The sequence below is a fragment of the Notamacropus eugenii genome, chromosome 5 (assembly GCF_028372415.1).
Source record: "Notamacropus eugenii isolate mMacEug1 chromosome 5, mMacEug1.pri_v2, whole genome shotgun sequence".
NCBI classification, from domain to species: domain Eukaryota; kingdom Metazoa; phylum Chordata; class Mammalia; order Diprotodontia; family Macropodidae; genus Notamacropus; species Notamacropus eugenii.
Genome location: NC_092876.1, coordinates 92,796,766 through 92,940,944, shown reverse-complemented (window position 1 = coordinate 92,940,944; position 144,179 = coordinate 92,796,766). Strand labels below are relative to the sequence as shown.

The following is a 144,179-nucleotide window of genomic DNA, read 5'->3' as shown; positions in this document are numbered from 1 at the left end:
ACTTATCAGAACTCAGGGACTCCCTCATGCTGTTGCAGAAACAATTCTGGAATTTTGCAGTGGTTGAGATCACAGTGGGAGCACAAACGATTATTCTTATGCTAAGCTCAGGGCACAGCTTGTTTCTTGGGCCTTAGCTCTGAAAAACACTTTGTCTCCTAATAGTAAAAAGAGAGGAGTAAATAGAAAGGGATCATCTTGGCATGGGGATCCTGACAATACCAATGCCATATTTTACTGCATAATTCTCTCCATCCAAATAATCATGCACCTTGTCTTTTCAGTCCAAAAATTTTGTAATAACCTTTCATTTCGTAATCATCACACAGTATAATTCTGCTTGTCATGTCACTTGAAAGGTAAATAGAGCAGCAGTGTGTTCACCAGTGGCATATGGATACAAATTTATCTCTCTAGAATTGTGTGCCAGGAGCCTAGAATTCTCAGCATACCTACATTGTCAGTATTCATTTTTAACCTATATTCATGAGTATTCTGTGCATCCTAATCTCTCAACAAAGACAATTTAGTAGCAAATGAATTTTAAGTAATACCACCATGGTTTTTTAAAGCTTCACCTAATGATCACACCCACTTTCCCCAAAAAATTTGGCATAAAATTTGTGATGATTTTGCAGTGAAATACAGTAACTCACATTTAAGGGAGGGGTGTGGGACAGTTCTAAGCACTATACTAAGGATTTACAAATATAATCTTATTTCATCTTCAGGAATAAAGATAAGTACTGCTGTTATCTCCCTTTTATAGTGGAAGAAAATGAGACAGACAAAGGTTAAGTAACTTGATTAGGGTCGCATAACTAGTAAATGCCTTAGGTTGTATTTGAACTCAGGTGTGCCTGAATCCAGAGTTGTTCTGATCAATACCTGGCCACTGGAACCAGATGGCTATGAAGGAGAAAATGAGGCTGGTGACTTGGCACAACCGTCTCTCCCTCAAATCAAAGTCAGTTGCAAGTCATGTCATCATCATCCTGATGACATTGTCCTCTTCCTGAAAGGACAAACAACAGCCTGACTCAAGTCCTGGTGCTGAATCCACTCTGCCATCTAGTGGTCATTTTGAAAAAGCACTTTAAAATGATGCAATAATGTTATAAGGAAGGTTCCAGTATTACCCCCAGTTTACAGAAAACTGAGGTTGAGAGGTTAAGTGATGTTCCAGGCCCACATAGCTGGCAAATGTCTGATGCAGGATTTGAACTTAGATATATATCCTTCCTTATATACAGTACTGTATTTGCTAAGCCACCTATGGAGTATGCCCATACATAGGTTGTTGTGTTCATCCTTCGTTGCCAAAGAAAACATGCCATCAGAGAAATGATGACATGACTTACATTGACTGTTTTGAATGAGGGAGGGCTGTGCAAGTCACCAGCTTCACTTCTCCTCCAGAGTCATCTGAATCCAGTGACCAGATATTCATCAGGATGACTGGAGATGACCCAGGATGCACTGGGAGACTTTGGCCCTTTTAGGAGAAGGTCTATGCTGTGAATGTGTGTGTATACAAGTGCACAATGGTATGTTCCTCTTTCTGTTTCTAAGAGTAGGCTTCAAGTATACATTCCCAGGACAAAAGTTATGAATAGTCACAGGAATACACAGAGACCTATGAGGCAAGGACATACTTTTTAATGAGTATTATTTTAACAGTTGGACATCTGGGGAGACTGAGGTCCTGCTATAGGCATCTGCTTTCCTTGTCTGAGGAGGCACATCTATATAGAGCCATTCTAGACTGTTCGGACTTCCAGGGCTCATCTGGGATGCAGACTCTTAATTCTTTAGTGAATAGTAGATTTCCTACAAGTTTCCTTTCAGTTCTGTGATTCAAGTTCCATTTTGTACATTAATTTGAGATCTCCTTGAAAAATGCAGTATACCCTGAAAAGTTTAAATAGGATCTGATGGTCTACTCTCCTATCATAGGAAAAAGATAATCTCCAACCTCTGGGAAAACAAAACAAATCAGGTGGAAATTTCTGATGGTCTAAGATAGTAACTAATTTCTTGCAAAGGGCAGAGCTCATGGTTGACCAAAAAGACCTATTCCCATGGAACACAGAGGGAAGGGAAAAGGACAAAACTGATGTGAAAGGGATTGATATTAGGAGCAGTGCTCATTGGATACAAAGGTCCCAAAATCTAGTAGTCTTTCCTTAAAGTCTGTTGAAAGCAACAAGGAGGAAGAACTCTAACCAAGATAGCATTCTTGGTGGATAATATCCTTCAGCCTTCAAGTTTCAGGTTCCTGTCTCCAGGGAACACCAGATTGACTGGGTCTTTTTTTTTTAGTGATATGTCTGTAAGGGATTCTCCCTCTTCCAAGTCTCTTTCATTTTACTGTGAACGAATAGGGTCTGAGTTATTGTTTCTCTGTCTATCTGTCTCTCTCTTCTCCTGTCCTTTTCAATAGTTTAATTTTTAATACCATATAAAACAGATTAGTAAAGTGGGTGAGCATTCATCTCAGTGTTTCTGAATAATAACTGGCATGCATAGTATTTTAAGGTTTGCAAAGTACTTTGCAAATAACATCTCATTGGATTCTGACAACAACCCTTGGAAGAGGATGCTACTATTATCCCTATTTTATAGAGGAGGAAAGTGAGACAAACAAAGGTTTAATGATTTCCCCAGGGTCTACTGTTATTGTAGCATTTGATGTGGGACTTGAACTCAGGTCTTCCATGACTCTAAGGCCAAGACCATTGCCCATCTAGCTAGATGTATGATTGCCAACAATAGTGAATTGTTGCTTTAAAAAAAAATAAATGATTATTGACTAATTGAGCACCATTAATTTGCATATTGCTTTAAAGTTTTCCAAATGTCTTATGTATATTATTTCATTGGATCCTCACAACAATCTTGTGATGGTGGTGCCATTATTGTCCACATTTTATAGATGAGTAAACCGAAGTGAATAGATATTAAATGACTTGGTCAGGTCCATATAACTAGCAAGCATCTAAGGTAGAATAAAACTCAATTCTTCCTTTATTTTATCCAATATATCACCTATGTGTCTGGGTATAGGTGTATACGGATCTGTGCCTATGTCTAGGAAGACTTCTATATTTCTGATTATTGTTTTGCAAACATATGAACAGATGTTTTGCATATATATGAACACGTATACATGTAGACTTGTGAGTCTCTAGCTGAACAACATTGGTGTTGGACAGTCAGTGCCTGTAGAGGAGTATCAACATCTGTGTTTGTATAAGAGTCTATGTCTAGGAGTTTCTGAATTAGGATCTGTGTGCATATCTGTATGGGCTATACTTAGGTATATGTATGTTTGTGGGAGCTGGATATACATTCATTCCTGTACTGGGATACAGGTAGGCCTCAAGGCATGTCTAGGTGAGAATTTGTTTGTGTATGTCTTTGTACACAATGTTATTTTCTAACTGTTCTATTTGTTTTGGATATTACTAAATCTATTGGATTGGTGGAAGCTAGACGAGGCTAGAGAACGGATCTTGGCCACAAAGAGATAGGCAGAAATAGATCTGCACCAGTGGGGCAAGTGAATATAATATATTTTTATTATTCTCTGTCTGGATTTAGAAATCTGTGTTGTTGGGTCCTTTTCATTCATTCAAATTGACAAGTATCTATTTAGCATCTAATATAACATAGACAATGAGGTGGAGAGTAGCTAGAGTGCCTAGGGAAACTAGGCAATTTGACAGATAGAGTGCTAGGCCTGGCCTCAGGAAGATGTGAATTAAAATCTGACCTCAGATACTTACTAGCTGTGTGACTCTAAGCAAGTCACTTAATTCTTTTTGCCTCATTTTCCTCATCTGTAAAAGAAGCTGAAGAAGAAAATGGCAAATTGCTCCAGTATCTTTGCAAAAGAGAAACTCCAAACCTAAAAGGGGCCATGAAGACAGAAACAAGTTAAAAGCATTCAACAGCACTTGCTTCAGCTGCCTTCATACCATTGGAACAAATTGTTCTTATCTGCACATTCCTAGGCAAGTCACTTAACCCTATTTGCCTCAGTTCATCACTTGTAAAATGAATGGGAGAAAGAAATGGCAAATGACTTTAGTTTCTTTGCCAAGAAAACCCCAAATTAGGTCAAAAAAGTCTTAAATAACTGAACAACATGATCAATTATGCTGATTGTTTTCTCTGTTTTGAACCATCCTTATATAAATAGAGCTTGACTAAAATGGATGCTTTCATGGTAGTGCTATTATGTTTGGACATGAAAATTATGCTGGGAACATGGAAATAAAAATAACAAATTAAATTGCTTTCTGATAATGAGATGGATTTTTCCTTTTTGGAGGTTCTATTTAAGTATAGGATCTGCTGATTACATGAGAGCATGACTGGGAGGTAAATGAAACTATGTCTCATGGCTGTTCTCAACTAGCATATCTAATAAGAACTTGCCCATAATTTTCAGGAATTTGAGAAAACTATGGTCTTACATTCTTCTATATAGAGAGATAGCATGACATGACAGAAGGAATGCTGGATCTGTCACTGGAAGACCTGCATGTGAATATTGCTTCTGCCATATATTATCATTTGCCTCTTCTTGTCTTAATTTCCTTAGCTGTAAAATGTAAGGGCTGGACAAGATGATCTCTAATGAATTCTCCAAACTCTAAATCTATGATGTACATAATTTATCTAAATTAGAGTCTGGGTTTGCTCCTTCTTCTACTGCTCTTCAAATATATGCTGAATGACTCATTGTCAATAAAGCCCATCTTTCAGTATAGATATTGGAAGATAAAATACAAATTCCTTAAAATAGAAATACACACTCTTCAGCTTGGCATTTAAAACCTTCCACAGCACAGCTACAATCTACCTTTGTTCAATATTGTTTCATTTTATTTCCTGTCAATCACCCTCTGTTCCAGGACAACTGGCCTTTTAGGTGCTCCCCAAACTCAGCATGCCATCTCCTGTTTCCATTACTTGGCATAGGATGTCTCCCAGTGGGTGAAATAAACTCCTTTTTCAGAGGGAGTATTCCAGAACACTTATCTTCAATCAAGGCTCAGTTTCACTGTGGAGGTATCTCCTCTGAAATTCTTTCCAGATCTATGTCCTCTCCTTTTCACTGATTAAAATGTGATTTACTCATGAAATATTGCTAGAAAACATTGTTAGACTCTCTCCTGTGCTGGAATTAGGGAGACCTGAGTTCAAATTTGACCTCAGACACTTATTAGCTGTGTGATCCTGCATGAATCCCTTAACCTCTGTTTGCTTCTATTTCCTCATCTATAAAATGGGGGTGATAGTAGCACCTTACCTCCTAAGCTGGTTGAGAGGCAACTAAGTGGCTCAACTGATAGAGCACTGGGCCTGCAGTCAGGAAGAACTAAGTTCAAATTTGATTTACTAGCTGTGTGACCCTGGGTAAGTCACTTAACCTCTGTTTGCCTTAATCCACTATAAAATGAAGTGGCAAACTACTCCAGTATCATTGCCAAGAAAACCCCATGGACAGTATGGTCCATGGGGCCATGAAGAGTCAGATATGGCTGAACAACTGAACAACCATTACAGCCTAGGCTTGTTGTGAGGATTACAGGAGACAATAATTGTAAAATGCTTAGCACAGTGCCTGGAATTTAGTAAGCACTTGTTCAATACTGGCTATTAGTACTTGTTGTAAGCCAGTAGAAGGCTAAAAAAGGCCATTCAGGCCTACACAGCCATGGATGTTTAGCTGTGCTTATCTATTCCTTAGCTACTTGAGCTGGGAACAAATGTCAAGTGGTCTGCTAGGGGCCTAGCCTATATCAGAGAACAGGGCATATATACTCTGCAGGGCACTCTTCCTGGGCTTTAAGAAGGTTCTAGGATCTACTTGCCAGTGAAGGCCTGGAGCACTCATTCCTAGATCTGCTTAGTTCCCATGTCATAGATGACAGGGTTGAGTGCTGGTGGGATAATCATAAAAAGATTCCCAATAAGAATATGGACATATGGGGGTATGTGTTGACCAAATCGCTAAGCAAACAAGGAGAAAAAGGCTAGTGCATAGAAAACACACATAACTCCTACATGTGAGTCACAGGTGCTCAGTGCCTTGAATTGGGCATAATGGGAAGGAAGGTGAAAGACTACATGGAGAATATAGGCAAAGGAAACACCAGGAAAGATGAGATCCAAAAAAGAGAAAGGAAGTAGCAAAAAGGGTGGAAGGTAGCATCATTAAGTCGTGAGATCCTGCCATATACTGAAAGGCCAAGAGAAACTGTCCCTCTTCAGAAAAAGACAAAAAATAATATTAAAGATGACTGTGTAATGGTTAGTCAAAGTATTATTAAAAGAAGGTATTTTCTATGTTTCTAGTGCCTTTCCTACCCTTCCATTGTTCTTATACCTTACCTGCCACATAACTCCACTACCACATACTACCACCTTCACTGACACTGGCTTCCTTGCTATTACTTACCCATGAAACTTCATCTCTCAACTTAGTGCATTTTTGTTGGTTGTCCTCCAGTGCCTGGAATGCCCTTGCTCCTTGTCTCTGCCCCTGGTTTCCCTGTTTTCCTGTGGATAAAAGATATCATTTTCCACTAGATCATAAGAAAATTTGCCAAATATTTTGCTACAATTTAGCCAAAATAATATTATGCTAATTCCCTTAGGAACTAGGAACTCAGAGTTGCCACAGGTCACAATGCAGAATTAGCTAGGACTTCTGTTGCCATTTACTTTATCTATAAAATTTAACAATCTACGTGACATAAAGATTTTCATTATTCTCTACCCTCTTCCTCAGTAATTGAGCATCATATAATATACTTTAAAGAAAAAAGAACTCTTACTGTCTTCTGATTTGCCTTTTACCCTTTTTCATATTCCCTCTCCTTCACTCTCCTCAAACGCTTCTCATCTTCTCCTCTTTCCTTTCTTCAATGTTCTTTCCTTGCTTGTTACCAACTAACTCCCCTTTTACACTTCCTAGTGTTTTGCTCCTCTATCTCCTCAAATTCCTTCTCCCCCTTCTCTCAAAGTCAATTCCCATTTTGATTTCTTAATAGTTACCCTTCCTTCCCTCTATGAACTCCATTCCTCCCTTTTCCTAATCTCTCTTCTCTCTCTTCGCCAAACTTTTCTTAATAAAACTTCTACTCTTCCCTTTCCAGAAAGTTCTATATGACATCTACAACTGTTTAGGACTCTTCTCATTCCTCCCAGTGGTCCCTCACTGATATCCTCTTCAACCTCATGCCCAGTGAAGTCTCTGGCTGGAATGGAGAAGACAGTGGGTCAGAATGAATCAAACACTGGCTTTAAATCACAATATTGGATCATAGCTACTTCATATGCAGCTCCCTTTACAGCTAAAGGTCAATGCAAAGCAAGAAAATCTCTGCAAAATTTGTAGCAGCTCTTTTCCTAGTAGCATAGAAATGGAAATCAAGGGGATGTTCATCAATTGAGGAATGACTGAACAACTTGAGGCATATGATTGTGGAGCTGTATTGCACTATAAGAATTGATGAGGAAGGGGAGGAGCCAAGATGGTGGAGTAGAAAGATACACATATGCTAGTTCCTAACGCACAGCCCATAAAATACCTGTAAAGAAGAATTCCCAACAAATTCTGGAGCAGCAGAAGCTACAGAACAATGGAGTGGAGGAGATTTCTGTTCCAGAGAGACCTGAAAAACTGACACAAAAGGTCCGTCATGCACCAGACCTGGAGCAGAGCCCAGCCCTGCCTTGGCCGCATGGCACCAAGGGGAGCAGATATGAGCAGGCTTCAGGGACAGAATCTCCAGCAGCAGCGCAGGTCCGTCCACCCACAGGTGCCAAAGGTCAGTGAGAGGGTCTTTTCAGCTTGCTGAGAGGGGAGCGGGGTGTCTCCATAACTCAGGCCCCCTCGGGAGGCAGCAGCAGAGGCAGAAGCAGACAGGGGCTCCCAAAGCAGGCAGGAGCCCGAATCCATTGTCGAAGGTTCCTGCATAAACCCCCTGGGGGAACTGAGCCCCAAGTGGCAGCCCTGCCCCCACCCAAGCACCTGAACTTAATCTCACACTGAATAGCAGCCCTGCCCCCACCAAAAGCCCTGAGGCTGGGAAGCAGCATTTGAATCTCAGCCCCTAAGCACTAGCTGGGCAGAACAGGGGGTGAGGTGGGTGTGGAGAGAAAACTCAGAAGTCAAGTCACTGGCTGGGAAAATGCCAAGAAAAGGGAAAAAAAATAAGACCATAGAAGGTTACTTTCTTGGGGAACAGATATCTTCTCCCATCCTTTCAGATGAGGAAGAACAATGCTTACCATCAGGGAAAGACATAGAAGTCAAGGCTTCTGTATTCCAAACATCCAAAATAAATATTCAATGGGCTCAGGCCATGGAAGAGGTCAAAAAGGATTTTGAAAAAAGAATTGATGAGAAAGTTTCAGATAAACAACAAGAACTACAACAACATGATAAAATTTGTTTGAACTGATACAAAATGAAATTTGAAGAACCAGGAAATCATAGTATATGTAACAGCAATGTTGTAATGATGTGCAACTATGAAATACTTTGATGCTGTGATTAATGCAACAAACTAAGACAATCTCAAAAGACTTATGATGTTAAAATGCTATCTACACTCAGAGAGAGAACCAATAAACTCTGAGTGGGAACTGGACTATAATTATCTAACCTTCTTATTTTTCCTGTGTTTTTTGGTAGTATATCTAATAAGAAAATATGTTTTTCGTAATTCCAGGTGTATAACTGATTTCCTAGAGGACTTATGGTGACAAGTTGGTAGAGTGAGGAAGGAACCCACCTAAGCCCTCCAAAATTTCCCTTTAAACAACTAGAAAAATTGCTACAGAATTGATTTAGGAGCAGGAAAACAGTGGCAACTGAAGGTCTGTCTCAGTGGGATGGAAAGGAGACATGGCTCAAGACAAGCAGCTATCTTCCTTAGAACAGAGGGCCTGCAGGAAAACTCCAAGCCTGGAGCAATTTAACAACAAGGCAGGCCTTCTTGCAAACCAGCAACCCCCTAGGCAAGTGAGCAATTTGTGCATTATAGTATCCCACTGGCACAGGACTGCAGAGCACGGCAAGCTCACATGAGAAAGAATGCTGTGCTTTTTGAGCAAAGCAGAACTGAGACAGCCTAAAGTCAATATAGGATGCACAAATTTGGAAAATCAATCCCAAATATTTACATGGACTATCTGTGCCCAACCTGTGGTAGAGCATTCTAAGCTCATATTGGTCAGATCAGCCACAGCTGCACAAAGAGAAATTTATCATGGTGATGTCATTTTGCTCCTCTTGGAAGATGAAGGACAGCAACCAACAGCACCTCATCAACTCTACCTCTGGCACAAGCCAGTAGCTAGACCTTGATCCCATTGCTGACCAATAGTTAAGCCATACTCTGAGGCTGGCCAACAATGAGATCTTGTCTCTGGGGCCTACCAGAAGAGAGATGCTGTTTTCATAGCGACCCAACAGCAGGGTCCCACCCTTGGGACAGAACAGCAAGATCCCTCCTCCAGGTCCAGCCACCAGAAAGACTCTGTTAGCATAGCAACCCTGCAGCAAGTTTCCACCCCCAGAGCAAGCCAAGAGATAAACACCAAACCCAGGAGAGGCCAAAAGGGAGAGCTCACCCTCCACTACAAGCCAGAAAGAAAGTCTACCCTACCAGGAAAGCAAGCAGCTAAACCCAGAAGCCAACTGAAAGCTAACAGTAAGACCCAGAACCCTAACACAAGAAGCTAGGGATACTGCAAGACCAGAGTGCACATCTCACATGAAACACCAAGTCATAAAAAAAGATGGAAAAAATAATGAGCATTGGTTTTAAAAGGTTGACTATAGAAAGTTACTATGTTGATAAGGAGGATTAAGGCATAAACTTAGAAGAGGACAATAGTGTCACAATGGCTACATCTGAAGCCTCAAAGAAAAACAAAATTTGGTCTCAGGCCCCACATGAATTTCTGGAAGAGACTGAGGAAGTATTTAAAGAAACAAATTAGAGAAGAGGAAGAAAAATTGGAAAAAAAGAAATGAGAGTAATGCAAGAGGATCATAAAAAAGAATCAGTTTAATGGGGGAAAAAGTACACAAAAATTTAGCAAGGAAAATAACTCCCTAAAAATAGAATTGGCTAAATGGAAAAGCAAGTACAAGTATTCATTTAAAAAATAATTCTTAGAGCTAGAAGGGACCTCAGGGATAATCTACCCCATTAAGTGATGAGGAATATATTAAATGGTGGAATGTTCAAACCATCTGAAAGTCTGAAACAATCAGAAGTAAACAAAATAAATTCAATAAGAAAAAAGTATAAAATAATGGCATTATCGAAATTCACATTTTGAAAAGACCTCAGAACTGAAGGTTCCTACCCAGAACTGAACAGACAGACCATTCTACAAATCCCTCCAAAGAAGTCATTTTATTTCAAGGAGAAGTATGAGGTCAATGAAAGTATATAGAACAATTCCGCAAATGTGATTTTTGTTCTCATTAAATTTGAAGTTAATTATTGATCTGTCCTATTTGTCCAAGATTTATATAGTTGGATGTCCAAGTTAAAGTCTATTGAGTTGATAAGGACAACAAATATTCTTTAATCCATGGTTTTCCCAATATGAACTTTTAGACCAGATTGTTTTTAGTGAATTAGAGTCCTTTTTGGAGTGCTAAGTAACAGCTGAGACAATGCAATCAGTACAATTTCAGCAAACAAGAGTAACTGAATGAATTGGAATGGTAAAAATGCACATATTTCTCAACAACTGATGACATTTTTACAAAAAGGGATCATATATTAGGAAATAAAGGAAAGAAAAATTGATAAAAGGGAAATTCAAGAACTGCATCTTTTGCATGTCATGATGCAATAAAATTGATAAAGAAGAAAGGAAATGAGTGTAAGATAAAGACCTGAATAAAGATTAATTAATGACTTCTTGAAGAGTGATTGAATCAAATAAAAATCATAAAGATAATAAATAATCATGTTAAAGATAATAAGAATGATGTCACAAAATGCCAAAGCTTTTAGGCTACATAACCTAATATATATATATATATATATATATATATATATATATATATGAAAATGTTTATTCAAAAAATAGAAAAATGAGAGTGTCAATGACTTGAGCATTCAGTTTACAATACTAGAAAAGAAATTATCCATCTGAAAAATCCAAAAGAACAAATATTGAAAATTAGAAGAGAAAAAAGGAGGATCTTAGCATTTTAAAACTATTTCCGAACTTATAGAGAGGTCTAAAAAAACCATTTAACAAAAAGTAATTTTGCTCTGTAATTTCAATTTCATTTTCCTGGTTTGGAATTTAAGGTGAAAAGCATGAAAATTAGCTGACAAGACATGTTTGTTGGTAAAAGTAATGACTTTTGAAAATATTTTTGAATGGGACTAGTTTGCAAAAATCCAGTAGTGACTCAAAGGCATCAAGCCATCCAGATCCCTATGCCACTTTTAATTATCTGTGTGTATATGTATGTGTTTGTTATAAGACCATAATTACCATACAGTTCCTTTTGTGAGTTAGCCTCATCCAAACCAATTCAATTAAATTCAGTACCTTTTTTAAGCACCTACTATGAACTAGGCATACTATACTAAGTGCTGGGGATGGAAATAAAGAGAAAGATAGCTTCTGCTCTCAAGGAGTTCGCATTTTGATAGGAGTTGGCAGTACATACTTTGAAAAGATCAAGGACCGATAAAGCTCAGGAGGTAATATGTGTAGTAGTAGTAGTAGTAGTAGTAGTAGTAGTAGTAGTAGTAGTAGTAGTAGTAGTAGTAGTAGTAGTAGTAGTAGTAGTAGCAGTAGTAGTAGCAGTAGTAGTAGTAGTAGTAGTAGTAGTAGTAGTAATAGTGATATTAAAATCAGTATTCAAAATAGATCAAAAGTCCGCTTACCAAACTAAGTGACTCCCACATAATGAAGATGGCATGTTCTTTATGATGACCAGGCAAATGCGTATCCTATTATTTTATTTATACTTTTCTTGTATCCCTGGTGGTAAGTGTGGGGAGATGTTAGTATAAATTAGATTGGTCTAAGAAAATAAGAACTGGTGGTAACATGAATAAGAATTAAGGCTAACACATTAATTCTTTTGCTTTACTGTGTTTTTATTACTTTGGTAAAATGTTTATTATAATTATTCAAATTATGTGAAATTTGTGTAATTTAAAGCAGCTGTGTGAGCATCAGGGTGAAGTGGCTTGTCCACTGTCAAACAGTAAGTACCAAGTGTCTGAGACTGCATTTGAACTCAGCTCCTTCTCACTCCAGGGCTGATGCTTTATACACTGCACCACCTAGCTGCCCCAACAGCATAATATTTAAAGGAAGATGAATGGCCAGAAAATGGTGACAAAAGCCCAGAACTTAGTTGAAGAATATACTTTTAGATTTCGGGGGTCATATAGTGGAGGGAAGAATTCCCAGGTGATTGGTAATCACCATACAGCTGGATCCTATTAATGAGTGTCTTTAGAGGATAAATAAGATAGTTATATACTGAAAAAGCACCAACTCTGTGGTGTACTTTGTATATTTTGTGTTTACTTATCAGCATGTTTGTTGTATTGGTCCAGGAGAAGAAAGAAATCTCTGTAATCACAACTTACACAAAGATTGGTGTATAGACATTTCAATAAATGTTGGTTAAATTGAATTGTTGAACATCAGTGGCAAATTTACCTTTAACAAAGTTATACCCTCTACATTTTGTCTTTCTATCTTTCTACTTCAAAGATTGTAACAGTAATCTTTGTTGTTATAATTATCACGCAATTGTTTATGATCTTAACAAATGCATGAGAGAAACCTATCTGGAGAGTAATTAAATTAACAGTGAGTTTTCTCTAGATCAGATATTTGTGGGGTGTTTTTTAGTACTCAACAAACAGTAAACACAGTGGAATTTTGTCAACTGTGTTAATATAAATTATATATAAAGAATGAGCCTAGTGTAGATAGTGACCTATAAAAGGCTGAGAATCCTTTCAGTTTCAACTCTAAATGATATTGGAATAATGTGATTTAGTTTGATATCAGTGTAATGTTTTCTAAAACTCATGGGAAGATAGAGACAGGAAATATATAGGATGAGAAAACATTGATAGATTTTGATTTACAAAATGTGATGGAAACAATGAACTGATTAACACTGGAAAAAATGTAATGGTAATAACTCCTCCTTCCATACCTATGTAATCTTTGTGACATTGGTCTGGACTGAGCAGAAATTCCACCAGCTCATATTCTACTTCCTGGCCAAGTTGGTAATGTACCTCGGCTCTGTATGATCACCATTCCCAAGATGTTGAAAATCTTCTGGTTGACCCTGGGAGAGGTCAGTTTAGAGGGCTGCCTCACCCAGATATTTGGCATTCCCATCTCTGTATGCCTTGACTCAATTGTGCCTGTGAGTATGACATGACTGTCTACAACTATCTGAAATTTAGCTCTGTCCCAACAAAAGGGTATTTCTCATCCTGACACAAATATTCTGTTAATATCTGATCATTTTTTATACTCAACTATGACATGCTCCTTCTGTTCTGTAGATGCCTGGTTTAAATCCTCAACAATTGTAAATCTCATATTTGCGTCATGCTGTCATTCTGTCACTTAGTGTTCTTGTAATTCACTCATCAATTCAACTGGAATATCCTTCAATAAATAAAATTGTCTACTGGTTGATCCCTACGTACTGAACTCTTCACTGCTCAAAAAGATCAGGACAGAGTAGACCTGGGAAAAGGGGCTGTTTCTCCAGAAATAACACAAAAAGTAGGATGACTAATGTATTTGTTTCTTGGGAAAGGATGTCTTGATACAATTAGAAAATGCAGATCCACAGGAGATAACGAGTTCCACTTTTATGTGAAGACATTCAGTATAGGCTGACCTATGATGATAATAAGAACTATCATTTGCATATTATTTTAATGTTGGTAAAATATATATCTCCTGATAATTATTTGCTTATTATTATCTCTTGAGTCAGTAAAGCAAATGCTATTGTTATTATCCCTATTTTATAAGTAAGTGGACTGAGGCTAAGACTAAGGCTACTTGTCCAAGTTCTCATACTTAGTAAGTGTTTGAGGTCAGATGTGAACTCTGGTTATCTTGACTTTTGGTTCAGTGCTCTATCCACTGTACCACCTAGGTGCCTTCCTGAATGCTTGAAAGATGTGGAGGAGAGGGTGTTATTGTTTAGGTATTGGTTGAACTAAGTGACTTCTTGGGTACTTTCTGCATCTAAGATCCTGTGTATCTGAATAAAATATGATCTCAGTCCAGGCATTTATCTGGTCTCATTACCTCAATTTTGAGATTTCATCAATGTATAATTCCTTCACACATGTTTATTGCAAGCCATCGAAGCTTTCCATCTTGTGTAACTCTTGACCATATTCTTCATTAGACACTACCTCCCCATCGTGGATCCATTCAACTTATTGGAAACTTTTCTTTAGTTATTATTTTTAAAAAAATATTTTGTAGGAAACAATCTCTGACTCTCCATCTCTTATTCTCTGACATTACCGCAATAGTAGTCTGCTTATTTTCCCATCTTCATACATTTTCTCAGAGACAACTCTTACATCACTTCTTGCTCAAAGGTCATCATTGGAAATAGGGTTCATTAGGGTTCACAATATGTCTCTCCACTGTTATTTGTATCACCCACATTTTGAGTTCCTCACACTAATTTTATATTCCCAACCAGGAATTATGGTGAGAAAAATCATTTGTATTTAGAAAATATCTCTTTGTGCTGAGTATCATTAGAAGTAGTACACAACATTCACTGAACAATTTAGCATTCTTTGTTTCTCTACTCAGTTCTAGACCTCTCAGTGTCTATTAGGAGGTTCCATCCAGAATTTACGCACTCAACTACGATTTAATTAACTTGTTATCCAACTATATATTATAGACTGTCTAGTAGGCATTTTCATTCATTTAGTTTTTCCTACTTTGATTGATGATCCATTATCTTTTGACTATTTCTCTGAGCAGACCTTGTAATGTTCTGCAACCTGAGGAAGTCAACACAAAATCATATAAATAAAGAACCATCTGTAGAAACTCATAATCTACTTGGAGTCCTTCTACTTGGTTCTTGTGCAAAATATCACCTATTACAGTTATGAAGTGAAAATGTTTGCCCAACCCACTGCTTATTGTTTTATGTCCTGTATGCCCTGCTACATGTTAATAGTGAAAAGACAGTTGAGCAAAATATTTTCTAAGGTTACATTTTTCAAGCAAACTGGTTAATTCTAACTTTTTTGTGTCATATTTACTGTGCCCTCAGTTCATATTGGTTCAAGTTTCCCTTGTCAGCCTCCTACTTCCATTTCCTGCTTAGGCAATTCTCCGAGTCCTGGCCCTTCTGCTTAAATAATCTCACCTGTTTTCTATAGTTCACATGGAGAACAGCCTCTTGGCTCACAAGTAGGCCTTCTCTCATCACTCCCTGCCCTGAAGTCAGGTCCCAGGTACGTCTACAATAGTTCCCTGTTGGGCAGAGTGTTTGTTGGTTATTAAAACCAGCCTAAAGGAATTGAGCTCTTTCCCTTTCCCAAAGGATAGAGACTGGGGGCCGGGGGTTAGGAGTTTTAAGGCTGAAATCATTCAGTGTGTTTTACATCAATAGAAAGCCTCTCTCCTCACACCTATTCAGAGGTCACCAGAGTGATGTCAAGACAGATAGAAAATTTCCTTCTGGTATCAGTCTTGGTGAGTCAAACAATGACTCCCATTTTATTTTTTCTAACCTTAGCAGTTTAATCTCTTTTTTCTTTAAAAATGTTGATTTTTGAACTACATTATTTTCATTTCTAAATATACCCTTCTTCTCCTGCTACCCAGTGAATGGTCCATTTTAACAGAGATGAAAAGAAGAAAAGAAAAACGGTTCAGCAAAACTAATGAGCACATTGATCATAATAGGATATGCAACGATTCACATCCATAGACCCTCACCTCTGCAACGAAGGATGTGACTTGCATTTTCTCATCTCTTTACCTTGAACATAGTTCTGTTTCTACATAGCCAGAGGGTGGGGAATAGTTCATGTGGTAAAAGGCTGGAAAAATTGGGGGAGGAAAGAGATCCCAGACTAAGGAGTGAATCATGTAAGGAAAAAAGATATTTTTTCCAGCAGCAAATGGAAGGGGGCCAGAAGTTTACTTGAACAATTGATCATTACATTGCATTTGTTTTTACTGAAATGATTTAGCCCTCACTCATGTAAAAAAAAGTCAAGTGCAAGTCGTGGCATTATTTCTCTTATATCATGGTCTTCTTTGGAAATGAAGGGTGAACATACACACTTAAATGCTTTATAGGGAAAATGTGAAAACAGGAACAGGTGAACAGGTTTATCTTCAGTGAACCCAGAAGAGAAAACCCAAAGAAGAAAAGGGGGACACTACAGAAATGCAGGTTAAAAAAATCTTACCATGGGAAAAAAAAATTCTGCTAAAGCTTTGCCTTTATGAGTTGAATGACTAGTTAGGAATGCTGTAGAGAAGATTCCAATAGAATGTATGGTTTCATATATGGATTATGAACTGGAAGTTCCCTTAAAAAATCACCGAGGTCAACCTCCTCATTTTCTATAAGCAAAACTTCCCTCAATAAGGGAAAGTGAGTTGTCAAAGTTCACACAGATAGTAAGAAGTCAAGTGTTCTACCTCCAAATCCAGAAGTCATTGTCTTCGATGATTCTGTTTTACCCAGAGTGGAATATTGAATCATATCTTAAGTTCTTTTCTAGTGCTGAGAATTTTTATTTTTTTACTGCTTTTATTTTGATTTTTCAAAATAAGAACTTACAAATTTTCTATTATGAGTAACTAATTAAGACTGTTATAGAATGAATTGAATCTGGAGAGTGAAATATCTTAGGGAACTATCTTTTCTCAGGTATTGAGAAAGAAAATGGTCTCAGTTTTTTCCCCAGTGGTTTATACCTATTCTCTCTACCTTTCCTCCTCTATTTATTTGTGTCTCTGACTTTTTTGATATCTCTAAGGCAACTCTGAATGGTGAGATTGTCTAAATAATATTATGGGGTCAAGCCCCCATTCCAGTGGATTCTGTTGCTAAGCACTAGTGAAAAATGATCCACTTTCATTTACCCTAACTTTTGTAAAGTAATATTTGCAAAAAAAAATTTAACAAGAGCCAAAATTATAGTTTCCTCAAAATCCTATAAGCATACTTTTCCCTATACCATCTCAGGCACTGGGGAGATTGTGATGAGATTTAATATAATTTCTACATAATATTCATCCCTTCTAAATGCAGTATGGTTAATGGATGGATGAGTGTGCATCCCTGCCTCAGCTAGACTAGATCAAGTAGTATGCCATCAGCTCTCTGTTCTTCACTGTTTGGCTTCTGGGAGATTCTGGACTGGATTCCAGCTCCTGGATTTCTGGTTGACTCATTTTCCTAACTTTGTGAAATTCACGAGGATCTCACAATACCCATTCTTCTCTACCTGAAAAGATGAAAAAATAGAGACATAACAGAGACATAACTAATAGTATGGACATGAATTCTGAGCTTTATACTAGCACTAGTGAGAAAGAATCTGAAAGCATCAAAACTCTAAAGTGTTTATTTTGTTTACAGCAAACAAAAAAAGTCATCTTTGAATGTTTTATGTATTTTTTTATAACTTTGGATGACTTCTAGTTCTGTTATTGAGATAATGTGATTATTCTTCTTTCTATATGACAGCCCTTAAAATGCTTTATTCATCACCTAAATCTTACCATTTTTATCATCATATCTCATAATTCAATACTACAATCATCACCTAAATATTATCGTCTTAAAATCAAATATCAATCCTTCTTTAAACTTATATTTTTGACTATTTCAAATCATTTGAAATTATTTCATTCCTCCTGTAGGTACAGTATAATTTAAATATTATTTTTGAAATCTGATTCTCTGGATTGAGCACAATATTCAAGATGTGGGCAGGGCATAGTGCACCATGAATAAAACTCTCATTATTTTCTCTAGGTTTCTGTGTGCTGGCTTTAGTTATTCCTACATGGAGAATAGAGATGTGGGGGAGCAAGATTTCCCTATAATCTGATGGTGACTTTACTGAGGTTTCCAAATTTATATTTCTTTCTGATTTTTGTTTTTTGAAGTGCCTTACTGAAAAAAAAATGGATTAAGTCACAGAAACTGCTATAGTATTTGTCTTATTTTGCCACATTAATGGATGGTGTGTTCAGATGTTATAGCAGTGTGACCTCATGTAGAGTGCTCTTTTCCCACTTGCCTTTGCAGGTGTACATAATTAAATATTGACTCAGAATTGGGAGGATGATTAGCACACTGAATGATTGCTAAGTTCCAAACAAAATTCAAGATGAGAAAATGATGAGATATATCTAATATGACAACATTACTTATTTATAATTGTAATAATTTCGCATTAGTGCTGAAAAAATATGTAACTATAGACAGGGGAAAATGCGACTACATAATAGTACTCATTTTAAAAAGAAAAAGGTCTCTTTTTTTCTACTGGAATACAAGTTCACTATAAGTCAATGTTATGGAATAGACACCAAAACTAATATTCAGATTTAAACTGATTCAACAGAAATAGAAAGGAGTTGATAAGGTACTTGTATTCTATTCTGGTGAAGTACAATTTTTAATATTGTGTTCAATTTTAGTTGTCACATGTAAGAATGGGCATTGACATTGTGTTGATATGGACACATTGGAGGACTTTCAGGAAATATTGACAAAAATTGAAGCCTTTCCAAGGTAGGTGGAAGAAACAGGATATTTAGTTTGGGGGGGGGGGAAGATTTGGGAAGAACATGATAACTGTCTTCAACTATTGGAAGCCTATCCTACATGAAAAGAATTTCTAAACGGGCAAAACTAGGCAGAATTGGTAGGAGTTCAAGACTGGAATAATTTAGATCAATGCAAATATTAGCTTCCTAGGAATTAGGCCTATCTACAAGGGAAATGGCCTGACTTGGGAGGCAATGAGTTCCAGGTCACTTGGGGATTTTACTTAGATGCTACATAACTACTTAACAAGTCGTAGAGCAGATTTCTGTTCAGGCAAGTGTTTAACGAGATACTAATTTTCTAAAGTTACCTCATATTCTGAGATTATTTTATCCTAGAGGTATTGAAAAAAACAAACTCTCCCATCTCTCTCTAGGAATGCGGAAGGATGAAGTGATAATATTTGAATCCTTTCCAGTGATTGAAATTCTACCTGCAAAGATCATAGCCATTTGCAACTACAAAAAGTATGTCCCATTCCAATGATACTCAATTCCATCCCCCCTTTTTTATATTACTGGGAATTCCAGGACTGGAAAATTTCCACATCTGGATTGGCTTCCCTTTTTGTATTGTGTATCTTATTGCCCTCTTGGGAAACATCACCATATTCTGTGTGATACAGACTGAGAAGACACTTCACCAGCCAATGTTCTACTTTCTGGCCATGTTAGCCACCATTGACCAAGGCCTATCAACAGCTACCATTCCTAAGATGTTGGGAATCTTTTGGTTTAGATTGCGGGAAATCAACTTTGGGACCTGTCTCATCCAGATGTTCTTTATACATATATTCACTGTGATGGAATCTGCTATCTTGTCTTCTATGGCCTATGATCGCTATGTGGCAATCTGTAATCCTTTACATTACAGCACTGTCCTTACCAACAGGGTGGTGGCCTTGATGGGCATTGTGGTGGTAGTGAGGTCTTTCTTCACAGTGATTCCCTTTGTGTTCCTCATCCTTCGACTTCCTTTTTGTGGAAACCATGTCATTCCTCATACCTATTGTGAGCACATGGGCATTGCTCGATTAGCTTGTGCTAGCATCAGAGTCAACATGATCTATGGCCTATGTGCTATTGGGACTCTAATGTTGGACATTGTAGCTATAGCTCTATCCTATGTACAGATTCTCCAAGCTGTCTTTCACCTCCCCTCTCAGGATGCCCGGCTAAAAGCCCTGAGTACCTGTGGCTCCCATGTTTGTGTCATCTTGGCCTTTTATACTCCAGCCTTATTCTCTTTCATGACGCATCGCTTTGGCCATAATGTCCCTCGTTACATCCATATCCTTCTGGCCAATCTTTATGTTGTTGTCCCACCCATGCTTAACCCTGTCATCTATGGGGTTAGGACCAAACAGATTCGAGAAAAAGTATTAAAATTATTACTTATAAAATAAATCAGAATTGGAACTCCAACATTTTAATTTGTGCTTTCCAGGGATCCTGGGGAATATTCACAGACTAAACATAGTGGTCATACCAGGAGAAGACTTTTCCTAAAGTAACCTCTTGACATCCCTTTTTAAAGTCATCTGGCGATAGAATTTTATAAGGAGCTAATCACCACATTAGCCTGGACACCTACACACCTTGACAATTAACTCCAATATTATGAACCTGATTCTTCTGAGCTGTGCATCCATATTTTGGATCCTGACAGCCATTCTAATGCCCCTGTCAGGGAAAATATTGGTAGCCTTTTAAATGAAACAGTGAATTCAAAATAGCTCATTCCTTACCTTCACTTGTGAGTAGTTTTTGAAAAAATCCTTTTTTGGCTTCTCTCATTTACTGATGGGTGCCTCAAATATTAGAGTTGTTGGCCCATGACTCATTTTCACTGTGATTTCTAAATTCCTTTCACGTCTTCTCTGATTCCTTTACCTTGTATTCTTTCACCTGTTATCTTTTTGTTCCACTACAAAGAAAACCAAAACAAAGAAATAAACAAAAATTTGCACTAATATATACCATTGTGTAGACTTCTTCGGTATCTCTGATTCTTTTTTATCTTCCACCATTTAGATCCTAACAGCATCTAGTATTTTTTTTTCTTTCTCCATTTTGAAAAATTTCCATAAGGATGAGTAATTTGCAGTCCTTGATGTTCTTTCCTTTGACCCTTTATTTCATAAGTAATAATGAAGATCTAGGAGTCCTAATTAAGGTCCTGGGCTCCAGGTAAACGTGTGTGGAGTCCATGACTAAAGAATTACTTGAGGAGGGGAGATAAATATTTGTATAGTGACAACTATATGCCAGGCCCGGTGTTATATGCTTTACTAATAAAATCTTATTTGATTCTCACAACAACCCTATGAGATAGGTGCTATTTGCAGAAATTTACAGTTGAAAAAATTGAGGCAAATAAAGGTTAAGTGAGTTGCCTGACAGATTATGCTCAATTTTTCTGGGTAATTGATACATGGTTGTAATTCAAGTTCTTTTGTCTTATGAGATATCATATTCCAAAACTTCTGATCTTTTAATGTAGAAGCTGCAAAATTCTGTGTGAACCTGACTGTAGTTCCTTGGTAATTGAATTGTTTCTTTCTGGCTGCTCACAGTATTTTCTCCTTAAACTGATAGTTTTGTAATTTGGCAACAATATTCCTTGGAGTTTTTATTTTAGAATCTCTTTAAGGAAGTGATTGGTGAATTTTTTCATGACTATTTTGCCCTCTGGATCTAGGAACTCAGGGTAGTTTTTCTTGATGATTTCATGGAAAATTTTGTCCAGGCTCTTTTTTGCATCATGTCTATCCAGTAACCCAATGATTCTTAGATTATCTCTGTTGGATCTATTTTCCAGGTCAGTTGCTTTGCCAATGAGATGTTTCATGTTTTCTTCTATTTTTTTTCATTCTTTAGATTTTGCTTGACTGAAGGCAGAAAGGCAGAGATAGTCAATACATCTTTTGTAGGTCATGATACGGTGAAAATTATATGTAAAAAAAGGGTCTTGGAAAGATAGATCCCAAATTAATTAAAAACTAAATAATCTAATCCTAAAGAATGAGTCAAACAACAAATCATAGAAACAATAAATAACCTCATTCAAAAGAATGACAATTATGAGAAAACCTACCAAAACTTATGACATGCAACAAAATCAGTTCTTAGGAGACATTTTATATCTCTGAATCCTTAGATGAATAAAATAGAGAAAGAAGAGATCAATTAATTGTGAATGCAACTGAAAAAGCTAGAAAAAGAACAAATTGAAGCCCCCAATTAAATACCAAATTAGAAATACTGAAAACCAAGAGAGATGAAAAAATTGAAATTAAGGAAACCATTGAACTAATAAATAAAATTGAGTTGTTTTTATGAAAACAAAATAACAAAATTGATAAACCTTTGATCAATTTGATTGACAAAAAGAAACAAGAAAACCAAATAGCTGGTATCAAAAATGAAAAAAGTGAATTCACCTCCAACACAGAGGAAATTAAAACAATAATTAATTTGACCATCTTAGTGAAGTGGATGAATGTTTACAAAAATATAAACTGCCCAGATTAACAGAATAGGAAGCAAAATACTTAAACAATCCCATCACACACAATTAGAAATTGAACAAGCCAACAATGAACTGCCTAGGAAAAAATTTCCAGGTCTAGATGGATTTATGTGTGAATTCTATCAAATGTTTAAAGAACAGTTAATTACAATACTATATAGATTATTTGGGAAAACTGGTGAAGGAGTTCTACCAAATTCCTTTTAGGATACAAATATAGTCCTGATCCTTAAACCAGGAAAAGCCAAAATAGAGAAAGAAAATTATGAACCAATTTCCCTAATGAATGTAGATACAAAAAAAAATTCATCAAAAAGGTTGCAGCTACTTATAGCGAGAATGATATATATTGATCAAGTAGGATTCGTATGAGCAATTCAGGGCTGTTTCACTATTAGGCAAATTTTCACCATAAGTGATCATATCAACAACAAATCTGACAGAAACCATATGGTTATCTCAACAGATTCAGAAAAAGCTTTTGACAAAATACACATTAAAGAACATAGGAATAAATGAATCCTTCCTCAAAGTAAAACGTAGTACTTACCTAAAACCATCAGCGAGCATTATATGTAACGGGGATAAGCTAGATGCATTTCCAATAAGATCGGGGTGAAACAAGGATGTCCACTCTCACCAGTGTTATTCAATATGGTAGATATGTTAGCATTAGCAGTAAAAGAAGAAAAAGAAACTGAAGCAGTTCAATAGGCAAAGAAGAAACTAAGTTGTCACTCTTTGCAGATACTATGATGATATACTTAGAGAATCAAATAAAAATTTCTTGAAATAATAAGCAACTTTGGCAAAGTTGCAGGATCCAAAATAAACCCACATAAATCATCTGCATTTCTATATATTACTAACAAAGCCCAATAGCAAGAGATAGAAAGAGAAATCCCCTTTAAAGTTACTGTAGACACTATAAAATATCTAGTAGATTTCCTGCCAAAAGAAACCCAGGGACTACATGAACAGAATTACAAAACACTTTAACACAAATAAAGTCATATCTAAATAATTAGGAAAACATCAGTTGCTCATGGGTAAATTAAGCTAATATAATAAAAATGATGATTTTACCTAAATTAATTTATTTATTCAGTGCTATACCAAACTACTAAAAATTATTTTATAGAGCTAGAAAAATAATATCAAAATTCATCTAGAACAACAAAACATCCAGAATATCAAGGGAATTAATGGAAAGTAATTCTAGGAAAGGTGGCCTTGCCAAAACAGATCTTAAATTGTATTATAAAGCAGAAATCACTAAAACCACTTAGGACTGGCTAAGAAATAAAAGGATAGATCAGTGGAACAGGTTAGGCACACAAGAAACAGTAGTCAATGATTATAGCAGTCTACTGTTTTATAAACCCAATGGCCCTAGCTTCTGAGATAAGAACTAAGTATTTGACCAAAGCTGCTGGGAAAACTGTAAAGCAGGCTGGTGGGGACTGAGTATAGACCAATGTCTGACACTTTATAGCAGAATGAAGTCCAAATGGGTACATGATCTAGCTGTAAGGGCTGATACTGTAAAGAAATTAGGAGAGGAAGAATAATTTATTTGTCAGATTTATGAAGAATGGAGAAATTTATTACCAGAGAAGGAATAGGGAACATTATGAAATGCAAAATGGGTAATTTTGTTTACATTAAATTGAAAAGTTTTTGCGCAAGCAAAGCCTATGCAACCAAGATTAAGGGGGAAGCAGGAAAAAAAATGTTTAGAACTGGTATCTGTGATAAAGGCTTCATTTCCCAGATATATAGAGAAATGAGTCAAATTGACAAGAATACACGTCATTCCCCAATTGATAAATGGTCAGATAAATGAACAGGCAATTTTCAGAGGAAGAAACTACAGCTATCTATAGTCATATGAAAAAAATGTTCTAATTCACTATTGATTAGAAAAATGCATATCAAAACAACTCTCAAGTACCGTATTACACCTATCAAATTGGCTAACATGACAAAAGAGGAAAATGATAAATGTTGAAGAAGATGTGGGAGAGTTGCAACACTAATTCATGGTTGGTAGAATTGTGAGCTCTCTAACCATTCTAGACAGCAATTTGGAACTATGCCCCAAGGGGTATAAAATATGCATATTCTTTGACCCAGCAATATTTCTTCTAGGGTTGTATCCCAAAGAGATCATAAAAATGGGAAAAGGACCCACATATAAAAAGTATTTATAGCAGCTCTTTTTTCTGGTGACCAAAAACTGGAATTCAAGAGGATGCCCATCAATTAGATAATGACTGAGCAATTTGTGGTATATGAATGTAGGGGAATATTATTGTGCCATAAGAAATGACAAATAGGGGGGCTTCCGAAAAACCTGGAAAGGTTTATATTGAACTAATGCTGAATGAAGTAAGCAGAGCTAGGAGAACATTATACACAGTAAGAACCACATTATGTGAGGGCTGATTTTGATGGATTTAGCCCTTCTTAGCAATGCAAGGACCTAAAACATTTCCAAAGGACTCACGATGCCCAGTGTCATCCACATTCAAAGAAAAAGCTATGTAGTAAGAAAGGCAAAATGAGGCAGACTATTTTCTCTTTTGTTATGTTATTTTTCATGATTTCTCCTATTCATTTCAATTCTTCTGTGCAACACGACTAATGTGAAAATGTGTTTAATAAGAATGTACTTGTAGAACTCATATAAGATTGCATGACATCTTGAGGAGCGAGGGGGGAAGGAGAAGAGAAAATTAAAAACTTGTGGAAGTGATTGTTAAAAACCGAAAACAAATAAATTAATTGCAAAAAATAAAATGGCAGAAATTTAAGAAAAGATAATTGGAGATAATGAACAGAGAGAAGGCACTATAAGGAGAAGAGGAAAGGAATTCTTCTAAATTGTGAGATTTGAGCTGAGATTTGAGGGAAGTGAAGAGATATCAGGGAGGAAAATGAGGAGAGACTAATGCCATGAAAATCTAGAAAGCTGGAAAATGAAGTTGATTCTGGGATTCACATCTGGAAAGCTGATATAGTACTGGTCAAGACTATTCCGACAAAGACCTTCTGTTTTCTTCTCCTATTTTTTCCCTCCACTCCCTCCTTCATGTTACTGTCAGAATTATGTTTTTCCTCATAGGTCTTTCTCCATTAAGCCTAATTAATCTCTGTTTTGTGTCTCTCTGATGCTTATATCATGTAATACAGAATATTATAAGTATCTCTACCATACCTTATTCTCCTCAAAGTGTATGGTCCTATCAGACCATGAGGACAAGTTTAGATCATTCATTTTTCTGTTTTAATCTCCCCTGGAACCCACCATGTTGTCCTAAACATACTGCAGTACCTAATAAATGTATGTTGAATAAAGTGAATGTTCCCTAAATTTCTGGCCAAATAGTTTCTCAGGCTTCATGAGTAAAAGCCTGGTCCATTTTCACACACACACACACACACACACACACACACACACACACACACACACACACCTTTTTTTCAACTTTGTGTCTCTATCTCCACCCTCAGGTTCAATAAAATATTTTGCCTTTTCAGATAATTTCCAGTTTTGTGAAAAATTTTGATGATTTTAAATCTTGTTCACAACCAAATATAAAATTCTTTCAAATTTCACCTCCTATTCATCCTGAAAGTGGAGGAAGATCCCTCTGTAGCATGGGATGCCAGTGCGTGGCATGGGCTTGTCCTCACTTCCACCCTCTAAGAACAGCGCTTCTTACATCAACATGCTGACACTAAAAGTCTTTAAGCTTTAGGGTTATGTTCTATGTGGACACGTGACTGAGAGAGAGCAGGAGATTAGAAAGTTATGGAAATCAAACTGGAAATTAACAGGTAAGATTGAGTAAAACCTTAGGAAACTCTATAGAAACTTGAGAAAAGCAAGAAACTGGGCCTGGTGATGGAATAAAGATATAAGAAGAGGGTGTGGAACAGGAACATAGACATATGTACCTGGAGAGGGAAAGAGATTTTATCAAGGTTAGAGGAAGAGTCATGAAAGGTGTCTATATACCGAACAAGAAGTATACCAAGTAAAACTGAAGTTTAGATCTTAATTAATTATGTTACCGGAAGTACGGAAAACTTTTACAATGGGTATATCCATTAAGTTTTGGAGTCATTCTACCTATTTGTATTAATAAATATGACAAAGGAAGCCACTGTTTTCCTTCTGATGATCCAGCCTCTGCCGACCTACACTGTGCTCCTTTTTCCTGCCCACTGTTTCCCAGAGCACCAAACTTTTGCTCATTAACGTGAATCCCCACCTTATATAGCCTCATTTTCTGCACCCTAGTAACCTTGCTAGTCAGCTCAGGTCATATTTCCCCTAGTTCTAAAGGGGGTTGGTGTGGGGGAAGAGGGAGGAATTTTAACTATCTTTATTCTAGTTTTCTCTTGTGATCTCCTAGGCTTCAGGTCACACACCTGCCATAACTATGTTTCAACGTTGACTACTGCCTGCAGACCCTGCGCTGACAGAGAAACAGCATGGGTAGAAAGGTGGTTTATTTAGGCTTAACCACAGTGTTAATAGCCACCTCTACCAAAGGCAACTTGGAATTCCCCTATCCCTAAACATGTACAATTGATCCCTACTGCCTGAAAATCTGCTTCAGTCATCAAGGGATAAACCTAGAGTAATGTTTACTCTGGACCTCAAGGTCATGGTCCCTGGACTGTAATGTCAGGTTTAGGGAGTACCCTGGAGGAAGTTAATCATAGAAAGACATGCCTTAAAAGTCTCCTTTGTGACTTCGCACACTGGGTGCAGGCTATAGCTGAGACAGACAGGGGAAACCTTTTGCTACCAGCATTGGTAAGTCATTCTCTAGCTGATAGCCAGGGTTTGGGGCCCCCAGAAATCTCTCTTGCTAGGACAGGGACCAGACAGGTAAAAGTTGAGCAGAGCTAGAGGAACAACTTAGCCAAGGACAGGTTTCATTTGAAAGGTCTTGGTTTTCTCATTTTGAAATGACATACCAGACTCATCTAACATTATTGAGTCACAGAATACAGATTCATTATTCATGTCTTTTATATAAAAGACATTAAATGGTTTCTCCAGGATAAGGAAAGTGTTAACTGCTTCTTTTATTCCCCAATGCTAGAGGACCTACAGTGATGTTCCCTTGCACTCTGGTCTCCAGAATGTAATCTTCAATATTCCCAGAAGTGTCTCATTTGTTTACCTATGTTGATTTTGTGATTAGATACATTTTTTTTGGTCCCTGCTTTATATGATATAAATATACAATATTTTCTATATTACAAAATCTGGTCCTTTAAAAAAAAAAAAGCATGAGATTCAGTTCAATACAACTTTCTAAAGATTTATTGAATACTTCTAATGTGTAGGACACCAGGAAGTGGTCAGGTGAAGTTCATCTAAAATAGAAAGAAAGAGATTGCACACATAAGTGGTCAGATGAATAACTGTAAAGTATCAATATCTAATTCATCATATTCAAAACCCAGATCATTTGTGCATTTAGACTCAGTCACAATTGTAAAGAACCAAGAAAACTCAATATTTCTCTTACTTTCTTTTCTGGAATGGTTTCTCAGAATGTTAATTTTAGTTCTTGACCCTGAATGGGCTGAAATTACACTTCATTATTTTTTATTAGATGGGAATTTTTTGTGTACTACTCCCTTGTTGAAGCGTGCATATACATTTTACATCTTTAGGAGAGTAGATTTGCCTTGTAGATTGTTGCACATTGAACAATGCTCTATCCATGCATAAGAGGGAGACCAAGTACTGATTCACTGCATCCCAAAATTCTAGAACAAGAGTAAATTGAAATTGAAAATAGAAAATTGAAATTGAAAAATAAATTGCAATGAAATAAAAAATATGCTTTTATAATTAAAGAAAACCCTTGAGATATCTCCTTCACTGTAAAGGTAATTTAAATGGGAAGATCTTTCATATTCATAAATAGGCCCATGTGGCCTGCCTAAGTCACATGTGCTAGGTCACCCCTGGAACTGGCATAGACCAAGCTCTAGATGCCAACTACAGAACTGATCCCTCAAATGGAAACTCTTGGGGTAGAGACAGCTCTACGTCCAGTCTCAGTAGGAAGTAGCTGTGGAAGAAGAGACCTTTGCCCCATACCCCAAGATTTTGGGCCCCATTCATTTGAGTAGGAAATGATGGGGTCCTTGTCCTCAAGCCTCCACCCTGAGATATTATTTTATATGCTTATTTTCTGTTATCCATGTTAAAGTTCTGTTGATACCAGATGCCTCACCAACCTATGTAATGAGTATGAAAGATCTTGGGGCCACATGGAAGCCTGAGTCACATGGAGCCTGTGGTGAAAAAGTTTGCTGAATGGGTGTAACAGAAAAGGTAGAACAGGAGGAGGTGGAGCTAGAGCAGAGCTGATAGGAAGTTAGTCTTGAAAGCAGTCAGAGATAGGAACGAAGCAGGCTGCTGGCTAGTGTGAGTGAAAGAGCTTGTTTGTGATTTTGTTTAAGAGGGCCTGCTTGTGATTTGTTTAGTGTAGCAAGTTTATGGGAAGCCTAGCAGGGGGAAGGCTTGGGGATAGTATTGTTCTCTGCATTATTATTGTATATTGATTTTTGTTGCTGTGATGGCTTTGACTTTCTGGTGTCTGGGTAAATGCTTTGGTTCTACCTTCCATGTGGAGAATTTGTGGTATTTCATGATTCAGAATTGTACTGATATGTTCATGGCCAATGTAGGTGCTGTGAATATCGCATTGGTGCTTTATTCACTGAAATGCATCATTTATATTCCATGCCTTCTCAATTGAATATACTTTTACTGCCAGACTAGAAGAATAAATGACATATGTAGGAGTATCAAATCCCAGTAACTCTGATCAACACATGAGTAACAAGTTGATACTGGCAAAAATCCAAGACAGGAGAAGTGGAAACCACTGTTTGATCCATATTACAATAAAAATTGCTAAATTAGGGCTAAATGAGGGGAAGTTCTGGATAAAATTTAGCTAAACTCTTCCAGGGTTTTACTTGCGAATCCCATCTTCCCCTCAGCACCCACTTCTCCAAAACTTTCATATGGCTGCCATGTCCTCAATTGTATAATAAAACAGAGTTAGCTTTTGAGCTGCACAGAAAGTTTAATTAGAAATCACATTTATCAATTGATAAATTATTCAATTATAGGGACAGAGTCTCAAAATATTCAAGATTATATATTCTCAAAGTATGAAGGAACATTAGAAGTTATAGATCAACTGCTTGAAGATCGCTAGTGATGGGAAGCCCATTACCACTTAAGAGATCCAGTTATTTTTTGTATAACATTCTTACAAATATTTGGAAGATTTTATTTATGGTTATCATGACATTATTTAAATTGGCCACTTGGCAAATTTAACCCAATGCTTCAATTGTTTCCCTGAGTATCTTACATCTCCTATCATCTTCTCCTTTGCTCCAGTCTCAGTTGTACAAAGATTAAATTTTCTTTTCTTGATTCTATCCCCTCCTGGCTCCTAAGGGAGCTTAACTCTTTGTTCATCCACTCTCCTTAATTTTCAGACCCTTCTTTTACATTGGTTTATTCCATACTAGCTACAACTAGACCCATATCTCCCACATTCTTAAAAAAACAGTTATTACACATAACTACCGTATTTTCAAGCTGCAGTCCTATTTATTGTCATCATTTCACAGCCAAATTTGTATAAAAAGCAGAACACATTTTCTATGTTTAGCCCTCTCACCTCCACTGGTTTTTCAGCCTCTTAAAATTTTGCTTCCATTCACAGCCTATAAGGATGCCAGTGATCTCTTTATTACTAACCCACTCCCCCAACCTCAAGCATGTCCTTGTTGACCTCAGAAGAATTTAACAATATTGATCAGCACCCCCTTTTTCATATTCTTTGCTCTGTGAGTTATCATAGTACTGTTCTTTCTTGGTACTCTTTGTACCGTTTTATATGATTCTTTGCCACTCCTTTTCAGATTCATAATTCACCAAATTTAGGTGTATCCCATGTCTCTGGTTTGATGAAAATGATGGGGAAATTCAGAAGCTTATAGGTTAAAAATTAGAACTCCACAGGATTTACCAGCAGAATAGTTCATCTACCTCAAAGAAGGTAGCATTTAATGCCATCAAAAGCAAAGTACAAGCAAAATTTAGAGAGATATAGAACTTCTGGCTCAGTAAGAAGGCAGATGAAATTCAGTTTTATACTGATAGTAACAATCCAAAGTGTTTTTTTGATTCCCTAAAAGAATGGAATATTTTATGGACCAAAAACCTATGGTACATCACAACTACTCAGTGCTGATGGAACCACATTGATTAGTGATAAGGACATGATCCTAGAGAGATGGGCTGAACACTTCTATAGTGTTCTCAGCAGACCATCATCAATAAATGCTGAGGTCCTTGACTGTTTGCCTCTCATTGAAGTCTATCCATCCCTAGCTGAACTTGCACCTGAAGAAGAGGTTGTGAGGGCCATTAGGCTCCTTTCATGTGGCAAAGCACCTGGTGCTGATTCTATTCAAGCTGATATTTACAAGGTAGGGGGACCATTGGTCATACAAAAGCTGACTGAAATTTTCCAGGTTATGTGGCAAGAGGAGGTTGTCCCCCCAGGAATTCAAGGATGCCTCCATTGTCCATTTCTATAAGGGTAAAGGGAATAGATTGTCCTGTGACAGTCACAGGGGAGATCTCTCTCTCTTAGCCATTGCTGGTGAAGTCCTTGCTAGAGTTGTCCTTAATAGGCTGATCCTTCACCTGGAAGATGGTCATATACCTGAGAGTCAGTGTGACTTCAGAAAGGGCTGATGAACAACGGATATAGTGTTTGCTGTCTGACAACTCTGGGAGAAATGCCAGGAATAGAACAGATGTCTGTACACAAAGTTTGTAGATCTGACCAAGGCCTTTGACACTGTTAGTCATGAAGGTTTATGGAAAATTATGTCAAAATTTGGTTGCTGGGAGAAGTTCATCAATATTGTATGTCAATTTCAAGATGGCATGTTTACTTGGGTTCTGGATAATGGACAAAGTTCTAGTACCTTCCCAGTCACCAAGGGGGTAGAACAGGACTGTATGCGTGCTCCTATGCTTTTTAGTATGATGTTTTCAGCCATGTTGATCAATGAGAATGAACACGGCTTCAAGGTCAATTACCTTACTGATAGTAAGTTCTTCAATTTGAAAAGGTGAAACCAAAGTGGAAGGAGTGCTGGTGCATGATTTTCAGTTTGCAGATGATTGGGCACTCAATGTAGCTTCTGAAGCTGAGATGCAACAAAGTTGGATCAATTTTCTGCTGCTTGTGCTAATTTTGGTCTAATAATTAACACCAAGATAACACAACTGCTACACCAGCCACCACCACACCATCCAAATGTGGAACCATCAGTTACAACAAATTGAGAGGTTTTGAATGCTGTGGATGAGTTCACTTACCTTGATAGTGTACTTTCCTTGGATGCACACTCTGACAATGAGTTTGATGCATGCAGTGCCAGAGCTAGCTCAGCGTTTGAGAGACTCCAAAGAAAAGTTTGGCAGAGAAGAGATATTAGACTAACTACCAAACTAAAGGTTTATAGAGCTGTTGTGCTGACTTCATTGTTATATGCTTGTGAATCTTGGACAGTCTACCTGTGCCATGCCAGGAACCTCAATCCCTTCCATTTGAACTGTCTTAGGACGATTCTTAGGATCACCTGACAGGATAAGGTACCAGACACTGAAGTCCTTGATCGAACTGAACTGTCAAGTATTCAAACTATGCTTCACAGAGCGCATCTCTGATGGGCTGACCAAGTGGTTCAAATGCAAAATGTATGTTTATCAAAAAAGACTATGTTATGGAGAGTTCACAAGGAGCAGGAGATCACATGGTGGCCAAGAGAAGAGATGCAATGACACTCTCAAGAACTTTGGATTTGACTGTGCAACATGGGAGATACTGGCATAGGACCACTCAACATGGCATGCCCACATCAGAAAGGGTACTGTGCTCTTTGAGCAAAACAGAATTGAGAAAGCACAAAGTAAACATAGGATATGCAAATTTGGAGTATTTAACCCACATATTCACACAGACTATCTGTAACCTGTGGTAGAGCATTCCAAGTTATTAAAAGTCTGATTAGTCACAGTCTGACACACTGAAATTTCACTTTATCATGTTGATGTCATTTTGATCCTCTTCTTATATGAAGGACAACAGCCAATGTCTCTGTACTGGTCACTTTCCTCTTTTTCTACATACTCTCTCTCTCAATTATTACATCAACTTCTATAGATTCAATATCATATCTCTTCAGTAGAATCTCAAGTCTAGTTATCAAACTCTCATCTTTTTGTTTCCTGAGATACAACCCAGCACCTATTGCTAGCTTGAAATCTCTATTTAGAAGTCCAATGAGGCTATCGCATCAACAAGTCGCAAACCAAAATAATCATCTTTCCTGTTATTCTCAACTCTCATCCTAACATTTTTTTTATTTCTGTCAAGGGCATCATCATTCTTCCATTTATTCAGGATGGCAAATTAGGAATTATCTACGATTCTCCTCCTCCTCCTCCTCCTCCTCCTCCTCCTCCTCCTCCTCCTCCACCTTCTTTTCTTCTTCTCCTTCTTCTCCTTCTCCTCCTCCTCCTCCTCCTCCTCCTTCTTCTTCTTCTTCTTCTTCTTCTTCTTCTTCTTCTTCTTCTTCTTCTTCTTCTTCTTCTTCTCTTTCTCTCTCTCTGTCTCTACCACCCCTATTGACACTTACTATCTTATTTTTGTCACTTCTACTTTCTCAAAATCTTTCACGTTCAACATCTCTGCATGTACACTATAATTATCATAGATTAGGCTCTTATCTGAGCTCACCTATGCTATTACAAAAATCTTTTTTTCTGCCATACAACTATTAGTCAATTTATTATTTCTAAATTACAAGAATGACCAGGTTAACCTTCTGTTCAAGAAACTTCAGTGATTCCTTTTTGCCTTTAGGATGAAATATAAATCCTCTATTTGATATTTAATTACTCAAAATCTGGCTCAAGCCTGGCTCTTTTCATCTTACTTTTCCCCACATTCTCAACATTCCAGAAAATTGACCTATTTACTAAATTTGTGCAGGACATCTGTCCCTCAGATCTGTACCTTTCTACAGGTTGTGCCACTTTCCTAGAAATCTTTGTCTCTTGGACCACCTCAACACCTTCAAAATTCAGATCAAGAGATAGGTCATTAGATGGGATTTTCTCAATTCATTAAGCCATTAGTACTTTTTCTAATCACTGAGTTTTTATTTTGTATCTATTCTTCATTTGCATATCTGTGACTATATGGCATCCTGGATTTTTGCTTTACTTTCTTGATCTTGTATTTTTCACATTCAGCATAGCGCCTGACAGAAAGGATGGTCTTTTTAAGCAGTTATGGACCACTTGATTGATCCAAGAAAAAACAAAACAAAACACAACATACAATCTTTCTTCTGTTTTCAATCTCCAAAAAGTTAATGTGTCTTCCAAGAGCCCTCTCTTCGTTCTGACAAACATTCTTGTTAATTAGCTGCTTCTTCTGTGTCTTGGTCTCCAGTCCTCTCGCTGTGCTGTTGCCGTTGCCATGAATATGCTCCAGCTTATCAGTATTCTTCCTAAAGTCTACCACCCAGAATTCAACAAAATTCCCCAGTATATATGACCTAGCCTGTGAAAAGAGGAGAAAGATTATTGGTCCTCTTGATCTCACCATCATGCTTTAGATAATCAGCTTAATTTCTTTTGAAGCAGTGACCTGTGTTTTCCTGGACATCCTAAAACAATTCCAATATCAACGTGATGTTTTTTTTTTGATAACTTATTTCCTTCTTATTATCCTTCTTTGTCCATACATTATATAATTTGAAATTCAGGACAAGGTTATACATCGTAAACAGAGCAGTCAGAAGCAGAGCTATGAGAAGCAGAGCTGAGAGAAGGGACTATGAATGGGCTAGGAGAACTTGTTTGTGGGGAGGACTAACAGAAAGGATATTTGTGATGTCAGTGCTCTTTTTGTTGAACTGTTAATTCCTCAGACAAAAGCCCTGTCTGTCGATCTGTGTTGATTTCTTAGACAGAAGTCCTATCTGTTGGTGGGTCTTAATCTCTCAAACAGAGGCCTGTCTGTTGGTCTTTATTAATGAATTGAAATAATGGTGCTGGTGGTTTCTGTTAGTATTTTTGTTGCCCTATTGAGCTTTGTTTTCTCAGAGTCAGAAATTGTGAAGTGAAGTAGTCCCCATGAGCTGAGACATGGAGGAGGAGCAGAGAGTTGCTTACATATGAATTCGGGTAAATTCCAGGTGAGTGGTCAGCCCACAGATAAAGAGCCATGGGACTTGGAAGTCAACCTTAGGTTAAAATGAAAGAGGACTTTATTTGTACACTTAATATTGATTAAGAAGATTGTTCTTACAGTGACCTAGTGGTGGATTGCGTGGTATTTTGAAAAAGAACTTTGTTTGGATTCTTGATAGTGATTAAGAATGTTACTATTGTTATGAGTTTTATGTATTAGATGATATGTTTCGCTTAAGGATGTTGGATGAATATTATGCTTTACTTTATTGAACAATGTTTAGTTTGTTGCTGGATAGAAGATTCTTTCTACTATGGGATTAGACTCTTGAAATTATTCACAGCAGCAGTCTGCAGGTGTTCTGCCATGATTGACTTTATACTAATTCAAATTCCATCTGAAACATGCATTTTCCTTTAAGACCCAATTTATACCTAACCTACTCAATCCTTCCTTGATTTCCCCAGGTGAAATTGTAGAATTTTTACATGAACCTTTCAAAAGCTTTTATATTGCAGTCACTTTTTCATAACTATTTTTATTTGCAATTGTTTTACACTTAGAAAGTAAGTTCCCTGGGAGAAAGCTCTACATTGAATTTACTGATTCACTCATCCACCCACCCACTCATTTTTTAATTTGTTTGTTTACTTATTGATTGATTTGTTGATTTATGTTTTTATATTAATAGGTACAGAACAATAGGTACTTAATTTGGATATGAATTGGATAAAATTGAATTGACTCAGGGAGTGATAAAACTGATGATAGAGATGATAAGGTTATCTAAGACTTTTTCTTTTCTTAAACATTAGTCATTATTCTGAATTTCCTCTATTCTCCAATCTAATACATAAGGATTTATTAAGAATCTGCAATGTGTTGGATACTATGTCTGGTCTTAGAAATGTAATTCATGATAGTTTTTTTCTATGTTATGAGAATATTACTTTTATATATTTCTCTTTTAGTCTACTTCTTTTTCTGTATTTTCCAGCACATAGATTTGTGCAGGGCAGATGACTAATGCTATTCTTCAACTCATAAACTGAACTATTTAGCAAGCGAAAAATAAAACAACCTCTTTGTGTCTCTGCAAGACCGCCAAGTCACAGAGTCCAATTGGGTTCCCACATAGCAGGTGAGCACCCAGTAATGGCATGAGCATATTCATCTATAAGTAGAATACCCACATTCAATGATACATGGTGTAATACTTCCTCCTTCTTATTGCTAGACATCCGAGATCTAGAATCTATGTACACCTGGATTGACTTTCCTTTCTGCAGAGTGTATCTGAATGCACTGGTAGGGAATATCACTTTACTGTTTGTTATCCAAACTGAACAGAGGCTCCATCAACCCAAGTTCTACTTCTTGCCCATGGTGGCTAGTATTCATCTGGGCCTGTCCACAGCCACCATCCTTAAAATACTGGTATCTTCTTGTTCAGCTTGAGGGTGATCATTTTGGGGACCTTCTTGTCTCTCTACAAATAGCCCAAAGCCAAGGATGACTTATGTCTTTGTTTCTTAGGATAAAGATGCCCTGATACACTCAGAAGGTGAAGATCTGTAGGTGATAGTGTATTCCCTATTATATAAAGTCACTTAATATGAGTGATTTATGATAATAAATACTTATAATTACTAGCTTTTACATATTGCTTTAATATTGGCAAAAGACTTTATAAATATGATCTCTTGACAATTATCCATTTGAGTCTTACATAAGTCTGTGAAGTACCTGCTATTATTAATTGAGATTAAGAAAAAATATTACTTATCCAAGTTCTCCTGACTAGTAAGGAAGTGCCTGAGGCCAGATTTGGGCTTAGGCCATCCTGACTTTTGGGTCAGGGCTCTATCCATTGCACCACCTTGATACCTACCTGACAACTTGAAAGGTATGGAGGAAATGGTATTGTTGTTTAGGTATTGGTTGAACTAAGTGACTTCTTAGCTACTTTCTGGATCTGAGATCCTGTTCATTATATGTGGACTAAATTTGTGATCTCCATCTAGGCCTTTATCTGGTCTCATCACCTCACTGCTGAGATTTCATCAATGTATAATTCCTTCATACATATTTATTGCAAGTCACTTGTCCTTTTCATCCTATATGATTCATGACCATATTCTTTCTTAGATCCCCTAGCCCTCTCCATATTGAATCTATTCAACTTATTGTGGGCCTTCCTTTCATTGTTAGGTTAGTTCACAAGTATCAGTGAAACTCTCAGGCCCTCCATCTCTTATGCCTGACTTTTCTCCCAATGATTATTTTTATCTTTCCATAATCATACATTTTCTCAGTAACAACTCCTACATCAATTCTTGCCCATAGGTCATCACTGGAAATAGACTGCAGCCCATTTGTGTTCTCAATGTCTCTCTCCATTGTCATTTGTATCACCCACATTTTGAGTTCCTCAGTCTAGTTCCAAGATCGCCAACCAAGAACCATGGCTAGAAAAATCATTTATTCTTAAAAAAAATCTCTTTGTGCTTAGTATCATTAAAAGCATTATATAACGTTCACAGAACAATTTAACCTTCTTTCTTCCTCTGTTGAATTCTAAGCCTGTCAGTGTCTATCCATACTGTCTAAATATCTGAATTCAAATATTACTAATTGGTTGAAAGATCTATTTAACTGAGGTGACCCTATAATGTTCTGTGACAAGAAAGTCAGCACAAAATCATATAAATAAAGGCTCATCTGCAGAAACTTATAATCTACAAGGAGTCCCACTTCTTAGCTGTTATGCAAAATATGCTCTTTTATAACTGTGAAATGAACATGTTTGCCTAGCCCACTGCTTCTTGTTTTATACAATTCTTCATGTTAACAATTAAAAATCTGTTGAGCAAAATATTTTCTGACATTACGTTTTTCAAGCAAACTCGTTAATTCTAACATTTTAAAGACATGATATTTTCTGTGTCCACAGCTCTTATTGGCTGATGTTGCCCTTTTCCAAGCAAAGAAAAAGCATAAGCTAGTAGGGTCTTGGTTTCTATGAGTCTCATCAATTCCTAGTGCTGGAATGAATGCCCATCTTCCAAACTCCCCTATTTGTTCATATTTATTTACATGATTGTCCACTAATTTCCCTGTTTCTTAAGACTTCTCTGCACAGCTCATTTTTCCTATGCTTAGGGAAGTCAAGCATGTTCACAAAGCTCCTACTTCCATTTCGCCCTAGGCAATTCTCTGAGGTCTGAATCTTCTGCTAAATTATCTCACTTATTTCCTATAGTTTTCATGGAGAAGAGTGGTGACATCTTGGCTCAGAAGTAGACCTTCTTTCATCATTCCCCAGTCCTGATGTTAGGTCCCAGATAGGTCTATAATGAAACCCTATTGGGCAGAATATTTGTTGGTTACCAAAACTAGCGTAAAGGAATTATTGTCCCAAAGGATAGACCCTAGGGAGGGTTCACGAGTTTTAAAGCTGAAACCATTCAGTGGTTTTTACAATAGAAAGTTTCTCTTCCCACATCTATTCAGAGTTCAGCAGAATGATGTCAAGACAGAAACAAAATTTCCTTTTGGTATCAGTCTTGGTGAGTCAAACAATGGACTCCTGTTTTATTTGTTTTAACCTTAGCAGTTTTATCCTTTTATTTTCTTTAAGAATTGTTGATTTTTGATATTATAGTACTTTCATTTATAAATATATCCTTGCTCTCCTTCTATCAGTGAATGGTCCATTTTAACACAGAATGAAAAGAGAGGAAAAAAAATAACATTTCAGCAAAACTAGTCAATGCATTGATTATTTATAAGTACATACCATGTTTCACATCCATAGATGCCCACCTCTGCAAAGTATGTGAGTTGCATTTTTTCATCTCTTTACACTGAAGGTAGTGCTGAAACGGTTTCTATATAGCCAGAGGGAGGGGAATAGTGCATGTGGTGAAAAGATTGAAAGATCTGGGAATGAAAAGAGTTCAGACTAAGGAAAGAACGATGTATGAAGAAAAGTTTTCTAAATACAGCAAAGAGAAGGTGGGGCAGAAGTTTGCTTGAATATTGAATAAGAACAATCAATCATCACATTACATTTATTTTTATTTAAATGATTTATAGGAAAAATATGAAAGCAGAAACAGGTGAACAGATTTATCCTCAGTGAACTCAGAAGGAAAATCGCAAAATGGAAAAGGGAGACACTAGGGAGGGTAGATTAAAAAAAATGCCAGCATAGGAAAGAAAATTCCTAGTAAAGCATTGCCTTTATGACTGAATGACTAGCTAGGAAAGCTGAAGTGATATAGCTTCATATATTAATTGTGAGCTGGAAGTGACCTTAGAAAGTCACTGAGTTACACCCTCACATTTTCTATATGCAAAACTGGCTTCAGTAATGGAAAGTGACTTGTGGAACATCACACAGGTAGTAAGAAGTGGAGTCAGGTATTCTACCTCCAAACCAGAAGCCATTCTTTTACATCATTCCGTTTCACCCAGAGTAGAATACTGGATCAAATATTCAGTTTTCTTCTGTCTGTAAGAAATTTATTTTTTGTTGTTTTTATTTCACTTTTTTCCAAAGAAGGCACTTAAAATATTTTTTTTTTCCATTGTAACTGACTAAAGTTGTTGCAGAATGAATTGAATCTGCAGAGCCAAATGTCTCTGAGAAATGTCTTTTCTCAGATATTGAGAAATAGTTCCAAATTCTTTGTTTGATAATTTATGCCTATTTCCTCTCCCTCTCCCTCTCTATTTCTTTATTTCTCTGACTTTTTTTGATACCTCTAGGGCAATCCCAAGTTGTGGGATTGTTTAACTAATATTATTGGGTCAATCCCCCATTCCAGTGGACTCTCTCTATTGCTAAGCACTAGTGATAAACGACCTACTTTCATTTACCCAATTAATATTAATTAACATCATTAGCTTTTACAAAGTGACATTTACAGAGAAAATTTAGCAATAGCCAAATTTATGATTTCCTCAAATTCCTGAATGTACACTTTCCTTATACCATCGCAGGCCCTGCGGAGATTAGGGTGAGATTTAACATAGTTTCTACATAATGTTCATCCCTCCAGTTAACCTTCCAGATGCAGAATGGTTAATGAATGGATGAATATGCAACCCTTCTCCTGCCAGACTAGATCAAGTAATATGTTCATAGATCTCTGTTTTTCATTGTCTGACTTCTGGTAGAACCTGGACTGGTAACCTTTTGAAATTCACAAGGATATCACAATCCTCAATCTTTTCTATTTGAAAAGAAGAAAAAAAGAGACACAATAGAGGTATAAGTAACAGTATGATGATGAGTTCTGAGCTTCATATTACTACTAGTGAGAAAGGATCTGAAAGTGTCAAAATTCTGAGGAGTTTGTGTTTGTTTACAGCAAATAAAAATCATCTTTGAATGTTTTATGCATGTTTTATACCTTTGGATGATTTCTCCTAGTTCTGTTTTTTGAGATAATATGGTTATTCTTCTTTCTATATGACAACCCTTAAAATATCTGAAAACTACCTTCATTCCCTAAATCTTATCTTCTCTAAGTCAAATAACAATACTTCCTTAAACTAATATTTTTTGAAACTTTGAAATTATTGTCTTCCTCCTGTAGGCCTAGTATAAATTCAACAATGCCTTAAAATATGCTGCCCAGGATTGACCAAAATATTCCAGATGTGGGCTGGGCATAGTGCACCAGGAGTAAAACTTCTCTCATTCAATTATTTATGCTTCTGTGTGCTGACTGTGGCCATTCCTACATGGAGGATACAGACTTGGGAGAGCAGAATTTCCTCATCACCTGCTTGACAGGTGATTTTACTGAGAGTTCCAAATTATAATTATTTCTGACTTTTTTTTTTTATTTTTGAAGGGACTTATTGGGAAAAGATGATTAAACCACAGAACCTGCTATAGCATTTGTAATCTTGTTTTGTCACATGTCAATGGATGATGTGTTTGGGATGTTACAGGGGTGTGATCTCATGTGAGGTACTCTTTTCCCTCTTACTTGTGTTCTCTTCCCTCTGGTACTCTGGTGGTTTGGTGATTTAGAAGTATTATGATAAAGGCATGCTAAGAGGGCACTCCTATCTCACCCAAAACTATTATCCTGTCCATGTGATATTGTGGCAAAAACATATCTTATACTATTATTTTCTTACTGGTATTGGCTACTGAACATGATGAGGACTTGATAACATTTGTTGACTATTAAATTGAATGGAGGTCTCTGAATGTACCTAGTAAATTCCTTGTTCAATATGTTTATCAGTGAAATAAGTGGTCATGTCAGGCAGATTTGATAATTAAATAATGATTCAGAATTGAAAGATTAATAAATACACTGAATTACTGCCAAGTTACAAAAGGAATTCAAGGTAAGAAAATGAGACAAATCTTATATGATAAAATTAAATATTTACAAGTGTAAATATTTCATGTTAGTGCTAAAAAAGCTACAATTACAGGTAGAGGAGGATGTGACTATACAATAGTAGTAATTTTTTTAAAAGTTCTTATTTTTTTCTAGTGGAATAAAAGTTCAATATGTCATCATTATAAAATAGACACCAAAATTAATATTCAAATTTAAAATGATTTTTAATAGAAATATGAGGAAGATGATAGGGTTAAGATACCTTTATTCTACTCAGGTGAAGCACAATCTGTAATATTTTGTTCAATTTTAGGTGTCATATGTAAGAATGGATACTGACATTGTGCTACCTTAGACATATCGAAGCATTTTTAGGAAATATTGACAAGAATTGAAGTATTTCCCATATAGGTGGAAGAAGCAGGATATTTAGTTTGAAAGGAAAAAAAGACTTGGGAACATCATGATAACTGTCTTCAAATATTGAATGCCTGACCTACATAAGAACAATTTCTAAAGAGCAGAACTAGATGGCATTGGCAGAAGTCCAAGATTTTAACCATTTGGATCAATGTAAATATCAACTTTCTAAGAATTAAGTCTATCTGAAAGGGAAATGGCTTGACTTGGAAGACAGTGAGTTCCAGATCACGTGGGGACTTTACTTGGATGCAACATGACTACTTGTTAGGTAAGTCATAGAGCAGATTTCTGTTCAAATAAGTGAGTAATGAGATACTAATCTCTGAAGTCCTGTCAGATTCTGAGATTATTTTATCCTAAAAGTATGAAAAACACTTTCCATTATCTCTCTAGGAATACTGAAGAATGAAGTGATCACATGTGGATCCTTTCCAGTGTTTGAAAGTCCATCTGCAATGACCATAGACATCTGCAACTGCAAAAGAGATGCCCCATTCCAATGGTACTCACTTCCATCCCCCCTTTTTTATATTACTTGGAATTCCAGGACTGGAAAATTTCCACATCTGGATTGGCTTCCCTTTTTGCATTGTGTATCTTATTGCCCTCTTGGGAAATATAACCATATTATTTGTGATACAGAATGAGAAGACACTTCATCAGCCCATGTTCTATTTTCTGGCCATGTTGGCCACCATTGACCAAGGCCTATCCACAACCACAATTCCCAAGATGCTGGGAATCTTTTGGTTCAGATTGGGGGAGATCAGCTTTGGGGCTTGTGTCACACAGATGTTCTTTATCCATATGTTGACTGGAATGGAATCGGCTTTGTTATCATTTATGGCTTATGATCGCTATGTAGCAATCTGTAATCCTTTACATTACACCACTGTCCTCACCAACAAGGTGGTGGCCTTGATGGGCACTGTGGTGGTGGTGAGGACTTTCTTCACAGTGATTCCCTTTGTGTTCCTCATCCTTCGACTTCCTTTTTGTGGAAAACATGTCATTCCTCATACCTATTGTGAGCACATGGGCATTGCTCGATTAGCTTGTGCTAGCATCAGAGTCAACATGATCTATGGCCTATGTGCTATTGGGATTCTGTTGTTGGACATTGTAGCTATAGCTCTATCCTATGTACTGATTCTCCAAGCTGTCTTTCACCTCCCCTCCCAGGATGCCCGCCTAAAAGCCCTGAGTACCTGTGGCTCCCATGTTTGTGTAATCTTGGCCTTTTATACTCCAGCCTTATTCTCTTTCATGACGCATCGCTTTGGCCGTAATGTCCCTCGTTACATCCATATCCTCTTGGCCAATCTTTATGTTGTTGTCCCACCCATGCTTAACCCTGTCATCTATGGGGTTAGGACCAAACAGATCCGGGAAAAGGTGTTAAAGATGTTTCTGAAGAAATAAATCCGAATTGGAACTCCAAAAATTTAATTTCCACTTTCCAAGGATCCTTAGGGAATATTCACCGATTATTCACATAGTGATCATAACAGGAGATGCTTCTTCCTAAGAATAATAACCCCACTCTTTTCTTGACATTCATTTTTACAGTCCTCTGGTGATACAACTTTCTAAGGGGTTAACTCCCATATTGGCCTTGTCACCAATGCACCATGACAATTAATTCTAATATTATAACACTGATACTTCTCAGCTGACTATCCATATTGTAGACCCTAATACCTGGTCTAATGATACTGTCAGGGAAGATATTGGTACTTTTGAATGAAACAATGAATTCAAAATAGCTCCTTCCTTACCCTCATTTGTGAATAGTTTTTGAAAAATCCTTATGTTGGCTCCTCTCAATTACTAGTGAGGAGCAACTCAAATGTTAAAGCTATTGACCTCTGCCATATTTTCACTGTGATTTCTAAATTCTTTTCATGCCTTCTCTGATTTCTTCACATTATATTCTTTCACCTGATAGTTTTAGCTCCACTAAAAAAAGCAAAAAGCAAAAAAAAAAAAAAAAAAGGAAAACTTGCCCTAATGTACAATTATACAAATTGTATAATTAGTTACCTCTGATTCTCTTTTATATCCAAACAGCATCTAGCATTTTTTTCCTTTCCCCATCAGGAAAAATTCCATATGGATGATTAATTTGCAGTCCTTGATATACTTTCCATTATCATTTACTTCTAAGTAATAGTTAAGGTCTAGGATTCCTAAGTCAGTTTCTGGGATATTCTTCAGGCAAACATGTGTGGAGTACATGACTAAAGAATAAATTGAGGAGGGAAGATAAGTATTATATAGTACCTACTATATGTTAGGCCCTGTGTTAAGTGTTTTCCTAATAAAATCTTATTTGTTTCACACAACAACCCTGTGAGATAGGTGCTGTTATCACAATTTTACAATTGAAAGAATTGAGGCAAATAAAAGTTAATTGACTTGCCCAGGGTCATACAGCTAACAAGTATCTGGGGTTTGATTTGAACTTATGTCTTCCTGCTTCCTGACCTAGAACTCTATCCATTTTGCCATCTAGATGTCCATAAGAGGAGAAGCTGTAGATAGTCATGTGATTTAAAGCAGTAAAAACAGGTCAGAGACTCTATAAAGGGACACTAGACAGCATATTAGACCACAAAGGCATGAACATCTACCAAAGAGAAGTTGAAACTAAGATAATGTTTTTTCATAGAAAAAGCTAGTGGTTTGTGAATAGATAGGAAGTCCAAGAAGAAAAGTATGAAAGAGAAAGTAAGTGAAAAAAAAGAATGGGTGAGTAGGAACGGCAGCATGAATGATAAAGGATGCCTATTTAAGGGATAAGAAAACTCAATAGAGTGATTATAGATCACTGTATATGCAGAGGAGATGTTTTTGTGTAGATGAAAAGCCTTTACATGAAACTAAAGAGAAATAGCTCTTGAACTATGGCTCCAACAGAATAGAAAGCTTCTCTAATGAACGGGTCCATGAAGTACAAATCATGGAATCGCAGAACCTGAGTTAAAAGATGTCTCAGAGGCCACCTCACCTGAATCACAACAGGACATAAATCCTGGTCTTTTATTCACCACTTAAAGTTTTTCACAAAAGGAGACATCACTTCTTCTTCCTCTATATTACTTAGATAATTATAATTGTTAAGAGTTATAATTATTTCTTCACATTGAACTGAAATATTATTCTCTGCAACTTCGAACCATGGTTCTTAATGATCATAAAACCATTGAATCTTAAGTTTAATATATAAGGGACCCTTAAAAGTCATAAATTCCAACCACTGCATTTCACAGATGAAGTTAATGAAGGTCAAGGATGTTAAGTTGGACTGGAGTCACATAGCAAGTAATTATTTAAATCAGGATTTAAATTCAGATCTTCCTAACTCCATGTCTAATCCTCTATCCAGCACACCACAACAAAAACAAGGCAAATTACTCTTCAAAATGATAGATTTACAAATAGTTGAAGAAAATTATCTTCCTTCCCCCATTTTCTCTTCTCTAAGCGAAAAAGCTCCAACTCTTTCAACTGATCTTCCCATGACAATATTTCTAGTCACTTTTTTCTCATAACTCTAATCTGGAATTATTTCCCTAGTCTCAAGGGCTCAAAATTCTTTGGGGAGAATATGCAAACAACTATGTACTGACACACAATCGAGAGGGATAATGAAGATAATCACCACAGTGAAAAATTGAGAGGAATCAGGAAAGGCTTTCTTTAGAAGATGTGATTTTAACTTAGACTTGAAGGAAGCTAAACAACAAAGAAGGTGGAGATGATGAGGAAGAGTATTCTATACATGGGATACAGAAAGAAAATGTCTGAATTTAGAAGTAGAAGGGGTGATAATAATAATGGGAAGGCAAGGAAAGGAAGTGGTTATAAATGACAACACCCAAGAGAGGATTCTATATTTGATCCTGGAGGTGATAGTGAGACACTGGATCTTATTGATTAGAGGACTGACAAGTTCAGACCTAATTTTTGGAAAGATCACCTTGATAGAGTGATGTACTGAAGTAGGGAGAGACTTGTGGCAGTTAGATCAATCAGTAGATCATGACAGTAGTCCTAATATGAGGTAATGAGGATCTGTACCGAGATGCTGATAATGTGAGAGAAGAAATGAAGGCATATATGAAATGTTTGCTACAAAGATAAAATTAGTAGGCTATGGCAACACATTGCATGTGGGGTGATAAGAGATAATGCTATTTTGAGGATGCCATTAGGTGCAGAGCCTGGGTAACTAGGATAATGAAATTTCCCTCACCAGAATAGAGAAGTTAGGAAGACAATAGAGATTTGCGGTAAAAGACAGAGTTCAGTTTTGAACAAGTTGAATTTAAGATATCTAAACATCATCAAGTTCAATCAAGATATCCAAGAGGCAGCTTAAGAAGTAAGACCAGAGATTCCACAGTGAGGTTAGAACTGGATATGTCAATATGAGAATCATCAGTACAGAGATGACCATTGAAATCATGGGCATTGATGAGATTACCCAAGTGATAATCATATAGAACCAGAAGTTGACACAGGCAGAGGTCTGCAGGAAACCCAGTGTTAGTGTCTGTAACTGTAGTGAAGATCTAGCAAAGGAAACTGACAAAAAAATAGTCAGATAAGTGAAGACTTAGGAAAGAATACATTCACAAAAGCCCAGAGAAAAAAGGGTGATTCACAGTGTCAAAAGTTACAGAGAGGTAAAAATGATGAAGATTGAGAAAACAGCATTGTATTGGACAATCAAGAGATCTTTAATAACATTGAAGAGGGTAGCTCCTAGACATTTGAAACTGAAAAAGGATTAAGTATTCATATGTCATATTTCATCACTTTTTTATGTCTTTGTTATAAAAGATCCTTAGCATTTCAAATAATTTTCTTTGCTCTTAGCTTATTTATTTGTAGTTTTAAACATTCACTTCCATAAGTTTTAAATTTTCTCTCCCTCCCTTCACAAGGCAGCCTGCAATATGACATAGACTCTACATATACATTCCTATTAAATGTAATTTCACATGAGTCATGTTGTATAGGAGAATCATAACAAATGGGAGAAATCATGATAAAGAAAAACAAAACCAAAAAGAAAGAAAATAGTCTGCTTTGCTTTGCATTCAGACTCTATAGTTACTTCTCTGTATGTGAATGTCATTTTCTACCACGAGTCCTTTGGAATTGTTTTAGGTCACTGCATTGCTGAGAAGAGCTGAGTCTCTCAAAATTAGTCATTGCACACCGTGACTGTGTAAAGCCAATCGTGGCAGCACACCTAAGGATTGCTGCTGTGAATGATTTTAAGTGTAATCACATACTGTAATGAACCCTCTATTTATTCTGCAATAAACTAAATATTGTTCAAAAAAGTAAAGCATAACATTCATAACAGTATCTTTAAGCAAAACATATTATCCTATACATACATGTGTCTCATAGCACTCATTACATCATATGGCACGTAGCATATATCATTGTATCTCCAAAGTCAGGGAGTCCCAGGCTAGGTTCGTCCCTAGCATGATGCGTCCTTAAGGGGTAGCAGAAAATAACATACCATCCACCCCAAGGTCACTCACTGTAATAACAATCTTCTTAATCAATACCGAGTGTATAAGTCTTCTCTCACCTTGACTCAAAGCTGACTTCCAAATCCCACAGCTCCTTTTCTGTGGGCCAGCTTCTCCTAGCTCTTGCTTGTGTTCATATGCAGACAGCTCTCTACTCCCATGCTTTGTCTCAGCTCATGAAGACTGTTCCACTCCAAACACTTCCTGCTTCTGCCTGAGAGCAGGCTCCAGGGGCACCTGCCTGCAGCTTCTGTTTCTATGAAAACAAAATTTTGCAGGGCTATAACAATATTTATGTACATTATCAATGCCATTTCAATTCACTTATAAAAACCAACAGACAGGGCTTCTGTCTGAGAAATTAACAGAGACGAACAGACATGGCTCCTGTCGAGGAATTAACATTGATCAGCAGACAGAATACCAACATCAAAAACATTGTTTTTGTTATACCTCCCCACAAGCAAGTTCCCCTATGCTTTATTCTAATCAAAGACTCTTAATTGATTCAGTCAAAGGCAAGATTCAAGCAAAGGCACTTGATTGGTTAAAACTCAATCCAGAACAGCAACAACAACAAACAACAACAACAACAATAAAATCCTTTTCTTGCTGTGACAGGCTATTACTTTGTACAGTGCTCTGGTTCTTCTCATTTCACTCAACATCTCAAAAGAATTTTCAAGGTGTTATTTTCTTCAGCATTTTTTGGGGGCTCCTTAGCAGTGTGCTGACCTGCTGTTCAAGCTTTGACTGCATATCTCTCATTTCTCTTCCCAGCTTTTCCTCCACCTCTCTAAGTTGATTTTCAAAATCCTTTTTGAGCCCTTCCATGGCCTGAGCCCATATAATATTTAGTCTGGATGTTTGGGATACAGAGGCCTTCACTTCTATGATTTTGCCCGATGGTAAGCATTGTTCTTTCTCATCAGAAAGGAAGGGAAGAAATGCCTGTTCACCAAGAAAGTAACCTTCTATAGTCTTATTTCTTTTCCCTTTTCTGGGCATTTTCCCAGCCAGTGACTTGACTTCTGAATATTCTCCTCACACCTACCTCGCCTCCTGATCCTCCCAGCCAGAGCTTGGGGTCTGAGATTCAAATGCTGCTTCCTAGCCTCATGGCTTCCGTGGGGGCGGGGCTGCTATTCAGTGTGAGATTAAGTTCAGGTGCACAGGTCAGGGCAGGGCCACCTCTCAGGCTCAGTTCCCTCAGGGGGTTTATGCAGAGACCTTCAGCAATGGATCCAGGCTCCTGCCTGCTTGGGGAGCCCTGGTTTGCCACTGCATCAGCTACTGCTTCCCAAGGGGGCCTGAGTTATGGGGGCACCCCAGTCCCCTCTCGACCTGCCAAGAAGACCCTCTCACTGACCCCCGTCACCTGTGGGTGGAGGGATCCGTGTGGCTGCTGAAGATCCCATCCCTGAAGTCCGCTCAGATCTACTCTTCTCAGTGCCGCGGCCGCAGTGGGGCTGGGCTCCACGTCTGCAGCGCGACGGACCTTTTGCGAGAGGTTTGCAGGTCCCTCTGGAACAGAAATCTCCTTTGCTCCACTGTGCTGTGGCCTCTACTACTCCAGAATTCGCCGTATGTTCCTTTTTACAAATGTTCTATGGGTTGTGGGTTCAGACCTATGTGTATATGCATCTTTCTACTCCACCATCTTGGCTCCACCCTCCCTCAAAAGAATTTTCAAATAACATAAGAAATAAATAATATTTTTTGTCTACCTATAACAACTAGATGCATAGAATGATGCATAACTAACGATTTCATACTTTCATTGTAAATGAGAGAAAACATTCCTACATTTTTATTGGGTCATTTCTTTGCCCATATTTATCTTGTCCCCTTGGAGTATCAGTAAAATCCCTCAAATTGTCAATAAATGATTTTATAGAGTAAAATAGTTTTATTTTTGAATGTAGATTTCATTATGAGATGATTCACTGAAAATAAAACTTCTATGATACTTAGTAGCCTCACTTGATAGGGGGCACTAATGCTTGTTTCAACATTTTATATTTACTAAATCTTTTCTCTATTAAAAATTCTGTGAGGTTACTAGTATAAGTACTATTTTCCCTATTCTACATGTGAGGAAATTGAACATTCTTTAAGTAACTTCTCTGATCATGCTTGGCTAGGCTCATATAGGTACTAAACACTATATCCAAATCTTCCTCTTTTTTTTCTGAAATAAAAAAGAAATTTTAAATACACACACACACACACGCACAAGTTCATTTTCATATTCAGAATACAACACAAAAAGAAAATGCTCTAGAAAACAATATATCTCTATTACATACCTATTCCTTTAAAATTGTATGCAAATTATGCATATTAATTCCTAACTGCCCTGATGTTCCATGCCTTCATAAGAACTTCATTTTTTTTCCTCTGGGCATTTAAAAAAATATAGTCCTTCACTTTTGAAGGGGATATTATTATTATTGCTCATGCCCCCATCCACTAACTTGTCCCTACTTTTTAAATAAAAATCAAATGAAAGATAGAGGAAAAAAGTCTTTGCAAGAAAAATAGCACAGCCAAGAAAAACAAATCAGCATGGTGCCTTTGTCCAAAAATATGCAGCTTTCTACTTTTTCTCATCACCTCTCAGTAAGGAAGTGGATAACATGTCTCATCAAAAGTTCTCTGGAGGAATCTCTCACTTCACTTCTATGTAATCATATGGGGAAAAAATTTTTTTTCTAGACTTTTTCTAGATTTACAATCATTTTTTATATTTTTTTATTTTATTTTTATTTATTTATTTATTTAATTTTAACAATCATTTTATTTATTTATTTATTATATATTTTTATTATTTTCTTTTTTTATAATTAAATTTATTTATTTAACTTTTAACATTCATTTTCACAAAATTTTGGGTTACAAATTTTCTCCCCTTTTATCCCCTCCCCCCCCAAACATCAAGCATTCTAATTGCCCCTATGACCAATCTGCTCTCTCTTCTATCATCCCTCTCTGCCCTTGTCTCCGTCTTCTCTTTTGTCCTGTAGGGCCAGATAGCTTTCTATACCCCTTTACCTGTATTTCTTATTTCCCAGTGGCAAGAACATTACTAGACAGTTGATCCTAACACTTTGAGTTCCAACTTCTTTACCTCCCTCCCTCTCCACCCCTTCCCTTTGGAAGGCAAGCAATTCAATATAGGCCAAATCTGTGTAGTTTTGCAAATGACTTCCATAATAGTTGTGTTGTATAGGACTAACTATATTTCCCTCCATCCTATCCTGTCCCCCATTACTTCTATTCTCTTTTGATCCTATCCCTCCCCATGAGTGTCGACCTAAAATTGCACTCTCTCCCCATGCCTTCCATTCTATCAACACCCCCACCCTGCTTATCCCCTTATCCCCCACTTTCCTGTATTGTAAGATAGGTTTTCATACCAAAATGAGTGTGCATTTTATTCCTTCCTTTAGTGGAATGTGATGAGAGTAAACTTCATGGTTTTCTCTCACCTCCCCTCTTTATCCCTCCACTAATAAGTCTTTTGCTTGCCTCTTTTATGAGAGATAATTTGCCCCGTTCCATTTCTCCCTTTCTCCTCTGGATATATATCTCTCTCACTGCTTAATTTCATTTTTTTAAGATATGATCCCATCCTATTCAATTCACTCTGTGCTCTCTGTGTGTGTGTGTGTGTGTGTGTGTGTGTGTGTGTGTGTGTAATCCCACCCAGTACCCAGATACTGAAAATTTTCAAGAGTTACAAATATTGGGGGCAGAGCCAAGATGGCGGAGTAGAAAGACGCACATACACATAGCTCCGAACCCACAACCCACAGAACGGCTAGAGGGGACCAACTCACGGTGAATTCTGTACCCAGAGGCCAAGGAATATTGGAGCGAGGGAGATTTCTGTTCCGGAGAGACCTGCAAACCTCTCACAGGGGGTCCTTCGCCCTGCAGACTGGGAGCCGGGACTGGGAGCTGAGTGCAGCCCCGCAGCAGCCGCGACACCGTGAGGAAAAGATCTGAGCAGGCTATGGGGATGGGATCTCCAGCGGCCACGCGGGTCCCTCTACCCACAGAGGGACCTGCAAACCTCTCGCTAAAGGTCCATCGCGCTGCAGATACGGAGCCCAGCCCAGACCTGCGGCACCCGCGGCTCCGAGAGGCACAGATCCTAGCAGGCTTCAGGGACGGGATCTCCAGCGGCGGCACAAGCCCCTCCACCCACAGGTGACTGGGGTCGGTGAGAGAGTCTCTTTGGCGGGTCGAGAGGGGAGTGGGGTGCCCCCATGGCTCGGGCCCCCACGGGAGATAGAAGCTGAGAGGCGGCTGCAGACAGGGGCTCCCCAAGCGGGCAGGAGCCTGGATCCATTGTGGAAGGTCTGTACATAAACCCCCTGAGGGAACTGAGCCTGAGAGGCGGCCCTGCCCTGACCTGACCACCTGAACTTAACTCTCTCACTGAATAGCAGCCCTGCCCCCGCCAAAAGCACTAAGGCAGGAAGCAGCATTTGAATCTCAGTCCCCAAATGCTGGCTGGGAGGACCAGGAGGTGAGGTGGGTGTGAGGAGAATATTCAGAGGTCAAGCCACTGGCTGGGGAGAATGCCCAGAAAAGGGAAAAGAAATAAAACTATTGAAGACTACTTTCTTGGAGAAAAGGTATTTCCTCCCTTCCTTTCTGATGAGGAAGAACAATGCTTACCATCAGGCAAAGACACAGAAATCAAGGATTCTGTGTCCCAGCCCACCCAATGGGCTCAGGCCATGGAAGAGCTCAAAAAGAATTTTGAAAATCAAGTTAGAGAGGTGGAGGAAAAACTGGAAAGAGAAATGAGAGGGATGAAAGAGAAGCATGAAAAGCAGATCAGCTCCCTGCTAAAGGAGAACCAAAAAAACATTGAAGAAATTAACACCTTGAAAACTAGCCTAACTCAATTGGCAAAAGAGGTTCAAAAGGCCAATGAGGAGAAAAATGCTTTCAAAAGCAGAATTAGCCAAATGGAAAAGGAGATTCAAAAGCTCACTGAAGAAAATAGTTCTTTCAAAACTGGAATGGCACAGATGGACGCTAAGGACTTTATGAGAAAGACAGATATCACAGAACATAGCGAGAAGATTGGAAAAATGGAAGATAATGTGAAATATCTCATTGGAAAAACAACTGACCTGGAAAATAGAATCAGGAGAGACAATGTAAAAATTCTGGGACTACCTGAAAACCATGATCAAAAGAAGAGCCTAGACATCATCTTCCATGAAATTATCAAGGAAAACTGCCCTGAGATTCTAGAACCAGAGGGCAAAATAAATATTCAAGGAATCCACAGAACACCGCCTGAAAGAGATCCAAAAAGAGAAACTCCTAGGAACATTGTGGCCAAATTCCAGAATTCCCAGGTGAGAGAGAAAATATTGCAAGCAGCTAGAAAGAAACAGTTCAAGTATTGTGGAAATACAATCAGGATAACACAAGATCTAGCAGCTTCTACATTAAGGGATAGAAGGGCGTGAAATATGATATTCCAGAAGTCAAAGGAACTAGGACTAAAACCAAGAATCACCTACCCAGCAAAACTGAGTATAACACTTCAGGAGAAAAAATGGTCTTTCAATGAAATAGAGGATTTTCAAATTTTCTTGATGAAAAGACCAGAGCTGAAAAGAAAATTTGACTTTCAAACACAAGAATGAAGAGAACCATGAAAAGGTAAACAGCAAAGAGAAGTCATAAGGGACTTACTAAAGTTGAACTGTTTACAGTCCTACATGGAAAGATAATATTTGTAACTCTTGAAACATTTCAGTATCTGGGTACTGGGTGGGAGTACACACACACACATGCACACACGCACACATACATAGAGACAGAGTGCACAGAGTGAATTGAATAGGATGGGATCATATCTTAAAAAAAAATGAAATCAAGCAGTGAGAGAGAAATATTGGGAGGAGAAAGGGAGAAGTTGAATGGGGCAAATTATCTCTCATAAAAGAGGCAAGCAAAAGACTTATTAGTGGAGGGATAAAGAGGGGAGGCAAGAGAAAAACATGAGGTCTACTCTCATCACATTCCACTAAAGGAAAGAATAAAATGCACACTCATTTTGATAGGAAAACCTATCTCACAATACAGGAGAGTGGGGGACAGGGGCACAAGCAGGGTGGGGGGGAGGATGGAGGGGAGGGCATGGGGAGGAGAATGCAATCCGAGGTTGATACTCATGGGGAGGGAAAGGATCATAAGAGAATAGAAGTAATGGGGGACAGGATAGGATGGAGGGAAATATAGTTAGTCCTATACAACACAACTAGTATGGAAATCATTTGCAAAACTACACAGATTTGGCCTATATTGAATTGCTTGCCTTCCAAGGGGAAGGGGTGGAGAGGGAGGGAGCTAAAGAAGTTGGAACTCAAAGTGTTAGGATCAAATGTAATGTTCTTACCACTGGGAAATAAGAAATACAGGTTAAGGGGTCAAGAAAGCTATCTGGCCCTACAGGACAAAAGAGAAGATGGAGACAATGGCAGGGAGGGAAGATAGAGGAGAGAGCAGATAGGTCACAGGGGCAATTAGAATGCTTGGGTTTGGGGGGGGGGAATAAAAGGGGAGAAAATTTGTAACCCAAAATTTTGTGAAAATAAATGTTAAAAGTTAAATTAAAAAAAAAAGAGTTACAAATATTGTCTTTCCATGTAGGAATGTAAACAGTTCAACTTTAATAAGTCCCTTATGACTTCTCTTTGCTTTTCACCTTTTCATGCTTCTCTTCATTCTTGTGTTTGAAAGTCAAATTTTCTTTTCAGCTCTGGTCTTTTCATCAAGAATGCTTGAAAGTCCCCAATTTCATTGAAAGACCATTTTTCCCCTGAACTATTATACTCAGTTTTGCTGGGTAGGTGTTTCTTGGTTTTAGTCCTAGTTCCTTTGACTTCTGGAATATCATATTTCACGCCCTTCTATCCCTTAATGTAGAAGCTGCTAGATCTTGTGTTATCCTGATTGTATTTCCACAATACTTGAATTGTTTCTTTCTAGCTGCTTGCAATATTTTCTCCTTGACCTGGGAACTCTGGAATTTGGCCACAATGTTCCTAGGAGTTTCTCTTTTTGGATCTCTTTCAGGCGGTGTTCTGTGGATTCCTTGAATATTTATTTTGCCCCCTGGTTCTAGAATCTCAGGACAGTTTTCCCTGATGATTCCATGAAAGATGGTGTCTAGGCTCTTTTTTTGATCATGGCTTTCAGGTAGTCCCATAATTTTTAAATTGTCTCTCCTGGATCCATTTTCCAGGTCAGTTGTTTTTCCAATGAGATATTTCACATTATCTTCCATTTTTTCATTCTTTTGGTTTTGTTTTGTGATTTCTTGGTTTCTCATAAAGTCATTAGCCTCCATCTGTTCCATTCTAATTTTGAAAGAACTATTTTCTTCAGTGAGCTTTTGAATCTCCTTTTCCATCTGGCTAATTCTGCTTTTGAAAGCATTCTTCTCCTCATTGGCTTTTTGAACCTCTTTTGCCAATTGAATTAGCCTATTTTTCAAGGTGTTATTTTCTTCAGCATTTTTTTAGGTCTCCTTTAGCAGCGTGCTGACCTGCTGTTCATGCTTTGACTACATGTCTCTCATTTCTCTTCCCAGTTTTTCTTCCACCTCTCTAACTTGATTTTCAAAATCCTTTTTGAGCTCTTCCATGGCCTGAGCCCATTGAGTGGGCTGGGATATATAAGCCTTGACTTCTGTGTCTTTGCCTGATGGTAAGCATTGTTCTTCCTCATCTGAAAGGAAGGGAAGAAATGCCTGTTCACCAAGAAAGTAACCTTCTATAGTCTTATTTCTTTTCCCTTTTCTGGTCATTTTCCCAGCCAGTGACTTGACCTCTGAATATTCTCCTCACACCCACCTCACCTCCTGATCCTCCCAGCCAGAGCTTGGGGTCTGAGATTCAAATGCTGCTTCCAGCCTCAGGGCTTTTGGTGGGGGCAGGGCTGCTATTCAGTGTGAGATTAAGTTCAGGTGCACAGGTCAGGGCAGGGCCACCTCTCAGGCTCAGTTCCCTCAGGGGGTTTATGCAGAGACCTTCAACAATGGATCCAGGCTCCTGCCTCTTTTGGGAGCCCCTGTCTGCTCCCACCTCCGCTTCTGCCTCCCGAGGGGGCCTGAGTTATGGGGGTACCCCACTCCCCTCTCGACCCGTGAAAGAGACCCTCTCACCAACCCCCATCACCTGTGGGTGGAGGGACCCACGTGGCTGCTAGAGACTCCATCCCTGAAGCCTGCCCGGATCTGCTCCTCTCGGTGCCATGGCTGCGGCAGGGATGTACTTGGCTCCCAGTCCGCGGTGTAAAGGACCTTTTGCAAGAGGTTTGCAGGTCCCTCTGGAACAGAAATCTCCTTCGCTCCAATGTTTTGTGGCCTCTGGTCCTGCAGAATTCGCAGTGAGTTGCTATTTACAGTTGTTCTATGGGTTGTGGGTTCGGAGCTATGTGTATGTGCGTCTTTCTACTCCGCCATCTTGGCTCCCTATATGTTTGGATTCTTGATAGTGATTAAGGATGTTCCTATTGTTATGAGTTATATGTATTAGATGATATATTTTGCTTAAGGATGTTGCATGAATATTATGCTTTACTTTATTGAACAATGTTTAGTTTGTTGCTGGATAGAAGATTCTTTCTACTATGGGATTAGACTCTTGAAATTATTCACAGCAGCAGTCTGCGGATGTTCTGCCATGGTTGACTTTATACTAATTCAAATTCCATCTGAAACATGCGTTTTCCTTTAAGACCCAATCTATATTTAACCTACTCAATCCTTCCTTGTTTTCCCCAGGTGAAATTGTAGAATTTTTACATGAACCTTTCAAAAGCTTTTATATTGCAGTCACTTTTTTATAACTATTTTTATTTGCAATTGTTTTACACTTAGAAAGTAAGTTCCCTGGGAGAAAGCTCTACATTGAATTTACTGATTCACTCATCCACCCACCCACACATTTTTTAATTTGTTTATTTATTGATTGATTTGTTGATTTATGTTTATATATTAATAGGTACAGAACAATAGGTACTTAATTTAGATATGAATTGGATAAAATTGAATTGACTCAGGGAGTGATAAAACTGATGATAGAGATGATAAGGTTATCTAAGAATTTTTCTTTTCTTAAACATTAGTCATTATTCTGAATTTCCCCTATTCTCCAATCTAATACACAAGGATTTATTAAGAATCTACAATGTGTTGGATACTATGTCTGGTCTTAGAAATGTAATTCATGATAGTTTTTTTCTATGTTATGAGAATATTACTTTTATATATTTCTCTTTTAGTCTACTTCTTTTTCTGTCTTTTTCTGCACATAGATTTGTGCAGGGCAGATGACTAATGCAATTCTTCAACTCATAAACTGAACTATTTAGCAAGCGAAAAATAAAACAACCTCTTTGTGTCTCTGCAAGACCGCCAAGTCACAGAGTCCAATTGGGTTCCCACATAGCAGGTGAGCACCCAGTAATGGCATGAGCATATTCATCTATAAGTAGAATACCCACATTCAATGATACATGGTGTAATACTTCCTCCTTCTTATTGCTAGACATCCGAGATCTAGAATCTATGTACACCTGGATTGACTTTCCTTTCTGCAGAGTGTATCTGAATGCACTGGTAGGGAATATCACTTTACTGTTTGTTATCCAAACTGAACAGAGGCTCCATCAACCCAAGTTCTACTTCTTGCCCATGGTGGCTAGTATTCATCTGGGCCTGTCCACAGCCACCATCCTTAAAATACTGGTATCTTCTTGTTCAGCTTGAGGGTGATCATTTTGGGGACCTTCTTGTCTCTCTACAAATAGCCCAAAGCCAAGGATGACTTATGTCTTTGTTTCTTAGGATAAAGATGCCCTGATACACTCAGAAGGTGAAGATCTGTAGGTGATAGTGTATTCCCTATTATATAAAGTCATTTAATATGAGTGATTTATGATAATAAATACTTATAATTACCAGCTTTTACATATTGCTTTAATATTGGCAAAAGACTTTATAAATATGATCTCTTGACAATTATCCATTTGAGTCTTACAATGTCTGTGAACTACCTGCTATTATTAACTGAGATTAAGAAAAAATATTACTTATCCAAGTTCTCCTGAGTAGTAAGGAAGTGTCTGAGGCCAGATTTCGGCTTAGGCCATCCTGACTTTTGGGTCAGGGCTCTATCCATTGCACCACCTTGATACCTACCTGACAACTTGAAAGGTATGGAGGAAATGGTATTGTTGTTTAGGTATTGGTTGAACTAAGTGACTTCTTAGCTACTTTCTGGATCTGAGATCCTGTTCATTATATGTGGACTAAATTTGTGATCTCCATCTAGGCCTTTATCTGGTCTCATCACCTCACTGCTGAGATTTCATCAATGTATAATTCCTTCATACATATTTATTGCAAGTCACTTGTCCTTTTCATCCTATATGATTCATGACCATATTCTTTCTTAGATCCCCTAGCCCTCTCCATATTGAATCTATTCAACTTATTGTGGGCCTTCCTTTCATTGTTAGGTTAGTTCACAAGTATCAGTGAAACTCTCAGGCCCTCCAACTCTTATGCCTGACTTTTCTCCTAATGATTATTTTTATCTTTCCATAATCATACATTTTCTCAGTGACAACTCCTACATCAATTCTTGCCCATAGGTCATCACTGGAAATAGACTGCAGCCCATTTGTGTTCTCAATGTCTCTCTCCATTGTCATTTGTATCACCCACATTTTGAGTTCCTCAGTCTAGTTCCAAGATTCCCAACCAAGAACCATGGCTAGAAAAATAATTTTTTCTTAAAAAAATCTCTTTGTGCTTAGTATCATTAAAAGCATTATATAACGTTCACAGAACAATTTAACCTTCTTTCTTCCTCTGTTGAATTCTAAGCCTGTCAGTGTCTCTCCATACTGTCTAAATATCTGAATTCAAATACTACTAATTGGTTGAAAGATCTGTTTCTCTGAGGTGACCCTATAATGTTCTGTGACAAGAAAGTCAGCACAAAATCATATAAATAAAGGCTCATCTGCAGAAACTTATAATCTACAAGGAGTCCCACTTCTTAGCTGTTATGCAAAATATGCTCCTTTATAACTGTGAAATGAACATGTTTGCCTAGCCCACTGCTTCTTGTTTTATACAATTCTTCATGTTAACAATTAAAAATCTGTTGAGCAAAATATTTTCTGACATTACGTTTTTCAAGCAAACTAGTTAATTCTAACCTTTTAAAGACATGATATTTTCTGTCCTCAGTTCGTATTGGCTCATGTTGCCCTTTTCCAAGCAAAGAAGAAGCATAAGCTAGTAGGGTCTTGGTTTCTACGAGTCTCATCAATTCCTTGTGCTGAAATGAATGCCCATCTTCCAAACTCCCCTATTTGTTCATTTTTATTTACATGATTGTCCACTAATTTCCCTGTTTCTTAAGCCTTCTCTGCACAGCTCATTTTTCCTATGCCTAGGGAAGTCAAGCATGTTCACATAGCTCCTACTTCCATTTCGCCCTAGGCAATTCTCTGAGGTCTGACTCTTCTGCTAAATTATCTCACTTGTTTCCTCTAGTTCTCATGGAGAAGAGTGGTGACATCTTGGCTCAGAAGCAGACCCTCTTTCATCATTCCCCAGTCCTGATGTTAGGTCCCAGATAGGTCTATAACGCAACCCTATTGGGCAGAGTATTTGTTGGTTACCAAAACTAGCCTAAAGGAATTATTGTCCCAAAGGATAGACCCTAGGGAGGGTTCACGAGTTTTAAGGCTAAAGCCATTCAGTGGTTTTTACAATAGAAAGTTTCTCTTCTCACATCTATTCAGAGCTCAGCAGAATGATGTCAAGACAGAAACAAAATTTCCTTTTGGTATCAGTCTTGGTGAGTCAAACAATGGACTCCTGTTTTATTTGTTTTAACCTTAGCAGTTTTATCCTTTTATTTTCTTTAAGAATTGTTGATTTTTGATATTACAGTACTTTCATTTATAAATATATCCTTGCTCTCCTTCTTCCAATGAATGGTCCATTTTAACACAGAATGAAAAGAGAGGAAAAAAATAACATTTCAGCAAAACTAGTCAATGCATTGATTATTTATAAGTACATACCATGTTTCACATCCATAGACGCCCACCTCTGCAAAGTATATGAGTTGCATTTTTTCATCTCTTTACACTGAAGGTAGTGCTGAAACGGTTTCTATATAGCCAGAGGGAGGGGAATAGTGCATGTGGTGAAAAGATTGAAAGATCTGGGAATGAAAAGAGTTCAGACTAAGGAAAGAATGATGTATGAAGAAAAGTTTTCTAAATACAGCAAAGAGAAGGTGGGGCAGAAGTTTGCTTGAATATTGAATAAGAACAATCAATCATCACATTACATTTATTTTTATTTAAATGATTTATAGGAAAAATATGAAAGCAGAAACAGGTGAACAGATTTATCCTCAGTGAACTCAGAAGGAAAATCGCAAAATGGAAAAGGAAGACACTAGGGAGGGTAGATTTAAAAAAATGCCAGCATAGGAAAGAAAATTCCTAATAAAGCATTGCCTTTATGACTGAATGACTAGCTAGGAAAGCTGAAGTGATAATTCCCATAGGATATATAGCTTCATATATGAATTGTGAGCTGGAAGTGACCTTAGAAAGTCACTGAGTTACACCCTCACATTTTCTATATGCAAAACTGGCTTCAGTAATGGAAAGTGACTTGTGGAACATCACACAGGTAGTAAGAAGTGGAGTCAGGTATTCTACCTCCAAACCAGAAGCCATTCTTTTACATCATTCTGTTTCACCCAGAGTAGAATACTGGATCAAATATTCAGTTTTCTTCTCTCTGTAGGAAATTTACTTTTTGTTGTTTTTATTTTACTTTTTTCCAAAGAAGGCACTTAAAATGTTTTTTTTCCATTATAACTGACTAAAGTTGCAGAATGAGTCTGCAGAGCCAAATGTCTCTGAGAAATGTCTTTTCTCAGATATTGAGAAATAGTTCCAAATTCTTTGCTTGATAATTTATGCCTATTTCCTCTCCCTTTCCCTCTCTATTTCTTTATTTCTCTGACTTTTTTTGATACCTCTAGGGCAATCCCAAGTTGTGGGATTGTTTAACTAATATTATTGGGTCAATCCCCCATTCCAGTGGACTCTCTCTATTGCTAAGCACTAGTGATAAACGACCTACTTTCATTTACCCAATTAATATTAATTAACATCATTAGCTTTTACAAAGTGACATTTACAGAGAAAATTTAGCAATAGCCAAATTTATGATTTCCTCAAATTCCTGAATGTACACTTTCCTTATACCACCGCAGGCCCTGCGGAGATTAGGGTGAGATTTAACATAGTTTCTACATAATGTTCATCCCTCCAGTTAACCTTCCAGATGCAGAATGGTTAATGAATGGATGAATATGCAACCCTTCTCCTGCCAGACTAGATCAAGTAATGTGTTCATAGATCTCTGTTTTTCATTGTCTGACTTCTGGTAGAACCTGGACTGGTAACCTTTTGAAATTCACAAGGATATCACAATCCTCAATCTTTTCTATTTGAAAAGAAGAAAAAAAGAGACACAATAGAGGTATAAGTAACAGTATGATGATGAGTTCTGAGCTTCATATTACTACTAGTGAGAAAGGATCTGAAAGTGTCAAAATTCTGAGGAGTTTGTGTTTGTTTACAGCAAATAAAAATCATCTTTGAATGTTTTATGCATGTTTTATACCTTTGGATGATTTCTCCTAGTTCTGTTTTTTGAGATAATATGGTTATTCTTCTTTCTATATGACAACCCTTAAAATATCTGAAAACTACCTTCATTCCCTAAATATTATCTTCTTTAAGTCAAATAACAATACTTCCTTAAACTAATATTTTTTGAAACTTTGAAATTATTGTCTTCCTCCTGTAGGCCTAGTATAAATTCAACAATGCCTTAAAATATGCTGCCCAGGATTGACCAAAATATTCAAGATGTGGGCTGGGCATAGTGCACCAGGAGTAAAACTTCTCTCATTCAATTATTTATGCTTCTGTGTGCTGACTGTGGCCATTCCTACATGGAGGATACAGACTTGGGAGAGCAGAATTTCCTCATCACCTGCTTGACAGGTGATTTTACTGAGAGTTCCAAATTATAATTATTTCTGACTTTTTTTTTTTATTTTTAAAGGGACTTATTGGGAAAAGATGATTAAACCACAGAACCTGCTATAGCATTTGTAATCTTGTTTTGTCACATGTCAATGGATGATGTGTTTGGGATGTTACAGGGGTGTGATCTCATGTGAGGTACTCTTTTCCTTCTCACTTGTGTTCTCTTCCCTCTGCTTTGATGATTTAGAAGTATTATGATAAAGGCATGCTAAGGGGGCACTCCTATCTCACCTAAAACTATTATTCTGTCCATGCGATATTGTGGCAAAAACACATCTTATACTATTATTTTCTTAGTGATATTGGCTACTGAACATGATGAGGACTTGATAACATTTGTTGACTATTAAATTGAATGGAGGTCTCTGAATGTACCTAGGAAATTCCTTGTTCAATATGTTTATCAGTGAAATAAGTGGTCATGTCAGGCAGATTTGATAATTAAATGATTCAGAATTGAAAGATTAATAAATATACTGAATTACTGTCAAGTTACAAAAAGAATTCAAGGTAAGAAAATGAGACAAATCTTATATGATAAAATTAAATATTTACAAGTGTAAATATTTCATGTTAGTGCTAAAAAAGCTACAATTACAGGTAGGGGAGGATGTGACTATACAATAGTAGTAATTTTTTAAAAAGTTCTTATTTTTTTCCAGTGGAATAAAAGTTCAAAATGTCATCATTATGAAATAGACACCAAAATTAATATTCAAATTTTAAATGATTATTAGTAGAAATATGAGGAAGATGATAGGGTTAAGATACCTTTATTCTACTCAGGTGAATCACAATTTGTAATATTTTGTTCAATTTTAGGTGTCATATGTAAGAATGGATACTGACATTGTGCTGCTTTGGACATATCGAAGCATTTTTAGGAAATATTGACAAGAATTGAAGTATTTCCCATATAGGTGGAAGAAGCAGGATATTTAGTTTGAAAGGAAAAAAAGACTTGGGAACATCATGATAACTGTCTTCAAATATTGAATGCCTGACCTACATAAGAACAATTTCTAAAGAGCAGAACTATATGGCATTGGCACAAGTTCAGTATTTTAATCATTTGGATCAATGTAAATATCAACTTTCTAAGAATTAAGTCTATCTGAAAGGGAAATGACCTGACTTGGTAGACAGTGAATTCCAGATCACTTGGGGACTTTACTTGGATGCAAAATGACTATTTGTTAAGTAAGTCATAGAAAAGATTTCTATTCAGATAAGTGTGTAATGAGATACTAATCTCTGAAGTCCTGTCAGATTCTGAGATTATTTTATTCTAAAAGTATTAAAAATAATTTCCAATATCTCTCTAGGAATACTGAAGGATGAAGTGATCACATGTGAATCCTTTCCAGTGTTTGAAAGTCCATCTGCAATGACCATAGCCATCTGCAACTGCAAAAAAGATGCCCCATTCCAATGATACTCAGTTCCATCCCCCCTTTTTTATATTACTTGGAATTCCAGGACTGGAAAATTTCCACATCTGGATTGGCTTCCCTTTTTGCATTGTGTATCTTATTGCCCTCTTAGGAAATATAGCCATATTAGTTGTGATACAGACTGAGAAGACACTTCATCAGCCCATGTTCTATTTCCTGGCCATGTTAGCCACCATTGACCAAGGCCTATCAACAACCACAATTCCCAAGATGCTGGGAATCTTTTGGTTCAGATTAGGGGAGATCAGCTTTGGGGCTTGTGTCACACAGATGTTCTTTATCCATATGTTGACTGGAATGGAATCAGCTTTGTTATCATCTATGGCCTATGATCGCTATGTAGCAATCTGTAATCCTTTACATTACACCACTGTCCTCACCAACAAGGTGGTGGCCTTGATGGGCATGGTGGTGGTGGTGAGGTCTTTCTTCACAGTGATTCCCTTTGTGTTCCTCATCCTTCGACTTCCTTTTTGTGGAAACCATGTCATTCCTCATACTTACTGTGAACACATGGGCATTGCTCGATTAGCTTGTGCTAGCATCAGAGTCAACATGATCTATGGCCTATGTGCTATTGGGACTCTGTTGTTGGACATTGTAGCTATAGCTCTATCTTATGTACTGATTCTCCAAGCTGTCTTTCACCTCCCCTCCCAGGATGCCCGCCTAAAAGCCCTGAGTACCTGTGGCTCCCATGTTTGTGTCATCTTGGCCTTTTATACTCCAGCCTTATTCTCTTTCATGACCCATCGCTTTGGCCATAATATCCCTCGTTACATCCATATCCTCTTAGCCAATCTTTATGTTGTTGTCCCACCCATGCTTAACCCTGTCATCTATGGGGTTAGGACCAAACAGATCCGGGAAAAGGTGTTAAAGATGTTTTTCAAGAAATAAATCCGAATTGGACCTCCAAAAATTTAATTTCCACTTTCCAGGGATCTTTAGGGAATATTCACCGACTATTCACATAGTGATCATAACAGGAGATGCTTCTTCCTACGTATAATAACTCCAATCTTCTCTTGACATTTGTTGTTACAGTCCTCTGGTGATACAACTTTCTAAGGGGCTAATTCCCACATTGGTCTTGTCCCCAGTGCACCATGAGAATTAATTATAATACTATAAGACTGATACTTCTCAGCTGATTATCTATATTGTAGACCCTGATATCTGGTCTAATGATCCTGTCAGGGAAGATATTGGTACTTTTAATGAAACAATGAATTCAAAATAGCTCCTTCCTTACCCTCATTTGTGAGTAATTTATGGAAAATCCTTATTTTGGCTTCTCTCAATTACTAGTGAGGAGCTCCTCAAATGTTAAAGCTATTGACCTCTGACATATTTTCACTCTGATTTCTAAATTCTTTCATGCCTTCTCTGATTTCTTCACATTATATTCTTTCACCTGCTAGCTTTTAGCTCCACTAAAAAAAGGAAAAAGAAAAGAAAAAAAGGAAAATTTGCCCTAACTTATACAATTGTACAAATTGTATAATTAGTTACCTCTGATTCTCTTTTATATGCCAATAGCATCTAGTATTTTTTTTCCTTTCCCTGTTAGGAAAAATTCCATATGGATGATTAATTTGCAGTCCTTGATATCCTTTCCATTATCATGTACTTCTAAGTAATAGTAAAGGTCTAGGATTCTTAAATCGGTTTCTGGGATATTCTCCAGGTAAACATGTGTGGAGAACATGACTAAAGAATAAATTGAGGAGGGAAGATAAGTATTATATAGTGCCTACTATATGCTAGGCCCTGCGTTAAGAGTTTTCCCAGTAAAATCTTGTTTCACACAACAACCCTGTGAGATAGGTGCTGTTATCACAATTTTACAATTGAAAGAATTGAGGCAAATAAAAGTTAATTGACTTGCCCAGGGTCATACAGCTAACAAGTATCTGGGGTTTGATTTGAAGTTATGTCTTCCTGCTTCCTGACCTAAAACTCTATTCATTTTGCCATCTAGCTGTCCATAAGAGGAGAAGCTGTAGATAGCCATGTGATTTAAAACAGTAAAAACAAGTCAGAGACTCTATAAAGGGATACCAGACAGCATGTTAGACCATAAAGGCATGAACACCTACCAAAGAGAAGTTGAAACTAAGATAATCTTCCTTCATAGAAGAAGATAGTGGTTTGTGAATAGATAGGAAGTCCAAGAAGAAAAGTATGAAAGAGAGAGTAAGTGAAAAAAAGGAATGGGTGAGTGGGAAAGGCAGCCTATTTAGGTGATACGAAAACTCAATAGATTGGTTATAGAAGACTGTATATGCAGAGTGATTATAGGTGACTGTATATGCAGAGGAGATATTTATGTGTAGATGAAAAGCCTTTACATGAAACTAAAGAGAAATAGCTCTTGGACTATGGCTCCAACAGAATAGAAAGATTCTCTAATGAACGGGTCCATGAAGTACAAATCATGGAATCACAGAACCGGAGTTAAAAGATGTCTCAGAGGCCTGGTCTTTTAATCACCACTTAAAGTTTTTCACAAAAGGCGACATCACTTCTTCCTCCTCTAAATTACAAAGATAATTATAATTGTTAAGAGTTATAATTATTTCTTCACATTGAACTGAAATATTATTCTCTGCAACTTTGAACCATGGTTCCTAGTGATCATAAGACCATTGAATCTTAAGTTTAATATATAAGGGAACCTTAAAAGTCATAAATTCCAACCACAGCATTTCACAGATGAGGTTAATGAAGGTCAAGGATGTTAAGTTTGACTGGAGTCACATAGCAAGTAATTATTCAAACCAGGATTTAAATTCAGATCTTCCTAACTCCATGTCTCTATCCAGTACACCACAACTCACCAGTACACCACAAGGCAAATTACTCTTCAAAATGATAGATTTACAAATAGTTGAAGAAAATTATCTTGCCCCCCACATGTTCTCTTCTCTAAGCAAAAAAGCTCCAACTCTTTCAACTGATCTTCACATGACAATATTTCTAGTCACTTTTTTCTCATAACTCTAATCTGGAAATATTTCCCTAGTCTCAAGGGCTCAAAATTCTTCGGGGAGACAATATGCAAACAACTATGTACTGACACACTATCGAGAGGGATAATGAAGATAATCAACACAGTGGAAAATTAAGAGGAATCAGGAAAGGCTTTCTTTAGAAGATGTGATTTTAGCTTAGACTTGAAAGAAGCTAAACAATAAAAAAGGTGGAGATGATGAGGAAGAGTATTCTGTACGTGGGAGACAGAAAGAAAATGCCTGAATTTAGAAGCAGAAGGGGTGATAATAATAATGGAAAGGAAAGGAAAGGAACTGGTTATAAATGACTGAACACCCAAGAGAGGATTTTATATTTGATGCTGGAGGTGATAGTGAGACACTGGATCTTATTAGTTAGGGGACTGACAAGTTCAGACCTAATCTTTGGAAAGATCTCCTTGATAGTTGAGTGATGGACTGAAATAGGGAGAGACTTGTGGCAGTTAGATCAATCAGTATATCATGACAGTAGTCCTAATATGAGGTAATAAGGATCTGTACTGAGATGCTGATAATGGAAAGAAGGCGTATGTGAAACGTGTGCTACAAAGATAAAATTAGTAGGCTATGACAACACATTGCATGTGGGGTGATAAGAGATAATGCTATTTTGAGGATGCCTTTAGGTGCAGAGCCTGGGTAACTAGGATAATGAAATTTCCCTCACCAGAATAGAGAAGTTAGGAAGACAATAGAGATTTGGGGTAAAAGATGAAGAGTTCAGTTTTGAACAAGTTGAATTTAAGATATCTAAACATCATCAAGTTCAATCAAGATATCCAAGAGGCAGCTTAAGAAGTAAGACCAGAGATTCCACAGTGAGGTTAGAACTGGATATGTCAATATGAGAATCATCAGTACAGAGATGACCATTGAAATCATGGGCATTGATGAGATTACCCAAGTGATAATCATATAGAACCAGAAGTTGACACAGGCAGAGGTCTGCAGGAAACCCAGTGTTAGTGTCTGTAACTGTAGTGAAGATCTAGCAAAGGAAACTGACAAAAAAATAGTCAGATAAGTGAAGACTTAGGAAAGAATACATTCACAAAAGCCCAGAGAAAAAAGGGTGATTCACAGTGTCAAAAGTTACAGAGAGGTAAAAATGATGAAGATTGAGAAAACAGCATTGTATTGGACAATCAAGAGATCTTTAATAACATTGAAGAGGGTAGCTCCTAGACATTTGAAACTGAAAAAGGATTAAGTATTCACATGTCATATTTCATCACTTTTTTATGTCTTTATTATAAAAGATCCTTAGCATTTGAAATAATTTTCTTTGCTTTTAGCTTATTTATTTGTAGTTTTCAACATTCACTTCCATAAGTTTTAAATATTCGCTCCCTGCCTCCCCAAGGCAGCCTGCACTATGATATAGACTCTACATATACATTCTTATTAAATGTAATTTCATATGAGTCATGTTGTATAGGAGAATCATAACAAATGGGAGAAATCATGATAAAGAAAAACAAAACCAAAAAGAAAGAAAATAGTCTGCTTTGCTTTGCTTTCAGACTCTATAGCTACTTCTCTGGATGTGAATGTCATTTTCTACCACGAGTCCTTTGGAATTGTTTTAGGTCACTGCATTGCTGAGAAGAGCTGAGTCTGTCAAAATTAGTCATTGCACACCGTGACTGTGTAAAGCCAATCGTGGCAGCACACCTAAGGATTGCTGCTGTGAATGACTTTAAGTGTCTAATCACATACTGTAATGAACCCTCTATTTATTCTGCAATAAACTAAACATTGTTCAAAAAAGTAAAGCATAACATTCATAACAATATCTTTCAGCAAAACATATCATCCTATACATACATGTGTCTCATAGCACTCATTACGTCATATGGCACATAGCATATATCATTGTATCTCCAAAGTCAGGGAGTCCCAGGCTAGGTTCTTCCCCAGCATGATGCGTCCTTAAGGGGTAGCAGAAAATAACATACCATCCACCCCAAGGTCACTCACTGTAAGAACAATCTTCTTAATCAATACCGAGTGTATAAGTCTTCTCTCACCTTGACTCAAAGCTGACTTCCAAATCCCACAGCTCCTTTTCTGTGGGCCAGCTTCTCCTAGCTCTTGCTTGTGTTCATATGCAGGCAGCTCTCTACTCCCATGCTTTGTCTCAGCTCATGAAGACTGTTCCACTCCAAATGCTTCCTGCTTCTGCCTGAGAGCAGGCTCCAGGGGCACCTGCCTGCAGCTTCTGTTTCTATGAAAGCAAAATTTTGCAGGGCTATAACAATATTTATGTACATTATCAATGCCATTTCAATTCACTTATAAAAACCAACAGACAGGGCTTCTGTCTGAGAAATTAACAGAGACCAACAGACATGGCTCCTGTCGAGGAATTAACATTGATCAGCAGACAGAATACCAACATCAAAAACATTGTTTTTGTTATACCTCCCCACAAGCAAGTTCCCCTATGCTTTATTCTAATCAAAGACTCTTAATTGATTCAATCAAAGGCAAGATTCAAGCAAAGGCACTTGATTGGTTAAAACTCAATCCAGAACAGCAACAACAACAACAACAACAAAATCCTTTGCTTGATGTGACAGGCTATTACTTTATACAGTGCTCTGGTTCTTCTCACTCCACTCAATATCTCAAAAGAATTTTCAAATAACATAAGAAATAAATAATATTTTTTTGTCTGCCTATAACAAATAGATGCATAGAATGATTCATAACTAACCATTTCATACTTTCATTGTAAATGAGAGAAAATATTCCTACATTTCTATTGGGTCATTTCTTTGCCCATGTTAATCTTGTCCCCTTGGAGTATCAGTAAAATCCCTCAAATTATCAATAAATGATTTTATAGAGTAAAATAGTTTTATTTCTGAATGTAAATTTCATTATGAGATGATTCACTGAAAATAAAACTTCTATGATACTTAGTAGCCTCACTTGATAGGGGGCACTAATGCTTGTTTCAACATTTTATATTTACTAAATCTTTTCTCTATTAAAAACTCTGTGAGGTTACGAGTATAAGTACTATTTTCCCTATTCTACATGTGAGGAAATTGAACATTCTTTAAGTAACTTCTCTGATCATGCTTGGCTAGGCTCATATAGTTACTAAACACTATATCCAAATCTTCCTCTTTTATTCTGAAATAAAAAAGAAATTTTGAATACACACACACAAGTTCATTTTCGTATTCAGAATACAACACAAAAAGAAAAGGCTCTAGAAAGCAATATATCTCTATTACATACTTATTCCTTTAAAATTGTATGCAAATTACCCGTATTAATTCCTAACTGCCCTGATGTTCCATGCCTTCATAAAAACTTCATTTTTTTTTTCTCTGGGCATTTAAAAAAATATAGTCCTTCACTTTGGAAGGGGATATTATTATTATTGCTCATGCCCCCATCCACTAAATTGTCCCTACTTTTCAAATAAAAATCAAATGAAAGGTAGAGGAAAAAACTCCTTGTGAGAAAAATAGCACAGCCAAGAAAAACAAATCAGCATGGTGGCTTTGTCCAAAAATATGCGGCTTTCTACTTTTTTTCATCACCTCTCAATAATGAAGAGGATAACATGTCTCATCAAAAGTTCTCTGCGGGAATCTCTTACTTCACTTCTATGTAATCATATGGGGAAAAATTTTTTTCCTAGACTTTTTCTAGATTTACAATCATTTTTTTTATACTGAGCAGTTGGTGGCGCAGTAGAGAGAAGACCTGTTGAGTCAGAAGTGTCTAAGTTAGTATCTGATTTCATACAGTCACTAGCGCTATGATACTGGGCACGTCATTGTTAACACCTATTTGCCTCAGTTGCCTCATCTGTAAAATGGGCATAATAGCTGCACTCTTCCAGGGATGTTGTGAGGATCAAACAAAACAATATTTGAAAACCACTTGGCACTATGGTTAGCACAGAGTAAAGCATTATATCAATGGCATTACTATTATTATTACTGTCATCTCTCCATTTTTATTTCCTTAATGAAGACTTTATGCCAGAGGTAGACTTGGTCCGTTTGCCTGCTGTGCTTTTCAGGTAGGGTGGTCAGTCCTACATCATTCTTTCCTTTTTCGCTCAGTTTCTGACACTGATTTCCATTTAGCAGGGTTAGACCTTCTGGATCTTTAAATTTCTGAGTAAGAGATCTTCCAAGCTCTCTCTGGCATCTCAGGACAGAATATTAGGGACCCACAAAACCTAAAAGCAAATGGGCTAGCCATGGATAGAACTCTGAGCCTGCAGTGAGGAAGACCTGAGTTCATATATGGCCTCTTTCATCTCTTTTGCCTCATATTTTCTTGACTATAAAATGGGGGTGCTAATAAGCACCTACCTCTTGCAGTTGTTGTCAGGACTAAAAAAGGAAATATTTGTAAAAACTGCTTAACACAGTACCTGGAATATAGTATGTCCTACATAAATGCTAATATTCTTTTCCAATATCCTCCCCTCTTCCTGGGCTCAGGCTGTGCAGGTCTGAACACTGTAGTACAGCCCTAGTTTCTGGTTGCTGGTGGCTGCCCGCTGCTGCTCCTTTGAGTCTCCACCTTCTCCATCCTGGGGCTATCTAATTACCTTGGCAGTTTCTTAGGAATGGTCTTTGCTTTTACTGCCCTTTTATACAGAAACTTACAGACTACATGTCTTATCTTGATTTACATTAGGAGGTGCTGGTCACAGCTTTGCTAGGCAGACTGGGAGATCACCTATGTTTCCTTGATTCTTACTGTTGCTCTTTTTTTTTTTTTTTTGTTAGTTCCAGTGTGGAAGAAAATACATACTACATTTCATCACTGGGTTTCTTTATCATTCTTCATTCTGGCACAAACTTCTGTGGTTCACTACAGTAGGTATATGGGGACTGAGCAGTCTGCCTCCTAATCAGTAGTACATTTCATCAATAAAACGTGAATCATAGGGATCCCTTCTTCACAAGTCTCTTGGCGATTGTGTTAGATACTAGACTTTTAAAAAATGCTTTATAACTGTTAAATATATGTGAACAGTATTGTTTTAATAATTTAACTATATCCCAAATATGAGCTCCCATCAATCTCTAACATGTAGCAAAGAAAAAATAGTTTTAAATATTGAACAACATACCAACCTTATGTCACAGCATGGAACATTAAATAGTCATAGTCTCTTACTTTTCTACTGGAAAGGGGTGGGAAGGGAAGGAGGGGAACACTACTTCACTATCTGATCTCTGAGAACAAAATTGGTCATGACATTTGGCTGTAATTAACTATGTGTCTGTGTGTGTGTGTGTTTTGAGTGCTATCATTCAGTTCAGTTGTTTTTCAGTCATGTCCAACTCTTGGTGATACCATTTGGAGTTTTCTTGGTAGAGATACTGGAGTAGTTTGCTATTTTCTTCTCCAGATCATTTTACAGATGAGGAAACTGAGGGAAATAGGGTTAAGTGAAGTGTGTAAGGTCACACAGCTGGTAAGTCTCTGAGGCCAGATTTGAATGCAGGAAGATGAGATTTTGTGAATCCAGAACTGGCACTTTACACTGTGCCACTTAGCTGCCCTAGTTATCATAGTTACCATTTATACTTTTCTTATGGTTCTACTTGCTTCTTGATGCATCAGTTCATAGGAATGATTCCATGTTTCTTTGACTCTTCATTTATCGCTTTTATATAACATTCCATTAAATTGATATAATATAATTTGCCCAGCCATCATTTCCTAATAACTTTCTTTTTGTCTTTTTTATCTTCCTTCCTTTTTTTCTTCCTTTTCTTTTGTTTCTTCCTTTTCTTTCCATTTCTATGTTCCTTCCTTTTCTTAAATTTTCTCTTCCTCCCTCCCCAAGAGAGCCTGCAATATGATATAGACTCTACATATACATTCCTATTAAACATAATTTCACACTAGTCATGTTGTATAGGAGAATTAAGTGGAACCCTGGCTGAAAACATCATGCCATAAAGAATGGGAGCAAGCACACAGCCTTGTTTCACTCCATTAGAGACTGGGAAGGCACGAGATCATTGTCCATTACCCAGAGGTTGGGCAAACACGCGTCATGAAATGGACATACAATACTGATGTCCTTCTACCGGCAACCAAATTTTGACATAATTTTCCATAAGCTCTGACTAACAGTGTCAAAGGCCTTGGTCAGATCTACAAACGTGTACAGATCTCTCTTCTATTCCTGGCATTTCTCCTGGAGTTGTTGGGCAGCAAATGCGATATAGATTGTTTCATGACCCTTTCTGAAGCCTCACTGGCTGTCAGATGTATGACCATCTTCCAGGTGCAGGATCAAACTAATAATTAGAACTCTAGCAAGAACTTTGCCAACAATGATTAAGAGAGAGATCCCCCTGTTATTGTTGTAGGACAATCTATTCCATTTACACTTATAGGGATGAACAATGGAGGCATCCTTGAACTCCTGTAGGAATCTCAGTTGGAATAGAATCAGAACTAGGTGCTTTGGGACATGAAAATAGCTTAATGGCTCCCAAAACCTCTTCTTCAATTGGAAGTTCACCTAAGGAGGGATTGACTTCAACCTGAGTTTTTCTTGTACTTTGCTTTTTATGCAATTAAATGCTGCCTTCTTAGAGTTGGATAAACTATCCTGCTGGTAAATCATGTGAAGTTCTCATTTTTCTTCTAGTCACTTCTGAATTTCCCCCTCATTTTCATCAAACCAATCTTTATGTTTGCCAGTGTTCTGATCCAAATGAGTAAATGAAGTGTTGTACACCAAATCTTTGAAAGTTGCCCACTCCTTTTCTGCTGCACTGTTGCCAACTGTGTGTTGGCTCAACTTTCCCTCCAAATCAGCAACAAACTATTCACACTCAGAAAAGAGTTCTTATTTGTTGATAATAAATCTTCTGGTAGTCATTTTACCTTGGAGGTGGCACTTTTGATGAATGCGAATAGTTAGCTTGAAAAGGGTAAGTCTATGATCAGTCCAGCACTCTCCACCACACATTGCCTTTGTCACTCTCACATCTTGTCTGTTTCTTCTTACAATCACATAGTCTATTATATGCCAATGTTTGCTTCGAGGGTGCATCCATGAAGTTTTATTGCATTTACGTAAATGGAAGACAGTGTTGGTGATGAGAACGTCATGGGATGCACACGTTTTCAGCAGTAAATGACCATTGCTATTGCTGTGTCCAACTCCATTCCTCCCTAGGACTCCCTTCCAAGCCTAGTAGTGTGAGCCTACTTTAGCATTAAAGTTGCCCAGAATTATAAGCTTGTCCTCTTTTGGAACATTGATGGTTAGGGTCTCTGGGTCTTCATAAAATTTTTCTTTCACTGCATCAGGGTTTGTCGCGGTGGGAGCTTAGGCACTGATGATGGTGGCATGGAGTTTTCCTGTGAGTGGCAATCACTTTGTCATGAGCTTGTCATTTACTCCTTTTGGCAGACAAACCAGCTTGCTGACTAGATTAGTTTTGATTTCAAAATGCATGCTAACTTCATGGCACTCCCCTTTACTGCACCCACTCCAGAAAAAAGGTGTATCCGTATCCAACTTCTGTAAGCTGATCTTCATTTGCCAACCTTATTTCACTCAAGGCTGCCATTTGGGTGTGATACCTGCTGAGTTCTCTTGCAACAAGAGCAGTTCTTCTTTCAAGTCTACTGGATTTTGTGTTGTCTGTTAGTGTGTACATGTTACATGTGCTGATGGTGAGTGGAATCATCTTTCCAGATGCTTTCATACATTTTGTACATTTTTATGGGTTTCGACTACCTAGTGGGATTCCCTGTCTACCATGATAATCAGGACAGGTTTGGGTAAGCAGACAATGTTTAGGGCACCTTTTCTAGCCCCATTCCTCATACCAGGAGGTGAGCGATGTCATCCTTAAAAGACTGCTCAAACATCCAGGGGACTGCTGAGTCTGACTGCTGCTTCCAGTGAGAAACAACCCTATGGCCTGGGCTGTCTGTGTGCAGGGTTGTGAGTACAGCTCCCAGTGTATCCACATCTGCTGCTTCATCACTTACCTGTCACCACAGGACTTTATGATGACATAATAGTGAAATGGTATAGCTGATGTCTTTTGATTTGTGCCTAAATTGGATTTAAGTGAGGCTAAGTTGCACGAAGTCATCAGCCTCACTCTCTCTTCCAGAGTCATGATAGTCCAGTGCCAGGACAGGGTCAAGACAACTGGGGTTGGCTCAGGATGCAGTGGATGGCCTTGGCATCTTTGGTGTCTAACCAAGCTCTAACTGCTCCATATTGCCTGCTTCATCTGCCTATATGGCCATTGGAACAAACAGGTGAGAGTTAGGTGAAACAGGTGGAAATCAAAGGTGGAAAGAATCTTGATAAGGGCTTGGCAGCCATCACACCAAAGGTACTAGTCCTCCTTGAACACACCCTACACCTTAGGAAACCTTATGGAATCTTTTGATAGGCAAGAAACTAGGCCTGGTGATGGGACAAAGATATAGAAAGAGTGTGCAAACAAGGATATAGAGGTTTTCATCTAGAGAGTGAAGGAGCCCTTGTCAAAATTAGAGAATGATTCAGGAAAGCTGTCTTTATATAGGCCAAGAAGTACATCAAACAAACTGAGGTTTAGATCTTAATAAATTATGGTACCAGAAGTAAAAATCTTTTACAATATATACATCCTTCATGTTTGGGAGTCATTCTACCCATTTGTATTAATCCTTTCTGATGGTTCAGCCTCTGTCTATCTAAACTAGGCTCCCCAAACTTTTGCTCATGAAGTTGGAGACCTATCAAACACAGCCTCATTTTGTGCAGCCCTGTAGCCTTGCTCTTTGTTTCAGGCCATATTTCCCCCAGTTCTAGGGTAGTTTATTTAGGCCCAACCACAGTGTCTATAGCCATCTCTCCCATAGGCAACTTGGAATTCCCCAGTTCCCTAAACCTGTCTAGTTGCTCCCTAGTGTCTGAAAGTCTGTTTCGGTAATCAAAAGATTAACCTAGGCTAATGTTTGCTCTGGGCCTCCGGGCCACAATTTCTCTTCACAAAAGTCTGGTTTGGCTAGACCTCTGGAAGAAATTATCCACAGAATTATGTTCCTTTGGAAAAAAGTCTCCTTCTTTGAGACTTCACAAACTTGGGTGCAGCAGACAGCTGAGACACATACAGGAAACCCTCTACTACCAGGACTGATAAGTCATTCTCTTGCTCCTGGCCAAGGCTTTGGACCCCCAGAATTTCTCACCTCTACAGACAGGTAAAGGTTGAGTGTAGCTAGAGGAACCACTCAGCCAGTGAGAGGAAGATTTTCACTTGAAAAATCTTGGTTTTCTCATCTTGAAATGACACATACACTCATCCAAAATTTTTGAAGAGCTCATAGAATAAATGTTCATTATTCATTCTTCTATATAAAAGATATTAATCAATTAGCTCCTCCAGAACAGGGAAAATATATACTGCTTCTTTTATTCCTCAATGCTAGAGGACCTGCAGTGATGTTCCCTTACACTCTGGTTCCCAGAATATAACATTCAATGCTTCTGGAAGCCTCTAATTTGTTTTACCTGTGTTGATTATGTGACTAGATCCATTTTCTTGATCACTGCTTTACCTGGAAGAAACGTACAACATTTTCTATATAGTCAAAATCTGTTTCTTTCAAAAAAAATATGGGATTCAGTTCCATCCAACTCTCTAAAGATTTATTAAATACCTATAATGTGTAAGACATTGTGCTAGGTTGTGTGAATGAACAATGGAAAATGTAAGAAAGTATTCTCCTAAAGGGGCTTACTTAAGCTGCACTGCATTTATAGAAATAAAGAAAAAGTTGAGTCAATATGAGAGGGTGAACAAAGCATTTGAGGGACTCAGAGAAGGAAGAAAATGTTCTGTTTGGATAAATATAAAAATAGTTGTCTGGAATTCGTAGGGAAGCAGCAAAGATGCTCAGTACTTATATCAGAATACTCCTCTCTTCTATGTTTATTTACTCAGTTTTGACCCACTACTCTGTTTCTTTTGTCTGTCTCCTTCAAAATTTTTTCTTCTAATTCTCTATGCCCAAAGCTTTCAATTTTTAAAAAATTCCTTCCATAGCACTTGTCTCTTTCTTTTGTTACCTCTCTTCCTCATGGTTTCTTTCTAATGCAGGTTATTTTATAAAGGTATGGTGATTATTCTCAGTGTTTTCAAAATACTTTCATAATAATTACCTCGTTTGGTCCTCATGACCACCTTATAAATTAAAGAAGTTCAGGAATTATAATGTTCATTTAATAGTTGGGGAAATTGAAATTCAAAAAAGGGTTAGACATTTGTACCACACTCAGAACTCAGACAAGGTGTCCCATTCATTCATCCAAGAATCATTTCCTAAGTGCTTACCAAGGGAAAAGAGTTTGTGATAGGTCATGGGGGTACAAACACAGTAAGGATATAATCCATGTCTTCTAGGACCTTAATTTCTATTGGGCACTTGCATGGCATTTAAACAGACAAATAAACAAAATATAATCAGATAAGGACACTAGCTGTTATATGTATCAGAAACTTTTCCCATAGTAATTGGCAGTAAGGTAAGCTTTAAATGAAACTACCAATACTAAGAGTTGAATAAAAGGGAACCCATTATAGCTTCAGGAGACAACCTGTGCAAAGTCATGGAAGTGAGAGACAGAATCTTTTATTCTTCTTTTTTCCTTTAGATGCTCACCCTCCTTCATCTTCCTCTATCCTCCTTCTTTCCTTTTTCTTTTTCTTTCTTCTCTTCTCTTTCTTTCTTTTCCTAAATTCTCCTTCTCCCCATCTTTCTCATTTTCTTTCTTCCTCTCCTCTTTCTCTTCCTTCTTCAACATTATTACTTCAAACAGCTATTGTGCCTGATCCTCACATTCTGATCATTGCTTTGCTGTCTTCACAGAGACTCCTGACTCCAGCTACCAGAATCATTACACATAACAGACACAATGACTACTGCAGCCAGGTCACAAAGTCAGGGACCTTAAAATAACTTGACCAGTAAGTTCAATGTACTTTTGTTCATTACAGTCAGTAAGTTCTCTTAGGGGACGGATAGCATGATGAAGTAGGATGTTTTGGAAATGCTTCATGGATTGTGGTGACATGATCTAGAACTTGGAATATGGAAATTCTTGACTAGATAAAGAGAAAGGGAAATCGTTATCAATTAAGGAAGTTACAACAAGTATGCATGTGGAGATGACAATGACTTAAATTGTTCACTTAACAATTAGAGTTGTGAAAAAATAAAATGAGCTGCTTCATTAAGTTAAGTATCTTCTTGGCAATCTTCACAAAGCTAATCCATCTTCCAGGAGCCCTCTCTTCTCTCTGATAAACATCCTCATTCCTTAGCTGCTTCTGATGTATCTTAGTCCCTAATCCTCTCACTGTCCTGTTGTCATTGCTATGAATATTCTCCAACTTCTCAGCATCCTTCCTGAAATCTATCAGCCAGAATTCAACAAAATGCGCTCTTTACATATGACCTAGCTAATGAAAAGAAGAGAGGAATTATGTGTCCTCTTGATCTCACCATCATGCTTCTTTTAATTGGCTTAATTTCTTTTGAGCAGGTGCCCTGTCTTTTCCTGGACCATTTTAAAACAATTCCATTACCAATCAGATTTTTTTTTTTTGGTAACCCATCCCCTTGTTGTCATTATTCTTTATCCATACATTATATGCTCTGAAATTCAGAATAGCACACGTTTGTACATCACCCAGTTCTTACCAGTTTGAGAGAGCAGAATATTAAATTTCCAGTACTAGGAAATCGATAACTGGTCTAAAGAAGGACCAGATTCATTGTTTTTTGATTGTATGGAATTAAGAGAGTGATGGGGAAAGAGTTAATATAAATTAAATTTAAAAATGATAATTGCATTTTCAGAGTCAGTTGTTAAAAAGCATTTATTAGTAATTACTGCAATATCTGTGAAGCACAAAGCACAGTTATGTTTTATCCACTGTTTTTGAGGAAGAGAATATTGAGGGGCAGAGATAGTAGTTAATTTTTCCTTTGCAACATATTTTAGGAAATGGAATTTGAATGACATTTTTCCTTGCCTCTCCTGTGGAAGAAGAAAAGGATGAGGATAATGTAATGATGATAATGAGAATGAGAACGAGGAGAATATCCAGTCAGAATTAAATTTACCATAATTATACTACTTTATATACTGTATATTACAGAACAATTAAACTACTGTCCACTTCTCTTCTTATTTGGAATTTTTCCCTTTACTTATTCTATTACTTAATCTCAGAGTGTACTCCCTAATTCAATTTCCATCTGTATATGCCCCTTACTTCAAGACCCAATCCATATTTAAACTGAATTGGCCTCTTTAAGAAGTGAGTCAAGGGATGGTCCCTTTAAGTAGAATAAAAGAAAAGAAAATCACGCTGTGAGGGAAAGACCATCAGATTGCTATTTCAAAGAAAAGCAGTTGCTTAAAGAGTCCTATTCACTGAATAGTCATAACCGCACACTAAACGAGTAAGTGAATGTACCTTAGCCTAAAAGGGGCAGGGTCAGCCAATGCATCCTGGGTCATCTCCAATCATCTTGATGAATATCTGGTCAGTGGATCCAGATGGCTCTAGAAGAGAAAGTGAGAATGGTGATCTTTCACAGTCTCATTCAAATCAAAGTCAACTGTAAGTCATGTCATCATTTGCATGATGTCATGGTCCTTTTCAAAAATGAAGGAGAGAAACATATTTAATTTACTCTATTCTTCCTTGACTTCACCAGGTGAAACTGTAGAATTTTTAAAGTACTTTGCATGGTCCTTTCAAAAGCTTTTATATTGCAGTCACTTTTTATAACTATTTGTAGTTCTTTCACCTTTAGATAGTAAGGTCCCTGGGAAAAAGCTCTACATTGTACTTACTGATTCATCAATCCATCCACCTTTTTTAAATTTTTATCTGTTTTTTTATCTATTTATGTTCTCATATTAATAGGTAGAGCATAGAAGGAACTTAATTTAGATGTGAATTGGATACTATTGAATTGATTCAGGGAATCATAAAGCTAATTATGGAGATGATCAGGTTGTCTAACATTGTTATTTTTTTTCTTAAAGATTAGTTATTATTCTGAATTTTCTCTATTATCTAGTCTAAAAACAAGCATTGTTAAAATATTCACAATGTGTTAGGTGCTGTGTCTAATCTTAGTGTTTCAGTTCATGATAGTCCTTCCCATATTAGGGAAATGTTATTTTATTAACATTTCCCTTTTAGATTACTTTTTTTTCTGTCTTTTTCAGCACACAGATCTCTACATGGCAGATGACCAATGCAACTCTTTGACTCATGAACTGAACTATTTTCCAAATGAAAAAAAAATTTCTAATCTATTTGTGTCTTTGCAGGACCACCAAGTTCAGCAGTGTCCTACTGGGTTCCCCCATACTAGGTAAGCACTCTGTAATGAGTATGAACACATTCATCTACAGCTAAGATGTTCACATCCAATGATACACAAATTCATCCTCACTCCTTCCTGCTGCTAGGCATCCCAGGTCTAGAATCTATGCACACTTGGATTGGCTTCCCTTTCTGCATAGTGTATCTGATTGCACTGGTGGGGAATATCACCCTACTGTCTGTGATCCAAACTGAACGGAGTCTTCATCAGCCCATGTTTTACTTCTTGGCCATGCTGGCCACTATTGATCTGGGTCTGTCAACTGCCACCATCCCTAAAATGCTGGGAATCTTCTGGTTCAGCTTGAGGGAGATCATTTTTGGCACCTGCCTGACACAGATGTTCTTCATTCATAACTTTACTGGCATGGAATCAGCTGTACTCCTGGCCATGGCCTATGACCGCTATGTGGCTATCTGCAACCCACTTCGCTATAGCATCATTCTCACTAACAGAGTGGTGGCAGCAATTGGCCTTGGAGTGCTGGTGAGATCTTTCCTTTCTGTGATTCCCTTCGTGTTTCTGATCCTACGCCTGCCTTTCTGTGGACACCATATCCTTCCCCATACCTACTGTGAGCACATGGGCCTAGCCCGCCTTGCTTGTGCAAGCATAAGGATCAACATTATCTATGGTCTGGGTGCCATTTCTCTCTTGGTATTTGACATCATAGCCATTGCTATATCCTATGGCCATATCCTACAAGCTGTCTTCCGTCTCCCTTCCCTGGATGCCCGTATTAAAGCTCTGAGCACCTGTGGCTCCCATGTGTGTGTTATCTTGGCCTTCTATACCCCAGCCCTCTTCTCCTTCATGACCCATCGCTTTGGCCGGAATGTACCCCGTTATATCCACATCCTCCTGGCCAATCTGTATGTTGTAGTCCCACCAATGCTCAACCCAGTTATCTATGGTGTCAGGACCAAGCAGATCCGGGAACGGGTGCTAAAGATATTCTCACAAAAATAAGCCTTGGAGAATGATGCCCTGACTAGGTTTCGATGTGCTCCAAGAGATTTTGTAGGGTTGTAAATGAAGATATTCACTAGGAATGTATTCTTCTTAGCTCTTCCTCCTTTGACCTCAAGAGGTTCTATTGTCTTTGGGTTCTCCCAGATTATCAACATATGCCTCCCTGTGGGGCTCTCTCCCTTCACTTCAGACTTGAGGATATAATTCCTCCCTGGTCCACTTTTCATACTTCTTCCTCACAGAAGTCATTTAACAACAATATAATAGAACATTCTGAGTATAAAAAATGATTTTTAGAAGAAGATGAGACAAGTTACAAAAGACAATGAAGTTTAGATAATAAGATATACTATTTACAAAAAAATAAAGCAATCACAAGTATATAAGCAAGATGTGTGTTTTTGTACATTTCTTTTTCTAACTCTTTGAGACAGCATTATGTTGAAAAGAATTTTAGTCTTGACTCAAAAGTCCCAGGTCCAAGTTCTTGGTCTTAACATTTACTGGCTTTATGATCCTGGACTCATCATTTACCCTAACTTTTTCTCAGTTTCCTTATCTGTAAAATGATGACGCTTGTACCACCTACCTTTCTGGGTTATTGTGAGGACTATGATTTTTTTTTAAATCTTAACATGCTATAGAAATATAAATTGTTATAAACCAATAAATCAATAAGTGTATTTTAAGTATCTATTATATTCCAGGCATTGGGAATATATATATATACAAAAGAAATATAGAGAAAATAAAGACAAAAGAGGCAAAAACTTAGCAGAGTGTCTGGCACACTGTACAATTTCCACAAGTCCCTCCTTATTTCCTTCCTTCTTTCATTCCTTCCTTCCTTTCTTTCATCCCTCTTCCCCTCATTTCCTTCCCTTCCTTTTTTCTCTCCTTTTCCTCTTCACTCTTCCAATACCTCTTTCCTTGACTTCCCTGTGGAAATTGGTCCTTTAGGGTTAACTAAAGAGGGAATAGTCTTATTTGGAAGAGTTATGATAAATATATATAATGTATATATATATGCATATAGATATAGATATAGATATAGATATAGATCTATACAAAGGAATATTGTGTTCTCTCTCTACCTACTAAGGAGACTGAGGTGAAAGAAGTCCTCTTATATACTTCTCTATATCTGGCATATTCATCCTTTCATACAGCTTGTTATCATTCCAGTATTTTCATGTACCATGATAGTTATTGACATTGAATGAGCATAGACTTCATCTACAACTCTTTCTGTCATGAAGATGAGAAAAGACTGCAAGGAGAAAGCATATAGGGAGTTATTTTGTCTTTCTTTGACCCTAAGAGCTCTGACTCTCACTCTTTCTCTTTTACTATTGTTCCATTTCTTGGCACTAATGCCTGTCTTTTTTTTCTCTTTTACTCTCAAATTACAGTGTAGTTACAGTCATTTATTCTTCTCTTACCCAACAATATTATTCCCATTTCTTCTGCCACTACTGCTGAGTATTTTTTGCTAGAGAGGGATGGGCCTTAATAATAATTTAAAAAAATGATAACACACATGTATGTATGTGATGATCACTGCTTTGAGGTCCAGGAAAGCTTAAATGAGTTACTTGATGGATATCAAAGAATTTAAACCCAATTATTGATGGATGGTGTTTATGAGACCTGATCTGTCCATAATATAGGCAGGAAGCTGTCTCTAGCATGCAAGGGTTGAGGTTGTATTCAATGAAGAAGGACACATCAAAAGATTATTTCTGAATAATAAGATAATGTCAAGAGATTTTTCTTGAGCATGCCTGTTTATTCCAGAAACAGATTTTTGATCTTTTGATCATACTATGGATATATTCCCAACTTTATCCTTCTTCTCTACCAGGAATCATCTCTCTGGATACCAACATGTATATAGATAAAGATATGGATATATAGATATATGGATATCTCTGTCTATCTATATCTATCTCAATATGAGTATATATACATACATACAGAGAGAGCGAGATGATATAGACGTGTAGAGATAAAGATACATATATACACATAGATCTATATAGATTGATGATGTATATATATATATATATACAAATACAGATATATCTATGTCTCTCTGTAGATATATCTATATGTATATACATACACATCTATATAGATAGATATATCTATATATGTGTGCATGTATATAAATATATGTAAGTATATGTATATGTGTGTGCATATATGTGTGTGTGTATGTGTGTATATATATATGTGTATATATATATATATATATATATATATACACATATTTTATTATCTTAGACCTCCTTTTCACATGTAATTACCGTTACAATAACAGTGACATACAATTAGTTAGGGAGATGAGGAAGTGATATATAGAAATGCACAGAGAGAAATAAAAAACAAAAAAACAAAATATAGATAGATATGACTCCTGTGACTTGAGAGAGTGACCTTAAGTCACTTACCCTTTTTCACACTTAATTTCCATATTTGTAAAAGGATGGTGTTGGACTAGACAGATGATTTCCAAGGTTCCTTACAGCAGTGTATCTATAGTTCTATGAGAGGGAGCTAAAAGTCAGAGTTGGAGTAACTATTGGAAACAGGGGAACAATGGTCTAAGAGTGGAAAGAAAGAGGGTCAGAACACTTGATTCTAAAGAGTCAGTGGTATTGATTCATACCCTTTTCATTGCCTGAGAAACATTATCACTCAAAAATATCAGAGAATGTCATTTCTGGAATATACCCCTGTGATAACTTGCCCAACCACTTTATAGAAAAGGGAAGTAACAACAACTGTGATCCATATAGGGGAAGTAATTAGAGTTTGTACCATAGATTAGAGGCAATAGAGAGACTAGTACTTAACAATCCTAACTCATGGTGTAATTGGGTTATATCAAAGAACAAATATTGTACCTATACACACACTGTAATGATTATTTTGTATTCTAATCGATCCAATTCCTACAAATAGTACTAACACCATTTACAGAATCTTTTAAGATGTAGAGAGTTAGATCAGAGTAAACAATAAATTGGCCTCAAATCCAGGAAAATATGAGTTCAAGCCATGCTTCTAACATAGTAAGCTTGTAAGAGTCTGGGCAACTCAATTAACCCCTCTGTTCTCCAGAAGACTCTCTCACACTTTAAGTTGCACTGAAGGTTCTTACCTGAATCAATAGAGAGATTTTACTTCAAGGAGTTCTGCTAATGAACTCATAGGTCTGGGTCTTGTCTTTATTGCTTTAAGGTTTATTCATCACTTTCTTCACTGATAATTAATAACACCTTTTTTATAGTTGAAAAAAATGGACTTGGAGAGAAGTAGGCTTTCTTGCTCAGGGTCACACAACTATAACAAGTGGCAAAACTAAAATTTAGACTCAGGTCAGATAGATGATTTCAAATATAGGGATCTTTCACCACCACTGGACTTCCCTAGGGTGAAACTTATACAACTACTGTGAGGTTTATTATCCATTTATACTGTCTGCATTCTATTAGAGATTCATAATCCTGGAATGGGAATCATAAATTTACCATGAATGTATGATATAGAATTAAAGAAACAAAAATGAGATTGACAAACACTAAGAAGGAACTATATGTTTGATACTTTATTTCTTTAAATGTCATTGAATAGTCTTTTTTCTTAATTTTTTCTGTACTAAAATTGTCCATTGACTGGATGTCTCTGGAGCCTCTGAATCTTTGATTCTCTGACCTCATTCTTCCTCTTGGAAAACCAAGAGAAGGAAAACCTTCTCTCAGGGAGGCTGATAGAAGGGAGGGAAAACCAGGAGGAACCATGCCTTGACACCCAGGATGTCCCTGGGTTGAAGCAGACCTTCTTTCTTTCTATGTAGCTAGAAAAGTAACCAATTTAAACATGGAAAACTGTCCAAAATCCAAGTAAGGGTAAGGAGTGAATATACCTGGTACTTGAATGATTGGGACTATCAAAGAGAAGCAGAGTGGAAGACCGAACTAAGACAGTATGATCATATGCCATAGATTTAGATCCAGATCCAGAGATCACTGAGTATAATCCACTCATTTTACTGATGAGGAAATTGAAGAAAAATATGTGCTTTACCCAGGGTCACAGAGATAAGAATGCATTATTAGAATGTAGATTAATATGAAGGACTTCAGGAAGAGAAGAAACCAGGATAGGATTATAGAACTGTCACTACAGGGCTCCAACAGTATTTCTCACAAGTGGCTCTGGGAGACCCAGTCAGAAATAAGTACATAAAGAGCCTGAAGTTCAGACAATGAGATTAACCTAGGAAGCCTCCCACATTTTTGTTTCCCTTCTTTCTCTTCAAGCACCGTGGGATAGTCCAAAGGAGGACCTAATTGAATCCTAATTATAAATATCACAAAAGGTTGTGAATGAATTCAAAAAAGTGTGGTCTTTGGCATAACTCAGAAAAGATCAATTGAAAAGGAAATTTGTAAGACAAGGCAATCAGGGGTACATGCTTCAACTAGTCAATATGGCTCAACCACCAAGCTGAGAAACAAGGGCTTAAGGACACCCACGACAACTTTTATTTTTTCCTAGTGTCAATAAAATATATATTTTAATATGTCTGTCCAAGCAGATGTGGTTGTTGTTAAGTTTTCCAAAGAAGGAAGCCAGATACTTGCATTCATGGGGCTCACAGTCTTATAGGAAAAATAAAATGTATGAAGTTAAGCCACTTAGTTGTAAAAGATTAACTCAAGCAGTATAGATTTTAAAGGTTTCTAGGGTACCTTGCTCAAAATAGCCCATTGAGGTAAAGAATCTATGTTATTATTTGCATTAATGCAGAGTAAGAGATATGAGGTGATTTATAGTATCAGAGATTGAGTTAGAAGAGATCTTGGAATCCATCTAGTTCAACCCCTTCACTTTATAGATGAGGACATATGGCATAGAGAAGTCAACTTTCTCAGGGTCACTTAGCTAGCACAAGAGGGATCATGTGACTCCAAATTCAGTCCCGTATCTACTACGCCATGCTACTTCTATTTAGTTGAATTCAACAAAGCTTTGGGGAAGAGGGGGTACTAGAAGTGGACTGATCAAGTTAACATCTTTAAAGAATGAAGCTTTGAAATTATTTCCCTAAGAAAACTCTGGACATCTCTATTGTCAACATGGTTAAAAAATGAGGCTTTAAAATTATTTCCTTACGGAAGGTGTGTCCTCATTGTCATCATATTTGAAACACTGATCTCATAAACTTGATGTAGTTTGAAAAGTACATTTGACTGGGTGCCCACAGAGAACAACTACTGAATTATCACATTGGGGATTTCTGACTGATTTTTTGTAAATTTAAGTGGTAGATTGGACTTGATTCATAAAAGGGAAGCTGTCAGAAGGAAATAATGAATTGAACTAAACTTGATCAGAAACTAGAGTTGAAGGAGTTAACTTCGGACCTGGGGACTAATGTCAATATATCCACAAATTTCAACAGGATTATGATAAAAAATGGTGGCAATGTAGAAGAGGCAACAAAATGGTAAAGAAGATCTTAGATGAACATTGTTTAAGCTTTAGTCTCATCAAATTTGATTCAAGGAGGGAATAACATAGTTAAATGTAGGAATCTAACTTGCCCTATGGGCAGTAGGAGGTGAGAGAGGGAAAAAAAAGGAGGAGATGCTTACAATGGAGGGAAGAAATAGCAAGGGGAAAAGAAAAGGAAAAGGGGGCTGATAGAAGGGAAGGAAGGTTAACTTTTGAGCAGGGCAAAGAAGAAGGGAGAAATAAAAGCATAAATGGGGAGAATAGGATAGAGAGAAAGACAGAGGTAGTAATCAGAACTGTGAATATGAATGGAGTGAACTGTCCCATAAAATGGAGGCAGATAGCAAAATGGCTTAAAAATCATAATTCTAAAATATGTTGTTTACAAGAAAAACTTTGAAACAGGAGAATAAAAGTTTTGAGCAGAATATTTTGTGATTCACCTGAAGTAAAAACAAACAAACAAACAAACAAACAAACAAACAAACATAAAACAAGGATAGCAATCCTAATCTCAGACAAAGCAAAAACAGATCTAATCAAAAGAGAAAAGAAAGGAAACTATATATTGCTAAAAGGCACCATAAGCAATGAAGTGATACCATTACTAAACAAATATGCTTCAAGGAGCATAGAATCAAAATTCTTAGAGGAGAAATTAAGAGAGTTATAGGAAGAAATAGACAGGAAAACTATACTAGAGAGGGACCTCAATCTGCCCCTCTCTGAACTTGATAAATCTAATCTAAAAATAAGCAGGAAAATTTAAGGAGGTAAAGAGAATTCTAGATAAGGTACATATGTTAGATCTCTGGAGAAAACTGAATGGAAATAGAAAGAAACATACCATTTTCTCAGCAGGATGTGGCACATACACAAACTTTGACTATGTATTAGGGCATAAAAACCTCACAATCCAGTGCAGAAAGGCAGAAATAGTCAAAGCATCCTTTTTATATCAGGATGTAATAAAAATTATATGTAATAAAGGGCCATGGAAATATAGACCAAAATTAAATGGAAGCTAAATAATCTAATCGTAAAGAATAAGTGGGTCAAACAATAAATTGTAGGAAAAAATCAATAACTTCATTCAAGCAAATGACAATAATGAGACAACCTACCACAAAACTTGTGGGATGCAATGAAAGCAGTTTTTGGGGGGAGTTTTATGTCTCTGTATACTTCACAAGAATAAAATAGAGAGAGAGAGGAGATCAATGAATTGGGCATGCAATTGAAAAAGTTAGAAAAAGAATAAATTAAAAATCCCCAATTAAATATCAAATTAGAAATACTGAAAACCAAAGGAGAAATTAATGAAATTATTTAACTAACAAATAACTATTTAACTAAAAAATAAAACTAAGAGCTGGTTTTATGAAAAAAACAATAAAATTCATAAAACTTTGGTCAATGTGTTTAAAAAAGAAAGAAGAAATCCAAATTATCAGTATCAAAACTGAAAACAGTGAATTCACCTCCAATGAAGAGCAAATTGAAGCAACAACTAGAAATTATTTTGCCCAACTGCATACCCATAAATTTGACAATTTTATTGGAATGGATGAATATTTACAAAAATATAAATAGTCCAGATTAACAGATACTGAAATAAAGTGTTTAATTACCCCATCTCAAAAAAAGAAATTGAACAAGACATCAATGAACTCCCTAAGAAAAAAATCTTCGGGGTCAGACATATTTACAAGCAAATCTATCAAACATTTAAAGAACAGTTCATTCCAATAATATATGGACTATTAAAATTGGTTAAAAAGGAATCTTATCAAATTATTTTTATGACACAAATATAGTACTGATACCTAAACTGGCAAAAGCCAGAACAAAGAAAGAAAATTATAGACCAATTTCTCTAATGATTATTCCCTAATGACAAAGATGCAAAAATTTTAAATAAAATGTCAGCAAAAAATTACAGCAACTTATCATTAGAATAATACACTTTGATCAGGTAGGATTTATATCTGGAATGGAGGGCCATTTCAATATTGGAAAAATTATGAGTATAATTTATCATATCAACAACAAAACAAATATAAATCATATGATTATCTTAATAGATGTAGAAAAATTTTTGATAAAATACAACACTCATTCGTATTGAAAACACTGGAGAACATAAGAATAAAAGGAATCTTCCTTTAAATAATAAGTGTTATCAACCTAAGACCATCAGCAAGCATTATATGAAATGGGGATAACCTAGATGCCTTTCCAATGAAGATTAACAATGAAAAAAGGAAGTCCATTATCACTACTGTTATTCAATATGGTACTAGAAGTGTTGGCTTTAGCAATAAGAAGAGAAAAAGAAATAGAAGGAATTAGAACAGGCAAAGAAGACACTAAGTTATCACTCTTTGTAGACAATATGATGATATACTTAGAGAATCAAGTAAAAAACTACTTGAAATAATACACAACTTTTGTAAAGTTGCAGGACACAAAATAAACTCTCATAAATCATCTGCCTTTCTATATATTACTAGCAAAGTCCAACAGCAAAAGATAGAAATAGAAATCCAATTTACAGTTACTTTAGACATAATAATATATTTGGGAGTCTACCTGCCAAAGCAAACCCAGGGACTGTATGAACACAACTGCAAAACACTTGTCACACAAATAAAGACAGATCTAAATAATTGGAAAGACATCAGTTGCTCATAGGTGGGAGGAACTAATATAATAAAAATGCCAATTCTACTTTAATTAATTTACTTTTTCAGTGTCATACAAATCAAACTACCAAAAATTATTTCACAGAGCTAGAAAAATAACATCAAAATTCATCTGGAAGAACAAAAAGTCTGGAATATCAAGGGAATAAATGAAAAGGATACTAGTGAAAGTGACCTAGCCATATCAGATTCTGAATTTTATCATAAAGCAGCAATCATCAAAACTACTTGGTACCGGCTAAGAAATAGAGGGTAGACAATTGGAATAGGTTAGGTACACAAGACACAGTAGTCAATGACTATAGTAGTCCACTCTTTGTTAAACTCAAGAACCCCAGGTTCTGGGATAAGAAAATATTCTTTCAAAAATACTGTTGGAAAAACTGGAAAAAAGTATGGCAGAAACTGGGCATAGACCAACACTTGACACTGTATACTAGAATAAAGGAGGAATGTGCACACTATTTAGGTATAAAAGCTGATACTATAAATAAACTACAAGAGCAATCAGTAGTTTATTTGACAGTTTACGGAGAATGGAGGAATTTATGACCAATCAAGAGATAGAGAACATTATGAAATGCAAAATGGATAATTTTAATTACATTAAATTGAAAAGTTTTTGCTCAAAGACAGTGCAACTAAGATTAGGAGCGAAACAGAAAACTGGGAAAGAATGTTTATTAGTTTCTGTGGTAAAGGCACTGAGTCAATTTTTGCAAGATTACAAGCAATTCCCCAATTGATAAATGTTTGAAGGATATGGAAAGATAGTTTCCAGAGGAATAAACTAAAATTATTTATAGTCTTATAAAAATACTCTAAATCACTATTTATTAGAGATGCAAATCAAAACAGCTCTGAGGTACCAACCACATCAAACCTATCAGATTAGCTAACATGACAAAACAGGAAAATGATAAATGTTGGAGAAGGTATGGGAGAGTTGGAACACTAATTCATTGTTGGTGGAGCTGTGTGCTGATCCAGTCATTCTGGAGAGCAATTTAGAACTATGCCCAAGGGCTATAAAAATGTACATACCCTTTTACCCAGCAGTATCTCTTCTTGGGCTGTATCCCAAGAGATCATAAAATTGGAGAAAGAACCCACAAAGTACAAAAATATTTATAGCTGCTCTTTTTGTGGTGGCCAAGAACTGGAAATTGGGGGAATGCCCATCAGCTGGGGACTAGCTAAACAAGTTTACATATATAAATGTAATGGAATACTATTGTGCTATAAGAAGTTATGAATCACAGACATCAGAAAACCCTGGCAAGATTTATATGAACTTATGCTGAGTGAAGTGAGCAGAGGCAGGAGAAAATTATACACAGTAACAGTCACAGTGTGCGAGGACTGTTTTTGACAGACTTAGTCCTTCACAGCAATGCACAGACCTAAAACATTTATTTCCAAATGACTCATGATGCAAAATGACTTCCACACCTAGAAAAAGAACTATGGAATTGGAACATAGAATGAAGTAGACTATTTTTTCCTTTTCCGTATTTTGTTTTGTTTTGATTTCCTCATGGTATCTCCCATTAATTTTAGTTCTTCTATGCAACATGACTAATGTGAATATGCGTTTAATAGGAATGCATGTGTAGAGCTCATATAAGATTGTATGCCATCTTGGGGAGGGAAGAGGAAAAAATTTGGAACATATGGAATTGATTGCTAAAAACTGAAAACAAATTAATAAATTTTGGGGGGAAAAAACAAGATCTTGGAAGCAACAAATCAGTACAATATTTTTTATTTACCTGCAGTTAAATGAGAAGAGTTAATCAGTCATTAATTAGTTCTTATGAGACTTAATCATTTATTTCTTATAATTCATCACCCAATTCCCACCCAAGTGATTGGTTCTGTATAGTATTGATACTAACAAAGGAAAGAGCAGAAAACTTATGCATCTAAAGGAAATTTATTAAAGGGTATCCATTATACTGGAACAGATCACAGAGATTAGCAATAGGAGAGATTAATAGTCTTCAGGTCTCTGGCTCAAGGCAGGCTTTCGGATCAGTTGTCTCCACCACCTATCATGAAAGATCAGCTTTTGGGGTTAAGATTAGCTAAAATCACTTTCAAACTTCTCTTACTTATACCCACAGTATATCCGAATCATTAAATCAACCCTAAAGGAAAATGCTCATAAGTGTGTTGTCTCCTCAATTAGCCGTGAAATTCTTGAAAATAGGCACTTGTTTATTCATTTTTTCTTGTTTATATTCATGGAATTTGGCACATAGTAAACAGTAAATAAATTATTTTTTTCATTCATTGTTCATTTTTTTTTTCATTTCTGATATATGTCTCCACTTTTTCCTTGTGTCCCATGGATTCCAAATTAAGAATTGATAGGGAAGCAAATCTCACTGTCCCTTTAGCTTCCAACCATTGATCTTATTTCTACCCTCTGAGAAAAAGAGATCAAGTATTCTCTCTCTTTTGTAGAATAATTTTTTCCCCAAAAAATTGAGAACAGAGACCCTGCCTTTCTTTTACCTTCTTTAGGCTAGCCATTCTAGTCTCCACTAGCTCTCCTTTGTATGACATAGTATCCAGTCGACCCACTTTATGTTAAAAAATAACCTTCCTTTTGGATATCCATCAGTCTTACACCTAAAATGCCCATAAGTCTATAGAATACTGCAGATATTTTGTGACCAGGGCAGGAAACAATGAATCTATTCTTTCAGATGATAAAACTTTATGGGAGTATAAACTGAGGAAATTTGGGGTAGCTAATATACTATATGGGGACCATGATTGGGTTACCTCCTAAGAATGAAAGCAAATATGGAGAAATAAGTTCCAGCAGGTGAAGACATATTCTGACAGCATGGGAAGCATAAATTTGTATATAGGCCAAGGATTGGTCAATGGGATGTGATTAACAATGAGGAAAGAAACAAGAAAACAAGAAGCTTTGAGCCATGAATTCATTAGAAAAAGAAATTCTGGGAATTCTGAAAATTTATACATGCATGAGCTGATAATGATATGGGCTGATAGCAGTTTAAAGTTTGCAAAGTACTTTAACTGTCTTGTTTAATCTTTGCTATGACCCCAAGAGGCAAAGATAATCATGACTAATAGTTCACATTTCTAGGGCATTTAAAAATTGGCCATCTCCTTTTAATGCATTATTCTTTTTTTGAGTTTGGTAACAACCATATGAGATAAATACTGTCATCTCCCTTCAATATATAAGAAAATGGAAGTACAGAGACTTTAAGTGACTTTCTTCAGGGTCTTATTACTGGTAAGTGTCTGAGGCAGGACTGAAAGCTGACTCTCCTCTATTTTAAGTCCACTATTCTACCTACCATGCACCTCACTGCCTTTCATGGTATATAATTCCATTAGAAAGGAAGTGAAAAAATTCAGCTCATAGCTCTCATTTTACAGAAAACACAGTGCCCCAAAGAAAGTGTGTTTCCAAATGGAACATAGATAGCAGAACCAGTATTTGGGCCCTTGTTCTCTGAGGCAAAATCCAACATTCTTCCCACTGAATCATGCTTCTTTCTCAAATGTAAATGAAGTTTTTCCTGTAGGGAATGTAAAAGCAATGAGAGCTTTCATGGTAGACTGGTGGGAGTGGCAGAGAGCACTTACCACCTTGCCCTTCCTGACACTTAAATTACTTTGGCTAAGGAAATATTGATGGAAAAGGAGATCAATATTTCTGCCCTGAGTCTAAAGACTGTGTAATGGTGATTTAAATTGGAATATGTTTTCCATGCATTAATAAGTTCATGTGAACTGCTTATCACTTGGAAGTCACATGATGGCAGGAGTTCGCAAGTGCAGCAGGAAAGGTGGAGCAGAACCAGGAGGAAGTGAGGGAGAACAGTTGGGGTGGAGAAGAGAGGACCCAGGCTAACAGGCACAGCAACTTAATATCATCAAAATAATTTACCACATTCCTTATTTCTGAATATTATCCTTGTCCATTAGGTTGACTATTGTGCATCTTCATTCAGACTAAGTTGCTAAAGTAGTGGATCTACGGTAAATGGCTTTGAAAAGTCAGAATTTTCTGTAATCTAGACCAAGGGTGTCTTCCTGACCACAGGGCCTCCATGCTAAGGGAATTCTTTTACCTGGGACTCTTGGGACAAACACCCTCTCTGTGGACTATAAATATATTTTTCTGAATTAATGAGGATAAAAAGTTCCTTATAGCTTCCTGTCCATCCTTGATTGTAGTCCAGAGGAGCTCAATTGGAAGAAAAGTATTTTTCTGCTATTTCTCAGAGCCCTTAAATGTTAAGTTATAACTACCATTGTAGGAAGAAAAACTGTTAAGGATGGGGTTAGAGAGGGGAACTGGATTTCTACATATCATAATTGGTCTGAAACACATCAGTTCTTTTCTGATTTTAAGAATGTCTTATGTATGTAGAGTAGATCAGGTTCTAGGAGAATTCTACAAACTTCATTTAGGCCAAACCAGTATTTCTTGATTAGATGATCTCATAACTGTGGCAGGTAAGAAATGCAGTCATTTAATCTTCCTCTACCTCAGTTTCCTCAATTGTAAAATGGAAATCATAATAAATACTTATTCACCCTTTCGCTCATGTAATATTACATTTCCAAGAGACATTTAATATCATCTGGTCCCTATATTCTTAACCTGGAATCCATGAACCTTAATACACAGATAGATAGATAGATAGATAGATAGATAGATAGATAGATAGATAGATAGATAGATAGACAGCTATTTTTTAATATAATTGATTTCTTTTGTAACCCTATGGATTTCATACAATTAAAAATGTGATTCTGAGAAGGGATTCATAAGCCTCAGGAGACTATCAAAGAGCTTCATGACACATACACACAAAAAAAGTATATAAGAATCTGTGATCTAGTCCAGCTCCCTCATTTTATAGATGAGCAACTGGAGGACTAGTGATGGGAAGGGACTTGCCCCAGGTCATGCAGCTGGCTGCTAGAAGAGTCAGGACTAGAATCTAAATCTTCATACTCAGAATTCATGCTCTGCAGGTACAGAGGGGAGCAAAGAAGGCCTATTGAGTGAGAGGCAGAGGGAAAGAGGTGAATTTGCACTGCAATGTCCTTTGATAAAAAAGGCAAAAGCACCTTAGAACCTTGAGGGCTTTAGTAAGAGGGTAGAAAAAGCATAATAACTCACACGAGTATACCTTACCTCACATATCCAATCAGTTGTCAATACCTGCTGATTCTCCCTTCACATTGTTTCTCATCTCTGTCCCTTTTTCTCTACTCACAAAACTACCACCTATTTTGGCATAGGTATTCTTACTGTTCTTCACATATAATGTTTTTCTCTTATGTCAGTGGCTTTGAGTGGGCTGTTCCTCACACCTACACTGCACCCCCTTCTTCATTCTCTCTATTAGATTCTAAAGCTTCCTTCGAAGTTCAGATTAAATGGTATCTCTTTACATGGGGCCTTTACTGATCTCATCAGCTGCTATTGCTTCTCTTACTTCTACCTCCAAATTATCTTAAATGTATTTTGTGTATGTTTGTATGTGAATGTGTAGTGTAGTTAAAAAGATTGTAAGTTTCTTGAAGGAAGGCACTCCACACACACGTACATCTATCTATCTACCTATCATCTATCTATCTATCTATCTATCTATCTATCTATCTATCTATCTATCTATCTATCTATATCTGTCTGTCTGTCTGTCCTCCTGTCTATCTATCAATCCCTAGATTCATGGTATGGTACAGAGAATTTGGTATAAGCATTTAATAAATGCTTATTGTAAAGTTGATAGATAAAGCACTTTATATATCTAACAAAAGTGCTGTGAGGTACAATGATTATTACATCCATGATATAAATGAAGAAGCTGTTTCACAGATGATAGTTTATGTGATATCCATTCTGGCAAGGGTAAGAGTTAAAATGGCATGCAAATCAACTGCTTCCAAGGCAGATATGGCATAGATTATATCAAGTTGCCTTAGGATGGCCTGAGATAACAGGAAGACAAGTATAAGAGGAACCATGTTGTCCTTTTTGTCCTCTTCTTATGGGAACTAAGGGCCTTCCAGGAGAAGGAAGACAAGAAAGAAATAGAGGAGTAGGATCAACAAGAGAAAAGAGAGGAAAGTGGAGAATACTATGGAAGAGTGAAAGAACAAGAATACTTAGATGGCTGAGAATAAAAGAGAAGAAAAAAGAACCAAATTAAGAAAGAGAAGGGGGAAAGTAGCTAAATAGGGCAGGATGAAGAGACTATTGAGTGATGATCAATGGTCTTTGAATGACTTTAAATAACTACATGAGTAGCAGAGGATTAGAGAAGAACACATCCCATCTTCAGGGAAGAAAGGAGTGAAAAGAGAAATCTGTAAATAAATATCAAGAGACATAAATTTTATCATTTGCAAGCCTTAGGTAAATCAATGACCTTTAACATCAGGAAAATTCTGAGGTACACTATTAAAAGGGATGATTAGTGAATATCCAAATGAACTGGAGAAAAAATGGCAAACCTTCAGTATCTTTGTTAAAAAAAAAAAAGCTTCAAATGGAGTCATGAAGAGCTGGACAAGACTGAAAATGACTTAACAAAAACAATACTCTCAATAGGGAAAGTGATGTTCCTGTTGAACTCTGTCTTCCCTGAACAAACCATACCAGCATTAGCATACCTAGCTCAAGATCACAGACACACTAGAGAAGGTTCAGAAGAAGGCCGTGGGGATGGTGAATGGTTTTAAGATCATTCTATATGAAAATCAACCAAAGGAACATGGAGATATTTAGATTGGAAAAGAGAAAAAGGAAAAGGGAGGGGCATGATAGTTGTTTCTAAGTATTTGAAGGGATATTATGTGCAAGTCACATTATTCTGGTTCTTTGCCCCAAGGCCCTTGAATTTTCTTCTAACTCAGATTCCGTTATTCTATGAATAGGAACATGATAGGAAAAGGGGGAGGAAAGGGAAAAGGAGGAGTGGGGTCAATGATCAAGAGAGAGAAGTGATAGGTGAAGCAGTGGGAGAAGAAAGAGTTACAACACAGGATCTATTACTAGAGTAGCAGTCCACAAAGTAGAACTTCAGGTGAGGGCAGGTTTAATTCCTCCTTGGCCATGGATGGTTTCTCAGAGACTTGTTAAAGTTTATACAATGTTGTCAATTATTTTACCATTCATTGAATGAGCGTATATTAGACATAAATCCCTGAACTAGGCATTACAAAAGTGACTCAAGGCTCCCCCCATCCCAATGATTACATTTTGTTCCCATATTCTTCGTCAGCACCAGACAAAATACAAGACAGGTGGGGGTGGGTTATCAGGAGACTTGCATACTAGTCATGACTTTGCCACTAGCTGATAGTAGGAAAATCTCTTCTTCCTGAGCTTTAGTTTTCTCATCTAAAAAATCTAGGTAATAGAAATAGTCACAAATGAATTAAAGGAAAAAATAGATAAATCACAACTTGTGCACAATACTGTGCTAAATGCTGGAGATGCTTACAGAAAATAAGACTATTCCTACTCTCAAGTGTCCTGCATTCTGTTAAGGGGAGATGACAAAAAGTTTCAACTATAAATCAGATGGAAAGGTCCAGTGGTCCTTTGGGGACAGTGATAAAGCAGATAATAATGCATCTTCTTTAGTGTCATTTGCACTAACTAAAGTATATTGGTTTCTGATTTTGAACCTGATGATGTCAAGGACTTTATAGTAAGAACTTTATTTTCCTTAAAGCGTTAAGATTATTGTTGCCATGTGTCACATAGTAGGTGCTCAATATGTACTTGAGAAATGATAGAGACCTTTAAGGTCTCTCTGATTCCATCAAATTGAAGGGTTAATTCATTAGTCACTAAAAAATTCATTGAAAAATTTTGAATTCAGCAAGGGAGTGAGTGACCTAGAATGATTATTAGGGCAGTCCTTATAGACTTGGAGGAGTAGCAAAACTATTGAACACTTTATTACAATAGTCTGAGTGACAGATAATGAGTTGAAAAAACTAGGGTTTTGTCAATGTAGACAGAAAAAAAGGGAAAATAAGAGACAGGGTGAGTGTAAAATGTTATTCCTCCTAGTGTTTTTTGAAGATGCCAAGAGATAATTAGAAGATGCTTGTACATGCTGTAGCTAATCATATAGAAATATAAAAATATCGGTCATTTTTATAAATGAATAATAAAAATAAGAGAATTTGATAACTAATGTGCTATAGATAAGGTAAGAAAAACAATAAATTATCTTTCAATATGTGAATTTCAGATTATGGCATACCAGATTTGAAGGACTAATATGTATTTGCAAATTTTACATTTGTTTGCAAATGACATATAGAGATAGAGAGAATGAGAGAGGGACTCAATTCTATATCACCACTTTGGTTGATCTATCCTAAATGCTGCTGTTAAAATAATTTTATTTATGGGCTGGTCTTGCAAATACCTTTCTTAGTCAACTCCAATGACTTCCTATTTCTTCCAAGATGAAATATAAACTCTTCTACTTAACATCTAATATCCATATGTTCCAAACTATCTTTCCACCTTCTACATCCTATGATTCAGCAAAAATAGCCTCTGACATACATGACACTATGCTTCCCTTCTCTCTACCTTCATATTGGCCAACCCACATGCCTAGAACACACTCCCTTTCTCACCTCCTCACAGAGTTCCCCTATTCCTTTAAAATATAGCTGAAGCATTATCTTCTGCATGTCACCCTCCCAAACTATTTTATATTTAATTACTTTGCATATTACCTAGGCAGTTAGATAGTTCAGGGGATAAAACAAAAGAACTAGCATCTGGGAGATCTGAATTCAAATGCAAATTCCAAATTACTTGCTGTATGACCCCAGATAAGTTCTGATAATGCACTCCCTCTGTTACATCCTCATAAAAAAAAAGGATTCAAGTTCAGATCTGATTTCAGGCACTTACTAAGAATATGACTCTGGGAAAGTTGATTAATCGCTAACAGCTTCATTTTCTTCATCTGTAAAATGTGGATAATAGCACTTATCTCTGAAGTTTGTTGGGAGGATAAAATGAGCTAAAATGTATGAAATGCTTTATGTATCATAAAACTCTATACAAATGCTATCTATTTTTATTATCACATATTTCTATGACTTCTTCTTATATTTATCCTGTACAGTTTTATAAATGAATTGTCTCCCCCATTTGAATGTAGTTTTTTTGGCAGTAGGAATAGTTTCATTCTTTATCCTTGTATCCTTTGCACATAGCACAATGCCTGGCAAGTAATAGATAATTAAAAATGCTTACTGATCATTAATTGACTGAATGTGATCTTTGACCTCAGGAGATAAGTCAGAGATAGAAAAAAACAAAGAAGTGGCAGTCTTTTACATAGTTTGGATGATAGGACTAGATGAGTTTATCAAGGGAAATAGGAAAGAGAATAAAGAGATGGGTGATAAGGACAGAACACTGGGGAGAACATCTACATTTGGAGGCAGACAGTAGGGAAAATATTTATTGAGGAGAGGTATATTTGATCTTGCCAGAAAACATCAAAGTACAGAATATGTTAGTCTTACAGAAGCTCAAAATATATCCCAGCACTGATTTTTAGAGATCTAGCATCTGGTTTGCCTCTATTGAAGAGAAGGAGAGAAATGTATAATTTCATGATATTCAAATTAAAAATCAGTGCTGCCAGTCCATGAGGGTTGTATAGGGGACAGAGATATTTTCATTAGAGTCCTTCAGATCACAGTTAAGGGGCTGCTCACCCTGACCCTGCATAAAGCCAGTCTTGTATCTAAGAGTAAACATCAAGCAATGACTAGCATTCACTACTAAGGGAATGCTGCACTGTACTGCTTTTATTTTATTTTCCGTTCTTGAGGACAATTGATTACTTAAAAAATAAACATAATTTGGGGGTAAGAGCCAAATTAGCAGAGTAGAAGGAGGAACCTCATACAGCTCTTCCCCCAAACTCCTCAAAACACCTCTGAAAATGACTCTAATTAAATTATGGAACAGCAGAAGCCACAAAATTACAGGCTGAAGCAAACTTCCAGACCAAGAAAATCTGGAAGAACGATGAGAACGAGTGATCACACCAGGCTGGGAGCAGAGTACAGGTTGACTTGGGCTATGCCACAAAAGAGAGAGTCACTGTTAGGGGACTGAATCACTGTTGGGGCTGTAGGTTACAGAATTCCCAATTTAGAAAAAGTTAAGACAGTTTCAAAAGTCGGTGGAAAGGGTCTCCCACATGGCTGAGAGGGGAGTGAGCTCTGGCCCCAGCCAAAGCCCTAGCCCTAGGGTGGCTGCAGGCACTGCTGAAACTGAGGCTGCTTCTGGATCCCTCCCCTTAACAAAGCTCAAAAGTCAAGTAATTGGCTGGGAAAATGAAGAAATGTGGAGAAAAGAAACAAACTATAGATTCTTACTTTCTCAGTGAAATTTTCTTATGTCACGTAAGGAAGACCAAAACATAAAGCCAGAAGAAGAAAACAAAACCAAAGCTTCTACATCCAAAGCCTCTAAGAATAATATGAATTGCTTTCAGGCCATGGAAGAACTCAAAAAGGATTCTGAAAATCAAGTAAGAGAAGCAGAGGAAAAATTGGGAAGAGAAATTAGAGCAATGCAAGAAAATCATGAAAAATGATTGCTAAAGGAAATCCTACAAAATGCTGAAGAAAATAGCACTTTTAAAATTAGATTAATCAAAATGCAAGTCATTGCCCAATTGATACATGGTCAAATGATATGAAAAGGCAGTTTTCAGAGGAAGAAATTAAAGATAAAGACATCCATAGTCGTAGAAAAATACTCTAACTCACTATTGATTACAGAGATGCAAATCAAAACAAATCTGATCTACCAACCACTTTACACTTATCAGATTGACTAACATGACAAAACAGGAAGATGATAAATGTTGGAGAAGATGTGGGAGAGTTGGAACAATAATTCATTGTTGGTAGAGCTGTGAGCTGATCTAACCAATATGGAGAGCAATTTAGAAAGGGTTACAATGAGGAGAAGAATGCCTTAAAAATCAGAATTGGCCAAATGGAAAAAGTGATCTGAAGGACACTGAAAAAATAATTCTTTAAATATTAGAATGGAGTAAATAAAAACTTATGACTTTATGGGAAATCAAGAAATTATAAAACAAAACCAAAAGAGAGAAAAAAATAAAACACAATTTGAAGTATCTCATTGGAAAAACCACTGACCTGGAAAATAGATTCAGGAGAGAAAATTTAAAAATTATTAGACTACCTGAAATCCATGATGAAACAAAGAGCCAGACATAATCTTTTAAGAAACTATTAAGGAAAGCTGCCTTGATATTCTAGAATCAGAGGGTAAAATAGAAGTACAAAGAATCCACTGATGCACTCCTGAAGGAGATCCCAAAAAAACAACTTCTAGGAATATTGTAGACCAATTCCAGAGTCCCCAGGTCTAGGAGGAAATATTACAATCAGCTAGAAAGAAAAATTCAAGTATTGTGGAAACGCAGTCAGAATGACACAAGATTTAGCAGCATCTACACTAAAGGATAAGAATTCTTGGAATATGATATTCCAGACGTCAAAGGAGATAGGATTAAAACCAAGAATCACCTGCCCAGAAAACCTGAATATAATATTTCAGGGGAAAAAATAGGGCTGCAGTGAAATGGAGGATTTCCAAGCATTCCTGTTGAAAAGACCAGAGCTGAACAGAAAAATATGACTTTCAAATACAAGAAACAAGAGAAGCATGGAAAGGTAAAAAGGAAAGAGAAAGCATAAGGAACTTATTAAAGTTGAAATGTTTTACATTCCTACATGGGAGGATGACATTTGTAACTCATGAGACCTTTCTCAGTGTTGTAATAGTTGGAAGGAACACATATACACACACATATATACATAAATACACATATATATGTATATATACATCTATGTATAGATGTATGTATGTGTATGCATTATATAAATATATATCTGTGTCTATATATCTATATAAATATATATCTATGTAAATATCTATATATCTATATCTATATCTATATATCTATATCTATATCTATATCTATCTATCTATCTATCTATCTATATATATATATATATATACCTATATCTATCTATCTATGGAGGAGAGGCACATATGAAGTCATGATATATCTAACAAAGAAAATTAGGGGTTGAGAGGAATGTACTAGGAGAAAGAGAAATGGAGAAGTGGAATGTAGTCAATTATCTTACATAAAAGAGGCAAGAAAAAGCTTTTTCACTGGAAGGGAAGAATGGGGGAAGTGAAAGGGAAAGTGTAAACCTTACTCTCTGTGTATTTGGCTTCAGGAGGGAATAGCATATACACTCAATTGGGTGTGGAAATTTATCTTATCCTACGATAAAGTGGGAGGGAAGGGGATAAGTGTGTGGGGGGACATAAATGGAAGGAATGGCAGATTGGGGAAGGGGTAATCAGAAGCAAATACTTTGGTAGAGGGGCAAGACAAAGGAGAGAAATGAATAAATGGACAGTGGGACAGGACAGAGGGAAATATAGTTAGTCTTTCAAAATATCACTGTTATGGATGTGTTTTGTATGACAACACATATATAACCTTTATAGAATTGACTGCCTTCTCAATGGGGGGGGGGGGGAGGGAGAGAATGCTAAACTCAAAGCTTTAAAAATGAATGCTAGAGGTTGTTTTTACATGCACTATAGGCAATGGGGTAGAGAAATCTATGTTACCCTACAGGAAAACAGAAGGAAAGGGGATAGGAGGTGATAGAAGGGAGGGCAGATTGGAGGAAAGGGTAATCAGAATACTCACTGTCCTGGGGTGGGGGTAAGGTCAAGATGGGGAGAAAATTTGAAATTCGAAATTTTTGTAGAAGTGAATGTTGAAAACTCAAAACAAAAAAAAACTTGTAAAAAAAATTAAAAAATAGAAATATTTTTTTTACAGAAGGTAAAATATGATATAATAATGCTATATATTTTCAGTCCATCAGAGAAGTACAATACACTACAGTGGAGCCCCTCATTGAATGAGGTTGAATCTGATATCTGGAGTCATATCTGGGCCCCAGAAAGATGACCAATCTGAATAATACCCAGTTCCACCCCATCTCATTCCTCCTGCTTGGAATCCCAGGTCTAGAAGAGATGCATATCTGGATCGGCTTTCCCTTCTGTCTTGTATATATGACTGCCCTTTTAGGGAATATCACCATCCTGATTGTAATTCAGAGTGATCAGAGTCTCCACCACCCTATGTTCTATTTCCTGGCTATTCTGTCCTCTATTGACCTGGGATTATCCACATCCACCATTCCCAAGATGCTAGGAATCTTCTGGTGCAACCTGACAAAGATTAGCTTTCTTGGCTGTGTCACTCAGATGTTCTTCATCCAACTTTTCACTGGCATGGAGTCAACTGTACTCCTAGCAATGTCCTATGACCGCTATGTGGCATTTGTAATCCTCTCCGCTATACGCTGGTGCTCACCAATAAAGTGGTGTCCATCATTGCAGTGGTCATAGCCTTGAGACCATTATCTATGGCTATCCCATTTGTTCTACTTATTCAGAGATTGCCCTTCTGTGGACACCACATCATACCTCATGCATACTGTGAGCACATGGGCATTGCCCGCCTGGCCTGTGCCAGCATCAAAGTCAACATGATCTATGGGCTGGTTGCTGTATCTATCCTTATCTTTGATGTCGTGGCAATTGTGGTCCCCTATGTCCAAATCCTCAGAGCTGTTTTTCACCTTCCTTCTAGGGATGCCCGACTCAAGGCCCTTAGTACCTGTGGTTCTCATGTCTGTGTTATTTTGGCCTTCTATACACCAGCATTTTTCTCTTTCATGACCCATCGTTTTGGTCACAATGTCCCCCGCTACGTTCACATCCTTTTGGCCAATCTGTATGTGGTTGTTCCACCTGCTCTTAACCCTGTTATTTATGGAGTTAGGACCAAACAGATCAGAGAGCAAGTGTTGAAGACATTGTCCCCCAAATAAACAGTGGATCCTGTATTGCAGAAGGCTCCCTAACAGGGCTTGTGGGAAGAGTTAAACCAAGTCAATATTTCCAAGCCCTCTTTGAAAAAAAAAAAAAGACAGAGCAAGGAAGTCATAATCATATTGAACAAATTGGAGGGAAAATTACTTGTATAGCTCTTGCAACTGAGGAAATCATTAACATTTGGTGCTACTACCTGCACTAGCATTTCTATCAAGGTATTTAAGAATCTTTTACTCTAGGAAAACAGTGCTCATCATTTGGTCAATGCAGAGTCTCACCATTATTTGCTCCAATGGAGTTGGTAGAGTGGTGAATTATAGCATTAGTGTTAGGCAGAATTTTCTTTTCTTTTTTTTGAGATTGAGTGGGATGTTGCTTGGAGGCTGTCCTATGGTTGTTTCAACTGACGAATTTGCCCTGGTTTTTCATACAAGTACATGAGGCTGTTCACAGATCTCCTTGTTCTAAGCTCATGCCTTGTACCCAAACAAATTTTGCACTAAGTCTGGAAGCAGAAAATGAGACAGCTGTGAAATCAAATATAGGCTAGTGCTATTGATTCAAAAGGTAGCACCTAAATTTGCTCTTTGGTCCATCAACAAAAAGAGGTGCTGAGAGCATAAGTGCTGGACATTTGCAACATGTATCATCAGCAATGTCCATGTGATTATTCACTGAGGCATCAGTAATAAAACGGCTCAGTGTAATACTGTGCTTACAGCAAACCTGAGTAGTCAGGAGGAATATATGAACAATGGTACAAGAGCTAAATCAATCTGTGTTTCGCTAAGGGAGCGTATGGATGAGAATGACTGAAAGGGTGACGTACTTTGAACCACAACCCAATATCAATCAAGCCCAGAGTATATCTAAAATTCTACCAGTAAGTTTAGTATCGATCAGGAGTTATTTCCTTGGACTATAACATTTACTTGGAGAAACAGCACATGAGCAATTTGGTCATACTAAATACTGGGCAGCTGGATGGTACAGTGAAGAGAGATGCTAACTAATTGTTTGATCCTAGGAAAAAGTCATTTAGCTTCCCTGTGTCTCAGTTTTCTCTATAAAATTAAAATGAGAATAATGTACCTACTTCCCAAGGTACATGTGAATGTCAAATGAGACAATATTTGTAAAGCACTTTTTAAACTTCAAAACATTATGTAAATGCTAGTTATTTCTACTACTAAAACTACTACAACTACCACCATGACTAAGATTATGACTGCAACTGTGACTATGATTGCAAAAACTACTACTTTGAAATCTACTACAACTATTACTACTACTACTACCACTACTGCTACTACTGCTACCACCCCCACCACCATTACTACTACTACTACTACTACTGCTACTACTGCTACTACTACCATTACTACTGCTACTAATACTACTACTGCCAATACTATTACTACTACTGCTACTACTACTACTAGTACTACTACTACTAGTACTACTACTACTACTACTACTACTACTACTACTACTACTACTACTATTACTGCTACTACTGCTACTACCACTACTACTTCTGCTGCGGCTGCTACTCTATTACTGCTACTGTCATAATTTATGGGAACAAGATTATGTAATTCAGTAATGATGTTTAGTGATGTTCTGTCTGAAAGATTATAGGCTCTGGTATTCAAATAAAACTAGGTTTATTTTAAGACAGAATTTTACATTCTCTATTGATGCCTTAGTGAGCTATCACAGTAACACTACTGATGATACATGCTATAAGTGGCCCGTATTTCTGCTTTCAGCAGCATTCTTTGGCAATGGACCTGAAAGCAAATTTAGGTGCTACTTTTTGAATCAACAGCACTAGCCTAGATTGAATTTCAAAGCTCTCTCGTCTCTTATTTCCTAACTTGGGGTGGCCTCAGGGAGCTTACATTTTACTAGGAAAGTGCTAAATATCCACGGATCATTATCAGATTCATGATGTCTTTTTTTCATATCTGGCTATAGCTAAAAAAGACTGAGCTGCGACTGGAATGGATTTACCAAGGGCCCATGTACATGTATGGAACAGCCTATGTTTACCATAAAAGTTTGTTATTCAGTTTGAAAATTACTCTCAGGCAGGATTTTCCTGCCCAGAGTAGTCCTCTTTATTTTATTTTTTAATTTATGGAATAAAATAAGCATTTCCATAGCATAGTATAATAAAAAGACAATTATACATGAAACTGTACTTCTGTCATGCATAACTTGCTATTTCTTTTACATATATAATAAAGTTCTCATGTATTTCTTTCCTTTTTCTTCCATCCCACCCCCACCTTAGAAATGCCTACCATCCGACACAAATGTGTGTTTGTTTGTGTGTGTAAAATAATTCTCTACATGTTTCTTATTTATCAGTTCTTTCTCTAGTTGCAGACAGTATTTTCCTTCATACATACTTAAAAATATTGCTATTGTATATAACATCCTCTTGCTTCTGCTCATTTTGTTCTTCTTTATTTTGTGCAACTCTATCCATTTTTTTCTAATATCAAGCTCATCATTTCTTATAATATAGTAGCATTCAATCACAATCATATACCAGAACTTATTCAGCCATAATAACATCTTCTACTTTACTATACTCCATTAGATGGGACATTCAACATGACTTCTTCATCAAGAAGTACTGTGGCTGACTTTGTAGTGCTTATGTTTCCAGCAAGATGGAATTGTCTACAATGAGGAATTCTAGCCTTTTGTTGTTATGACATATTAGATAAATAGACTTGTATTGGGATGTCAAGCAAACAATGTGGAAGCTTTGAAATCTAATCTAGGCCAGTGCTCTACCTGAGCTCAAGCCTAGGTCTCCCCTCAAATAACGGTGCTAGAAGTCATGGTACTGATACACATGCATACATATGTATGTATGCATGTATACATATATATATGTATGTATGTATGTATGTATGTATGTTTGTGTAAATGCATGTGTGTGTGTGTTTACAGAGAGAGAGAGAAAGAAAAAGAGAGAGAGAGTAGAGTTCCTGTTATGAATCATAGTTATAGATGCTCACTTTCTTCTCCAAGGATTGCTTGATTCTGTCTTCAGTGCATAAGCCCTTTTCAGAAGACCTAGGAAGGAATGGGCCTAGCTTATCAAGACTAACTGGAGATGATGATACATTGAGAAGAACATTGTATTTAGAGTCACAGGACCTGAGTTGAAATATCAGCATTTGCATGACAGTTGGTATATTACTCAACTGCTAAAGTCCTCATGTTCTTCATTTGTAAAATGAATTATTTGGACTGGATGACTTTCCAGGACACCTTAAGCTCTCTCTATATCATCATAGTGTCATTATGTCCATATTTATTTTGCTGTCAACCAAGTTTAAGAATTTGAGATAATATGAAGCCATCAGAGGACTTTTGTCATAAACCTTGATCAGATGAAAACAACTAATGGTATCATTTAGACTTGTGGTATCAAACTTGACTAGAAACAGACCCCTGAAGTTTGGGTATGGACTTACAAAACAACAAATTTGCATTATTTATGTTGTATTGGGAAATGCCACCATCTTCACCAACTCATTTCTACTTACCGGTCATTCTGTCCTCTGTTCGCAGGTTTATTTACATTCAGCATCCCTAAGATCCTGGGCATCTTCTAGTTCATTCTAATGGATATTAGCCTTGGAGGATGCCTCATACAGATGTTCTTCACTCACTGGCATAGAACAACTGGTTTTATGTCTATTGCCTCTGATCACTGTGTGACTATCTGCAAATTTGTCTGCTACATTTTGGTCCTTACCAACAAGGCTGTTTTCATCATTGCTCTAGTCATCCTCCTGAGACTTTTGGTCTTTTCAGTTCCCTTTTTTTTTTTTTTTTTTTTTTTTTTTTTTTTTTTTTTTTTTTTGCTGATCCTGTGGTTGCCTTTCTGTGGATACTACAATATTCCCCATATTTACTGTGGGCACATGTGTATTGCCCTTCCAGTCTATGCCAGCATCACAGCTGATATCATCTATGGCCTTTGTACAGTCTCTATTCTCCTCTTGGTTATTGGTTTCTAATGTCCAGATACTCAGGACTGTGTTTTGTCTTCCTTCCCAGGATGCTCAATTCAAGACTTTCAACACCAGTGGTTCTCATGTCTGTGTCACATTGGCCTTATAGACACCAGCATTTTTCTCCTTCATGACCCACCACTTTGTCCACTATGTCCCCCACTATATTTATATCCTCCTGTTCAATCTATATGTGTTTGTTCCATGCACCTTAAAGTTTGTTATTTATGGAGTCAGGATAAAATAGATGAGGGAATCAGTCCTTCAGACATTCCTATAGAAATAGCCCATAACCCTGCTATTTAGCGGACTGACTCTGGGCTTGATTTGATGAAATTTGCTCAATTCAGTTTCCCAATGATTTTTCTCAAACAGGAAACATATAATAAATAAATTTATATAAGAAATTAAATTAATTAGGAATAAGATCAAGGCATCCATAAAAATTTGTGAACTCATATGATTCCATAAATGAGACATAAAGGTAACAAGATAATGTCTAGACTCTTTTTTGATCATGGCTTTCAGGTAGTTCCATAATGTTGAAATTGTTTCTCCTGGATCTATTTTCCAGGTCAGTTGTTTTTCCAGTGATATGTTTCACATTATCTTCTATTTTTTCAAATTTTTGGTTTTGTTTAGGAGTCCCACTGTGGCTGATCAGACCAATATGAGCTTGGAATACTCCACCACAAATTGGACACAGATAGTCTGTATGAACATTTAGGGTGGATACTCTAAATTTGTGCATCTTACATTTCCTTTGAGCTGTTTCAATTCTGCTTTGCTCATAGAGCACAGCAACTTTTTTGATGTGGGCACACCATGCTGAGTGGTCCTGTGCCAGTGTCTCCTATATCATACAATCAATCCCAAAGTTCTTGAGAGAGACCTTGAGAGTGCTCTTGTATCATCTCTTCTGACCATCATGTGATTACTTGCCCCATGCAAGTTCCACATAGGATAGTCTTTTTCGCAACCTTACGTTTTGCATTGGAACAATGTGGCCAGCCCATCAGAGTTGCACTCTCTGAAGCATAGTTTGAATGCTTGGCAGTTTAGTTCAAGTAGGGATCTCAGATTCTGGTACCTTATCTTGCCCTGTGATCTTCAGAATCTTCCTAAAACAATTCAAATGGAAGTGATTCATTTTGTGGCTTGGCACTGGTAGACTGTCCATGTTTCACAGGCATACAACAATGAGATCAGCACAATGGCTATGTAGACCTTCAATCTGGTAGTCAGTCTAATACCTCTTCTCTCCCAAACTTTTCTTCGGAAACTCCCAAACACTGAACTAGCTCTGGCAATGCGTGCATCAACCTCATTGTCAATGTGTATATCCCTAGAAAGTACACTATCAAAGCAAGTGAACTTATCCATAGCATTCAAAACTTCTCCATTTGTTGTAACTGATGGTTCCACGTTTGGATGGTGTGGTGGTGGCTGATGGAGTACCTGTGGTTTTTTTTTTTTGGTGTTAATTATTAGGCCAAAATTAGCACAGGCAGCAGAAAATTGATCCATACTTTGTTGCAGCTCAACTTCAGAGGCTGCATTGAGTGTACAATCATCTGCAAACAGCAAATCATGCACCAACACTCTCTTCACTTTGGTCTTGGCTTGTAGCCTTTTCAGATTGAAGAACTTACCATCAGTATGGTGGTTGACCTTGATTCCGAGCTCATTCTTATTGAAAGTATTCATCAGCATAGCTGAAAACATCATGCTAAAAACAATGGAGCAAGCACACAGTCCTATTTCACTCCATTGGTGACTGGGAAGGCACGAGAGCTTTGTCCATTATCCAGAAACCGGGCAAACATGCCATCATGAAATTGATGTATAATATTGAACTTCTACGGGCAACCAAATTTTGACATAATTTTCCATAAACTCTCACGACTAACAGTGTCAAAGGCCTTGGTCAGATCTACAAACATTGTGTACAGACCTCTGTTCTGCTCCTGGCATTTCTCCTGGAGTTGTCGGGCAGTAAACACCATATTGACTGTTCCTTGGCCCTTTCTGAAGACACAGTGGCTCTCAGGTATATGATCATCTTCCAGGTAAAGGATCAGCCTATTAAAAAGGACTCAAGCAAGAATTTTATCAGCAGTGACTAAGACAGAAATCCTGCTGTGATTGTCGCAGGATAATCTATTCCCTTTACCCTTATAGAGATGTACAATGGAGGCATCCTTGAACTCCTTGGGGATAACCTCTTCTTGCTATATAACCTGGAAAATTTAAGTCAGCTTTTGTCTGAGCAGTGGTTCCCCTACCTTGTAAATCTCAGCTGGAACAGAATCAGCACCAGGTGCTTTGCCACATGAAAGGAGTTAATGGCCCTCAAAATCTCTTATTCATTTGGAAGTTCAGCTAAGGAAGGATTGACTTCAACCTGAGGTAAATTATCAATGGCCTCAGCATTGATTGATAATGGTCTGTTGAGAACACTATGGAAGTGTTCAGCTTATCTCTCTAGGATCATGTCCTTATTACTAATCAATGTGGCTCCATCAGCATTGAGTAATTGCGATGCACCATATATATACACATGCAAAATACACCCATGCCATATATACATGTATATACACATACACATATGTATATATGTTTAGACATGCATATAAACACATGTAAGAGCATAAGTACACATTTATAATATTTGTATATAAACATATGCGTGTATGTGTGTGCATATAAGCATTAGGGAGGGTGATCAGGAAAGGCTTTTTTCAAAGACTATATTTTAGCTGGAAACTAAAGGAAGTAATGGAAGCCAGGAGGGAAAAATGAGGAGAGAAAAAGTTCCAGGTGTGAAAGATTGTTAATAAAAAAGCATAGTCATGAGATGGAGTGTCCTTTATGAAGAAAAGCAAGGAAAATATTACACATGAATAGTCTACATCAAATTGCTTACTGTCTCAGGGAGAGGCTAGAGAAGGGAAAGAGAAAGAGAACCTCAAACACAAAATTAAAAAAATGAACATTAAAAATTGTTTAAATGCAATTTAAAATTAAAAAAAACTATTTTCAGCTTGTCTCTGACATAAATTTACTATGAGATTTTATGGTACAGCAAGGTACCTACAACACCAATCATATGAGGAATCTACTTACACTCCATGCTTTCATCAGTGCCTACACAAAAACACATAAACAGATACAGATAACGATATTTGGTTTTGTATAATCAATCAAATGCACTATGAAAATCTGTCATTAACCCTTTCCTTGTCTTCATTTACATATTATTGTCATAGTTGATCATTTGAATACTTGTAGCAATTATATAAGCTCTGTAGTTAATATTCTATTTGTCACATTCTTGATAATGGGGGAATTATTGGTGCCAGATAACATTTTCATCTGATTCTCCATATTTCCTAATGTTCCACTGTCAGATGCTTCTGTGTCTTAAGTAAAGTAAATACACCAAAAATAATTACAGTGTCTAAATAATTTTATTACCTACTAAGCTTGACCCATGCTCACCATACCAGTTTCTTGCCATCTTGGTATATATGCCTTCCTAAATCTACCCAATTTTAGCTCTGAGATTGGTATTAAAATTATATCTTACCATTCCTAGTAAGGACATGTCACTCCAATGACGTTGGACTTCAAACATCATTCACTCTGATTTCTCCGTCATAAATCTTCCTAGCTACTTTCTTGATGGTAGGGAGTGTATTGCTTGTTTGCAGTTATAGCCATAGCATCTGGTACTGTCTGGTTTAAAACAATTTTTAACGTTCTTTTTTTTTTAATTTTGAGTTTGAGGTCCTCTTTCTCTTTCCCTTCTCTAGCCTCTCCCTGAGACAATAAGCAATTTTATGTAGGCTATTCATGTGTAATCATGCAAAACATATTTCTATATTGGTCATGCTATGAAAGGAAACAGACCAAAAAGGAAAAAAAGTGAAAAATGGTATTCTTTGATTTGCAGTCAGACTACATCAGTTCTTTCCCTGGAGGCGGATAACATTTTTCATCCTGAGTCTTTTGGAGTTGTCTAGATCATAGCCTTGCTGAAAATAGTCATCATTCACAATTAACCACCATGAGATATTATTGTTACTATGTACTGTATGTCTGGTGTAATCTTGACTGTGGCTCTTGATATTTGATTTCTTTCTTTCTGGTTGCTTGTAGCATTTTCTCCTTGACTTCATAATTGTAGAATTTGGCTATAATGTGGCTGACTTCTTCATGGGGATATGGAATGGCTCACTAGTACCTTGCTGGGATAGCCTCCTGGTGACTTGCTTGGACCACATCTGTTGGACTGTGCTTCACTCTGACTTCAATGAGACAGACCTTTCCTGTCACTCTTCCAAGTTGTCATAGGCTGGTAAATTGTTTCACCTAATCCATTAGTTGGTTCTGTTGTTTCATTAGACCACAAATTATTTGGAGGGGAATGAAGTATAAGAAGACTAGAAAAAAAAGGAAGGGGCCCTGTTATGAAGAGTTTTAAAATTCAAAATGAAGATTTTATATTTGATCCTGAAGATAAAAAGGAAACAGTAGAATTTATTGAATTAATATTATGGCATGATCAGACTTGCATTTTAGGAATACCTATCTGATATCTTAAAGGACAATAAATAGGAATTTGAAAGACAGCAAGGTTGCAGGAAGAGCAACCAGAAGTCTATTGTGCTATTCAAGTATTGATATTATGAAGACCTGCATCAGGCTGACTTCAGTGTTAGAGAACATAAGACAGCATAAGTAAAGAATATCATGAAGATTAAATCAATAGATCTTGGTCTCTGGTTGATTATGGAGGTGGAAAAGCATGAAAAACAAAGCATTATGCACATGTACTGAATCTGTGCAACTAGGAGGATGACAGTAGCCTTGGTAATTATGGTGGAGTTGGGAAGAGGGTAGGGTTTTGAAAGGGTAGATGATATATTCTGGACATGTTGAGTTTAAAATGTCAAGGGAGCGCAGTCAAGATGGCTGAGTAGAAAAATGCAGGTACACTAGCTGTTACCACACAGCCCATAAAATACTTGTAAAGAAGAACTCTCAACAAATTCTAGAGCAGCGGAAGCCACAGAACAATGGAGTGGAAGAGATTTCTGTCCCAGAGTGACCTGAAAGACTGATAGGAAAGGTCTGTTGCACCAGACATGGAGCAGAGCCCAGCCTAGCCTTGGCCACGGTGCACCCAGAGGAACAGAACTGAGCAGGCTTCAGAGACACAATCTTGAGTGGCAGCACAGATCCCTCAACCCACAGGTGCTAAAGGTCAGTGAGAGGATCTTTTTGGCTGGCTGAGGAGAGAGCAGAATGCTCCCATAACTCAGGCCTACTCAGGTGGCAGCTGTGGAGGCAGCAGCAGAGTCAGAAGCAGACCAGGGCTCCCAAGGCAGGCAGCAGCCCGCATCCATTGTTGAAGGTCTCATCATAAAGCCCTTGAGGGAACTGAGCTCTGTGTGGCAGCCCTGCCCCAACCTGAGAAGTTGATCCTAATCTCACATTGAATATTAGCCCTGCCCCCACCCAAATCCCCTGAGGGACTGGAGAAGCTCATCTGAATCTCAGCCTCCAATGCTGGCTTGCTGGAACTGGAGGTGAGGTGGGTGTGGAGAGGAAACTCAGAAGTCAAGTAACTGGCTGGGAAAATGCCCCAAAAAGGGGAAAAAATAAGACCACAGAAGTTTACTTTCTTGGGGAACAGGTGTCTTCCCCCATCCTTTCAGATGAGGAAGAACAAGGGATACTCTCAGAGGAAGTCAAGGCCTCTGCCTCCAGGGCCTCCAAAGGGAACTTAAACTGGGCTCAAGCAATAGAAGACCTTAAAAAACAAGTTAATAGCTTACTAAAGGAGAACCAAAAAAATGCTGAGGAAAATAACAACTTTAAAAAGAGGCTAACTCAATTGGAAAAAGAGGTCCAAAAAGCCAGTGAGGAGAAGGAGGTTTAAAAAGCAGAATTAGCCAAATGGAGGAGAAGGTTCAAAAGTTCACTGAACAAAATAATCCATTGAAAGAGAAAAATGAGTTCAGGGAAATGAATGACTATAAGTTAAACCAAACAGTTAGTAAACAAAACCAAAAATTTGAAAAAATAGAAGATAATGTGAAACATATCACTGGAAAAACAACTGACCTGGAAAATAGATCCAGGAGAAACAATTTCAACATTATGGAACTACCTGAAAGCCATGATCAAAAAAGAGTCTAGACATTATCTTCCATGAAATTATCAAGGAAAACTGCCTTGATGTTCTAGAATCAGAGGGCAAAATAAATATTGAAAGAATCCACCAATCACCTTCTGAAAGAGACCTGAACAGAGAAACTCCTAGGAATATTGTGGCCAAATTTCAGAGTTCCCAGATCAAGGAGAAAATACTGCAAGCAGCTGGAAAGAAACAATTTGAGTATTGTGAAAATACAATCAGGATAACACAGGATCTGGCAGCTTCAACATTAAGGGATTGAAGGGCTTGGAATGGGATATTCCAGAGGTCAAAGGAACTGGGATTGAAACCAAGAATCACCTACCCAGTAAATCTGAGTATAATACTTCAAGGGAATAAATGGTCATTCAATGATATAGAGGACTTTGAATCATTCATATTGAGGAAAAGACCAAATCAGTAAAGAAAATTTTACTTTCCAAGACCAGAATCAAGAGAAGCATGAAAAGAACTAAGGATATATATCATAAAAGGATTCATTTGGGAAACTTCTTAATTTTTGAAAATGATTTGTGAATATTGATACTGTTTTGTTTTGTTTTTTAAGTTTGATAGAATTGTCTTGAGAATCTATCAGGACCAGTGATTCTTTTTTCTTTGGTAGTTCCCTTACAACTAAATTTATTTCCTAGTTTGTTATTGGGTTATTTAAGATCTTCAGTTAGTCTTCTGATAGTTTGGGTATTATATATTTTTGAAGGTATTCCTCTAATTTTTTGGGGTTTTAGATGTGCCAGCATATAACTGTATATAATGTCCTGGTTATTAATCTTTATTTCTTTTGGTGTAGCTGTGGTTTTTCCTTGTTCATTTTCTATTTCATTGATTCGTTTTTCTGATCTCTTTTTAAAAATATAGATTAGATAATGGTTTATTAATTTTCTCAGTATTTTCAAAAAGCTAGCTTTTAGTTTTGCTTATCATTTCTATGGGATTTTTATTTCTAATATGTCTATATTTTACCTTTAAATTTTAATATCTTTTCTTTTGTGATTATTTATTTTTTTATTTACTGGGTTTCTATTTTATTTTTGAACATACATATTCGTTAGTTTATTTTGTATTTTTCTATTTTGTTTAACGTATATTGGTAAAGATATTTTTCTCCCAAGGACTGCTTTAGCTGCATCTTAGAAATTTTGGTATGTTTTTTCATCATGATCATTTTGTTTACATTTCTATTGATTATTTTTAGGATTTATTCTTTGATTTACTTATTATTTAGGATTTAATTTTCAAGACTCCATTTTGGTTTGTATTTTTTGTTTGTGGTTCCTGAACAAATGACTTTTTATTATGTTATAGTCTATAAAAATAGACTAGCTATTTCTGCCTTTTTATATTTGTTTTTAATATCTATATGCCCTTATACATGATCAATTTTTGTAAAAGCTTTTTGTGATACTAGGGAGTATGTATATTGTTTTACATTACCATTTAGAAAATGCCAAAACTCTTTAACTTCTAAATTTCTCTAGCAGTTTTTTAAGTTCCATATTTTCCCTTATGATTGTCTTTCTGTTAGACTTACCTAAAACTGATAGAGGGCTCCCATCACCATTCTGTTACTATCTATGTCTTCTTGTAGCTTCGATTTTCTTTACAAATTTGGATGATAAGTCATTTGGAGTGAATAAATGTATTATTGAGAGTGAAAAAAAAGAAATAATAAACATGAGACTTCAGAGAGATCTGAAAGGACTTATCTGAACTATGCTGAGTGAAGTGAGCAAAGCCAGGAGAATATTGTACATATTAACAGCCACAGTGTATGAGGACTGTTTCTGATAAACTTAACCCTTCACAGCAATGCAAGGACCTAAAACATTTCCAAAGGATTCATGATACAAAATGACATCCACATCCAGAGAAAGAACTAAGGAATCAGAATGCAGAATGAAGCGTGCAATTTTCTCTTAAAAAAAAAAAAAAAGAGTTTTCGGGCCAGTTAAGGGATGAAAGAGACTCGTTTTCCGGGGGGTGTGTGTGTGTGTGTGAAGATCAATTTCCAATGTTTAAGGACAAAAAAACCTTTGTCAGGTAAAACAAAGCAATTACTGTTCTATTTCTTAATAAAGAATTCTGCTTTCAGTAAAAAAATAAAATGTCTATAGATCAATAAATTTGAGATGGAGAATTAAGAAAACATCATTAGATTTGAAAATTAAAATATGCTTGGTAATTTTGGGAGAAGCAACTTCAGGTGAATAATAAGATTGGAAGACAGACAAGAGAAAAAAACAAAAAAGAATGTAAGAGTATGGATAGCCTCTTCAAGGAAGGAGCCATGAAAGGAAGGAGAGAAAAAGGATGAGAGGTAGCAAGAGCGAATGGATCAAGTGAGGTCTTTTTGGAGTTGAGGGATGACTATGGGGATGGTTTTGACAGCAGAGAAATAGTGAAATGTTACAGTTGAAACTGCCTAAAATTATACTGCTTTGGCTCAGAAGGAAGTAGGTTCTCCCTCACTGGAGATCTTAAAGCAACGGTTCAATGACCAAACACTTATAGGATCTATTCTAACAGAAATTCTTTTTAGGAGATGGAATGAACTTAGGAACCAGTGAAGGTCCTTCAAAATACAAAATTCTTTGATTAAGCATGAACTGCAACAGCAACAGACAAGTTGATCACATTTTCTTCATACAATTGATGCTACTTTCCTCCCAATTTGATCTCTGATGCCCTGATCCTTCAAGCTGTATTCTGCTTCCCCTCCCAAGATTCTTGGTTCCAATTTCTCCACAACTGTGAATCCCATATCTGCGACCCTACATATGTTGGCATTTTTCTCATTAACGATATACTGATTCAGTAACAATACCATTGGCTGCCTCCTAATCCTTTTGGCCAATCTGAATGTTAGAGTTTTACTTTCATTCAGTACAATGAATGGGTCAGAAAGGAAGTTGATAAGCATTTATTAAATGCATATTATGTGCTAGACACTGTCTTAAATGCTTTAAAAATATCTCAGAATGACCTTGGAAGTAATGTGCTAATATTACCTTCATTTTGCAAATGAGAAAATTGAGAAAACAAAGTTTAAGTGATTTATTCTAGGTCACATAACTAATAAGTGTCTGGATCCGTATTTTAACTTCCCAACTCTGGGCCCAATCCCCTCTGTACTCTGCCAGCTGGCTGCCATTACCAGGAAGATCCAGGACTGTGTGCTGAGACTGATTTCTCAGAAACAGTTCTTAGGTTCTAATTCCTTATTAATTAGAACATAAAAGGCAGAATCAGTTGGTTCATTCTGTCTAGAACATGAAATATATTCATAGATAAGGATGGATTTATTGGATCATGTTTGGTTTGAACCAAAAACAAAGGTTATATTTCATGACACCACTAGGGCAGGAAAGTCTTTTCTTCTTTCATAAATTTCATTATGATAAGAAAGTTTGAACTCTCTAAATAATGAAATGGTATCCTTCCCTTTTATTCTCTCTCCTTTTCTTTCTACATACAATTGTAATGGGAATTTGTCAACTTGTGAAATAATCAGGTAAAGACTCTTGTGTAACAGTCTTGTAAGATGAGTTGAGTCTGAGTTATAGACCTCTTGTTCAAGAAATAACCCTAAAGCATTAAATCTAGAAGGGAGCATAGGCCTTAGTTTCCTCATCTGGAACATGGGGATAAAAATAACACCTCCCGGGGTGTTTTGAGAAATAAAATGAGTTCATAGTTGTAAAGTGCTTAGCAAACCTTAGATTGCTATGTAAATTTTTGTTATTATGAATCAGTTATTGGTATGGGAAGAGGTGAATAGTTATCTAGGTAAAATAGTCAGATAATAGAGAGATAATACAGGAATGATAACCCTCCACTCATTAGGATAATCAGTAGCTGTTTACCACAGGTGAGTGAGCACAAAGTGAATGAGAACTGAGTTATCCATATGTAGGTTGGTTGGCATCATTGTTTCTCCACCTAATTTCAAACTATATCTTGATCACAACCTAACCCCAAGTACAGTAGCCATAGATTAATCCTTCACCTCAACAAAACTGGTCTCTAACTGTGGTACCTAAATCATCTGTAGGCTAGGGATAGAGACCAGACTTTTGATTTCATCATTACAGGGAAATCCTGGATGAAGAAACTAAATCTACCAATGTGTATAGAATATCACCTTATCTACAATGCACAGCCTTAGTGATTTGCTTAGGGCACTGAGAGGTTACGTCACACAATGTGTATCAGATAGCCAGGTTTGAAGTCAGGCTTCAGGGTTTTAAGGATAACTCTCCCCTATACTAATCTAGATCATTAAAAAATGGTCCCCTATTCTTGGCCATAGACTGAGATCTAATGGAGACACTAGAAATATCTTTAGGTTCTTAACAGATGGATTCCTGTCACTATTGACAAACTAGACTCTATCCCTGACAAGTTCATGTAATCAAAGAAAGAACTAGGTAAGAGACTGGGGGTGGCTCAATGAAGCTGATTCTTAGCCCTTGATATATAGGACAGATATGTGATCAGGGGCATCCTCTGTCTTTCATGTTATAAGGGGTAACACACCAGATCTTTCCTGATTGCCAGAATCTACCTACAATAAGTACCTGCAATAAGAATCTACCTGCAATACGTACCTGGTTCTGGGCAGGACTAGACCTCCACAACCCATGCAAATATACTCCTACTCCTTTCATTGAAGAGTTCAAGAGGAAAAAAAAACCTGCCCTTCACAGTTTCTTTCATTTCTCCTGAGTAAATTATTTTAAATGATATTTTCCATCTTTTGTCACATGTGTCTATAGAATCACTGCCATGTGATGACTAGAAAAATGTGGAAGCTACAGGGTTAAGGTGGGTGATGAGAAAAAATGTAGATCCTTGAGGTTATGGCCATGGAAGTAAAAAGAGTAACAATTTCAACAACTCTAGGAACCTTTCTCCCTTGTGGGTGACTGGAGGGAATTCCTGTGCCTCTGTGCCCAAATTTCATTTTAAAAGTCTCAGAGCTCTGAGATCATTACCGCAGAGATTCTCATGTCTAACCACTCCCTGCAGAGTCCACCACAAGTGGACCAATCCCTAGAGGTCAGCAAGGTTAGAAGAAGCTCTTCTTCTTTAGATAAGAGAGGATAAGATGAACTCATACAAATGTTGAGCGGGGCTATAGTGCCCAATCTTTGAGAGAGGATCTGGGACCTCAGCTGAAGTCAGTGAGTTTGCCCCAAGAGAAAGAGTGTGGAATAGTGGACAGCTCCCATAGACGCAGGACAATGATACACTGTAGAGTCAGGGATATGTGCTCTATGAAATTTGGCTCATTGCTTTTGCTTTTATGTTGTTCACAATTACTAAATGTGTAACTTGGGCAAGTCATTTAACTCTTCAGTATCAGTGTCTTCATTCATAAAATAGGGAGGATAATGTCTATAGTATCTGAAAAAAACAGGTTTGTTGGGAGCATCTTCAAAAGTGAACTTGAGTGAATTCTTATGGTGACAAACTTTCAGGTTAACCATTTGGAGTGTAGTGAAATTACATAAAGACAAGCTAGGAGCACTATCAAGGTAAATCAAATCTATCCAGACAGGAAATTAGTCACATGGTAGTAATAATGAAGACCAATTTGACCCAGATTAGGAGGCAGACAGAATTTAAAGAGTTTTGAATAGACATGCCTCTGTTCAGCAAAATGAGCCTTGCTCATTCTAAGTTCAAGCACCTTTTTCTAGCCATATTCCCCAAGAAGTCTCTTTTATTTCTACTTCCAATCTGCTTCTGCTTCAATTGAGGCTGAGATTCCCTGCCCTAGGCTCCTGAAAAAGCCCTTTGTCCCCCTTATCCGTGTGTAGTTTACTTTATTTTCCCCTTATTTCTCTTGCTGTCTTCTGCCTCCCATTCTTCGATGACTGGGATCTTTCTTTGGCAATTCAAATACTTTTGTTTCTCCTGGGGAAGTCAAAGCTGCTAGCCTTATTCGCCCCTCAACAACTATAGAGAAATGTAGGATCTTAGATTAGCTGCCTTCATCACTTAAAAATGACCTTTCAACTACTAGCTGACATTTAGGGTAATGATGATGAAAATAATGATTATAATAATAGTGATACTGCTGATGAAATCCACCTGAAATGTGACTGCCCATGTGACTTTAGATCTAAAGAATTTAAGATATCTTTTCATTCAGATGTTTTAAACTGTGAACTTAATAGTTATTAAAAGAGACCACATAGGCCTTCAAATGTCCAAAGTATTCTTCCTATGTTATTTCTGAAATAGAATAGGCGAGATCTCTAGAACAAGACACACATTTTTATAAATACATGACTGCTATGTTCTTTTGTTTTACTTCATCATACTTTTGTTTTCGTGGGTTACTACATTGAAGGGACCTTGTAGAGGTAAATGATGGGAGGACATAGAGGAAAAGTTCAAACTGAGCATTTGATATTATACTTACCAAGCTGAAAAGAAGGGACTTCTATTTTATAAGAGGGACTGAGTTAGTGAATAGTGATGATAAAAAAAAAAATATTCAGCCCCTTCATTGAAGTGACCTTTTACAGGTCACACAGCAAGTCTTTATCAAATCTAAGCTGAGACCATAGAAGTCTTGTCTCCCACTTCTTTGCACTAAGCCAAATTGTTCTTTCTGAATTCATGAACATTAAGACAATAGATGATGAGCATGGCAGGGGGCAAACTCAAACAAAAATGGTGTTCAAAGGTTTACACAGAACAAGGAATACAGACTTATTCAGAGAATGAAAGTCATGGAATATCATGAATATCATGAAGAGAGGGAAATATATTTGCAAGAAGACAGAAATTCAATGCAATTTAAAAATTGAGTGGTTAATATATGTCAAGTATTTTACCAAGCACTGAGGATATGAGACAAAAAAAAATAATCTTACCCACAAGAAGTTTACATTCATCTATACAACTAATTAAAATCACAATGTTTATACAAAAATAATATAAAATAATTTCAACCAAAAGAGAGAGCTAATAACTAGTGGATGAAGAGCAAATCGGGGGAAGCCAAAGGAAGCTAGGCATTATATGAGGCAAAGTAGAGGAAGGAATGTATTCCAGGGTGGAGAAAGTATGTCTTGACCTCAAGGTATGTTCTCCTACATTGCCATTTTTTGAAAGCTATCTAGTTTTTAAAAATATCCATGAATCTTGGATCTGAATAGCTGTCTTGGAAGAGCTGATAAGAAGACCTCCTTCCACTTTAGATATGGTGTCTGCTCATTTGCTCTTCCTCCTTTTGGCAACAGAGGATCGAGTATATCAAGACCATGTACAGATACTCTTCCATGTGCTCCAGAATTTTGCTTTGCATGCTTAATAGCTTTGTCTCCTTGGTGGGGAGTTCCTGAAAACAGTGAGTAATACTGTTTACCTCTTCTTTCATAAAAGATGCAATTGCCTGGCCAGTTCTCCTGGGTGTAGGTATGTGGACTTTACCAAACTATAGTAAACAGTTTTATGTTTGCAAGAGCAATATTATGAAAGTGATGTTCTTCTGATCACTACGACTTCAGTTCTTTTACTTGCTACAAAGTGAACTAAGATTACTTGGTTGCATTTGTGTAGGCCTACTGGACTTGCCCTCTGTGCTTGTGTATGTAACATGAAGAATTGAAATGAAGAACAGACTTCCAAGTTTTTTTTTTTAATATAAAAATATCTGCTTAAAAAATTCAAACGATAAAAATACATTGACAATAACAGAGATATCAAGTTGCAATAGGGAATAATGGATAGACTCTTGAGCTTAAAATTAGAAAGATATGTTTTCCAATGCCTCTACAGACTCTTACTAGTTGTGTAGCCCTGGGAAAATCACATAACCCATTACTTTTAGGGTAATTATACATAAAATGAGGCTAGTAATAACTGTAATACCAACTGTGGAGCAGTGTTTGAAAATAGAAATGGAATAAATTACTACAAAGACCTTAAAACACCAAGTAAGTGTTATATTTTCTCACTTATTCCCCAAGGTTGTTATATCTATTCTAAATTGAGAGTCATAATTTCAAGAAAGAAGAAAACCATTCCATTCTATCTCAGTCAGACAATATTTGTATTAATATGTTTATTTTGAATCATTACATTTTATCAGAAACACTAACAAGCAGAAGTGCTCAGAGAAGAATGAGCATGTATGAAAGAGTTGGAAGCCATGAAGCATGGGGATCAATTAAAGAAAATAAAAATTACTAGAGATTCAATTTTGTATACTGGATGGAGAACTGACTCCAGAATCAGGAAAAAGCTGAGTTATTGCCCAATCTATGACCAATATGTACTGGGTATACATGGACAAATCACTTAACCCCTTAGTGGCCCAGAGGACTCTTTAAAACTATAAGTAGCAGAGAATGCCAGTTGGCATGGGTAGAGTCATTGAATGATTCTTAACAATTGTTTAAAAACAGAAGATAAAATTTAGAGCAGGATTGAAGTACATATAAAACAAACACCTGAGTATGTTTTTCCTCCAGATTCCCAGGGTTCAACAACTTTTTAAAAAAAATTTGCTTAGAATCATAACATCTTAAAGTTAGAAGGGACTTCAGAAGTCACTGGGTCCAGCCTCCTACCCAAGAAAAGAATACCTCCTACAGCTTTCCTTCCATGACTTAATGTAACCTCTGTTAGAAGCTAGGTAGTATAGCAGATTGAGCAGTGGGCCTAGAGTCAGGAAGAAGAACTGAGAGAAAATATGGCACTGTTTGCCTCAGTTTCATCAACTGTAAGATGGGAATAATAATGTCTACCTTGCACAATTCTTGTGGTGATCAAATGAGATAATTTTTGTCATGTGTTTAGCACAATGGCTGGCACTTAGTAGGCGCTATGTAAATACTTATTGCCCATCTCTACTCAAAGATTCCAAATGAAAAGGGGTTCAGATTCCCCATTCCATTTCACAGAATTACTGAAACTCAGAATTAGAAGTGACCTCAGAGGAATGATATATACTAAGTCTGATTAAGGGAAATCCACTCCTATCTGAGTCAACCTCTTCCAATTTTAGATATTTTTAATGATTAGGAAGTAGTTAATTTTGACATACCTGCAACTGCCTCTTTATAATGTCAATACATTGTTCCTTTTTCTTCCAGGTAACAACAAAACAAAACAAAACAAAAAAAACCACACACAACCCTTCAACATAAACAAAAACCTTTTTTCTCATGTGTCATAAATTCATAAATTCTCATGTGCCCTAATAACATTCTGCCTAAATTCTTTTGGTTACTAAGCAGCTTATCAAATTCTTTAACATATGTTGTGTTCAGAACTGAAGTTATTCTGGAGATGATCTGATTGAGGAAAAGTATAGCTAATATTACTTTTCTATTACTGGATACTCTGACTCTCCTAATGCATCTTAAAATCACTTTAGATTTTGTGGCCACTGTGGCTTATGTTTGATTCAATACAGATCTTTTCCAATAAAATCTTCAGTTTTTTTTTTTCCAGACAAATTATGGCCTAGCTGTGCTTCACTATTTTTGTGTTTAGAGAGTTGATTTTTTTTTAAATCAGTTGAAAAACTTAATACTTATCCCTACTAAAATGTATATTTATTAATGTTACTAAATATAGATGAGTGTGTTCCAGGAAGGTAAAGGGATTTGTACAACGGTCACAGAGGGAGTAAACACTGGACATAAGATTTAAACCCAGGCTCTCTACCCCTCATTCCGCTGTACCATTGCCTCTCCAAAATCACAGGTGGGATGGATAATTGAGCCAAATAGATGTCTCATTGACTCTTCCAGATCACACACTTTCCTATCTCCCTCTGTACTTTCCTCCCTACTCATCCTCCCTATGTTGTTATATGATTTCTTCTCTTTCTTTCCCATGTCCCAGAAAACAAAGACACCTATAATGCTATATTAAATAACTTATATATAGTCTAGAGTGAAGGAGTTAATAGTGCTCCTTTACTCTGTTTTGATTATTTGAATAATTATGGCCAATTCTGGACATCACCTTTTTGAAAGCACAAAGGGAGAGGGGAGAAATAAAAAGGTGGTAATCAGGATTGGAGTCCATGCCATGGCCTTTTGCCTTGCAAAGTTAAGTCAAGAAGCATCTATTAAAAGTTGTGCTCTGTGCTAGGTTCTGTGCTAAGCGTTGGGAGTACAAATGAAGAAAGAAAATCTCTGAACTCAAGGAGCATATATTTTAATTGATGAGTGCAATACAGAAAAGGGAGCTGGAAGGAGTGGGCTGGAATTGAAGGGACACAGAGTGGGGAAATGGTAGAGAGAATATAGCCTGGGGAAGAACGAATATTATTGTGACCTGAATGTGCCCTTAAAGTGAAGTTTGTGGGGAGAAGCAACCAACAAAAGAGAAGATGTCTAGATTAAGAGAGTGCTTGAAATGTGCAAAGCTCACTAGCAGTCAGTCAACTGACTAGAATTTATTAACTGCCCACTTCTGTGACAGATAGATAGATGGTAGAAATTCTTAGATTATAGAAGAGAAGCCTTAGGAGTACATGAAAGTTGTTTTTAAATGTGTGAAAAGTTATCTCTTGAAAGAATGTAAGGATTATTGTGTTTGGTTCTAGCCAACAAAAACCCAGTAAGCTGGAGCTAATGGAAAGGAAATTTCAACTCAGGATTTTCTAACAATTAGAATTTTGCAAAAAGAAACTAAATCATCTTGTCATATAAAGGGCTTCTAAATCCTAAAAGTAGGTAAGTGAAAGCCTTATGATCATTGGTTGGGAGTACTGTAGGTGGGAGTTCTTTTTGAGCAGAGATTAAAATGGAAGGTTTTCAAGCTTTTATGATCTTAATGTTATCTCACGTTATAGGAGAAAAGGTTTTTATTATGTAAAAAAGAGAAAGGGCCATTCACAGAGAAGGGTAAGATATAAAAGAGAGGAGTTGGCATTTATCACAGTTACCATATGTATAATAAATATATTCATACATAAGTATTCATATATTTGTATGAATATATGTAGTCAATATAAGTAGTTGCTATAGTCTCCCAATTCACTTCAAATGAGTCAAGTGGATCAAAGCCATCAATACTTGGCAAATAATGAGACTCCATTACACCAGGATTTCTTTACCTGGTGGTCTGAAGACTCTGTGTGTATGTGTGTCTGTGTGTGTGTTTGTGTGTATACAAACACACAAATATATATGTGTGTGTGTGTGTGTGTGTGTGTGTGTGTGTATATATATATATATATATATATATATATATATATATATATATGATTGATAGTTTTATTTTAATATAAATGGTTTCTTTTGGACAATCTTATGTGTATTTCTATGTATTAAAAATCTTTTGAAAAGATCTCACCAGACTTCCCAAGGAATTCATGATATACAAAAAAGGGTAAGAATTTCTCCATTAAACTATTGCTCAAAAGTTTCTCTGTGTCTTTGAGACTTCCCTGAGTCTTCTGGCTCCCTCCAGAAGTATTCATTTGGGATAACTTGGGATTTCATTAATCTCCAAATGGAGTTGTTTAGGTGCAGAGTGGATCACACCTTCCCTTTGCTTTATGTCAGGACTGTGGAAAATTGTGGTGCGTCAGTCATTTATCATAACTCCTGGTCAGGATGTCATCTTCCAATGAAACCAGCCCTCTTCCTGAATTTTTTCTACTTTTGGGGATCCCAGGGCTAAAAGCTTACCACATCTGGATTGCCTTCCCTTTTTGTATTGTGTATCTGACTGCAGTTGTGGGCAACATCACTATTATGCTTGTGATCAAGACAGAACAGAGCCTTCACCAGCCAATGTTTTATTTCTTGGCCCTTCTTTCCTTTATTGACCTAGGACTATCCACATCCACTATCCCCAAGATGCTTGGAATCTTCTGGTTCGACCTCAGGGAAATCAGCTTTGCAGGATGCCTCACCCAAATGTTCTTTATTCACACCTACACTGGCATGGAGTCACTGGTGTTGTTAGCCATGGCCATTGACCGTTTTGTGGCTATCTGTTACCCACTGAGATATACCACTATCCTCACCAACAAGGTGGTGGTTATCATGGCTTCAGTGGTGGTTGGGAGGCCAGCTATTCTTGCCTTTCCTTTCTCCTTCCTCCTTAAAAGGTTGCCGTTCTGTGGTCATTATATCATGCCCCACACCTACTGTGAACATATGGGCATTGCTCAGCTAGCCTGTGCTAGCATCAAGGTAAACATTATCTATGGCTTATTCACTATTGCCACCCTCATCTCTGACTTGATCCTCATTGCCCTTTCCTATGTCCAGATACTCCGAGCTGTCTTCCACCTCCCCTCCAGGGATGCACGACTGAAGGCCCTCAGCACCTGTGGCTCCCATGTCTGTGTCATTCTGGCCTTCTATACACCTGCATTTTTCTCCTTCATGACCCACCGGTTTGGCCATAATGTCCCTCGCTATATCCACATCCTCCTGGCCAATCTCTATGTGGTCATCCCTCCAGCCCTTAATCCTGTCATTTATGGAGTCAGGACTAAACAGATACAGGAACGGGTGCTACGGGTATTTATTCAGAAAGAATAACCAACATATTCTCATTTGCCAATGAGGCAAATATTGTGGGATCATCCCTCAGAATGAAAGCAGCTCACTTATCAAACCTGTTTACTCAGCAGTATGATAGGAAAAAGGCTCATCATTGGAAGAGAGTGAGCTGAGCTACTCTCACTATGTTCCTCTAATTTAGCCAAATGATTCATTTACAGTACCTGTCTTTCCACAGCCTTCCTGTCTATACCCATTCTGCCTAATATTTCCCCTGTGTTATAAGAGAAGACCCTCATTTGGATGATTAATAAAGGGCATTGCTAATTCCCTCAGTGGTTGCAGGGGCAATTGACTCTCACTCCTACAGTTAAATTTCTGGTTTGAGTCAAATATATGTTTCTGTTCTTAAGGGAGAGATGAAGTACTCAGTACCTAGCTTGGGAAAAGGCCCATCCCTATTGGGTTCTTGGGCTCTTTGACCTTACCCTAATTATTGCTATCACCATTTTAAGGATTTGGTGGTGGAAAAGTTTTAGGAAGACAACCCTGTCTCATGATCACCTGTTCCCCTCTGCAGCAATGCTAACAGCACACTCTTAGGCCAGTTGGCATGAATACACCAAGATTGGATAGAAAATATATTTTACACAAAGATTCGGTAGAGTCAAGTAGGACCTAGTTTAAGAATTTAGTCTCAGAGTCACCTCAGTTCTGGTTCTTAATACAGTGAAAGCTATTTGCCCTCTTGTCTAGAACACAGTCATTTCCTTGGAGTCATGTTTTAGATGTGAGAGGTCTTCATTCTCTTCCTATTTGTGCTCTGTGAGATACATTACTTTAAATCCGATTCATTTCAAGAAGAATTTATCAAAATGGAAGACTGCTATTTTCGTTTTTGTTCTATTTTTATTAATAGGACTATTTTAAGTATTAGACACTCGCTCCTGTCAAGACCTGGGGTCCAACTCCAGATCCAGGATTAGAAGCACCTCAAAATACAATTGTTCTCTATTATATTGAGGAATAAATTTAAAATCATCTGTTTTGAATTTGACAGTCTAAACAACCTCAATTTTTTGTGATTTACAATTCTCATACTTTTTATACTCAAATCTCTTCCAGGAACTCTTGCAATCCTATTTGCTGTTGTTCATGCGTGACAATCCATCTCTTGTTTCTGGTTTTTTACTTTGGTTTTACCATAGGCCTGGAATGTTCTGTCTCCCTTTCTTCACATCTCAGCAACTCTGGTATCTTTCAATATTCAGTTCAAATGCCATATTTTGCAAAAGGCCTTCTCAATCCCCATGGTCACTTGAGCCTTCCCTTCAATTGTCATTTTCATTCCACTTTGTAATTTTTTGGTACTCACCTTTTTATTTACTTCTATGATGTCTCCTCTGTTCATATGTAAGCTTCTTGAGGTCAGAGAAGGTTTGTCTTTGTTTTTGTCCTTCTTTGTCTCCCCAACACTTAGCACAGTGTGTGGTACATAGTATATCCTTAATAAAAATGTGTTGCTGGATTAAAAATTCTTAATTATTACTAATAATGTTATTATTAATAGTATTAAAATTATTATTATTGTTACTACTACAGTAGAGAACAAATACTAAAGGAATAGATTGAGTAGATTTCCCTTCTTTATCAGTCAGTCATCAATATATCCTGTGGGCATACTGTGTGTAGACATCAGGGATTTACTTGAATCAATGACAGGCATGTGACCCTCAATAAATTCACTATTGTACTAGGAGAGCCACACACACAAAATCGCTTCATGAGATTTTATTGAAATTTTAAACATGCAGTTTGTCTTCTCTCAAAAGGAAAATAATTCTCCCTTTCCCATATATCTATGAGATTCTCCTCACTAGCCATATCTGAGTGTGATTGAAGGGAAGAGAGAGGGCAGATGTGAAGATATAGGAAAGCATTCCTAATTAAGGATGCCAAACCAAGCCTCCTGACATAGACATCCATACATAAATGACATCAGAAAGGAGTCAATTCTCATAACCCAAAAGATGTTTTACGAATTTTCCCTGCTTTTATTTCATAAGACCCTACCCCTGAGCTTTTATGTTCCCTACACTATTAAGCAGCTGAAGATTATGAAGCAAAACTGGAAGAATGTCTTGCCTTAGAAACTGAAAATATTTGTGAGATTGTGTCTCTACATGTACATACATATATACATGGGTATATATGTATTAACTTTGTGTATGTACAGATGTGAATATATCTGTGTATGTCTGGCAGTCAAGGGTTATATATGCATCTATATTTATAGACATATATATGTTCATATATGTATTCATAAAGTCATCCATTTAGCACTTAAAGGTAATACACATACATATAAAACACATATTTAAATACACACATGTATTTATATATACATATATACTCATAACCCTTATTAAATGCCAAACAGATGACAATATACACACACTTATTTGGATTTCAGTTTCTACGCAGGAATATTTCCCTACTTTTGCTTCATAAGTGCATGTATATATAAATGTGTATATTATATACACACGTGTATATATGTGTGTACATGCAAAGAGATGTATTTTCACTTACCAATCCAAGGATATATCCCTACGTTTGTTTCATATAATGCATAAAAACACATATATAGATGCACATGTGCATGTGTATATACGTATACACACATACATATGTGTGTTTATGTGTATGTCTATATATCTATATATACATATTTGTGAATATGTACTCATATTCACTTTTTTGTCATTTAAGAGTTCCAAACACTCAGTACTCAAAGGATGTGTTGAACTGAGTAATCAACCCTTAATCTTGATAGCGTATACATTTCTTTTCTTGTTCACTTTAGACTTCACATCAGAGCTACAACTAGTTTAAGTAAGCCAGAGTGGTTTTGTTTGTTTATTTGTTTTTAGGTACCAAATATTCAGAAGAAATTCAGAGTCAATTTCTTTGACTCATGTGCCCAAAGACTGCAGGCCTTCTCTATTATAGAATGTCAGTTCTTTAAGTCCAATGGGGCTGTTAAGTCACTTGACTTGCGGATCTCAGCCGCATTGTTTCCCCTTTTATAGCAACCTTAGTTGTATCCCTTCCAGTTCCTATCCTCCTTTGACTTTCCTTTTCATCTATAACCTTCTTCTAGTGTTAACAAACTACCCTTAATTCTAGGTCTCCTCACATTCTTTCCTTCTTGCAGAACTCAGTAAAATTTAATTTTCCCTTGAAGATAACATATCTCTTGATTTTCTTTACAAGGCTGTTTTCTGCTTTTATATCTTCTGACTGAAAGGGCCAGGAAGAAGTCTTGAATACTTCTTGTTCCCTACTGCCTCTTTCAGATCCTCTTAGCACCATAACACCTCCCTTATTCAGCAACCACTTCTCCAAAATTCATCCCATCTTTTTCAGGGTCATCTTCTTGTCACTTAGGGTTGTCCAGATAACTCTTTCCTCTAACTCCAATAAATTCAGTACCTGGCTCATGATGTCTCTATTTGAATATTCTTGTCTCTAAGTATTTCAACCTCTTTGATGCTTATAGCCTCTCTGTCTCTTGATATTAAACCACTTAACTCATTTGAGGTATTTTTTGGAAAAAGATAATGGAACAGTTTGTCATTTCTTTCTCCAGTTCATTTTATAGATGAAAAACTGAGGCAAACAGGACTAAGTAAGTGACTTGCCCAGTCATACAGATGTTAAGTATCTGAGGCCAGATTTGAAGTCATGAGGATAGGTCCTCTTGATTCCAACACAGTGCTACTGTGTCACCTCACTGCCCCACTTAGTACTTTTTTAATCATGCACATTCCCTTATACAATGCTCAGTAAAATTTGCCCCATAGGCTAGTATTCCAAGTTACATCTCCACTTTGCTGTAGTTGGAATTAGCTCAAACCCTTCTGACATTATTTGCTGTCCTGTGAAATGATTTCTACTGTCTCAATGTACAAGCATTTCTCTTTCTCCTAGGCATTGGTTGATTGTTTTGAGTTTTTCAGAGAGGTGACCTTAATTTTAATAGTTCCTTGACACTATCAGAAAAACAACAAGAAGAACAAAAACTTTCCTCTGACAATACAATGGAGTTAATCCAAAAATTACTCTACCTTTTTCTTTCCATTTTTTCCCATCCCTACAATGGTTTTTGATGGCAGGTCCTTAAGCACAATGTTGATTCTACCTCCAAACCAGCAATGGTGAGTTGTTAACCAGTGTCTGTTTGTGGTAGGTATTGGAGATTAAGTCTACTTTTGTTAGATTTTAAACACTAAACTGAATAAAAACAAAGATGACATCTGTCAAATTAACAGATGACACTAAGCTGAGAGAGCTAATGCAATCAATAAGAGTATCTAAAAAGATAAGAGTTGAGTACTTAGCTAAATTTGGTAAGATTAAATTACATTGGGATAAATATGAAAGTATTACTCTTGGTTTCAAAAACATGTACTTCATAAGTACAAGATGGGGGAGGCATGGTTAGATAGCAGTTTGTCTGAAAAAATTCTGGGTATTTTACAGGATTCCAAGCTCACCTTGAGCTATCAGTTCTCATATGGCAAGCTCTTCAGACCTCTCACCATATTGCTTAATCACTTCTGCATGTGCTTTAGCTTGTTAATGTTTTTTTTTTTTTTTTCCTATAATGTGCTCTAAAGAAAGTATAATTCTATGTTTGGGATGTAATCAGGATAGAGCGTAAGGGAACTTCCTCACTCTGAATGCTGTGTGCTTAATGCAGTTCAAAATAGAATTAGGTCTTTTGGCTGCCATGTAATACTGTTGAATCAAATTAAAAACGCCCAAGTCTTTTTCACATGACTACTGTGTAGACATTTGTTGTTGATCTTCAGGGATTTTTCAGCCATGTATGAGTCCTCAGGACCACATTTACAGTTTTCTTGGCAAAGATATTGAAATGGTTTGCCATTTCCTTCTGCAGCTTCATTTTACAAATGAGCAAAGTGGAAGCTAACAAGATTAAGTGGCTTCCCCAGGGTCACAAAGCTAGTAAATATCTGAGGCCAAATTTGTACTGATGAAAGATGACTCTTCCTGACTCTAGGGCTGTTACTCTCTACACTGCACCACCAAGCTGCCAATTGTCTAGATATGCCTCCATGCTATATTTGTGAAACTAATTTTTAACCCATTGTTAGATCCTCATATTTTTCCATAATATATAATACCTTAAACCCTTCAGTTCATTATTCTAGTATGCCAAGATATTTTTAGATCCTGATCCTGCCACATAATGCATTAATTATCCATGGCATCCTTCTAATCATTTACAAATATGAAAAGTATGCTATCTATATTTTTATGCAGAACATTATTTAAAATGTGAACAGTATAGGACCAAATTTATTGGACCAAGCACTGATGCTTAGGCCCCTCCACTACAGAGTTATTTTACTTGTTAATGGCTATTCTTTGAATTCAATCATTCAACCCCTTCCAAATCTGCTGAAATGTTTTATTATCTAGTCTATAATTTTCCATGTAACTCATAAGGGGGACACGAAAAGTTTTAAAATGTTTTGCTGAATTTTCATTAACTGTATCTATAACATTTGCCTGTGATGAAAAATAAATGCAGCTATGGAAGGAACATCTGTTGTGATAAAGTCCTGCTGAATTTTAAATATCTTCAATACCCTATCATAAAATATGTTCGCAATTCTCCTGTTCTCTTGGATAAATACTACACTTCTTTCATTGATGGCATGGTCTTCTTGGAATTTTGATTGCTCTCACCTGGACAAACTCCTTTCTATCAACATTCTTTTTAACATTGCATTATTGAATTCACATGAACCGAGACACAGCTGGGACCCGGATGGTTTTGAATCCCATGTCCTCTACTTTTTGAATGAATGGATAAATAAATGAATGAATGAAAATTTTTAATTAAGTGCTTATGACTTACCAAACATTAGGTTAGCACTTGGGTGAAAGATAGAAAAGCAAAACAGTCTGTGTTCTAGAGGGACTTCCATTTGTTATGGCAAAATAATATGTATGGAAGAGTGGTTGCCAGCGAAGATGTGTAAAAAGTCATATGGATCCTTTTTCTTTTTCACAACAGGTTTGCAACCAGAACACAGGTGTTGTGAAAACCATTGCTAAACTTCCACAAAAATGGGCAAGGAAAAGACTCACATTAACATTGTCGTCATTGGACATGTAGATTCTGGCAAGTCCACTGCTACTGGCCACCTCATCTACAAATGTGGTGGAATTGATAAGAGAACTATTGAGAAGTTCAAGAAGGAGGCTGCTGAGATGGGAAAGGGCTTCTTTAAATATGCCTAGGTCTTGGATAAAATGAAGGCTGAACGTGAGCATGGTATCACTATTGATATCTCCCTGTGGAAATTTGAGAACAGCAAGTACTATGTGACCATTATTGATGCTCCAGGACACAGAGATTTCATCAAGAACATGATTACAGGCACATCTCAGGCGGACTGTGCTGTCCTGATTGCTGCTGCTGGTGTTGGTGAATTTGAGGCTGGCATCTCTAAGAATGGGCAGACCCATGAGCATGCCCTTCTGTCCTATGCACTAGGTGTAAAACAACTGATTGTTGGAGTAAAAAAAAATGTATTCCACCGAGCCCCACTACAGCCAGAAAGATACGAGGAAATTGTCAAGGAAGCCAGTACCTATATTAAGAAAATTGGCTACAACCCTGATACAGTAGCTTTTGTGTCAATTTCAGGTTGGAATGGTGACAACATGCTGGAGCCTAGCTCTAATATGTCCTGGTTCAAGGGATGGAAAGTCACTCATAAGGATGGCAATGCTAATGGAACTACACTGCTTGAAGCCTTGGATTGAATTCTGCCACCAACTCGTCCAACTGACAAACCCCTTCGTCTACCCCTCTAAGATGTCTACAAGATTGGCGGTATTGGTACTGTACCTGTTGGCTGAGTGGAAACTGGTGTTCTAAAACCAAGCATGGTGGTCACCTTCTCCCCAGTCAATGTTATAACTGAAGTTAAGTCTGTCGAAATGCACCATGAAACTTTGAGTGAGGCTCTGCCAGGGGATAATGTTGGTTTTAATGTCAAGAACGTCTCTGTCAAAGATGTCCGTCGTGGTAATGTGGCTGGTGATAGCAAGAATGACCCTCCTATGGAAGCAGCTGGTTTCACTGCACAGGTTATTATCCTGAACCCTCCAGGCCAAATCAGGGCTGGCTACGCACCTGTTCTGGATTGTCACACTGCTCACATTGCTTGCAAGTTTGCTGAACTGAAGGAGAAGATTGATCGTCATTCTGGTAAGAAGCTGGAAGATGGCCCTAAATTCCTGAAATCTGGTGATGCTGCCATCGTTGACATGGTTCCAGGCAAGCCAATGTGTGTGGAGAGTTTCTCTGATTATCCTCCTCTGGGTTGTTTTGCTGTTCGTGATATGAGGCAGACTGTTGCAGTTGGTGTCATCAAAGCAGTTGACAAGAAGGCTGCTGGAACTGGCAAGGTCACAAAATCTGCCCAGAAGGGCCAGAAGGCTAAATGAATATTCTGTACATCTCCCACCCCAGTCTTAATCAGTGGTGGAAGAACGGTTTCAGAACTGTTTGTCTCAATTGGCCATTTAAATTTAATAGTAAAAGACTGGTTAATGCTTACAATGCATCATAAAAGCTTCAGGAGGAAAGGAATGTTTTTGTGGACCATTTGTTTCATAGCAGTTTTAAGTTATTAGTTTTTAAAATCAGTAATTTTTAAATGGAAACAACTTGACAAAAAATCTGTCACAGAATTTTGAGACCATTAAAGCAGTTTAATGCAAAAAAAAAAAAAGTCATATGGATGATGAGTACCACCATAGGCAGTGAAATTGATTGACATCCTTTTTCTAGTAGCAAGAATAGTATTAATTTGATTACATTTGCAAACCTAGAAAGCCACACAAGGGGAGGGACAGGGAAATAATGTGTACACATGATAGATAACAAGAAAATGGTATGGGTAGATTGAAAAAGAGAATCGGGGCTGGCTAAATAGCACATTATGTGAAATACCAATCAGGACAGGGCTACCAAAAGCAGGAGTTCCAGGGTAGGAGCTGAGGTTAAATGCCCTAGAGTATGACCTCTATAGGTACAGTAGTCCAGAGGGTACAATAGGAGGCAGAGGAGATGGCAAAAATTTGCTCAGGAAGGAATCATTGAGCTTGGTCAACTTGTATCATTTCTCTGGGTCTTACTGTCTTTATTTGTAAAACTAAAGGGTTCTCGGTTCCAAAGAATAGAAGGTGAAATACATACTACCTATCTAGGCAGAAATGTGGGAAACTAAACACCCAAAATATTGCATATCTTATTTAGTGTCAGCTCTTGTATCACTATACCAACTCCAACTCTCAATGGGTTGAGTACCCAGAGTTTGGATCCCTATACTTCTCCTCAATAGTCTAGAAGTAACCCTGAATGGCTGGGGATGATTTCATGAGCCCTCATATGGTGTATTTCCCTCTTTTCAATTGTTGATATGACCCCAGTACTGTGCAACCAACCACATAACATCAATTAGCATTTTCAGAAGAACATTAGGACAGAAGAAAAAGAACTCCCCACACTCTCCTTTATGACCCCAAAGGACTAGGGATTAAAGCTGCTACAAAATATTCCTTCCACCAAGTTCATTTCTGCCTCAGTACCAGCCATCGGAAGAGCCACTCCTGTACTTGCAGCAATTGTACCCCAGCCCCTGGATAGATTTGCTGCTGGGCTAGCTCCTCCTCAGACTTGGTGACTGCTGATGTGAGTTCCAGTTGATAAGGGGACCTTTAAAGAATCTTCTGACTTATCAAAGCTCATTAGGATAAAGCCTGGTCTACTCTGTTTAGTATATTCTTTCACCTAAGAGCAGGAAACATGGCATAGACAAAAGAAGCAGTGGAAACATTTTCACAGACACATGCCAGCTGGTTGTGAAGATATAGCAATATGTAATAGGTAGCAGACTGTGGCTGCTTCCAACAATGACAATTACCTCTCTCATACTTCCACTCTAGATTTCTGAGTCACCAGTTTAAGCTTTTTTCATACATACTCAGTCCTTAAAATTTTACTGTTTTTTTCATAGATTTTTAAATTTTTTTTGACAGCCAACAAAATAATAAACCAATGCCTGATGAGCAATGTTTTTGGGTTTCTGAGTAAATGCTCACGCTGACAATTTAATAATCATCTCTCTGATGCTGGTTTGAGCTTGTTCCAAAATACCCCTGCCCCCAATCAGTGTGTAGTAAGTACATACCAACTGAGCTTAGTCTGCCTTACATCAGACAACTCTTATTTCTTCTGAACTATCTCCAGAAGAAACAATCCAATCCTTGAGTGCCCAAACTTACTTTATCCATTTGGGAGCTACTGACTACTTTCCTTCTCTGCTTCATCTCCATCTCTGTGCCTTTCCATTGAGTATTCCATGTGTATAAATCATGTCAGTGTCTTACTCTTCCTTTAAAACACTGTTCACTACCATCTGCTGCCAGAAGTCTCTTATGCTCCCCAAATGACAATGATGTCCTTCCCAAAGTACCTTATACTTAACTATTTTGTGCAAATTTATATTTATTCACTTTATGTTGTAATACCTGTAGAATGTCATGTTAGAAAATCAGCTCCTTGAGAATAGAAATTGCTTCATCCCTTTTATTTACAAATACAAATTACAATAAAAATTATGCCTACTCCATAGTAGGTATCTAATAAATATTTGTTGATTAATCAACAATTTGTATGCGTAGGTTATCATTAGGTGTGGATGATAACTATTAGTCGATTTCAGGTTCAAATTTCTCAGGCGATTTTAGTTTTAAATAGAAGCACAACTCTGTCCCAGATCTGTTTGGTCCTGACCCCATAGATGATGGGATTAAGCATGGGTGGTACCAGCAGGTACAGAGCCCTGACTCTACTCCAGAGAAAGCATGAATGAAGAACATCTGAATGAGTCAGTCATGGAAGTTGATTTCATGGTCACTGAACCAGAGTAGTCCAAGCATCTTAGGCATAGTTGATGTTGAGAGAGTAAGGTCAGTGATAGCATGGAAAGGAAATAGAACATGGGTTCCTGGAGAGAGGAATCTGCCTTGATAATGAAGAGAATGTTCACATTTCCCAAAAAGGAGACAGCACAAATGGAGCAGAAGAGGATGGAGATTCAGATGTGCAAGGTCTCTAGCACATGGATACCCAGAAGAATGAAAGTACTGGAATTGATGAATCCAGTAGAATTAAAGTCAAACATTGTAGACCCACTGGTTATGTGTGTGTTCTGTCTATTTTCCTGTCCTACACTTAGTATATGCAGCTCAGTGGGAAGCCTTGTATGTGCACCACTTGCTACATTTGTAAGGAGAGGATGTTTATCCTCCGTTTATTATTTTATCCTTTAATCTCATGAGTGAAGAATAGAAATGACTGAACTGCAGCCTCCTTCTCTTATAAAATATCTTCCACTCCAAGCATATTAGTACTCGGATAAGGCAACAATACATTCTTCTCATAATGTTGACAGTTGTTCATTAATGATAGCTTCTACTGATGTGAGATCACACATCTCCATCTTGTTTAAGAAATGCAACACAGCAAATATTTATCAAATGCCTACTGTGAATAGAGTCCTTTGTTAAGTTCTGGTTATATTCCTTTACTAAAGAATATTAGCTGTAAATAGATAACTATAATATAGTATCAGATGATAAATATAATAGCTGCAAAATAAGATCCATAAAATCCATAGAACAAAAAATGGAGGAGATTTCCAGCCCAGGGGGACCTGGAGGAGCAACAGGAAAGGCCTGTCACACCAGACATGGAGCAATGCACTGCCCAGCCTTGGCCTCAAGACACCTGGAGGAGCAGGGCCAGAGCAGGCCTCAAGGGTAGAATCCCTAGCAGCAGGGGAGGTTGGTAGATCCCTCCACCTACAAATGCCAGGGCAGCTTCAAAGGTCAGTGAGAGAACTTTTTTACTTCTGTGACAAGGAAACAGTGTGCTCCACTAACCTGGCCTCAGGCGGTGGTGGTGGCAGCAGCAGTGAGCAGCCTCAGCTTAAAGCCCCCTGACAGAACTGAGCAACTGATCTGAACCTCAGCCTTGAGCCAGGCCAGGGAGTAAACACCTCTCCCTTGATTGTGCCACCTTGGAGTAACTGAGAACTTACCGGTTCCCAGAGTGTACCCCACTCTTGACAAAGGACCGAAAAGTCAAGTAACTGGTTGGGAAAATGCCCAAAAATGAGAAAAAAATAAGACTATAGAAGGTTACTTCCTTAGTGAAGAGTTATTCTCTCTCATCCTTTCAGATGAGGAGGAACAATATTTCCCATCAAGGGAAGACACAAAAGTCAAGGCTTCTGCACCCAAACCTCCAAAATAAATATGCAAAAGGTCCTAGGCCATGGAAGAGCTCAAAAAGGATTTTGAAAATCAATTAAGAGATGTGGAGGAAAAATTGGGAAGACAAATGAGAGCGATGTAAGAAAATCATGAAGAGCGAGTCAACAGCTTCCTAAAGGAGATCCAAAAAAATCCTGAAGAAAATAACACCTTTAAAAATAGGCCAACTGAACTTGCAAAAGAGGTCCAAAAAGCCAGTGAGGAGAAGAATGCTTTAAAAAGCAGAATTAGCCAAATGGAAAAGTAGGTTCAAAAGCTCACTGAAGAAAATAGTTCTTTAAAAATTAGAATGGAACACATGGAGTTTAACAACTTTGTAAGAAACCAAGAAATGACAAAACAAAATCAAAACAATGAAAATATGGAAGATAATGTGAAACATCTCATTGAAAAAACAACTGACCTGGAAAACAGGTCCAGGAGAGACAATTTTAAAACAATAGGACTACCTGAAAGCCATGATCCAAAGAGCCTAGACATCATCTTTCATGAAATTATCAACGAAAACTGTACTGATTTTCTAGAACCAGAGGACAAAATAAATATTTAAAGAATCCACTGATCACCTCCTGAAAGAGATCCTAAAAGAGAAACTTGTAGGAAAATTGTAGCCAAATTCCAGAGTTCCCAGATCAAGGAGAAAATATTGCAAGCAGTTAGAAAAAAACAATTTGAGTACTGTGGAAGTACAATCAGGATAACACAAGATCTAGCAGCTTCTACATTAAGGGATCAAAGGGCTTGGTATATGATATTCCAGAAGTCAAAGGCATTAGGCTTAAAACCAAGAGTCACCTGCCCAGCAAAACTGAGTATAATACTTCAGGGGAAAAAAATGGTCATTTAATGAAATAGAGGAATTTCAAGCATTCTTGATGAAATGACCAGAGCTGAAAAGAAAGTTTGACTTACAAGAAGGGCTTGATCATTTCTCATTTGATTGTATGGAATTAAGAAAATGATGGGAAAATATTAATATACATTTAATTTAAAAGTGTTTCTTGCATTTTCAACATCAGTTCTTAAAAAATATTAATCAATATATTACTTCAATATCCATATGAAGCACAAAGTACAATTGTTTTATCCTTTTTTTCAAAGAAGAGCATATTGAGGGGTAGAGATAGTAGTTAATTTGTCCACTGCAACATATTGAGAGGAAATAGAATTTGATTGACATTCTTCCTTGCTGATCCTGTAGAAGAAGAGAAGGATGAGGATAATGTAATGATAATAATGAGAATGAGAATGAGGAGAATAACCACTCAGAATTAAACTTTCCAAAATTATATGACTTAACATATTCATTTTATAGAAAAATTGGACTACTCTCCATTCCTCCTCTTATCTTCTCTTTTTCTTTCCTTAACTTTATTAATTCCATTCTTCAAACTTGGAATGAACTCCCCACTTGTAAAGGCAAGCAAAGCAGGATCTTGTGCTGTTTAAGTTTTAACCAATCAACTGCTTTTGGCTGAGTCTTGTCTTTGATTCAATGGACCAAGGGTCTTTACTTAGAAATAGTATATATAATGTAGAGAGAGTAGTCAGAAGCAGAGATGTGGGAAGCAGAGGTTAGAGAAGGAACTATGAGGGGACTAAGGGAACTTGTTTGTGGGGAGGACTAACAGAATATTTGTCATGTTGGTGCTCCTTCTGTTGATCTGTTAATTGCTCAGACAAAAGCCCTGTCTGTTGATCTGTGTTGATTTCTCAGACAGAAGTCCTGTCTTTTGGTGTGTGTTAATTGCTCAGATAGAAGCCCTGTCTGGTGGTCTTTATTAAGGAATTGAGATGATGGTGCTTGTGGTTTGTGTTAGTATTTTTGTTGCCCTACTGAGCTTTGTTTTCCCAGAGTCAGAAATTGTGAGGTGGAGTAGTCCTCATGAGCTGAGACATGGAGGAGGAGCAGAGAGTTGCTTACATATGAATTCAGGTGAATTCCAGGTGAGTGGTCAGCCCATAAAGAGCCATGGGACTTGGAAGTCATCTGTGGGTTAAAATGAAAGAGGACTCTATTTTTACACTTAATATTGTTTAAGAAGATTGTTCTTAGAGTGACCTAAGGGTGCATGCTGTGGTATTTTGAAAAGGACTTTATTTGGATACTTGATATTGATTAAGGATGTTGCTATTGTTATGAGATATATGTATTAGATGATATGTTTTGCTTAAGAATGTTGGAAGAATATTATGATTTGCTTTATTTAACAATGTTTAGTTTGTTGCTGAATAGAGGTTTCATTATACTATGGCATTAGACTTTTGAAATCATTCACAGCAACAGTCCACAGGTGTGCTGTCATGATTGGGTTTATACCAATTCCATTTCCATGTGAAAAATGCCTCTTCCTTCAAGACCCAATCCATATTTGACCTACTCAATCCTTCCTTGATTTCTCCATGTGAAACTGTAGAATTTTTACAGTGTTTCACATGGACCTTTCAAAAGCTTTTATATTTCAGTCACCTTTTTATAATTATTTTTATTTTCAATAGTTTTACATTTTGAAAGTAAACTCCCTGGGAGAAAGCTCTACATTGTATTTATTGATTCATTCATCCACCAACACACTCACACATTTTTTAATGTTAGTTTACTTATTGATTGATTTACTGATTTGTATTTTCATATTACTAGGTAGAGTATAATAGTTGCTTAATTTAGATGTGAATTGGATAAAACTGAATTGACTAAGGGAGTGATAAAATTGATGATGGAGATGATAAGGTTATCTAGGACTTTTTCTTTTCTTAAACATTAGTCACTATTCTGAATTTCCTCTCTTCTCCAATCTAATAAACAAGCATTTATTAAGAATCTACAATGTGAAGGGGTGGGGAGGGAGGGAGGGCAGATTGGCAGACAGGGGCAATTAGAACTCTCGGTGTTTTGGGGTGGGGGAGGGGACAAAAGGGGAGAAAATGTGGAACCCAAAATTTTGTGAAAATGAATGTTAAAAGTTAAATAAATTAATAAAAAAAAAGAATCTACAATGTGCTGAATACTATGTCTGGTCTTAGAAATATAATTCATGAGAGTTCTTTCTATGTTATGAGAATACTACTTTTACATATTTCCCTTTTAGTTTACTTCCTTTTCTGTCTTCTCAGCACATACATCTGTGCACCACAGATGATCAATACAACTCTTCAACTCATAGACTGAACTATTTAAAAAATGAAAAAAAAAAAAAAACACAACCTCTATTTGTGTCTCTGCAAGACCACCAAGTGACACAGTGTCCTACTGGGTTCCCTCATAACAAGTGAGCACCCAGTAATGGCATGAGCATATTCATGTATAACCAGAGTATCCACATTCAGTGATACACAGTTTAATACTTTCTCCTTCCTATTGCTAGACATCCCAGGTCTAGAATCTATGCATACCTAGATTGACTTTCCTTTTTGCATAGTGTATCTGATTGCACTGGTAGGGAATGTCACCATCCTATTTGTTATCAAAACTGAACAGAGTCTTCATCAGCCCAAGTTCTACTTCTTGCCCATGTTGTCTGCTATACACCTGGACCTGTCAACAGCCATGGTCCCTAAAATGCTGGTATGTTCTTGTTCAGCTTGAGGGTGATCATTTTCGGAGCCTTCATGTCTGTCTATAAACAGCCCAAAGCCTAGGATGATTAATGTCTTTGTTTCTTGGGAAAACGGTGTCCTGATACACTCAGAAAGTGAAGATCTGTAGGAAATGGTGTGTTCTGTATTATTCTCTATTATATAAAGCCGTTCAATAGGACCTGATTTATGATAATAAAAATAATTATAATTACAGTCTTTACATATTGCTTTAATATTGACAAAAGACTTTGAGTCTTACAATAAGCCTGTGAAGTAAATGCCATTATTATCCCTATTTTACAAATGAGTGAAATGAGATTAAGACAAGATGTTACTTGTCCAGGTTCTCCTGACTAGTAAGGAAGTAAGAGTCTGAGATTAGATTTGAACTTAGTTCGTCCTGACTTTTGGGTCAAGGCTCTATCCACTGTACCACCTTGATTCCTACCTGACAACTTGTTGTTTAGGTATTGGTTGAACTAAATGACTTCTTGAGTACTTTCTGGATCTGAGGTGCTGTACATTATGTCTGAACTAAATATGTTATCTTGGTATAGGTCTTTATCTAGCCTCATTACCTCACTGCTGAGAATTCATTAATGTATAATTCCTTCATACATGTTTATTGCAAGTCACTTGTCCTTTTCAACCTGTGTGATCCATGACCATATTCTTCCTCAGACATGCTGTCCCAGCCTTATCCATAATGAATCTATTTAACTTACTGGGGGCCTTTCTTTAGTTGTTAGGTTAGTTCATAAGTAACAATGCAACTCTCAGACTCTCCATCTCTTATGCCTGACTATTCTCACAATGATTATTTTTATTTTTCTGTAATCATACATTTTCTTAGTGACAGCTCCTACATCAATTCTTGGCCATAGGGCATCACTGGAAATAGGCTGCAGCCCATTTGTGTTGACAATGTCTCTCTCCATTTTCATTTGTATCACCTACATTTTGAGTTCTTCAAACCAGTTCCAAAATTCCCAACCAAGAACCATGGCTAGAAAAATGATTTATTCTTTAAAAAAATCTCTTTTTGCTGAGTATCATTAAAAGTGTTATACCATATTCACAGAACAATTTAACCTTCTCTTTTCATGTATTGAATTCTAGGCCTATCAGTGTCTATCTGTATTGTCTAAAATATCTGAATTCAAATACTAATAATTTGGTGAAAGATCTATTTCTCTGAGGTGATCCTGAAGTGTTCCGTGATGAGGAAATCAGCACAAAATCATACAAATATAGGACCATCTGTAGACACTCATAATCTCGAAGTAGTCCCACTTCTTAGCTGTTGTGCAAAATGTCCTCTATTACGCCTGTGAAATGAACATTTTTGTCTAGCCCATTGGTGAAAAGATTTAAAAATGTGGAAAGGAAAGGAGTTCAGATTAAGGAATGAACAGTGTAATGAAGAAAAGTTTTCTAAATTCAGCAAAGAGAAGGTGGGACAGAAGTTTGATTGAATATTGAATAAGAACAATCAATCATCACATTGTTTTCATTTTTATTTCAATGATTTATGGGGAAAATATGAAAGCAGCAACAGGTAAACAGATTTATTCTCAAGGAACCCAGAAGGAAAAACCCAAAACAGAAAAGGGAGACACTAGAGAAAGGTAGATTAAAAAAAATCTCAGCATAGGAAACAAAATTCCTAACAAAGCTTTTCCTTTATGACTGAATATGCCTAGTTAGGAAAGCTGAAGTGATAATTCCCATAGGATGTATGGCTTCATATATGGATTATGAGCTGGAAGTGACCTTAGAAAGTCACTGAGTTCAACCCTCACATTTTCCATTTGCAAAACTTGCTTCAGTAATGGAAAGTGATTTGTGGAAGATCACACAGGTAGTAAGAAGTGTAGTCAAGTATTCTACCTCCAAATCCAGAAGCCATTCTTTTACATCACTCTGTTTCACCTAGAGTAGAATATTGGATCAAATATTAAATTCTCTTCTGGATGTAAGCAATTCATTTTTTGTTCTTTTTATTTTACAAAGAATGAACTTAAACATTTTTGCTATTGTAACTGACTAAAATTGTTATAGAATGAAATGAATCTGCAGAGTCAAATGCCTTCAAGAAATATCTTTTCTCAGACACTGAGAAATTGTCCCAAATTCTTTGCCCAATAATTTATGCCTATTTCCTCTACCTCTCCTCTTCTATTTCTTTGTTTCTCTAACTTTCTTGATATCTCTAGGGCAATCCCAAGTGGTGGGGTTCTCTAATTAATATTATTGGATTAATCCCCCTTTCCAATGGACTCTCTCTTTTGCTAAGCACTAGTGATAAGTGATGTACTTTCGTTTACCCAATTAATATTAATATCACTAGCTTTTATAAAGTGACATTAACAAAGAAAAATTATCAATAGCCAAACTTATTTCTGAAGGTACATGTTTCTCTATACCATTTCAGGCCCTGTGGAGATCAGGATGAGACTTAATATAGTTCCTACATAATATTCATCCCTTCAATTAACCTTCCACATGCAGAATGGTTTATGAATGGATGAATATGCAACACTACTCCTTCTAGACTAGCTCAAATAATGTGTTAGTAGATCTCTGATTTTCATTGTCTGACTTCTGGTAGAACCTGGACTGGATTCCAATTCTTTGATTTCTGGCTCATTTCCCTAACCTTTTAAAATTCACAAGAATATCACAATCCCCAATCTTCTCTATCTATTGTGTGAAGAAACACAATAGAGATATGAGTAACAGTATGATTATGAGTTCTGAGCTTCATACTAGTAGTAGTGAGAAAGGATCTGAAAGCATTAAAATTCTCAGGAAATTGTGTTTGTTTACACCAAATAAAAAACGGGTGAATGGGAAAGTCAACAGGGATGATAAAGGATGTCTGTTTAGGGGATAAGAAAACTCCATAGAGTGATTATATATGACGGTATATGTAGAGATGTTCCTGTGTAGATGAAAAGCCTTTTCCTGTGACTAAATAGAAATAACTCTTGGACTATATCTCCAACAGAATAGAAACCTTCTCTAATGAATGGGTCCATGAAATACAAATCATGGAATTACAGAAGCTGAGTTAAAAGAAGTCTCAGAAGTCACCTTGTCTAACGCACAAGTGGACAGAAATCCTAGGCATTTAACCACCATTTTAAGGTTTCCAGAGAAGGGGGTATCACTTCTTCCTCCTATAATTAACACTTATAATTGTTAAGAGTTATAATTATTTCTTTACATTGAACTTAAACCTTGTTCTCTGTAACTTCTAACCAGGGATCCTAGTGATCATTCGACTACTGGATCCTAAGTTTAATGTATAAAGGAACCTTAGAAGTCATAAATTGCAACCAATTCATTTGACAGGTGAAGTAAATGAGGGTCAGAGATGTTAAGTTTGACTGGATTCACATAGCAAACAATAATATAAACCAGGATTTAAATTCAAATGTACCTAACTCCACATCTAATCCTCTATCCAGTACACCACAACAAAAACAAGACAAATTGTTCTTCTACATGACAGATTTACAAATACTTGAAGACAATTATCATGCCCCCTCATTTTTTCTTCTCCAACCTAAAGAGCTCCAATTCTCTCAACTGATCTTCACATAATGACATTTCTAGTAACTTTTTTTTTCATAACTCTAATCTGAAAATACTTCCCTAGTCTCAAGGGCTCAAAATCCTTTGGGAGACAATATGCAAACAACTACGTACTGACACATTATCGAGAGGGATAGTGGAGATTATCAACACAGTGAAAAATTAAGAGGAATCCGGAAAGGCTTTCTTTAGAAGGTGTAATTTTTAGCTTAGACTTGAAGGAAGGAAAGCAATAAGAAAAGTGGAGATGAGGAGGGAGAGTATTTCA

At 37.0% G+C, this 144,179-nt stretch overlaps 5 protein-coding genes and 2 pseudogenes across 5 annotated transcripts; all 7 read left to right on the top strand.

The window, feature by feature from the left end:
• Window positions 1-19,376: 19,376 nt before the first annotated feature.
• Window positions 19,377-20,312, top strand: LOC140508780 (olfactory receptor 52E2-like). Its single transcript, XM_072616653.1, has one exon. The coding sequence runs from the start codon at window positions 19,377-19,379 to the stop codon at window positions 20,310-20,312; it is 936 nt and encodes a 311-aa protein (XP_072472754.1).
• Window positions 20,313-42,068: 21,756 nt separating this feature from the next.
• On the top strand, window positions 42,069-43,004 carry LOC140508779 (olfactory receptor 52E4-like). The gene has a single exon (XM_072616651.1). It carries the CDS (start codon window positions 42,069-42,071, stop codon window positions 43,002-43,004), a length of 936 nt encoding a protein of 311 aa, XP_072472752.1.
• A 19,759-nt stretch (window positions 43,005-62,763) lies between these two features.
• LOC140508778 (olfactory receptor 52E4-like) lies at window positions 62,764-63,699 on the top strand. Its single transcript, XM_072616650.1, has one exon. It carries the CDS (start codon window positions 62,764-62,766, stop codon window positions 63,697-63,699), a length of 936 nt encoding a protein of 311 aa, XP_072472751.1.
• A 10,276-nt stretch (window positions 63,700-73,975) lies between these two features.
• Window positions 73,976-133,114, top strand: LOC140504850 (elongation factor 1-alpha 1 pseudogene; annotated as a pseudogene).
• LOC140504851 (olfactory receptor 52E2-like) lies at window positions 79,278-80,240 on the top strand. The gene has a single exon (XM_072610209.1). It carries the CDS (start codon window positions 79,305-79,307, stop codon window positions 80,238-80,240), a length of 936 nt encoding a protein of 311 aa, XP_072466310.1. The 5' UTR covers window positions 79,278-79,304.
• LOC140508777 (olfactory receptor 52E1-like) lies at window positions 101,580-102,514 on the top strand (annotated as a pseudogene).
• LOC140508775 (olfactory receptor 52E4-like) lies at window positions 124,327-125,320 on the top strand. The gene has a single exon (XM_072616649.1). The coding sequence runs from the start codon at window positions 124,382-124,384 to the stop codon at window positions 125,318-125,320; it is 939 nt and encodes a 312-aa protein (XP_072472750.1). The 5' UTR covers window positions 124,327-124,381.
• Window positions 133,115-144,179: the final 11,065 nt, after the last annotated feature.

Coding starts and splice junctions, on each gene's coding strand:
- LOC140508780 (XM_072616653.1), top strand. CDS start 19,377: ATGTCCCATTCCAATGATACTCAATTCCATCCCCCCTTTTTTATATTA.
- LOC140508779 (XM_072616651.1), top strand. CDS start 42,069: ATGCCCCATTCCAATGGTACTCACTTCCATCCCCCCTTTTTTATATTA.
- LOC140508778 (XM_072616650.1), top strand. CDS start 62,764: ATGCCCCATTCCAATGATACTCAGTTCCATCCCCCCTTTTTTATATTA.
- LOC140504851 (XM_072610209.1), top strand. CDS start 79,305: ATGTTCACATCCAATGATACACAAATTCATCCTCACTCCTTCCTGCTG.
- LOC140508775 (XM_072616649.1), top strand. CDS start 124,382: ATGTCATCTTCCAATGAAACCAGCCCTCTTCCTGAATTTTTTCTACTT.